This window comes from Zonotrichia leucophrys, chromosome 2 (assembly GCF_028769735.1).
Source record: "Zonotrichia leucophrys gambelii isolate GWCS_2022_RI chromosome 2, RI_Zleu_2.0, whole genome shotgun sequence".
Lineage (NCBI taxonomy): Eukaryota > Metazoa > Chordata > Aves > Passeriformes > Passerellidae > Zonotrichia > Zonotrichia leucophrys.
In genome coordinates, this window is record NC_088171.1 from 58224053 (window position 1) to 58356321 (window position 132269).

At 39.0% G+C, this 132269-nt stretch overlaps 1 protein-coding gene and 1 long non-coding RNA gene across 4 annotated transcripts; both read left to right on the forward strand.

Annotated features, from left to right (window-relative positions):
• Positions 1–28992: 28992 nt before the first annotated feature.
• SLC12A7 (solute carrier family 12 member 7) lies at positions 28993–112024 on the forward strand. Of its 3 annotated transcripts, none has more exons than XM_064705093.1 (24): positions 28993–29162; positions 47369–47463; positions 49554–49676; positions 52151–52297; positions 53027–53081; positions 55006–55136; positions 57231–57472; positions 59705–59916; positions 64038–64205; positions 65581–65679; positions 66343–66400; positions 79294–79468; positions 81276–81394; positions 82092–82190; positions 84074–84193; positions 85845–85949; positions 88030–88198; positions 90783–90978; positions 95877–96046; positions 96194–96325; positions 98533–98640; positions 106952–107133; positions 110476–110609; positions 111066–112024. In XM_064705093.1, the coding sequence occupies exons 1-24, from the start codon at positions 29051–29053 to the stop codon at positions 111155–111157; spliced, it is 3243 nt and encodes a 1080-aa protein (XP_064561163.1). In that variant the 5' UTR covers positions 28993–29050; the 3' UTR covers positions 111158–112024. The 3 variants fall into 3 exon arrangements, with proteins under 3 accessions (XP_064561163.1, XP_064561164.1, XP_064561165.1); XM_064705094.1 differs by having other exon boundaries at positions 55042–55136; XM_064705095.1 differs by lacking the exons at positions 110476–110609; positions 111066–112024 and adding an exon at positions 108469–110468.
• Positions 112025–124242: 12218 nt separating this feature from the next.
• On the forward strand, positions 124243–127341 carry LOC135444027 (uncharacterized). Its single transcript, XR_010439152.1, has 2 exons — positions 124243–124371; positions 124961–127341. It is a non-coding gene; the product is annotated as an uncharacterized LOC135444027 (long non-coding RNA).
• Positions 127342–132269: the final 4928 nt, after the last annotated feature.

Below are 132269 nucleotides of genomic sequence, written 5' to 3' on the forward strand. Positions count from 1 at the left end.
TTGAAGTAGGCAATGATTAGACAGGTATTGGGTTGAAATATCAAATTATTAATTTTTATGTAAGTTGTATTTTTGTTCATTTTATTAGGCATTTAAGGAGTGTATGACTTGGCTGTCAGCTGATATCCGTTACTTACTAAGTGAGTAATGTACTTACTAAGAACTGATAAAGCCCCATATATAGTTAATATTTAGTTCGTGGTTTTCCTGCTTCTTCCAGCCCTGGCTATGAGAAATTATCTTAATCTTCAGCCTAAATGTGTACAAAGCCATGGACCTAAAATAGAATAACCTAATGCAATTGTACAGGCTGGAGCTCATAGTCTTGATAACAGCTTTATGTAAAAAGAACTGGATGCCTGGGCATCCTGGTGGACATCAAGTTAACTGTGAGTTAGCAGTGCATCCTTGTGGCAAAATCAGTCATGCACTCTGCTCTGGATTGTAAGCACAAACACAGCAGGTCAAAGGAAGTCATTACTCTTCTCTATTCAGCACTTGTGAGATGATTTGTGTAATACTGGGTCCAGCTGCAGGCTCCACAGTACAAGAAAGACCTTGACTGAAACAACTCAAGCAGAACACCACCGAGTTGGTCAGGAGGCAGGAGTACATGACGTGACATAATGGAGAAGTCGAAGGCACTGGATTTGTTCAGCCTCAGAAAGGAGAATACTGAAATCCTTACTTCTGTCCACAAATACCTAACAAAATGTGTAGAAAAGACAGAGCCAGAGTGTACTGTAAAAGGATGATGGGAAATAAAAGTTGAAACATGAGACATTACTATTTGATACACATTTTCCCGAGGAAGGTGGTAAAATACAATATGAGTTTAGTCAGATATGTTACAGAATTGTCTTCTGTGAAGACATTAAGAACTCAACTGTATGAGATCCTGAATAGCTTTCTTTAACTGGACATGCTTGGAGCAAGAAATTGGGCTACATCACCTCCCTAAGGTCTCTTCCAACCAATACGATCCAACAATTCATGGCCAACCTAAAGAAGCTATGCTTTTGACTCAGTTTTGTCCCTGAGCTATATTTTGTCTTTTTCAAAAAGATTATGATTGGTTAATTGATAGAAGAGGTAATTGTGCAATCACATTGAAGTGTTCAATGCTCATAGCTTGTTGATGGTTGTTTTGTGCCAAATTTGATATCTCCTTTTGCAGTTGTTTATTCTGATACAGCCTTTGTACTCTTCTAATGTTTCCCATTCAGGGCTTTTTACACATTTATGGGTAAAATATCTTCTTGTAGAACAGGAATGAAGGGAAATCAAATTTTCATGTTTTCCTATGACCTATAAGCTGTGTATGCAATGTTGTAACTCAGTTATGATAAGGCTGTAATTTTTCAGTTGCTACAGTGTTTGCAGATTTTCACTGTTATAGTTAAATTTGAATATTAATTTTGGGGATAACAATAAGAGCAGCAAATGTTAATATTTATTCATCCTAAGTGAATGAAAAATTATTTTAATGCTTCATAACATTTCTTTGGATCAAAGAATGTATAAAATTGAAATCATTTAGAAACATATTGGCTTGAAGAGAGAGCTCTTAATATTCTGAGATTAATGAGGCATTCTTTAAGTGTTAGCTGATATTTGATTCCTTAATAAGGACATACTTTTAATGGCCAGACAGTTTCTGTCATCAAAAGCAAGCTGAAGCAAAGTCAGTTTATTCTGTGAAATTGACATCTTACCATCTATATCAAGAAGTTAGAAAAAGGGCTTGTTTTCAGAAGCAAAATGATGTGTAATTATTGTAGTGATAGATGTTTTCCTCTTCACATGAATGTAAACTAAAAACTGCTACCCTGTAAAATATTTTTCAAAACATTATCCAGGTCTATAAATTAAAAATATATATATGTGAAAGAAATGACTGTCAATAAAAACTAATTTAAAACTATGCACATTTAGAGGTAAGACTTTCCCTTTTTTCTACTAATATCACAGCTGAAGAGTGCAGTTTTGGAATTACTCCAAAGCACAGTGGCTGTAATCAGGTACTGGTTTCTCTTTGGATGTTCAGTTCAAATTCAGTCCACCAGTAATGTCAGTAATATTCTTTACCTGCTCTAGATATTAAGACTCTCTGATTGTTACTGTGTGGGAAGTCTGGCCATTGCAGGTGCAGACTGGGAGTATAGACCTGTATGAATCTGTGACAGGAGTAGTTTTAGGAAAACAGATTGGGCAAGAGAGAGAAAAAGACATGGACTCAGAACATAACTGGTGGTTTTAATTTCAGAGTTCCTGGAAGATCTTATTATACCTAGCAGTCTTTTTGTCATACAGATTTCCAGAAATATGGAGAACACTGGAAGAGTGTGGATATGATTGATTTCTTGATGCTTGATGATAAGAAGATAGTAAGAAAGGCAGCATACATCTCTACCTCTATAGATGAAGGTGAAAAATGTGTATTTTATGATTGATTTTTCACTAATATTAAAATGAATATTATATGTGTTATGTTAAAAAGTTATACTGTATTAATCCTTTTCAGTAGTCTATTAAATATAGTTTTAGGCTATAACATAATATTAAAATAAAAGCTTTGTGATGTAAGATACTTTTTTTAACTAGCTCAAGAAATTCTTCACATGGAGATAACAGCAACAAGACACCTAAATGTCCAAGAGAAGAATTATTGCCCCTTTATCGGAAAAGACAAGCTTTCTTCCACCTCCTTCTTGTCTTTAAGGCACCAGCAGTATTAAGGAGGAGAAGTTGACAATAACCCGAGAAAACCCTTTGTTTGAAAAGAATTTTTGAATCATGTATGAGATATATGAATATGCAACAGGCTATTGCTTTTAAGAGTTAATCCTTTGTTAGCAAGCCATGCTTCAAAGAGGAAGGCATCCAAACATACATAATTCTTTGCTTTTATTGTCCTTTATTGTCCTAACTCTGATTGTCCAAGTTCTTATTGCTCCAATTTGTATTACTATCATTATAACCATTTTATTACTATTAAACTTCTAAAATTTTAAAAGAAGTAATTGGTGTTTTTCACATGAATGACATGAAACTGGTCTGGAGTCATATGCATGGTATTGTTCAGCTTGGCTCTATAATTTAGACCCAGAAAAGAGTCTAAATTATAAGATGGCCGGGAGAAAAGCAGTTTGGGCTGATATAAGTGAGTAAGAAAGCAGGAGGGGTAGCATATGTTCTCACGAACAAAGGTATTGTGATTCCAGCAGCCCAGGAGTTCATGAAGTATTCAGAGAAGGTAGTGACATGGAATGCAGAAAATGTTGCTCTGGCAATTTCTGCTAAAAGGACAGAAAATCAGGCTTTGCTCTGTTCCTGGGAGGATATTGTCTCATAGTGATGAGAAAAGAGCAGGACAAAATGAGGAAAGGGATGCATAGTCAGTAGTATTCCTGAGCATATTGCAGGCAGGACAGCAACCAACAATATATTTCAAAAACAAATAAGCTGGCCCAGGCATTTGGGAAGTATGGGCAGACATTCTGGTGGCACACTGAGGAACAAAATAGCTTGAAATAAGAATGGGAGATTAGGCAAGCATTAGCTAATGACTGAAGACTTTGATAAATGGAGAAATATAGGTGAGTTATGCTTGAAGTTATGCTTGAAGGTGAGTTATGCTTGAAGCATGCTTACGAAGTTCATGATTGCACCAAAGATGAAGAGGTTTTGCATGGTAGACATGGAAGAGGGGAGAGATTGGGATGATATATTTCTCCAGACTCTTTACGTGATGTTTGTTACACTTCGATGAGATACCATTGGTGAAACCTCCCTCCCTTGCCAAATGTGAGGTGGACACTCAACCAGAGTCTGGCCTGCTTTGAGGTGTAAGCTAAATCACAGAGGTGTGGATGGGAATATGCTACACTAACAATTTTGGGGATTTTTAGAAGTTCATTTCACAGTGGACTCTGTGTTCTGACAGATTAGCCCAGAAGAATGCACAAAGAGGTTCTTGGGTCAAGTACCAGAAGACTTCCTGGTTTTAAGGTGGACAGTGTGTTAGCTAACAGCATGGAGTTACAACCTATCAAGAAACAGATAAATCATTTAGAGGAAAAATTTTGTTTATTCTTAAGACCAATGAGTGACAGGGGACCAGTGAATTCTGTTTGATTATCACTTGTCCTCTCACTGTAGATATAAATTCCATGCTATTCTTGGAGAGCAGCCAGAGATGACAGAATGGATCCTCTGTTATCTCTGTGAGATACTGTTCCTTTCACTAAACATTCATATGTTCCTGTGGTTATAGAATATTGCTTACAAAAGATAGTAACTTAATATTTTCACTACTATTGATAAACCCCATATTGATAAACCCCATGTGATTTTAATCTACTGAGATTTCAGTTCTAAGGCCAGACACAGTGGTTACTCAACAGCTTGTTCAGTTTTCAATGCAAATGACTCCAATGCTAGAATTAACAAATTCAAAAGACTGCTCATGTTTTGGATTGTCCTAATGGCTTTCTATTTGCTGTGCAGCACAGTAGAATTGTGCCTGGACTTCTGGCTATCATTACTATAAAGGAAGTTGAAAGTATAGGACACAGGACTGTTGTTCATCTGCCGCTTTAACCACAGACAAAAAGAGATACTTTTTAATTGAGCTAAATATTGGTAACAATAACCTTTGTTTTGCTGAGAGTCTCACAGGACTTAGAGAAGTGATGGATCTGATGTATATATGTAAATTTGTGCAAAAGAACTGCCTCACAAATTGGGGTGATCTGTGCATAGGAAGGTGATATTGATTGATATCTGCTTGCCCGAAGAGCCACTGCATGTTAAATCATAGTGTGGGAAAGTGCTGGGGTATTTTTAAGCCAAACAATCACCATGAATCTCCCAAGACCTCCTTCCTCCTTTCTCATGATGAAAATTATCACAGGGTTAGGGATGTCAGAAAGTTACTTAGGGCAGGAAATTTTTGTGCTGTACTTGTATTACAGGTGATAACTGTCTATAAAGACATATTGCCAGCTGTGCGTATCACATGAACCTGCAGCTAATGTAAATGTGAAAGTAATTTGCCCAAGCTGCAGACTGATGTCTGGGAATGTTTGCAGAAGCACAAGGCCCTGGCTGGCTGTTAAAAAGCAAACTTAATTTGCTATGATTTTTTCATGAGAAATGAAAAGTTTGCAAGGAAAACATCAGATATAAAAATGCTAAAAAAGTTAAACATATTATGGATTGATTTGTAACCTAAACAAAAGCCATGCTTCATTCCCCTGTCAAAATAGACAGAGAAATGCTATGTTTTTAATTACATAAAGTGTATGCAGAAAACTGAGACTTCCAACTCTTACTTAGTACCATTTAGATCATACTCAAGTCCCACACTATTCCATACAGCCTTATTAACCACTTTCCCCTTCCATTCTTTGATATAATACAGAGAGATTATTCCCTTAGTCTATAGACCCCCCCTGCAAAATGTCTATAAAATATGTTTAAAATGTCTGTTGAATTCATTTAGTCCGTTACTTTGGGCTCTATTTCTTGCTTCTTGTTACAGGGCATCAAAGCTAACTCAGGTCAAGTCACCGCTTCCTGTAAGGCTTCTCCTCCATTGCCTCAGGTGGTTTCTGCTGTACTAATTCCTGTACCACACAATTCAAATCATAGTTTACAACAATTTAAAGGTATATCCCTTACAATCTCCATCCCTAGTCCTTTTGGGCCAGTGTTTTTAACTTTGCCATGAACTCCTCTCCTTGTCCCCAGCCTGGCTAACAACAAAGGGTTCCCTCTAGAGTCTGCTGTTAGTGTAGTCCACCTCACAGTCCTGCTTGCACTGCAGGAGATAACTGCTTCACCATAGTCTTCATTGTAGGCTGTGAGGGAATCTCTGCCGCCCCTGCTCCAGTGTGGGACCACACCCATGGGAGACAGTCCTTAAAATTCTCCAGTGTGGGGGCCTTTGCACAGGTTCCAGTTCTTTGCTAACTGCTCCAGCAGGGCCCCCCATGAGGTCACAAGGCCTTGTCAGCAAACCTGCTCCAATCACAGCATCTCATGGGGTACTGCCTTCAGGCATTCACCTATGGAGGCATAGGGTCCTCCATGGGCTGCAGGTGGGTCTCTGCTCCATCTAGACTGATTCATGTCATAGTCTATTCAGCTGAAGTTCACACTGGAATTCCACCTGTCCAGTACAGCAACACAGAAACAGCAGTAACACCCTGGCCATCTGCCAGCCCAGGTATATCACTAAGACTGTTACCAAAATGTTTCCAGGTACAATACAGGGAGATGATAAGCAGTACAGCAATATAGGAAGCAGCAAAAGCAAAGAACATCCACTAATGAGCACTAGACTAATATACAGTCATGGAAGGGAGCCCCATGGCAAGAACAGGACCCTGCTGATTACCAGCTAAACAGTACTAATAGCTATAAATTCAATTTAGCACATTCCAGTCAAATCTATCTTTATCTTAAACACTTTGTGCCTCACATTGGGAGCCAAAAAGCTCTGTTGTGGCTTAACCCCAGCCAGCAACCAAGCCCCCCGCAACTACTCACTCACTCCCCTACCAGTGGGATCAGGGAGAGAAATGTACAGGTAAAAGCTAGAAAACTCATGGGTTGACATAAAGACATTTTAATATGGAAAGCAAAAGCCATGTATACAAACAAAACTTTGGAAACTGAGAGCACTGGGAATATTTCTCTCTCTGCTCTAGGATGTCCTGACCCCCAGGGGAGCAATGACTTTGACCCTCATTCGTGGAGAAAGTTTCCTTGACTTCAAGATAGACTAGAATCCACAAAAGTGTGAAATAGATTATAGAGAGTAGTGTAGGTGTATCACTTGGTGAGAAATTTAGGTTTTAGGATTTTTAGTATGTTGGGGATGGAAGCAAGATGGAGGGCACAGGGTGTCGTCCTGGGTTTCTTTTCATGCTTCTTCTTCCTTCTTCTCCATGGGTTTGGTGGGCATTTTGTAATTGGGCAGAAAAGTCCGCATTGCAGGCTCTTTGGGATCAGTTATTAGATTAAAAGGGAAAATAATCTAGGTGTCAGTTCTTAATTGGATAGTTTAGTCTTAAAAGAGCTTGTAATAAGAGACTGTTAGCCATGTTGTGCCTTCTGATGAAAAGCTGCCGAACTCATGGTTGTGAGACTGTTTTGCTGATAAGAAGTAATAAACACCTGAGTCCGAACATGATCTACCGTCTCAAGTGCCTTCAATCCAGACCCCGAGAAACTGATACAAAACAAAACACGTAATTAATTCACTGCTTCCCAAGGGCAAGCAGGTGTTCAGCCATCTCCATTAAGCAGGGTGCCATCATGAATAACAGTTACTTGGGAATACAAACGTCATCACTCTAAACATCCCACTCTCCTCCTTCTTCCCCTACTTTATATAATAAGCATTATGTCATATGGTCTGGAATCCCTTTGATCTGATTGGGTCACATGTTCTGGCTATGTCTCCTCCCAATTTCCCATGCACTTCCAACTTCCTTGTCACCATGTCAGTACAAAAAGCCTTGGCTCTGAAAAGGCCTTGGTTCTGTGTAAGCACTGCTAAGCAATAACAAAAACATCTCTATTATGATCACTGTATTCAGCATCAATCTAAAATATAGTCCTATACCAGACACTGTGAAAAAAGTTAAGTCTGTCCCAGCCAAAGCAGCACATAAGGCATGTGCTTTCATACTCATGTTAAAAGAAACTAGAGACAGGAAAGTGCTATATTTGTAATGATATAAAGTGTACACAGAGAAGTGGGATATATGTTCCAAATTATACTCTTTCAATGGAGTTAGCAACAGGACCACAGCAGGATGTTGTCCGCCCTGCCTCTGCCTCTCTCTACCCCAGCTTTGAATCTGCTAAGAAACTTACAAACTTCTTAGCCAGCACCAAAATGCCCATGATCACCATCTATACATTCTCCCAAAGTAGGCATTTGTCTTCTGTTTTTCCATTGTATTATGCAATGTGGCCTGTATCTTGCTGCCCCAAGAACTGCCATGATCATTCTGGCATCTTGGGTCAGGGTACACAGGGTCTTTAGATCAGACTCAGAGGATTAGCCTGTTTGCATGGGGAAGATCTTGCTTGGGGATTTCTTGGTGGCCTTCTAAGACTGGGGCACAGTCCTCTTGCATGTTCTAACTTGCTACTATACCTGTATGTTTTTAAGGTTAGGGGAAGTACCTCCTAGATTTCTATTATTACTGCTAATATTGCATTAATTTAACAGTGTAAAATCTGTAGACAGTGGTCTTGCAATAGTGTCACAAAAAAAAAGAAAAAAAAGGTGGAATCTACACATTTCAGGAATACCAGAGGAAAGGTGACTCTACTCCCTTTCTTCCCTCCCCTTGCTTGGATCAATGCTGCATCCATTCCCTAGCATTTCCAGGTTTTCCAGGTTTTGCAGTCTCTCAGCTAGAGAGAAAGTAACTCATTTCTGTCCATTCAAGCCCAAAGTCTAAATCTGTGTAATCTTTCTTGTGAACACTTTATTACACCTATGCTCTTTTATCCCATTATGAGGCTATGTCTTCTTCAAAACATTTGTGTTTAAAGGGGGATCTTGCAGTGGTTTCCGAGCTAATTGTGCAGTTTCTGACTCCTTTCTCTGATATGACTTGCCTGTTTCCCTGGGTTTGACAAGATGAACAATCAACTCTGACTAGAGAGGTATTTCAGTCTCCTTATTCAAATCCTACAGGAATTATAACTAGCTTAATTTTTCAGGTTGTGTGTATACACACTTATCACACTTCATACCTTATAAATTATATACATATATGTCAGGTGATGAAGTCTACAGTAATTTTATATATTTAAGCCCTTAATATTTAAAGGAAAAATGTATTTTTACAGGCAACAAAATGTCTAGGGTGGGAGTGACTTAAGACATTTTTTTCTCTCCAGATATATGTTTTTTTATGTAGTGGAGTGATGAGCTGAAAGTTAGCACATCCTAGTTCAAAATGATGCATAATTTCCATGACAGGGGCCATTTTCTTGGCTCTAAACCAGACCATATTTCATTAAGAGTTACAAGGCTTTTCTCAGCCCACAGACTTTTCATACAGTTTTCCAAATTTCCATTTAGAAGACAGCTCAAAGTGAAAGTGTAATGCTTTAAAGGATGCTACAAGCCAAATTAGGACTTTCGTTTGCATTACAGCATAAGCTTTATTTCTATAAGGCAAAACTGGATGATGTTGAGAGCGTATCTCTAAAGAAAAGCTGAGAGAAATGTAGACAGTTTTGAGAAGTTGTGGAGATGTAGACAGTTTTTCTAAAATCAATCAGCATTTCTTAGTCAGCTTGCAGCATACAGTCTCCAGGTAAGTGTGATCAAAGTCCATATAGCAGGCACAACCTAACTTGTTTTCCTGGGACCACAGTAGTGTGTGTCATTGACTGACAGTTAAATTAAAAAAAAAATCTTCTAAAGCCTGGCATTTGTTCCTGTGTTCTGTGGTTACCAAAAGATGCCATTTCCCCACCAGCTGCTTCTCTGCTTCAAACCTGGATGAAAAGTTTCCCTTGGTTCTTAGTTAGAAAGGTGCTATTTTATGTGTACTTTACTTCCCCAGGCCATTCTAAGAGATACTGTCGAACTATATTGCACTGGGTGACAGTGCATACAACAGTATGAAGACACTGAGGCATGATTTAAAAATATCCACAGAGATTACGTATTCCCAAATGTTGTGAAAAATGTGATTTTTATTAAGCAGTATATCTAATACAAGTTTTTTTTATTATTTAGTTGAAGAAAATTCTACAAAGAGAATAAAGTTATGCTGGTTAGTATTTCAGCATGACAAGGTGTATCATAATTTTAGTCAATATTCAAATTTGAAGCTGTAACTGCAGCTATTATAGTTGGCAGAAAGATTAGCAGCTTTCTATTGATTTGCAAGATCATTGTGTTGCCTGGCTTCCCTGATACATAAATGATATTTGCTCTCTTTATTGAGAAATGATTGGTCAGAATCAGCTTGTTTGTGTAGACTCACTTCACTTCAGACAAAGCAAAGAAGGTTCTAGTTTTGCCTGTGTCCTCTGAGGGTCCTCATTCACCAGACATATTAAAGAATATGTGATTTAACAGTCAAAAGACAGTTAATTAAAAAGAGAATGTGAAGCACCTAGTTTTAGCATAATAACATGCTATTTGGAGTACTCCAGGAAGATTCCAAGTATTTATTGCCTAAAGGGATTCAACTATACTATTTGCCATGTCCCAAAATAACATCCTTCATGAGTATGCCAGAAACTACTCCCCACCCTTTCTACTGAAAATGTAATACTCAGTGAGAGAACTCACTCTTCCAAGGAGTGCATATCAGTGTTACTGCTCAGTGATGAGGGCTCTCACTGGGCAGAGGGACTCCTAGCATTGAGTTGAGCATAATTTCCCTTTGGACAAAAAGCAATGTAATTGGATTATGCAGGGGTTTTTCTGCCAAGTACTCTATGTCAGCAGAATAATAAAACAAAGTTAAAGCAAAGTAATATTAAAGCAAAAATAATATTAACTTCTACTGTGTCATCTTAGTGTTTTTACCTGCTACTCATATGAAAAAGTATTGTTCTTTAGGCAACTCTTTAATTTTTTTTATTATGATTCTATATTCTCCTTACTTATTTGGGATTATGAAACTAGTTTCACAATTCATTTAAATCTTGGCAATGTTGCAATTCATTTAAATCTTGGCTTATGTTGCAAATCAGCTCAATTGTGTATGCTAGCAGATACCACTGGGAGAATGGAGAGGGCATTCATTTTGTCAGGAACAACTTCAAGAGATACAAGTGTTTTAAATATTTTAATTATGTTTTCCCTCCCTCAGTTTTCCCTCCCTCAGAGTAGTGGTTCAGCAACGATGACAAGGAACAGGTGTATGTGAAAGTCATGTTGGTGTAAGCAAATTATTTTTTCTACTTCAGAGAGGTTTGCATGGCAGCCTTTTTTAGTCAGTCACTTCTTTAACTAATAAAATTTGCTCCAGCTGGCACAGACTCTGCAAGTCAGAAAAATTCACTATGCATATTCTAAGGATACATTTCCACAGTTTTGGCATCTTCTCCGCACAACCTCTCAGCTCAAGAAGTAAGTGAAATGGTATGTCAAGTGGACAGAGAGGGAAAGGATAGAAAAGTTAATTCTGCAAGTGAAGTTGAACAATACAACAAGAATGAACAGAAATTAGAGCTCAAAGACAGCAGGGCTGTTATAGGCACCATAACACAGGCTTAGCATTTTTCACAGTGCGAGATGACTTTCATTCTGTTTTATCTCCAGGAAAGATAGAACCTGTTTTTATTAATATTCTAGGAGTGTTTCCTATATTGCATGGCAAACTACAGGAGCTAGGTTTCATGACGTGCCCATACCACACAATATTGACACAGTGAGGCAAAAGCAGAAAAGAGAGAATGGAACAGAGGCAACAGATATTTTACCAAGCTTTCTAGTTTCCTTCTATTTTTCTTCTTTGTTAAAAAGCAAATTCTGTTGCACCTAGTCGATGTGGGCTAGTGGTTGCATTTTTACAAAATCAGAAAAAAGTAGTGTCTGAAGAACTTTTGGAGGTCATTTAGTGCAGTCTCTTACACTCAGGGCGAACTTCAAGGGTAGAGCAAGTTATTCAGGGCCTCATTCAGAAGAACATCAAGGGACACTCAGGCCTGCCTGCTCCGTTTGGGAGAGGAGTCAAACCACAGTAACAAATGCTAGTACAGTAGGAGATTCTCCAGCCACTGGTTCCGCAGTGCCCAAGTGAGACAAGCCGGCCAGCCTCTGGATAACAAAGCTCATGATGAAGCAGAGCTGTAATGGAACTTAAGGCAAGTACATCCGTACTATAAATCATACAGAGACAGAAGACCCAAGCCTGAATTTAAAGAGAGTTCCTAGATCCAGGGACAGAGAATGTGAAGGCAGAAGTGTATCAGGTGAGGCTGGTCAGCACAACTTTGACCAATTAGTACATTTAGTGTCTTTGAGAACAAAGCACTAAGACAGAGAAGGATACAAACAATACCTTTCTTTGCTAGTTTCCTTCTTAAATGAGGATACTCAATCACATAAGATTGCTCTCCAAAATAAAGAAAATTCAGCTCTGCTGCACAGAACAAATCAATCTGAAGTCGCAAAAGAAATTTGCCTACTGTGGCCCTTTCAATGATCCTGCTGGACAATTAAGCAATATCATAGGGCCTTCCTGGAGTTAAAATACATAGTGTGATTTCTTTGCATCTATTTTTTCTGTAACTCCTAGTCATTGACTGTTGGTACTGGTCTGTTGCCTTCTGATACAAGGCAAAGGCGACCTGGTTTCAAGGGACAGCACGGCGACCCACTCTTCAGGGTCACTCGGGCCTAAGAAACACGCAGACACCAATGTGGTGGATGGTCAAAGGCCTTTATTTCTCTTCTCATGGGGTTTTATAATCTAAGGTTTCTCTACGTCATAGGGGGTCTGTCTTTTACCATCTATGGTTAGTAAGGGGTGGAAATTTACTGGGTAGGAATGGAAAATTACTGGCATCTGGTTTAGGGGGCTGCATTCCTATGTTAATTTTCTTATCTAAGGGAACAGGGGCCCTGTCTTCCCGTAACATCGCGAGATCTTCCGAACGCCTGACCCAATCTACCACATCTCCCCCCCCTTTTTCACAAATGAATGAGGTAGTCATATACATAGGTACTAAAATGAGGTATAAGGTTGTAGTTTGATAAGGGAAAGGGGTTTGGTAAACCTGAGTAAGTTTTTGCCAGTCAAGTTTAGGACTTGTGGCTGGCAGTGTTCCCTGGTTGAATTCATAGCAATTGTCGCCGGCCGATGAACAGGATGTTGGCCCGTTCCAGGCGGGTCTGAATGAATGAGACCAGCTTGTTCAGCAGGCAAGGTCTGAAGGTAACCGCTAGAAGCAGCAATGCCAATGGACCTATTAGGGTAGAAATCAGAGTGGTTAGCCATGGTGATTGATTGAACCAGGACTCAAACCAGCCCTGTGGGGCTTCCCTGTCCTTCTGCCTCTGAGCCAGTCTGTTTCGGAGTTCCGCCATGGAGTGTCTTATGACTCCTGTGTGGTCTGCATAGAAGCAGCACTCCTCTCTCAAGGCGGCACACAGGCCTCCTTGCTGCATGAACAGGAGATCCAGACCTCGCCTGTTCTGCAAGACCACTTCCGAGAGAGAGGAGACTGACTTCTCTAGAAAGGAGATGGATTTCTCAATCCTTTGCAGGTCCTCGTCGATAGTCATTTGCAGCTGGGACAGTCCTTGGTGCTGTGTCGCTAGGGCTGAGACACCCGTTGCCGTTCCTGCTGCTCCTAAACCGAGCAACATCGCGATAGTTACACCTGTTATTATTTCTCTTTTGTGGAGCTGGCTGGGTTCCTCAAAAAGGTGGCACACTTCTTTGTCTGAGTGGTACAGGACCCTAGGGACAATCAGAACTTGGACACAAAAGTCGTTAGAGTTATCAAATTTGGCAAGGAACACACAGGAACTCACTCCAGATCGCTGGCAAACCCACATCCCAGGTGCGGATGGGACTACCCACTTATTGTTTTTCCTGTTGGGCTTGACAACTTTGGTGCAGACGTTGCCTCTCCGCCTAGCTAGGGTTGCATTGCCAAAGCACCTGCCCTGGCCTGTGACTTGACTCAGCGTGATTCCTTTCCGAGGGGTTTCCCATCTGCACCGGTGAGGGGCATCGGCTGTGGAGTAACTGAAGGGAGTGTTTAAAGCGACTCCTTCGTAAAAGGGGGGTTTAACATCGTAACAAAGCCAGCAGGATTCTGTTAGGTTAGGGTTGGATTCGTTCAGGGATACAAAGGTAGCTTCTAACATACGAAGGATTGGGTCTGAGTCGGACCCGGCTGAGCAGTCTATCTGAAAGGCTTCCGCGTGGCCAGTTAGGACTTTGCTGACCCCTGTGGGTTTTAGGTTTTAGGGTAGGTTGCGTTTCTCCCTTTCGGCACGCTTTTAATCACTTTGTTGGGTCCGACCGCTCGGGGCGCCGATGGTTGGAGCCTGATAATTCGCACATTCACTCTTTCTTTTGACCCTTGAAGGACTACTGTCCATGTTCTGCCTATGGCCCAACTGGGGTGATGTGGCTGCAAGACCGTCATGTTATAGCTAGTGCATTTCCAAATTTTTGGGATTTTATGGTGACTGCGATAAAAGCTTCCCTGGAGGAAGACGGGTGTTTTGCAGCCGCTGGGTGCCCAGGTGAACTGTAAGAATTTGTCAGGCTCTTGTGGATCCCACCCAGACCCCGATGGCCTGGCATCTGTAACTATGGTTCCGCAGCCCCAGTGCCCACAATATCCCCACCCTGGGTGATTGCAGTAGCTTTTACCTGGGTTTGAGGCTGGGCACCAGTAGGATAGATACATGTGTGTGGCATGTGGGGAATTGGGGTCTACCTTTGGTTGTCCTGGAAACAGGTCGGTAATGCGGAGCACGAAGGATGGGGTGTTCAGTGTGGTGATTTCCCTGAGCACCTTGTCACTACTAAGGTGTCGCATGACCCACCTGAATGGCCAATGGGGGTAGTGGTCTGGGCTAGCTTGTCCTCTGGCGACAAGCCCCAACAGCAAAATCACACAGAAGCACCGTTGATGCTTGGATCTCACTCGTTCAGGTCTCTCGGGCGCTGTCTGGTGACTTGTTGGTCTGTCACTTTCCTCTGGAATGGGCGTGTAGGCGTCACGAGGACGTCCTATGAGCATGTCCTGTAAACAGAAACTCGCAATTCTCGTCAGTCTCCTGCTCGTTATGAAGCTCGGGCTTAATTGGCTTGCCGGTGGTGCTGTGACTAGGGTGTGGGGAAAAATCCTGCAGTCTGGTCCCGTGTCCGCCCAAAACTGAAACCCTATGGCATGTGGATCCTGACTGCCATAAAGGCGGCATGTCCCCCACACCATCAGGGGTTCCTTCCCTATTCTCATGGCCAAGGCCACCCAGGGATCCCGCTCTGGGGCGTCTCCTGCTGGTCTTGTGGCAACAGCGCGACTTGTGGCAGTGGGGGGTGTGAGGGTGTTACTGGCCATGCTGCCCCGCTCTGCCATTGCACCGCAGGTGGGGATGCAAAATTGACTGCTCCCTGTGAGGGCATAGGGTATGAGGGTTCCCTGCCCCACTGGGGGTTGCTGTAGCTGGGCCGCTGCATCGAGGTGTCTTCCCACAGCTCCTACAGATCCCTCTCGTGCTCGGATTGGGGGTGCTCCCAGGGAAAGCTGTGCCGGCTGGGGACAGCTCGCTGACTTGCTGCCCTTCCCCAGAAGCCCGGGCTAATGCGGTCGTCCTGCCACTCCTGCTTAAATACAATCCGCCCCGCCCCATCAAAAAGCATGTGGCTTATTTGCATAATATCAAAAGTGAGCAGATCGTTATTGCTAGAAAGGTCGTCCACAAGAGTGGGTACTACAGCTGAATTGACCCCTTTTTCTGAAATAGTTTTGGCTTCTTTTGGGTTAACTGGGGTATATGCCCTTTGTTGGTTCCCCCACGCTCCAGCAACCTTCACTGGGAAAGCGTGCATGGAGGCTGCCAGTGCCTGGTCCCCACAAGCTGCTTTTAGTTTTCCCCAATCGGTGAGTTTGTGTTGCGATTGCTTCCCGTTGTTGTTGAAAGCTTTATTCGGTTTCGCTCTAAACCGTATTAATTCTGCTCTCTCGGTTTCCGAGTCCCGGCTGGGCTCACTCGGGTCTTCCGAGCTGTCTGAGCAGCTGTTACTTGACTCTGAGGTGGAAGCTGAATGACGGTGCATTTCTGGCGCTCCGTGCCGTTTTGTGCGGCTTCGACCCCGCTCCTCCCTTCGGGGGTGGTGCCATTCCCTCCCCCTGGGCTCCCCCCGCCTTCTGCTGGGGGAGGTCCTTGCCCTATAGAGACCTAATTTGAATAGAGTGCTCTGATTGGTCCCATGCTGCGCCGCGGGGGCTGCCCCCTCTCCCTGCTCGCCCGCGCACGCGCTATCAAACAGGCTGACTGCATTTCCGCCCCCCGACTCCTGCCTTCTGCCCTTGCCATGCGGTTGGGCGCCATTTTCAAATGCATATGGTGGGGGCGAGTCTCCACTGATCCCAGCAGGGTCCGATAAATCGGCCGCATTCCGCGCCTCCTCCGCGAGCCCCTGCCTAAAGGACCGCGCGCACCGCTTTGCCTCCCGCGCCGGACTGGCGACCGGCAAGGAAGGGACGGATAGAGAAACCGTGCATTTTTTGGAAGGTTCCGCAGGGGGGCCAGGACCCAGCGGGTTCCGCGGGAGGGTTGGGGGGGTCCCCTGGGTGTTCCGGGGGGTCTCCTGGGGGCTCCGGGAGGTCTGGGCTCGGGCTCGGGAAGGGGTGGAACGCACCCGGCCCCCGCATATTCCCGCATTCAATCCGATCGCTCTCAGAGGCGGTCTGCGTCGCGGCCCCCACCCCCCGCTTTGGTGCAACTAATAAACGTATATGCGCGGCTTTCCACGTCTCCTGTTCTTCCAACATCTTGCGTAGGGCCTCTTCTACTTTCCCCCATGCTTTGAGGCTTTTACCACTGCCTGAGGACTTAGTATCCTCTGCTAGGGCGGCAGTGCACTTCTCTCACACTTCTGAATAAAATATATTTACCGGACGTTCGATCATCCCCAGCTCTAGGAGCCTTGCAATAGCAAGATTAGAATTCCTGAGCTCACATTTAATTCCCCATTGCTCATGAGCCTGACTTATGACCCTCGCTGTGGATCCCATGGTCCACGCTGGTCCGGAGGCGTCCCTCCCGCTGCAGACAGTCCCGCCGCTACAGCCGCCTTCCCCTGTCCAGGCGAATCCCCGTTCCCCGGGCGCTGATCGGCTCCCGAGGTTTCAGCATCAGAATGTTGCCTTCTGATACAAGTCAAAGGCGACCTGGTTTCAAGGGACAGCACGGCGACCCACTCTTCAGGGTCACTCGGGCCTAAGAAACACGCAGACACCAATGTGGTGGACGGTCAAAGGCCTTTATTATCTCTTCTCGTGGGGTTTTATAATCTAGGGTTTCTCTACGTCATAGGGGGTCTGTCTTTTACCATCTATGGTTAGTAAGGGGTGGAAATTTACTGGGTAGGAATGGAAAATTACTGGCATCTGGTTTAGGGGGCTGCATTCCTATGTTAATTTTCTTATCTAAGGGAACAGGGGCCCTGTCTTCCCGTAACATCGCGAGATCTTCTGAACGCCTGACCCTATCTACCACACTGGTCCTTGAGACAATCTTTATCCCTTACTTTTTGGAGAGTTTTTCAGCTTGTCTGCCAGCTATCTTGCACTTGGAAACTTCTGTTGACCACTGTAAGTTACTGTCTAGAAAGGCAGAGTGCCTATTCCAGGTGCCGGTGTCAGAGAGGCCCATGTACACACCTTTTTGCTTTGTTGTTTATCCATCTCATCTTTACAACAAAATAGACAATATGCAGGTTTTCATAAAGTAAACAGAAGCCACAAATTTAACAAATGCAGCTATCTGTCGCAACACCTTAATAGTCTACCCAACCTCATGGACCACAAGCACCACAAACTATCACCATGTAAACTTATTACAGGCCTAACTCAGTCTGAGGATTTCTACAAAGTTCAGCCATGAGTTTTTCCCTTTAGCAAACGAATACAACTCTTGAGTTTCACTCTTTACAGAAGCCACAGGAGTTTACTGAAAGAGGAAATTGTCATGCAAAGGCTGCCCATGAGCCAACAGCATTACTCAGCTAGCAACTCAAGTACAACCAAGTATGTGTATTTAATGAAAAGTGGCTCATTAAGGGATTACAAAGCAAATCTCAATCTCGTTAGAAACCTGTGTGGTGATATCAGCACATGCTCTGCCATATCATTCCTCAGTAAACATGTTATATTGTAAATATATCTGCCACTCTCCTAGTTTCCTCAGCCTTTGGTTAGCAAAGATTTATATATGTGCTGAATGGAGGAATAGTTGTTGAATCCAGGTGTGTTCCCAGCCTTTTATAAGTAAAAAATACTTGTCACTAATTTTGCAAATATTGTTCAATAACTATACATACACAGGTTTTGATTTTTGTGATGGTATCATAACATGCTTCATATTGTAGTGGATACAACATCCTAAATAACCCATCAAAGGATCCTCCAGTGTTCTCTTGTCAATGTATTTATTATTTATCAAGAAGTCAACCATGTTGCTTGATGTTATTATTTCAGTACCATTCCACCTTGATACCAGTTTGTCCTTGCTCTAATCCTGGAAGACTGAAGCAATTTCTTTAATAATGGAGCAGTTATACCATGTTTCTGGAGCTGCTGCTGGGTATTCCATATTCACAAAGCAGTGTGAATATACCACTATGCTCTTGTTCAACCTGCCTAAAAAGTAACAGTTCACTACTTGAATTGACTGGGTTGGCGATGACTAATTTCATCAGGTTTTCATAGAATTCTATTTCCATGTGCTCTGAATGCAAGACAAGACATGCAATCTGATACTTTGCTTCAGGTGTGTCTCAATCACCATAGATATGAAAAGGCACTGCAGCATCTCTGCATGCCCTAGGCATGAACACTTGGGCAATTGACACTCTCTAGCTTTCACAAAGTTAGTCCATTGCAATTAAGATGAACTGTGTTCTAGAAGACAGAAAAAACAGACTGTAAGGAATCCAGTAATGGGAAGTTATGATGCTCCTCTTTTTTCATTGAGGAAGTACAAGTAGGTAACAAACTAAGTCTTAAAACAGTATCACTTGGCAAGGTGCATGGGACTCTGAAAAACACTTGCTAGACAGGAAATAAAAAGCACAATGCAGCTGGCTTGCATTTTCATCATAGTAAAAAACAATTCCTGAAGAGTCAGGAAGATCTGGCAAAGGTCTAAATGAAAAGGTGTCAGACTCAATTTGGGTTACACTGTATCCTTTTTGGAGTTACTGCTTCCCCAAATGAATTTTCACCTCTTGTAGTCCTGAACCTCAGATGTATTTATGACTGCATTATAAAGCCTTTATCTCTTCAATTCATATTACAAACATTTTCTGACATTACTTACTGCAATCATTTGTGAACTACAGGCTTTACTACAAAATCTAAATGGCTGATGAAAAATGGGTCTGAGGAAATCCTAATCATAACCTGCCTTGCTCCCTGTCTTTTATGTTTTTTTTCTGCTTCTGCTAACAGCTTGAGATCTTTCAGAAACCAGTTTTGAAATACAGAGGAAGTCTATGCAGTTAATTCCATAGAAATTTCCAACCATTTTTCCATTGGTACCAAATCAAATGCCTTGACTTTCTTATGCGGACTGTAACACTTTAACTGTTCAGACACATTATCTTGTCCCCAAAATATACAGATCATGATCATCTTTCCTCAAAACAAAATGATCATTAAGCGAGTTAGCTCAACTTTCCTCAGCCACTCTTTTCTTCTTTTTAAGTATTGATGACTCAATATTGACAAGGCCAGTCAATATTCCTCTCTTGGAATTTTCCCTATTTCCCAAGATTTCTAAAGAGTCTGAGGTTTCTAAAAATCCAACATTCCCAAGTCCAAGAAGTCAATGGCTAGTTTATTTTCAGTTTCACATGCCTAAACTGCATTAGTCCCGACGATGTGAAAATTTGTAATATTAGTAATTTTTTTCACTCATATAGACTGTTAAGCATTCTTCTTTCCTGCTTTGCTATTTCTGACTTTACGTTTATCTGTAACAATAAATATATATTTTTCTTTCTAGTGATTTCTAGTGATTTACTTCTAATATCTTGATAACCTCAAAGACAGTACAGGTTTTTAAGGTATTGGTGTCTTTGTGACATCAGTAACTTCCTTAGACAGATGTCTTATTTTAAATCACAACTTTATTGTTAGCATTAATTTTATCCCTTTACTATTCTTGGTATATAAACTAGTTTCCTATACAGATCTTCATGTCCTCCAGTTTTTAGTTTCTTTTCGGGGCATATTGTAGAATGTTCACCAAAATCCATTTTTGTTAACAAGAGGAATGACTTTTAAAGGTCCATCTGGATATTTCTGTTTGAATTGGTGCTGTCCTGTTGCATTCCTATCTTTCCAAACAGGAAGATGGTAATGGTGCAGAGCTCTGTGTTTTCAGTTAAAATTAACTTTAACATTAAAAGTGCCCCAAAACATCCTTACCTCTGCAGATAACATTAATATTGGAGATCTGCTGTCCTTAGCAATGAAACTATTCTAGTTGCTTTTTTAAGCTTGGAAAAAGGCTGAGGGAGGATGAAGAAACTCTTTTGTTCATGCAGACTCTATTCTTGTTGCTGTAGTGGCACCATGATTTGAATGGAAAGCCCATTACCACATATCAAAATGTTACAATGCATCTCTGTGCCCTTTTCTTGCTGCTAACTGTGAAAAATTACCAGATAATATTGGCTTTGGCATTTATGTATTAGCTTATGCATGTTCTTAGCGATTATAAGTATTTAGAAATACTATTAATTCTAACTCTTTTTAACTGCTTGTTAATATAATCTATCAATTAATATAATCTATCAGCTTACAGAAATAGTTGCTCATAGAAATAGTAGTGTAACAAATATAATATCTATGTATCACTTATGGAAATAATAGTGTGGTGAATATATTATGTTATGGACCTTAGTAAAACATAAGATGTAAAAAAAAAGGCTTTTGTGTAACTAAAAACAGTGTAAGGCTATCCACTGACCAACGTGTATAAGTGATAACCGTGACACAAACCAGAGCACCAGAGGACAATTAGTGAACACCATGTTAAATTTAAGGATGACATACTAAATCCCTATCAGAGGATGTGAAACAGCAGGATGGAGACAAAAGAAGAAATATAATACATTGACCTGACACACAGGACGTCATGCAGATAGGCTGGAGTGTGAAGAAGTCAAACAAAGGAGTTCCCAACACACCAGAAAATTCACAAGAATATTTGAATAACGCAGGAAATACATGAATATACATGTATCTCAGCAATGTAACAGTATAAAGACAACATTGTCTGTAGACACTGATGTGTTCTTTGGCTGTTGGCTAGGAGCATCCCAGTGCTGAAAATACTGTCCTTTTTTATCCTATTATTAAACTTTTAAAAATTCTAAGCAGTGAATTCTGGTTTTCACAACTTGGAGGTTTCACCAAGATATGCCTCAAGTCTCTGTGGCTCCAGGGGTCCCGAGCAGGAGGCACCCTGCTTAAAATTACAGCAGCCCACCTGGGCTTTTCCTGCTGCTATGAGAGACTGCAGGTTAACCCTCAATTGGTAGGATAAAAAAGACAGAAAGAGAAAGCGGAGTAAAACTCTCTAAGATATTGCATCAATTCCTAAACCGGTGCATGAAGAACCTACGTGGTGAGAATATCACGAAAAGGGGATCGTGAAAAATCTGAGAGTCTGGGTGCGTGTGCATGAGGCACAGACAGGGCAGTCCCCGATCTGCCACGTGAGAGCAAGATCTTTTTAACTGCTTTTCTGTCCCCCCATGAGGGGCCCGGCCTGTAACAAGACAATGCGAATGTTGGAGGCTGAGTGAGAATCTGGAGTCAGGGAAACTTTAGCCACTTAGCGGCTAAAACAGGGATTAAGGGATTGAAGAGGAGAGGGATTGCCTGGAATTTCAACTGCAGAAATCCTAATTCCGAGGTAGTGCTGCACTTGACCCATGTCTGACAGTCTATAGGAATCTAGGTTATAATGGGTGTTAGGATAGTTAAAAGGTTAACATAGAACCTTCAAAGGCAAGGGGCAGGGCCCAGGCCCCAATATATCCTTGAGACATGACTAATTTGGCTGATCTGGAGTGTTAAGCTGCTAAATAGAGAAACACTGCCTGAGAAACTGAGAAATTGATTAGGTCTGGTTGACAACAAGGCTTTTGAGAACCTTGTAGCAGGACCTTTGAAGTTTTTTTTATGTGTTGGGGTTTTTATAAAAAGTTTTTAAGTTGGGGGAATCTTAGAAGGGTTGAAGATGATTTTTAAGAAAAGGGCATTGTGTAACTAATAAGCATTGGTACAGGAATATCAGAACCTAACTCAACAAGAAGAATACTTTATTATGGTGTAAATGTGTGTGAGATGTATGTGTATGTTCCTCATTTTGTGTGACTTGCTGCAGAAAGGCAGAGCGCTCATTGTATTGTTTTATAATAAAATTTTTGTGTTGTTTGTATAAGTGCAATTTTGTGTTTGAGTTGTGGATCTGGGTGTGAGCCTTGGGTCTTGTGTTAGTGTAAAACTTGTCATAAGAGGTGGTATTGTACTGGCTCTCGCAGGAGTGCCTGCTGTCAGGAGTGCCGTAGGGCCAAATTGAGAACCAGATCTCAGGCAATAAATGACATAATTTCTGTAGGACATGAAGAAGTGGGTAGCCCAAGGATAAGAGAAGCCTGGAGTGAAGCAGAAGCTGAGTCACAACAGGCAGAGATCATCAAAGTAGTGTGTGGAAGACAGTATTTATTTCCCAGGATTTGGACTAAATCCAAGGAGAATTGGGAAAAAAAAACTGTAAAGAGTGTGTAGTTAGATTCACTTGGAAGCTAAGAAAGAAGATAGGCCACCAGGGTGGTGTAGGAGGTGCTGGGACAAATGAAAAAGAATGGAACACAAAGCAAGCAAAAAGAAAGCACCCATGGATATACTTCCCCATAGTCCCCTTGGTATAAAGTTGGCACAGTGGGAGCAGAACCCTGACACAAAGAATAACAATAAGATCAAAATGATACATTATTGTATGATTTAGTGAACTAAAGAAGAGATAAGATCAGACCATTTACTCTGGCCCCTACATGGGTCTTTTGAAAGGGAAATATGCCAAGCCTTAAATACTTATGTAAATGACAAGAAATGTGTCAGGCAAGGAGAAAAGGATTATGCCGCTTGCTCAGGGAAGGTAAACTCTCTTGGAGAAGTGAAGGTGTTTAAATTAGAAGAAGACAAATAGAGGGGCCCCTTAGACTGTCTTCCCCCCCCATATCTGCCAGCACCTAATGAACCCCCTCAGCCCCCTGACAGGCCTAGTCAGAATACCTTGGGAAGAGCTGCTCAGCAGGAGGAATTAAAAAGGGAAGACCAAGCAGCATCACTATACCCCCTCTGGGAAGTTCCACTGGGAGGGGCACAAGGGGGGATTGGGTTTGTCACAGTCCCACTCAATTCCTCCAAAGTAAGAGCATTCAAAAAGGAATTGAGAGGTCTATTTGAAGACCCTATTGGATTACCAGAATAAGTAGACCAGTTTTTAAGGCCTAATATTTATACTTGGGAAGAAATGCAATCTATACTAAACCTTTTGTTTACATTTGAAAAAAGACAGATGATTTGAGCTGCTGGTATGTGAATATGGGAGAGGGAACATGTCAACAGACCCCCTGGGGAGGATAAAATGCAACTACAGTCTACAGCGCAGGATGTGGGACCATAATGACCCCAGGGGAAGGCAAAACATGGAAGAATACAGAACATTGATTATCAGGGGAATTAGGGAAACAGCTCCCCGTAATCAGAACGCACACACAGCGTTTGCAGAGCAACAAAAAAAAGATGAAACCCCAACTGAATGGCTGGAGAGGTTTAAAAGGAATATGAAGCAGTACTCAAGAACGGATACTGATAGGGAGGTGGGACAAACACTGCTAAAAGTGACCTTTGACACATATGCCTGGCCAGATAAAAGAAAGAAGCTAGAAGGATTAGAGGATTGGCAAGACAGAGGGTTGAATGACCTGCTAAAGGAAGGCCAAAAGGTATATGTACGAAGAGATGAAGAAAAAGAAAAGGCAAAGGCTAAGATAATGGCAGGTGCTATTGCTGAAGGAAACCACTGGGTAAAGACTCACTCCTAAGGGGAGGTGAGGCCCCAGTCAGGCCACAGCAAGGGGGGCTGGGAGGAAATTAAGGGGCATAGAGCTCCCTTGGAGAGAGGCCCCACAAGGGAAGAAGGGGAATTTAATAATCAGGGCCCAGTCTGCCATTTTTGCAAGAAAATTGGACGCTAAGGATGAAACTGCCCACAGAGAGAAAAGGATCTGAAAGTTTTCAAGGAGGTTCAAGAAACAGACATATAGGGGAGTCAAGGGCTCTATCTCCTGGGAGCAGAATACCAACAGGAGCCCTTGATAACTTTTAAAGTAGGCCCCCAGGAGGAGGAATTCGAGTTTTTAGCGGATACAGGGGCAGAGAGGACATGTGTGTGTAAAACCCTAACAAAGAGAAAAGCCAAGATACAATTCAAGTAGCAGGGGCAAAAGGGGAAGGATTTAGAGTGCCAGTCATAAAACATGATATTTGAAGGAACCAACAAGATAGGAATGGGGGATGTTTTATTTGTACCAGGGCCAGGATGTAATCTGCTGGAAAGGGAGTTGCAACTACAGTTAGGCATAGGAGTCCTTCCAGAGGGGGATAAAATAGTAGTTAAATTCCTCAGGTTAAAAGAAGATGAAAAGCAAATTGAAGTAGTTTGGGCCAAACCTGGAAAGAAGGGTAAGTTAAACATAACTCCTATCTATAGTAGTATAACTGCAACTAAGGATACAGCAATATCCACTCTCTCTCAAAGCAAGAAAATGGTTGAAAACTGTAAACCATTAATTAATCAAAGATGAAACTTTGGAGCCGTGCATGTCTCCCCACAATACCCCCATATTATTAGTAAAAAAATCAAATGGAACAGAAGCTCATCCAAGACCTGAGACAAGTAAACAAAAGAACTATAGAATGATATGCAATAGTACCAAATCCCTATACACTGTTAAGTAGAATTCCTTCATCACACCAGTGCTTCAGTGTGATAGATCTCAAAGATGCCTTTTGGGCCTGTCCCCTTGCAGAGGAAAGCAGAGATATATTTGCTTTCAAATGGGAAGATCCTGATACAGGGAGAGAGCAAAAATTCACATGGACTAAATTGCCCCAAGGCTTTACTGAATCCCCTAATTTATTTGGACAAGCCCTAGAAGAGGTACTGCAATGTTTCCCCATGAGCTTTATTGATTCTTTTGTATCCCCAAAGGTCAGAAGCCTTCCAAAATCTGGGGTGGTGGTTTGCTACCTCCCCAATCGGGGGTATCAGGTATATGCAAACTAACAAACACCAGGTCCATAGATGAGCCTAGAGTTTTTGCTTTTGCCTGTGATGTGAGAAAGAACAACCATTAGCCTTTTGTCACAGGGCTTGCAGGGTTGCAGGGTGAGAGAGGGACAAGAATGCTGACCTCATCTTCAGAAGGCTTGATTTATTATTTTATGATATATATATATTACATTATGACTATACTAAAAAGAATAGAGAGAAATGTTCTCAGAAAGCTAAGAATAGAAAAGGAATTAATAACAAAGGTCTGTGTCTCAGCAGAGAGTGAGACCCAGCTCTGCTGTGAGTGGTCAGTAAATCCAAACATCCACCCGAGACCAATCACGGATCCACCTGTTGCATTCCACAGCAGCAGATAATCATTGTTTACATTTTGTTGCTGAGGCCACAGCTTCTGAGAAAGCGGAAAAATCCTAAAGAAAGGATTTTTATGAAAAGATGTCTGTGACAGCCTTTTCTGCTGAGACACCTCCCAGATTTATTCTTGATCACATACCTGGCTTAAAGCATCCTGGAATGAGACACTCAAGTTGGGTACAATGTCAATGTGAAAACTGTGGCCAGCTCTGGCACTGTAGCTCAGCAAGCATGTAACAAAATTTGTCGAGATAAAGGGAAAGCATGCTTGCTCAGGCAGCAAGCATGTAACAAAATTTGTCAAGATAAAGGGAAAAGTCCCAACACTAATCTAGGGCAGGTACCAATTCTAACACTTTGTTGTGGAGTTGAGTGGATGATCCCTGATATTCACAAGCTATTAGAAGTTGAGTGGGAGGTACTAAATCAAAAACAGAGACCATATTTTGAATGCAGGCAACTACTCTATATGACGGGGAGATAATAAGACCCTATTCTGAGAGGGAACTTAATAAGGGCTGACTATGTAAGGAACTATAGAGAATCACAAAATGAGAAAAGCAGGTTACATAGGTAATTTTGGGATAAGGAGACCAGAAGGCAAGACCAAATTAACCACTATACTTGCCACCACTCATGTCCACATGCTGTGGGCAGCAACATCACCAGGCATGGCAGGTGGGGGTACACATTATACTGGGCTTCTGTTACTTCTTATTAATCATGTCACCTTTGGGAATCCAGATGATCCCTGCCACAAATGCTATAGACCACCATACTATGGGAAAACCCAAGGTTCTTACTTTAGCTTTCATACCTTCATTAGCCACCACTGCTGTAACTCCTCTCAGGTAGACACCTGCATACAAAATGACTGAATGTATAAAGTTACCAAAACTGTAGGGTCAAAACAGAGGTGCCCACGAGGAGATAAATGGGTTTGTTTCCCCACGAGTCAAACCCGAGAATAGAAAAAGGAACAAGATTTGATACAAGACTTAATATGGGAACAAATAAGGATAAACAAAACAAAGAAAACAGACACAGCAACCCGCCACTCTGAAGCCAACTCCACGTGGAGGTTTATATGCAAAATTCAGAGAACAACTGGAAAATGAAATAGAAATACCAAAGTTAGGGGAAAATTTCTTTTTACGTCTCGGAGAAAGGATCAACAGGGAGCTAAATGTTACCAGCTGCTGGGGTTGTGGAGGAGCTTTAATATCAGAAGAATGGCCATGGAAGGGTAGTAGCCTAGGCCCATTGAACTTCTCAAATGGAACAGATCCAAAATAAAAGGAGAAAATCAGACAGAGGGGTGGATATTAAGTTCAGACATAATTGGAGAGGAGTGCCTCTTGCCTATGGGAAGAGAATTTTCAGACAAGGACAGACCTCTTATAAAAGTGTTAAAGGATATAATGGAACTTTCACATGGTGGATCCCTGGACCAATATCCCAATATTGCACCCAGGAAAGGAAAAAGAATTGTAAATATGAAAAAGAAATTAAACTTTTCCGGTGCAATGACTCTGGGAAAAATCCCTATTATGGGACTCCTGAAATATCTGAATTTTGGGAAAATATTAATTACCAAGGAGCAAATAAAGGAAAGCACCAGATGGCTTATTTTGGATATGTGGAAAAAGGGTTTATTCAGAACTTCCTCTCCTATGGAAAGGAAGTTGCACTCTGGGAATTATACAACCAGGATTTTTCCTGTTGCCAAGCCAAGATGGAGATGATCTGGGAATACTGATACCCTAAAAAGAAAGAAGAGAGAACTAACTGGAGAAATTGGGGGATACCAAAAGTGGGGTGATGAAGAGTGGCCACCTGAATGGATAATACAGATATATGGTCCAGCTGTCTGGGCACAAGATGGGAGTTGGAGATAATGAACCCCAATTTATATGTTGAATTGCATCATAAGTCTACAAGCAGTTGTAGAAATCATACCTAATGAAACAGCAGGGGGTCGTGGAATGAATAACCAAACAGCAAAAGCAAACCAGAGATGCAGTGCATCAAAATTGGTTAGCACTAGACTATTTGTTAGCAGAAGAGGGAGGGGTTAACACATCTGATTGCTGTCTACAAATTGATGATATTGGGGATGCAGCTGGATATAGTCAGAAACATCTGGAAAATAGCCCATGTGCCAGTACAAATATGGGAATCTATAATGAATACGGGATGGTTGGAAGATTTTTTTTGGAATATCCTGGTGGAAGAGGGCCGGATTTGTATTGCTATGCGGAATAACAGGCCTAATCTTTTTCCATGTTTGATCTAATGCTTTATTCAATTAATCACTTATGTAGTCCAAAACATGCATATAATGACAGTATCCACCAATCCAAAGTCGAGAACCACAGGACGAAAGCAGAAAATTATGGTATTGAGAAAAGAAAAAGATGATGAAAACAAGGCATTTAAGACCTATGAAAAGTATCAGTATGCCAAAAGTGTAGAAGTACAAAAGTTGTAACTCAAGCCAAATACAGTAAGAAAAACAAAGAGGAGGGATTGTGAATTCTGTTTTTCAGGGAATTCTGTTTTTTACTGAAATCTGGTTCAGTAAATGCTGTTTTTCAAACCAATCATCTCCACATCTGCCAGCTCACTGCCACTTTTGATGGCCAGAATAATTTGCCTACTCCCTTCTCTGAAGGCCTTTATGCTGTGGGACAGACTGTAGTGTTACATATACATCTTCCATTCCAGTGACGTATAGGAGCCACAAAACTACCAGTCCTCTTCCAAAAGACACAGATACAGACTGAATGAATAGACTTTCTGGCTTATTCTAGCACTTTGCTAGAAGAACAAGAAACAAGAAAAATGTCCCTTGCTTTTAAATCTGTTTTCTCTACTTTTGGAGTGGAGATGCTACGACCTCCTTTGAGATGGAAGTTGTAGGTAACCAAGAGCTATATCTCATCACTAGTACCATTAATATTTAATTTGACACACTGCTCATCCACTGACTCTTTGAATCTGCATCACTGCTGGTCAGAGTTTAAATACTGACTCTAGCCTGAATCCCAGGACCTTCACCTGTCTACTGTAAAGCATGGCTGCTGTGTAGGAAAGCAGATTTCTGGGAGCTGTCTTTATGTCCTGGTAGTCCAAAGGCACACAGTGAATTTTCTCCACTTGTCCAAAAGGTGATCATAAATCCCCTGCTTAGGCCTTTTGGATACTGTCATCCCTTCAGTGATCTGGAGGATTAAGGCCCTACAGCCTGGCTCTGGTTTCGAGTGGAAAGCAGTTTCTGTCTGGTGAGATCAGAGGAGCAGTAGCCTGGTGGTCTTAGCGCTGCAAGGATAACTGTAAGCCAAGGTTTGAGGAAGAGGGGATGTCCCAGGGCCCGTGCCTCTCCCTTCGGAGTTACGGCCGCAGCGGCATCAAGCAAGCGGTGAGGGGGAAGTGGCGCGGTGCCGGCCACCGCCCCCCCGCTGCGTGAGGAAATGGCTCTCACGTGAGGGAGGCGGCAGCGCCCGACTCACCCTGCCCGCTGCCCTGGGAGGAGGCGCCAGCGGGTCTGGGGCCGTCTGCAGCATGCCGACGAGCTTCACGGTGGTACCGGTGGAGGCGCAGGGCGAGGAGCGGCAGCGGGATGGGCAGCAGCGAGAGGAGGAAGATGAAGGCGACGAGAGAGACCGGGGCACTGGTGAGAGAGTGGTGAAGCGCCGGTGGTCAACGCCTAAAGAGAGCGTCGGCTCTTTGCGTGCGGAGGAGTGGGTTTGCGGCGGGCCTGCGGGCCGACAGAGTCCCCGAATACTGTGGAGGGGCCGCATCGACTCTCTGCAGGGAGTGATGCCGGGGCTACCTGTCCAGGTATAGAAGTGCGGTTCAGGAAAGGGCGAAAGTCTGGAGCCTGAGGTGGCTGAGAGCCTGTTTCTCTTTGTTTCCATTAGTCAGCGCCGCTGGCCGAAAGGAGGAAGTACTTATGGGCGGCTCCAGCCGGGGGAGAGGAGCAGCCCGCGGTCGGGCGCGCCGCCTGCCCGGGGCGGTGTGGGGCGGTCAGTCCGCCTCCCGTCTGCGACGGGAAGCGGGCGGAAGCAGCATCGCCCACGGCGGTCTAACGAACGGGGAAAATACGTAGAATCAATCGTTTCGGTTGGAAGAAATCTTGAAGATTAGATCATCAAATCCAACCATTAGGCTGTCTTAAAGGCTAACTGCTGTTGGAGCACACCAGAGAGAGGGCTAAGAGGCAAGATTCAGACTGTGGAGAAGAGCACAATTTTACCTGCGTTGCTCCAGGTGTTTGTCCAGCCATGTGCTTTTGCATCAGATATAGCGTCTAGGGTTAAGTAGGTGTTTGCTACGAGATGCCGTCGCGTTCGGAGCCTTGCTTCTTGCTAGGCCTCGTTCCTGAAGTCTTTTGGGGAAGTAGAATCAAACCGGAGGTGGAGCTCGGGCATCGTGAGTGAGGGTCTGCTCAGGACAGCCCCTAATGCAGGGGCAGTAGTATTTCTTTGCCAGCGTTGCTGGGGAAATGAGTGCTTCTTCACTTGCATGACAAGGCACTGCTGGGAAAGCAGTAATTTTTGTGGCGCTTAACACTGCCTTTTTCCGAAGCGTGTTGCAGCAGCAATACCAAGTATGGTGTGTGAATCACTGCTAGCAACTTCGAGAGCTAGTTCACATGTTGCACTTTATTCTGGATGCTTTGTTACAATCGATACTTCTGTAAAGGTTTATGGGGGGATTAACTTTGTTACATGACAACAGGTGAATAAATGGCGGTTTGTAAAAGGCATCTTATTTTTGTGGTATAGGTGACAGATAAATAAGGCTAATTCCGTGTTATGTGGGATATGAATGTAAAGAGATAAAAACAGATATTTGACAAATTTAATATATTTACATTATTTTAGGAAGCTAATATAGTAAAACGCCAAGCTGACACAGTTGGGTTATTTTCTTCCAAAGCTTTCTACTCTAAAATCCTACTTACCTATTAAAGATATATAATACATATAGGTGCCTTTCCCTTAGTATATTCAAACAATCTCTAGGTGTCCTAATAACTGCCTCTTCTTTTCCGAACTAAATGCAATAGAAAAACCAAAGCAATATAAGCTGTGACAGTTTAACAATTTGTTTCTGACAACAAACAACAACAACAACAGTTTGTTTCTGTGACATCTCTTTGTACTAGATGGATGACTAGCAGTACAGCATTAATCTGGGCAAATTTTGTTTTGGTAGAAGAGCTAGTCAGAAAGGCATGGTGTATGATGTTTACACAGGTGGCATTTTAAAATACTGACTATACATACAGGCAAAGTTAGACAGGATTTGTTAGACTGCATGTATATATGAAGTATCTGAAAGGCTTGGAACATTTTTAAATCCTGGGAAGGTGAGACGAAGAGAGGAACTGCTACTTTCACAGTGGTTTATCACAACCCTAAAGACCAGAGATAAATAAAAAAAAAAAATTATGTGATTAGGTAGTGTTTTGGGGACTAGTAGTTACAATTGTAAGATATATTTACTGTTATGGATCTGTATCAGTCAAGGGGATGAATTTATGTATGACTCTTCTTGTGTGTTTGTAAAATTGGAAGTAGAGAGGAAAACACTGAAAAGGGAAGGCATTGATTTGTATATAAATTATAGGCGAAGAGTTCTGATCTCATGGAGAGATTAAATGCTACCCTCTGACAGACAGTTTTGGGAAGTGAAAGATGTGCTATTTAGTGTTGCTTTGGGTATTGTATGGCATTGTTAAGTTAATGCTGTATAATAAAATAATTGTTCTTGAGTTATTCTTCTGAAAACTAAAGAATTCTGAAATGTTTGTACTTCTGATAGCTGCTGTAGTTAAGCCCATCTAAAAGCCTGCTGCTCAGAGAAGGATTCCTTGCCCTTCTCACTGCTCCAGCCTTGAGAAAAAGGCTAAGAAGTAAATTATTTCTTTCCTTGTCCTCCTCTGTGTCTGGGTTTGCTTCCATTTTCCTGCGCTTGACCATCAGACGCAGGAAAAAGGAAGCAAACCACTGGTCTGGTACAGTGTGCTAAACTGTGAGTAAAGTAAACTGCTGGAGAGGTAAAAATCATTTTGGGTTGAGGTGAGTACTGCAAAAAGTGAGAATGGCTAGGGCTGTGTCAAGGTGAGAGGTGGGTAAAGCTGAGAGCAAGAGATGAACATAAAAAAGATGAGAATGGGAACTTCCCATTTGATTTAGCCTACATAGCTCAGCATGCTGTTTTGTTCCAGTTGTTTAGAAATCTAGCATGTTATCAGTTTTGATTGAATTGTGTCTTAAAAACCAAGTAGGTTTTCCTTGACTGCACTAGTACCTTTTTAAAAAAAAAACAAACCAACCTACCAAATACATGAAAACCTGGCAAACCTGTCCCATCAAACTCTGCTAATTTTTTTGAGGGAATCAGTTGTATGGTGTCTAGTCATTAGATCAACAGTAGTTTTGATTTTTATTAGCAAGGCACTTACCAATTAGTGCACAGTTTTGTGCATTTATCCCCTTTCACACATTCTTACCTGATAATCATCTGTGTGATAAAGGAGTAACCTGGGATGTTCTTGTTCTATGATCTGCACTCCTTCTTAATAATATGAAATTCCATAGCTTCATATTTTCTGACTATATGATACTTTGATGTATGTGAAAGGAGGAGAAGACATTTGTGACTCCCTATGGGGCTGGGCTGTAGCACTAGTCACAGTAGTACTTCAGAAAAGGCAGAATACTTCAAGTTAACATGGTTTAGGGTGCAGCCTGCTAACTCAAATATTCACAAAGTAGCAGAAAGAAGACATGCCTGTTTTCTGTGTCTTTCAATGTGGTTATAATAGACTACAAAGAAAGGGTAGTCAGGAGATAGTAAATGGTTGAAGAGGAGAAGGAAATATGAGTCTATAGACAGTAAGGGATGAAGTTTTATAAGAAATTCTGGGCTTGATTTGTTTTGGGTGTTTTGTTTGTTTTTTTCACACGTAGTTTTAGTGACTGTCTAGATAGACCTGTAAAAATTTTGTAAAGTTGATCAGCTTTTCGTTCCCTAGCAGCTCTGTGTATCAGGTGCTTCAAGACATCGCTAGTATTTTTAGCATCCCATAGTATTATTTACCTTGCCATAGCAGTTTCTTATTTAGAAACTAATGTGAGAACTAACTCCTGCAAATTCTTTTAAAATTGAAGACCCTCAAATACAAGGAATAGCAATAACAAACCCGATCATCTACGAAGAAGCCATCATATAACTAATGAAGCATGGATGCCGTGAATTTCTGTAAAATGTTACTTATTGGAAAACCAGGGAATAGTCGACACGTGTGTGTGTGTGTGTGTCTGTGTGTGTATATGTGCAATGGAGGAAGATAATTAATCTCACGGAGTAGTCTAGTGTATTTTCAGTCAACCCTTCTACCTTAACTGCCATAATTGACCATGCTTGCAGCATAGATGTTATGATCAGAGAAAAGTAGATTTTAGATGTTATTCAAAGATTTGATCCCAGGAACTAGTCTGTTCCTGTCACTGGCATCCATTTAACAGAATTGAAACACTTTTTATGAGTTTAAGGCTGATTTAAAATGTGTAATACATTAATCCATAAACTAGAAAACAGTGACATATTTAATTTGAAAGAGAATTAATAAATTATGCTGCCAGTCTAAAAAGAAACCTTTATAAATTAAAAATATTTGTTTTTAAAAAGAGCTTACAAAATTACTAGAACTATATTTTAAAGTGTTTATCTGCTACATCTTAAGTAGAACAAATGCCAAGTATTTCTACATAAAATCAATGTTTAAAAACTAACTGACTTGCTTAAGGTCTGCTAATACGTACAGATATCTTTTGGTGTGTAAAAGAAGGTTTTTTAATAGTAGATAGGTCTTTGGAATAGGTTAATACTACTTGTTGCTAATCTCTACTGATCTGTTTAGTGGATATATTTTAAAATGAATTTATTTGATAGAAATAAAACTTTTAAAGTACTTATTAGATGGACACATGGGATGTTTCAGTGACTTGATCCTTCTCATATCACTAAGCAGGGTCTTAATTGCTGACAAAAATCCTTCAGCTTAATTCTCTTCAGTGAGTTCTGTGACTCTCATGCAGTTCATGTCATGTGCACTCATGCAGCCTGAAGTCTTAATGACTTGTTTCAGGATTAATCCAATGCTAGTAAGAAACAGGATCTGAGGTCTTACACTAAGCTGGGAGGAAGGAACTGTCAGTTTCCTCTTTCAATTCTCTCGAATCATCAGAGGAGACCGACTTAATTTTCCTTAATCATGAGTGAGCAAGATTTTGAAGAAAACGGGCCAAATCCAAGTGAGTCTCTTTACAAGAAAATACTGTGGTTTTCTAATATCTTTCTTACTGAAATAGGAGGTTCTTTTACTTCCAGCCATATTTTAAAGAATTTATAAAGAGCTTTTGCAGTTTTCATTAGAAGTAAGTTGTGCTTGATGATAATAGCAGCCTAAGTAAAGAAAAATCTAAGATTTAGCAATGTTGATAACATAGATGATGGATGTAATATTAGAATCATCCATTATGTAAAGAGGTTTATTTACAAGGGGTTTAAATACACTTTGTTGTGCATATCAGTATAACATATAAATTATGCTAATCATTAATAAAAATACTGGAAGAAATTTGTGATGTAGTAAATATATTTAGACATTAAATTACTAAAAAGAACCCAATAACACAAACCTTTTGAGTTGGGTTGCACTGAATTCTTAAACCAATGTGGCACAAGAATTGAGGCAAAGTGTGTTCAAACAAGTTTATGAATGCCTTTTTCATAATTTGCATTATAGGAAGACAGTGGCTTTTAAAAATTTGACTGTATTGTAGAACTCCAAGGTGGCTTTTAAAAACATGACTATGTTTTAGAGCTCTAAGGAGTGCTCCAGTATGTGGATTTAGATTAGAAGTGTTAGGACATTTAATTTATAAGATTCTATGACTTCCCTTTTGTTGCCTGCCAATCAAAAACTTGAACATACAGGAAGGAAATATGCATGATAGAGAAGATAGAATTACAGATTTTGCCACAGGTAGCTTTCTTGGATGCGATGGTCATATACATCAGTTTTATTGACTTTTAAACTTTATGTATTTTTACCTTAAAAAGTTTTGTTACAGTAACATTAAATGTTTGCTGTCTCTTGTGCAAACAGGATCCCATTTTCATATTCTCAGTTTGCAGTGGCTTGTTCTTAATATGACCAAATACTATCTGAATGAAAATGTTACCTTTTTTTATTTAAAACTGTTACATTTCACCTGTATATGGCTAACCAGAACCTACCTCAAGGTACATGGACTATGATTAAGAGTTGCCCTTTGCAAACTGTGAAGAGTTAGGACTTTTTTGTTAAGAGTTGTTCCCTAACTGCAGCTCTGCTTTAGATAACAACATATAAAATTAGCAATTTCTAGTGGGAATCAAAGCTTTTCTAGTTTAACACATGTACTTGTTTGGAGAACAGTTATACATTATCATAGCTGATCTACTGTATTTGAGGGTATGATGTTCAAAAGTTTATGTAATTCTCACTCCTTTGAACAACACTTGTATTCTTTTGCCATATGAAAGCTATCTACTTTTATTTTTCAGATAGATGTTAAACTCTTACAGCATGTCAGGAGAAAAAGGTGCTTGCTTTTTTGGACAAAACATGTTTGAATACAAGGTAAACAGGAGCATTAGGAGCATTACTTGGATATGAATCATGATGGCAGATGTAGTGTGGGACAGTTAGGAAGCAGTGAATCTGGAAAGGATTTAGGGGTCAGACTGGAATAGAATATCATGAGCTTGGTTTAATGCTATGGTAAAGAGGGCTAGCCTGATCCTTGGAGTAGAGGTGACAATTATACTTCTGTAAATAGCATTGACTGAGGCTGGTGTTAGAACGCTGTATTTGATTATCAGAGTTTGATTTTTTTTTTTTGATGTTGTGTAACTTAAAACTTGTACAGAATGTTTCCACAAAAAAAAATTAAAAGTTAGAAAAATGTTTTAGGAACTTTTTTGATTTTTCAAGAGATAGGTTGAGATGATTTAAATAAGTATAGTTACCTTCACTGAGAGAAAATACTGTAAGTGGTTAAATTTAGAAGCAGTTACTAGGATGTTGTACCTGGAAGTTTGAAAGAACCAAATTTAAGTAGAAATATGGAACAATTTGAGATTTTTTCAATATTAAAACCCTTAAGCTTTACATGAACTAATAGGTTTTTTTCTTATTTCAGTTCTGAAAACATCAAGAGATGCACTGCTTAAATTTCAATATGATTTTTTTAAAGTTATAGAGCTTAGTGATCAAATCAAATTCCTAAGCCTGCAAAAAGATGGGAAATTAGATTAAATAGTCAAATATTTTTATTCTAATCTCCTGATCAGGCATTACAGTGCAAATTTAGGATTTCTTAAATGGTAGTTTCCTATCCTCTATCCTTTCTCTGCCACTTTCTCTATAACAAGAAATATAACAGCTATAACATACATTTTTCATACTCTGCTACTTGTGATTCAGGAGTGGGGAAGGAAGCAGAGGTAGAATTGTTATGAATGCTAAGAAAGTTGTTTCTGTTTGAGTAATTGCTCATTACTACACTGATTGTCTCTCGTGACAGCATATGGATTTATGTGAGTAGCAGTATGATATGGGGATGCAGAGTGGTGAGTATTAAGTGTGAAAGGGGAATTGCAAAATTGTTACAGTTTGAAGGGACTTCTGGAGATTATGTTAGTCCAACCCCTGAATAAGAGGGCTACCTTATTGACGAAGTTGACATCTCCATGTTTAAGCTCTACTGTTGGATTCTAGTTTACACTGTATAAAATGGGCCAGTTTGGATCAGCTTAGAAATTTTTACCTGTTAACATACTTCAAAAGTAATCTACTTTTTGGTGTTTCTGAGGATTGCTACTCTGAAACTTCTGAAGAAGATAAATTTGCATACCATGCTGCCTTTTGTGTCTGTGACCAGCACTGAATTGTGATGTGCAAAAATTGTTACCTTGTTTGGTGTGTGGAAATGTTAATAAAAAGTCATCTGATGACAATGCCAGAAAATTTAAGGCCAGAACAGCTCTGGTATAGTTTATAATAATTTGTGTGGGTTACACTGCATTGGCATTTGGGGGACTAGTGTGTATGCATGTGCACATTGTAATGATGTGCATCAACACACTAAATATTATCTTCAGATATATCTCCTACCTTCTCTTCTTGTAGCTGTATGTCTTGTTTACAAAAAAAATGTCATTGCAGCTTATTTCCATTCAGACATAATCACTCATCACAGTGCTTGAGTATATGCAGAAATCAAGAGTAGGGTTTTTTGCATGTCCCATCCACACAGCAAGTACCACATAGGCTTTTAGGAAAGGTACATTAAAGTGAGAGACAACTGCTCACTTTAAAAATTTTAAAAGGTTTATTAAGCCTTAACAAAAATATAACAAAAGGACTAAATAAGGAAAAAGTTGCAGCGCTGGGAGCTGTCTTCATGGCTGCCTACCATGTGGCTGGTTCATCTGCAAGATGGATACTCCGTCTTTTATACCCCTGGGGGTTGCATCAGCCAACACTGGCCCCTTCCAAAGTCTATCAGTCAGCTCTTCTTTGCCATTCATTGGTGGAGACTGCTTTCTTGTAACTTTATTGGAGGCTCAGGTGTTGTCATGCTGTGCCCCCTTAGCAACAAGCTTTTCTGTTCTCAACTGCCCCAGGTAAGGGGCAGATGTGCACGCCTTCTCTTTTACCTGTCCTAGACACCCCATGCTGTCTGATGGCAACAATACAGAGTGGGAGGAAAATGGAACTATGGGGAGAACAGAAGACATCTAAACTAAAATAACATAACAATACATTAATAAAGCTCCCTTATTTTCACACCATATTCATCTTGTAAGAGCCAATCATCTCATTATCTATCTATAACAAACCTTCCTTTTCTATTTTATAAGTTATTTGATTTGAGTAATTAACTCATTTTTAATAGCATCTGTTGATCTGGGTGAGGACAGTGGAAAAGAATTTTAAGCAAAATGATTGGTGGAGTTTGTGAACAGAGGTCCAGTATGGCTTTTACCCCCACCTTCCATGTCTACTGGCTTGCTGCCTGCAGCAGGGTTATTATCATCTTCTCGTGTGGTAAGTACAGTGGCCAACCTGGTCTTGCCTTCTGGTTCTCTCTATACTTCAGTTTTAAGCAAATTATTTTAATATTTTCTACTGTTCCTCCCTTTAACAGATACTTGTAATTTTTATAGGACAGTTATACTAATGAATAACACAATCCAAATTCTTTGTTCAAAATGTTACTTTAATGGTTATATAAAGCACCTAGAGTAGTCATGAGACTTTCACTTGTCTTTCATAAAGTACAATAACAGAGGAGTAGTGTTTCTTAGTATATCAATATATGAGAATGAGTTCACACATTTATAAGTTCTAACAAGTTTACAGCAAAATTAAGGCACGAGGTAAGAACATAAATAATAGCAGTTTGAATGGGTTGGTTTCTATTTTTGTTATAAAATAAGTTGATCTCTACTAGAGTGTACAGAGGGGATTAGGAGCTACTCTGGTCAGCAGAGCTCAGTAGTGATACATACACATTGACACACACAAATGCACGTCTTTTTTCAGGTGAGACAACAGCAGGACGCACGGAGTTGTGCATCCAGAGCCGTGTTTATTGGCATGTTCCGCCCATGTCTGCCCATAAGGGTATATGCTGAACTAGTACACACACATAGGTACTTGTTTATTGGTCTCGAACCTTGGAGTACAGAGGTACCTGTTAGCAGCACACACTTGCATACTCTCATGGAGCTGTGCACACTTTACTTCACACGCTAGCACACGTGTGCTACAGAGACACTTATGTACAGTTTCTACCAATGCACACGTGCTCACAAACATGAGACTTGTTTGTATTTAGAACTTGTGTACATTAACACAAGTGTTTAAATCTGCACACTAATATGTGTAATGTTATTAACACACATATCTTAGACAGGGCTATGCTCACACTTGTAGAGCCTGTGTACACTCACAAACAAAGGGCTGTACACTAACTTAGACATACCTGAGATGGGGTAATTTAACACATATTTATATAATAATGCATGCAACATGCACACCCATACATACACACTGGTAGATACGTGTAAAGCACTCTTTAGAGTTCTTCTGGAAAGAGAGCAGTAGGAGATTTGTACTGCTTGTTACTACCTTGCCACTTCTAGGTAGTATTTTACTCTCTGTGACTTTGGGGTGGGATACAAACTAGAACTAGAGAGAAATTTACTGAAAAGAGAGAGAACAAGGCATACACTGGCTGTCACCTGTTCTCAGAATGATGAAAATACTGGGGCACTTTCCAGTAGATTAGACTGAAGGCTCTGAAATGAAGCGGTGCCAAATTTTCAAATTCTCTTAGTGTTTCTATGATATACATTAATATGTCTTATCCTGTACCTCTCTTCCTTCAAGGCTAAGTATAGATTTATTGCATCTTCTCTGAAGAGGGCAATATTAAAACTGAACCGAAGTCCCTTTCTCCCAGCTGCTTAAATAAGAAGTTGTCTTTCTTCTCTTGTTAGGCAAAATTCAAGAGGATTTCTGATATAATGAACAGCATTTAGAAATACAATATAAAAATTCATACTAAACTAGTTTTGAATTGCCCACATTTTTCAGTACAATCAGGTAGTGTATTAAACCCCTTACACAGAAAGAACAGCTCAGCTCTTTCTGATATCTTTAAGATGTCACGTATAAATAAAATCTAAAATTGCTACCAGCATTTCTGTGCGAATTTTTGACAAGGTATTTGGAAACTGCTTTCTCTGGAAGGCTTGGCAGGTTTGCAAATGAAGTAATTTTAAATGCACTAATGAAAGCAGAATATTAGTAGAGGTTTCTTAACTTATAACTTTAGTTATAATTGGATCTGTATACAAAACTTACCAGTAATGTACAACATCTAAATATATGACAGTGATGAAGTAATCTTTACAAGTGTACTGTACAAAGAGTAAAAAAGTAGGTTATGGTATTCTTCACTCTTTACACAGCTACACTATTGTGTTTTGTTAAGGGATACTTCTTACCTTTTAACTAAAAGGGAGGTACTTGTGGTCCCTATAATTGTGGAGGTTTGTTCACAGTTCATTCTAATTACAGGCTCTCTGGATAGAGCCTGCCTCTCTGATATACTGCAGGCTTTCTTGACAGAGCCCATCTCCTTGAATAGTAGGAAGGAAGGAAGGAAGGAAGGGAGGGAGGGAGGGAGGAAAAGAAGAGAAAGAAGTAAGAAGAAGCTTTGCCTTCTTATTGGAAAATAAATTATTCGTTTATATTCTCAGAACACCAGTGGAAGCAGCTGCTAAGCCACTCACATGGTGTTCTTGTGTTCATGCAGCTCTATGCTGATGTATATCACAGGGAAATCTCTGCAGCTTGGTGCCCTGGCCAGCCCTGCCAGGCGCAGCTGCCCCGCCAGCACTCCCAAGTCCCTGTGGGCTGTAGCCTCGATCACAAGGACTTGGGTCCCCCGAGAGTGCTGCCAGGGAGGGGGGATCTCTGTACATCACATGTCCTACCTCTCCCTCAGCCCCAGCATTCGGTGAGACCTGCTGCCCAGGGGCTGTAACACCTGCTGCTGCTTGCACAGTGCTGGGCCATTTGCCGCTGGAGGCCTTCCCAGCCAACCCGGAGCTGGTCGTGGCACACTGCCTCTGAGGAAATGTGCCTGGCTAGGGCCAGCTGCCCGCCAGGCAGCAATCTCTGCACTGGCCTACCCTCCCCCAGCCCACCCCTGCACAACCAGAAGTTTTTGACTCTCAGTGGTTTCTATGCAGAACACATCTCACAGCACTGCCGCCAGGCTGGTGACTGCTGTGGTCTGCATGGTCACACAACTGAGCCTGCCCCCTATCCTGGTGGCACCGCACCTCTGAACCTCTTGGTCTGTGAAAGTGTGGCTCCTATCAGCAGCAGCTCACACCAACGGACCAGCAGCTCCGGGCTCCAATACCCTCAGCCCTGGCAGCGCCGAGCCCAAAGGCACTCTGCGCCAGTAGTCCGGTGCCTCTAAAGTCCCCCGGTCCACGAGTGCAGCCTTCGCCAGTGGCAGCCCCGGGTTCCAGTGCATCTGATGGCCGCAGTCACCTTCAGTTGGGTCGGAACCTCTGAAAGCCACTGCGCTGGACACTCCTGGCCCTCTACTACCCGTGAGGTTCCCAGCCTGGAAACCTCATGCATTTGGCAAAAGTCATTGCTGTCAGCCCTCCTGCTGCCCACAGCCCTCTGTTGCCTCTGGGTGCCATCACCCACGTGGCATCTTGATCCCATGGCTCCACAGGGGAGCCAGGGCAGACCCCGTGCCCCAGCCTGGGAACATTTGCACCTTGACCAGTCTCTGACTGCTGACAGCACCGCATGGAATCTTGGCACCATGTCTCCGCCGGTCTTCCTCCATCATCACTGGGTTGGTGCATATTGGAAACCCGCCGTGCTCTGCATGGCTGCTAAGACCGGTCTATGCAGACTTGCCCCCTGGCCTTCTCCATGCCCATGGGTCGCAAGAACTACCGTGGAGACCCTGTGAAATTCCGCTTCCCCTCTCCCACCGCCCCTGCCCAGGGAACCTCGTGCACTTGGCTTGTCCTAAGCAGCAGCTGCGCAGGCCACCACTAAGTCACTTTGCGCAGGCGTGCGCCTTGGCTGATAAGCTTTAGATGTTGTTGTGCTGCCAGAGCACCAGGAGCTTACTGCACTCAGTGCACCGCTGCTCCACATGGAGCAGCCACATGGTCCTCCCTGCTACTGCCCGCGGGCTAGGAAAGTTACCTCAGCTACCTGTCCCGATACGAGCATCATTTCTGCTGAATGGTGACTTTTGCTATCACTTTAACATCATGGCTCTTAACTTGGTGACCTCTAAGTGCTCTGGAGCTCTTATTAATCTTTTAATCTCACGTGTCCCGCCAGCCCGGGAGTTCCTGCTTTTGTCTTGTATGAATCTTGCCTGCCATATTTCTGTCCTTCTTCTACACATGTCCTGCCAGCTACAGGGCCCGCCCCTTCTTCTCTTATGTGTCCCGCTCAGTTTTGAATTGTCTATTATCCTGAATCTTCAACAGACCAGGATGGATCTGTATATTACTAATGTGAAGCTCACGTTCATATACTGGAATTATGGAACTATATTCTAGTGAAAATAATTATAAGGATCTTTAAGCATACTCCTAGAACTACTCCACTCACATTTCGGGATTAACATACTCACAATCTTCTAGATCCTTCTCTTTCTTCTTTTTTGTTATATAGTCCTCCATAGTCTCCAGGTTTATCTGCAATCACTGATGGTCCTAAGAGAAGTTGTTCAATCGGTTAAAATCAGCAGGGGCACCATTCGTCTGAAATCTCCTGAGCCACGGGAGAAGAGGCTTTGTATCCCGGACAAGCTCCCATTGTTATGTGTGAGAGACAACTGCTCACTTTAAAAATTTTAAAAGGTTTATTAAGCCTTAACAAAAATATAGCAAAAGGACTAAATAAGGAAAAAGTTGCAGCACTGAGAGCTGCCTTCATGGCTGCCTACCATGTGGCTGGTTCATCTGCAAGATGGATGCTCCATCTTTTATACCCCTGGGGGTTGCATCAGCCAACACTGGCCCCTTCCAAAGTCTATCAGTCAGCTCTTCTTTGCCATTCATTGGTGGAGACTGCTTTCTTGTAACTTTATTGGAGGCTCAGGTGTTGTCATGCTGTGCCCCCTTAGCAACAAGCTTTTCTGTTCTCAACTGCCCCAGGTAAGGGGCAGATGTGCACGCCTTCTCTTTTACCTGTCCTAGACACCCCATGCTGTCTGATGGCAACAATACAGAGTGGGAGGAAAATGGAACTATGGGGAGAACAGAGGACATCTAAACTACATTAACATAATTATACATTAATAAAGCTTCTCTTAATTTTCACAAAATGTTCATCTTTTAATTGCAAGAGCCAATCATCTCATTATCTATCTATAGCAATTAGTCATGGCTTTAGGTTGTCTACTGCTCCAGCAGTAAGCACAGAATTGTGTTAGTTTATAAGAACATTCCATATCGGATTAAAAATTGTAATAATAATTTTTAAAGAAGGTACGAGGATAGAAACATAATTTTTATAACTTAGGCTGTGATGACTTAGTTGAGTGACATGGAGTATGATATCAACAGGCAAATTTTTTCTGTGCCAGAAGACACATGAAACATACCATAAACAAACCCAAAGGGCTTTTTTTGGTTATTCTGTTTTGCCTTTTTTGTGGTCCAAAATGAAATGCTAGTCTAGATTTAAGATTTTTGCCTGTAAACCCTCATAAACTGAGTTACTTTCAGAAATCAAGCAACAGAAAGTATAGATTTTTTGAATGCTTCGGTTGCAGAAACTGGATTTCAGAAGAAATGCAGCTTAATGATATGTCTGAAACTACATTGGAAGTTCTATTTTTTATTTTATGTTTCACTCAGCTCACACTTGAGAAGTGTTTAAACAGACGCAATTTCAAAGAGACCTAATGAAAAGGTGATTTGCTTGTCAAGCATTGGAATGGGCTGCCCAAGGAAGTGGCTGAGCTACCATCCCTCCTGGTATTTTAAATATGTGTAGGTGTGGTGCTTAGGGATATTTTTTTAGTGATGAATTTGGCAGTGTTAAGTGTGTGGTTGGTGTCAAGGTGCTTTTCCAACCTACATGATTCTGTGATTTGACTATCTTAAAGCTTCCTCTCAGAGTTCAGGAGGATAGGGCTGAGATAAACAGAGATGGCTAGACTTACTAGTGAAATGAAGTTTTTATTCCTTTCATGTTCCATGTAACCTCAGTAGAAGTAACTGAAATAGCTTTTTCTATTGTCCACTTGATGCATGAGGGGCAAGATTTACTGGATTTGTGAAAAGTGTTAATCCTGTCTTAATTTAAATCTGGTTTTCTAATGAATTATTTCTTTGCTATTTGTCCTGGTTTAGGGCAAATTTGTTAAAGAATCTGCAAAGGAGGGCCCCTCCAGAAAGCAAAACCCACACGGCCCCTCCCCCCAACCGGTTCAGGAAAAAATTCCTTAGAGAGAGGTGGAAAGAACCTGTTTATTTGACTGGCCCAGCACCCCCCAGCACACAAAATGCGCAATACCCGATGACACCACTTTGAGAAAGATGACAAAATCAGAAAGTCTCTTTCGGGGGTGGTTGCTCTGTTCTCAGTCCCTCTGGCGCTGGGGCAGCTGCTGCAGCTGAACCTTCGGTGTTCCCGGGTCCCAGTCCGGAGCAGGTTCGAGATGGTCACAGAAACAAGAGAGGAGAAACTGTCCAGGAAGGAATGTGGACTGTTTAGCTAAACTAGCTAATAAGCAGAGGCGAAAGCAGAGCAGAAGCAAGAGCAGGAAAAGGGAGCAAGCAAAAGCAGCAAGCTGAAGCCAGAAGTGAAAAAACAGCCCTATGTACCGCTCGTCTCTGTGTTCCTGATAAGAGAAACCCAAACAAAACTTCCACTCTTCAGAGCCGGTCTTAAAGGCACAGAACAGATGAATGGGGATACAAGCATCATAATGTCACCCCAGGACACTATTGAATCTTCTTTTGAAGAAAGAATAAGCTAAAGATTGAGATAGTTTGTTTGGTTAATTTCACCACAGATGATGTCTGTGCATTGAGATTCTGAAACTAGTTCTTTCTGCTGAATGGTTTAATACATGTCAGTTTGACTTACATGTTAATAAGATTCACTGTATATCTAGACATATTAAATGAGGATACTTCAAAAGGTGGTGGTTTTTAATTTGAAATAAAGCTGATTTTGTTGACAGCAGTGATTAAAACTCAAAGGTGTTCATAGGTGTTTTTATGAATATATTAACAAAAAGAAGATAAGGAAAATCTATAATTTCATACCCTTGGATATGAAGGGTAACATTGTAACAAAGGATGAGGCAATCTGAGGTGCCTTTTTTGCCTCAGTCTTCAACAGAAAGACCAGTTATCCTCATGGTGACCAGCCCTTGGAGCTGGTAGAGATAGATGGGGAGCAGAACTGACCCCCTATAATCTGGAAAAAGTAGTCAGTGATCCATTGAGCCACTTAGACACTCAGAAGTGTATGGGGCTGGGTGGAACCCACTAGAGTGTACTTGGGGACCTGACAGAAGAGATTGCCAAGCCACTCTCTATCATTATTGGTAGTCCTGATAAACTGGGGAGGTTCCGGACAACTGGAGGTTAGCCACTGTGGTACATGTATGAGGTTCAGTAAGGCAAAGTGCCAGGTCATGCACAACAGCCCCATGCAATTTTGAAGTCTGGGAGAAGAGTGGCTTGAAAGTGGCTCATCAAAATAGGACCGCAGAGTGCAGGTCAACAGCTGATTGAATATGAGCCAGTGGTGTGCCCAAGTGGACAAGAAGGCCAATGGCATCCTGGCCTCTATTGAAAATACCATGGCCCGCAGGACTAGAGAAGTGATTGTTGCCCTGTACTTGGCACTGTTAAGGCCACACATTGAGTTTTGTGTCCAATTTTGGGCCTCTTTCTTCAAGAAAGATATTGAATTGCCAAGTGTGTCCAGAGAAGGGCAATGAAAAGGTCTGGAACACAAGTCTGATAACAAGTGGCTGAGGAAGCTGGGGTCATTCAGCCTGAAGAAAAGGAAGCTCTGGAGGCACCTTATCACTCTCTCTAACTACCTGGAAGGACTTGTAGTATAGGGGTTGGCCTCTTCTCCTAGGCAACTGGCAATATGGCTAGAGGAAATGGATTCAGACTGCACCAGGGTAGGCTCAGGTTGGACATGACGAAGCATTTTTTTACTGAAAAGGTGCTTAAACATTGGAATGGACTGCCCAGGGAGGTGGTAGAGCCACCATTCTTGGGGGTGTTCAAGAAATGACTGCATGTTGCACTTAGTACTGTATTAAGATGACATGGTAGTGTTCAAAGTTTGGACCTTATCTTAGGGCTCTTTTCCAATCTTAATGCTTTTATGATTCTATGGTCCTAATGATTTTATAATTGTAGAAGTAGTCAACAAACTGCAGATGACAGTACATGTCAGTTTGCTTTTTTGGTCACTTTTTCAGTGTTGATTCTCTTTCAAGTGAAGCTAAAATAATATTTGACATTATATGATTTGACATAGCATTGCCTATCAAATTGCTGTGCCAAACGTACACAAATACAAAAAGAAAACTGTATTAGAGAAACAGGAGTTTATTGCAGTCTGTCACTACCAGACTATTTTGAAGACTATCATCAGAAAATGGCTTATAAAAACTTCAGCAGAAATAATGGGGTTATTTCAGGAATGGAGCTAAAAGAAAACCATTGCAAAAATCTTGGAAAGAAAATGCAATGTCTTAAGCAAGAAATCCGAGCGCTCATATGCTTTAGCAAAATGGTAAGAGAAATCAGAATGTATTTGTTTCAGGGCAGAGTTGCTCTTTTGTTGTCTGTGAAAAAGCTAATTGAATCTTTCTCTTAAGTACAGTGGAGCCCATTAAAGTGGAACCCATAAATGCCAATTTCTCAGATAATTTTGTGTGAAACCAGCATGTTCCATATACTGTGAAACATCTCAAGGTGTTAGTTCATGAGGGAGATTCTTTTGTGTTGACAGTGTTCCTTCTGCTGACCTTGCATTAACCTTGGTTGGTAGAGGGGTGCCTAACCAGGCTGTAGGACCTGAAGTAGTAGGAGACCAAATATATAATGTAGAGAAACAGAAAAATGAAAGTTGGAGGATGTGGATAGAAGGAAATATATTGGATGTGTGAATTCATTGCCATTTCTTCTCTGGACTGAGGAACTAATTTTAAAGCCCTAATTTTTAGGACAGTTGTTATATTCTGTGTCTCTTATGATAGTATATGGTTTCTATGTCAGGATACCAATAACTATAGTGATACTGTGGAGAGTGGTAGGAAATTAGTGGTGGGAAATCCACAGTCCCTCTTATGTTTGAGGGACTGAGATATATTTCTGTCTGGTTTACAACCAAGATAATATGTTGTGCTAAGACTAGTGTACACATTTGCCAGAGCTTTCTTCTGGGATTTCATGTAGGGAGCAGAGGGAGAAGACAGGGGAAAAGAGTACAGCTTGTTCTCTAACTGTTCCTTAATTCTGTAGTGGAGAGACTGTAGGTGCTATTGCTGTCATCTGTGCATATAAGAGCAAAAGGGCACACAGGCAAAGTGATGCAGGCAAGGACTTGAGATTATTTGGAAATGCCAGGGTTGTGACAGTATCAGCATGTCATAGTTTTTGTAGTTTGTCGGCTGAAAGGCAGTGAAAGTAATGCTGTATTTTTTGAGAGGTGTGCCAGAACAGGTCAGTAGAGCTACAGGTTAATGCAATTTCTATTTCAATAAGGAATAGATTAAGTGTAACATGTCATGGAAGGTTCCACACAACCTTTACAAAGTAATTCCTTTTGCATTTCATAAATTCCTATCTCAACTACTGGAGATTTTTTGAGGGAGTCAGTAAAGTAATAAAAAGGTTATTTTATTCTATATTCAAAACCTTTATATGTAGTGCAATTATCAAGTGTTTTTAGGGAAACTAGAAAGGGTAGGGGAGAAATCATTATGTGTGTTAAAGAGTAATAATGATGAAACACTATACCAAGATTCGACAGTTAAACTAAATCTCCTTAAATGTTAAACATCCACATGTCTGAGATGAAAACTAGGTTTGCAGCAACCTATGGTCTTATTTAGAACCAGCTCTTACCAGAGTCTTCTGACTATTCCTTTTAAAGTATCTTTTTTTTTCCGTCTTGTTTTAATTGTGTTACTTTTCCACTAGGAGATGGGATTGCCAGGGAAAGTAGTCCATTTATTAACTGTGCAGAATTGGGCAGAAGAAGCATGTATGAAGGAAAGAATATGGCTCTCTTTGAGGTAAGTTAAATACTCCAAAAACATATTTTACCTTTAATGGAGATAAGCAATCACCTGTTTACTTTCTGTCTTAAAATTTAGTGGCAGGGAAAATGAATTCTAATAACTTTTTCATAGTTTGGTTCCTGCTAACATTCCATTTCAGTGTATTTGAATGTTATATAGGCAAGAACAGTAAATATTGGTGTGCATTAATGTGAAGATATGAAATAAGTCTTCGTGCATTTAAATTTTTGGTCTAGGATCTTGACATTGTTAGACAAAGCTACTGGAAGTCAAATGTATTTTTTTTAACGAAAGCAGTATTCAGTTTTAAGAGGATTAGCAAAATAATTTGTTCAACGGGGGAAATTTTGTTAGACAGCAACGCTAAAAAACAAGTTTGCAAGCCATGACTTAGTTGTATTATCCAACTGCAATGTAGAGCACACCATAGCAATTTCTAATGTAAATATCTACTTTATTAATGGACATTTCATACCTTTTTAAACAACTGAATTATTACAATCAAATTACTGAAAAAAGCATATTAATTGAGTACTTTTAAGGACCACTTTTGCAATTAAGTAGTATTTCTAGTAAAAACCTTAGTTGCTGCGCTCTAGCAGCATCAACTAGTCTTGCTCTGATGCTTGCTGTTAACAAAAACAAGGTGCTTCCAACAGTGTTTAGCCACCTTACTGTTGCATTCTTCTCAATTTTTTCTTGTTGTTCTCTTACATTTTTCTCTTCTTCCTTTCAAATATCTTTGTACAGAGGACATGGTTTTTCGTCTCACCTGTGCACGACCCAAATAATGTATATTTACTATTTTTCACTGTTCTAGAGAAAATTTTGCTAAGGATCAAACTAATGTTGATCATTAATTGTCTTTTTGTCATGTATGCAATATCTTAGTATTTTTTGACAGGAATGATGGTATTAAAGTTCTGTCATTGAATTTTTCTCCTTCAAGCTCTATTCCATAAAGCCATTTCCAAAACTTTATGTGGTTCAAATTAGTTGCTGTATTCGTCAGTGATGATAATTTGGCCACAGCTGCTTTTTGTCCCGAATCTGTTATTTTGAAACATGGCTCACATTAAATAAACTGATATAAAACCATTATTTTTACGTATCTCAAGTTATAGATATTGCTGTTAACAGTATCGCGTTGAAACCCTTCTAGTGACTGCATCACTGCTGGTGTTGTGGTGAAATTTTTTGCTACTATGTATGTTTCAAAGTTTCCTATAATCTTGTTTTTCTTGTGTTTTCAGATGTGAGAGTTGTATAAACTGTTAAAAAGAAGTTTGACTATTATGACCATTATCATTACCTAATCTCCCATACTTTACTTCTTGTCTGTGTTTGTCACCCTGTTCTCTTGTCTTCTTTCCAGTGTTCAAGATTTTGTATTTAATTGAATTCTCCTGGATCCATTTTTCTTGGAATTCTAATGTTGTGTATTCTTCTGGATTGTATGACATGTTTTAGCATGCTTTTGTTTTGTAGCAGTAAAGAAAGATGGGCTGACTTCTGTGTCAGGTGCTGTTACATATGTGCAAGTATATGTAATAGATGTGTAGGTATTTTCAACAAGTTAACACTTTGGAAGTAGTATGCCTGGTGTAATAACATATGTAAGCCTGCAGCACTAGACTTCAGAGAGGTACTTAAGTAGTTTAGTACTTGAAAAATCATTTGAAGTCACTTTCTAAACACAAGCAAGGTGCTGGAAAAACTCATGTGCTGGAAAAACTCAAATGACCCAACTTTACCAGTACAATACACTAAAGACTGTACTGTGATGAAAATAGATTTTTAAAATTACAGTGGAATTTCTCTAGATTTTCCTTATATTCGAGCTGCATATTGTAAGGTAGCGTAAAAATATTAAAGAAATGGTGCAACATAGCCATGTAGAGTTAAACTTCTAGAAATAATAGAGCCTTCTTGTTGGTTGCAAGCTGACTGGTATTCTGTCATGCTAATTTTTTTATTTGGCTGAATCAGGGCTGACCTGTTGAGTATGTTTGAAGCAGTATCTAAAACGATGACTTAAAAAGAAAATTTATTTAATAAATGCAGTTTTCTTCAAAACCCAACAGGAAGAAATGGATAGTAACCCCATGGTGTCATCTCTTCTGAATAAACTAGCAAACTACACTAATCTGACTCAAGGAGTGGTGGAACATGAAGCAGATGAAGACAGCAAACGAAAGGAAGTGAAGGTATTTAGATTTCTAATAATTTATCGAGATAAAGCTAGCTATAAGAGGTGTATTTTTCAACCGGAAAAGAGAATATGTGGGCACCTAAAAATGGGAGTGAGGTTTGTAATACCATGTTTAGAACGGAAGCATTTTTGTAGGACTTGTGTTAATTTGATGTTCTTGTTAGCATGTTTTAGCAAAACTGTGCTGTAAAACCCGTAGGTAAAACATGTGCAAAGCTGGGATCTGAAACATGGAGTATACTCAGTTTTTTCTTCCTTTCTTTTCTTCTTCCTTGTGAACTTGTGCAAGCATCAGTACCTGTTACCTACCTCTAATGAGCATACAGTAGGACTTTTTGCAGGTTTATTAATATATTTTAACTGCCTAGGTTTTTAGGTAGTTATATTAAGGTAAATTTGAGATGAAACAGGTCAGTCTTTTAATTCTACAAGCATATTTGCACCTCTTAACATGGTAGTAGTTTTTCTGAGTAGCTGTCTTAGTTTTGTGTGTTGGAGTAAGTATTTTTAAAACTTCATGGATGTATTCCAAGAAAACACTTTGTCGCAAACATCAAAAATATTGTACTTGGGGGAGGGGAAATCATATGCTCTGTGTGACACATTGCTAAACACACTTGCTAGAAGTGAGCTGAATCCATCAAGGCTTGTCTGTCTGCTGGATACCCAAAATGTGTATCTGTGTCTGTAGAAGTGGAATGTATGCAATAGTTGGAGTCTGCAGTGGCATGTTGGATTGATCCCTCTGTTAGCAGAGGCTGATTTTGAAGGAGAAAGCTTGGAATAAAGCATGTGACCTGACAGAGAATAAGAACGTATGGGTAAGGGAAGAATGATGAGCTGCATGGTGAACATGGTGACTGAAACTAAGAAAATAAAGGTGGATGCTGGGAAGAGACAGTGCTGGTAGTCACCTGTCTTTGCGTAGGAGAAGGGGTCCTGCTACTGAATTTATATGCTGAGCTATGAAGAGAAGTACATGAGAATGAGAAAAAGGAAAATGAGCAGAAAAGACAGAGATAAAAATACATTTGAAAATAAGCTTAGAACAGCAGCTCATTTGATTGGAATAGAGCTTTGAGTGGAAGTTGGTACCAGGACAGTGGGCAAGGGTCAGAGATAAAGTCCAGCTGTTTGTTTAACTTTTTCCTTATCCTGCATTTGTTCATGGGTGTGCTTTCTTTCTGTTTGTATAGTTGTGCTTGATCTATATTTGTTTCATCTCATTTGAAGATAAACTTCAGATGTGAGAAAAGTAACACTGATCATCTCACACTTTCTTTACTGTGAACCCCTTTGTCTCTTCAGCTGCTGTGTAGAGGTTTTTGTCAATGCAGCACCATATTACTCCCTCTGGAACTGACTATGAACAAATGAACATCATGTCTTTGCTTGCACTTGGTCTTGTTTGTGCTCCATGTGGTGTCCTGATAACACAATTTTTATGTATGTGTCTTAATTTCATTTCTGAAATTGTGATAGTTAAGTAGTAGCCTGTCAGAGTAGCATTTTAATGGTGTGATTGAGACAGTGGAGCTGATGCTGCACATGGATATCGCCCAAGATGCTAAAAATAAAAAATGCAGTCTAAATGGCATTCTATGGAATTTAGTGGAATTCCATAGAATGGAATTGGAAATTTATTGTTTCCATTGGAAACATGGAAACAATGTTGGAAATTTAGTGTTTTCTTAATAATTTTGATAACTTAAATCAATTGCCATTTTTCACAGCCCAAGTTGTGATTTAAGACTATCTTGTGTAACTGGAAAGCTACTGTGTATAACTGTTGATTTTAACTAGATTATTTCAAAGCCTGTTTTCTCTTCATAAGTGTAGACGACTGAAACTTTAGCGATGAAACCTGAATGCTTTTGTGTATGTCTTGACCTATGATGATCACTAGCAAATAAAAAGTACACATATACTATGTTGTGACAGGTTTTGCAGTTTTTGAAAAAAAGAAATTGTAGTCAGCTCTGCATTACTTCACGCTCTGTCTTAATACTTTGTCTTTTTTTAAAATTAAAATTACTATTGAATATAATATTTTGTGCCAGCTTTGTGGCAATTTGTGATCAACTTTTTGCAGAATATAAATAATATTTTGATTATGGCAGTAATTTATGTTTAACCTGTAACTTTATCCTGTAAGTGGTATTTCAGAAAAAGTTTGTAAAGTGTTATGATCAACAGATAAAGGGCCATCCTGTCCCTATCAAGGTGTCGTCCTAATTGCTGTGGAACATGAGAGTTTGTTATCACAAATAGTTTTCTCTTTTTTCAGGAATTTTTCTTTATTAGTAGCACATGAATATTTGCAAAGCTGGACACTCTGAAGCTACCATTCATTTTCACTTGGCATTTGTTCATGGACCATTTGTGATAAGTGTTTGTGGAATAAAGTGTTTATATATTTAAATTTTGTAGTGCAAAGGAATTGAATTGATGTTCTCTCTTTGTTTCCAGGGTCCACAAATGGGCACCTTTATTGGCGTATATCTTCCCTGTTTGCAAAACATCTTGGGAGTTATCCTTTTTCTGCGTTTAACATGGATTGTAGGAACAGCTGGAGTTCTTGAGTCTTTCATCATTGTGTTCATGTGTTGTGCTTGTGTAAGTTAACCTTATTTTATTTCTTTTTTAAACTCCTGTCTAAATCCTCTGTTGAAAGAGTACTGACACCTTCTAATGTATGAGTATCAGGGAAAAAATAACCATATTTAATCATACTGGTAAAATTGTACTGGTATTTAACCAGTGTGGTTCAATTGAGAGAAATGGGTTGTATATATAAGCAGTGGGTGTCCCGTGTCAGTCTAACCCGTACGGACATTCTTTTGAGTTGATCAAAGTAAGCTTTTTTTAAAGTTTTATATGAGTTTTATTAAATCAGCCTTTAGCAAATATTTCATTATTAACTTAGAGATCTGAAGTGTTCTGCTTTTTTCAACTTCAGAACAAACTGAATAATAAACTACAGATCAAACTCCACAGCATTGAATCTATAAAGTAATTTTTTAGAATATGAGATCTTTACTAGATGTTGTCATAATAATGTTACAATTAGTTTTCACTACTTTTTACATTGAAATAATGAACACACTATTTTAAGTATATGCAATAGCCTATATTCTTGCAGTTCTTTAAAGACTATGTCAAGTGTAAGTTAACTAAATCTTCTGCCTGAAAACTTGAGTACTTGAGTTGCATGAATATCTCAAATTAAACATCTTGGGGTGAAAAAAAATCTAGTTACATTTGATTACTGTTTTGCCCAATCTTTAAAAAAAAACCCTCCAAAAGTCTGGTATTTTAAATTTTCTCTATTTCATCTTTCCACAGACTATGCTAACTGCAATTTCAATGAGTGCTATAGCAACAAATGGCGTAGTTCCAGGTAATGAAGAATTTTATCTTACATGGCAAATTCTTAAATAATGGAAGTTTAAATCTGGGATAAGAAATTCTTATCATTCTCAAATATCAGAAGTAATGCTTTTGTATCAAATGCATTTTTTCTTTCAATTGATTTTATAAATAACTTTTTAATGTGAGATGCAGTCTTTAAGACTGGGTCTTCTGGGAATTACAATCTGCAGCACATCTTTGTCATCAGTCATTTGATCCTATTTTAATCAAAGATAAGATGTTATAAATTGAATTAATGGAGACTGGTCTTCACACAAAGCAAATTTCTTTACAAATAAGGGTACTACTTTTCTCTCTCCTGAATTTTCCTACATTCCAGCTAAACCCTGGAGTTAGTTGTCTTGTTTTCTGCAAGAATAGTAACTGGTCTCATGGCAAAAATATTTTTCTGCATAAACACTCTAGGTTCTGCCCATCTCAAATTTTCAGGATAGATTGATAAATTGATTCGGCTTCATAAAGTAAAAGATTGTTTTTTTAGTTGCAAAATCAATTAGCTCTTGAAGCTCTTACCCTTTTTAGTTTCTCTGCACAATAATTGATAGAACTCAGATATGGTATGAACTCTGAACTTAAAATGAAGTTGTTGGGCTATAATAATAGTAAAAGCTATAATTTGTGAAGGATGTCGAGTAATTGTATTATAATTGTATTTCATGGATTCAGTACCCTATATGAAATAAAAAATCAATAGACAATTTTGTTTAAAATACTCATGTTTTATAATAAAACTGAGTTATTCAAATCAGTGCGCAGATAACTAAAATGTTCTGCTCTATTCTCATATTTTTAAAGTTCATTTTAATGGTTTTGTTTAACATTTCTCACAGACTTTGAAGCCTGCAGTTCTTACATAAGACAGGTCTTAATTTTCATTTTTTTTGTTGTTGGTGCCAGTTTCTTAGTCCTGAATATATGGAGAAGGCAGGAAGCACAGATAAGAACCCAGAACTGAAGGAGACCTGAGCAGCGGAGTCCTTTATTTTGCTTTTATATGCAAGAGCATTCATTATATTTAGTAAAAGGATTGGTGATGCATCATAATACCTTTCTTTGTTCCTCATTCATTCAGATTGAAAACACTGAAGTCTGTGGAACAGACTGCCCAGGTGAATGGTGGAATCACCATCTTTGGAAGTGTTCACAAAACAAGGAGGTGTGGTGCTTAGGGACAGCGTGTAGTGGTGGACTCAGTAGTGTTGGATCAATGATAGGAATTAATGATCTTGGAAGTCTTTTCCAAATTTAGTGATTCTATGAAAAACAGCTTTAGACTCATCACATTGATATATGTTATTTAAAATTGCACACATCTTTCCTCTGTCTCTTTCTTCCCACAAGCAGGACAAAAATCATTAATTTAAGAGTAGATGGAGAGGGAACCAGAGAGAAGAGTTTGCCTTGAGGTAGTTGGTTGACATTCCAAAAGAAAGAGATGAGCTTGAAATTTAGAGCCTTATTAAAAGGCAAATAGTGCAATGGAAATAGGATGGTGGTGGTGTAGTTTATGACTTAAAGAAAGATGATGCATACATATAGGAAGTAAGAGTGAGAAGAATTGAAGAACTCAGGCTAAAAGTGAATTTTTTATATGTGGACTCTTCTTTCTTTGGTCTTCGCTTTCTATTCTACAGACAATGCATATGGGGATATTAATCTTCAAATGTGCATTCTAACTATCTAGATGGTATAGACATTGGTTACAGTCTTGTCATGAGTATGTCAGTGGAGGAACATGCAGTGGTTATCTTGATTATGTTGACTGAATGATTCAAATTTCTGCTCTCTACTGCCATCCCTTATCTGAAGTACTGGAAGTGTTTTGTTTGATTTCTTTGGGTTTTTTTTTTGTTTGCTTTTTTTGGGTTTGTTTTGTTTTGTTAAATTCACAGCTGGAGGCTCTTACTACATGATTTCAAGATCTTTAGGGCCAGAGTTTGGTGGAGCAGTGGGACTTTGTTTCTACTTGGGTACAACTTTTGCAGGAGCAATGTACATTCTTGGTACCATTGAAATTTTATTGGTAAGTACTAGTCTTTATTAAGACTAAATGTATTTGGGCTGTTTCAGGATATTGCTGATGAATTTTCTTAATGGTCTAAAATGCATTCTAGTTTGGTGATCATTAATGTCTTGATACTACATTTTAGGGTGTTGATATTTATTCTTACTTATGATTATTTGAGGAAGTTAAATTCTTATCAGTAATACAAAAATTAATTAAATGCTATTTGATGTATGTTTATTTTATATAATTTGTGAACCAAGCAGAAATATTCTCTTTCCAAATAATAGGTGGAAAGCATTAGCGGGGTTCTCACTGCTGCTTAATGAAAAGTTGTGGAAATCATGAAGGGCATATCTGTGATGAGGCAATAATAATCTATCACACTTCCTCATTTCCGAACTACTGGCTTTGAATTTTCATCTATTTGCAAAGATGCTGTGGAATTCTGCCTGTGTGGCAGTGGCCTGGCTACTATGTCTTTGTTCATTCAGGAGGTGCCAATAATTGGTCATCAAATCAGAAACTAAATATATGCACAGAAGATACTTAAAAATTCTTTCTTGTTACTTACTATGATCCATGTAATCAAATCCAGGGGTTTTTTTATATTAAAATTAGAGATAGTAGTCACAAATGCTTGCTTGTGTGATCTGATCTGGCTTGTCTGATCTATAGCAGTAACACAAGCACATGTTCTATTGTGAATTGAATTTGGTGCACTGTTCTCCCTATTAGAGGGTCATGCTGGGTTTGTGTTGCTAATAAAAATGTACAGGATCTAGCTACAGAATTTGAAGTAAAATGCTGTCCAGGGTATCTGTCAAAGACCTCAGAATAGACCCCTGACATAGCCACAAGGCGTGAGTATTGCTTTTTCTTTCATTGGGGCATGGATTATTTGGAGAAACAGAAATCAGTCATCTGCCTATGGTTTTCCCTGGCAAGACTTTGAACAGCAGGGCAACAAAATCCACAAGAAAATCTTCTGGAGTACCTCCATAGAGAGCCTGAAACTTCTGCAATGTCACAGTGTAGGGTTTTTTAACAATATATACTTTATCTGTAATAATTTTTTTTTAGTTTGCTTCCTTTTTCTTCCATGATGATGTGACAATTTTCATATCTTCTAGCATTCTAGTAAATAGTAATTTACTAAACTTAAATTTAATTTAAGAAAATTCTGGTAAATGATTGTCTATGTCTATTTTTGGATTTTGCTTATGAATGCATCATGTCAGTCTCCTTTTCAAAGTTTCTTCCTGCCTTTAGAAATTATATTATTGAAAAATAGTCATTTGAGCAGTTTTTTTGAAGGACGGGAGTTGCCTCAAGCCCTAATATTCAAGCCCTGGTAGCTGAACAGAGAGGGGTGTTTTTAGGGGTGCTAGAAGAAGGCATATAGATATTGTTGTGTAGTGTAGTACGTGAATGTCTTAGAACTAGATCAGTTTGTCTTCTCACACACATTTGTCAGTATAAATGCTATTAACAGTTTTCAACTTCTTTTCAGGTAAAGCACACCAAAATTTAAGAAAGAGAGATCTGTGAGAGAATCTTGTTTGAAATTGTAGTAGTTGGAAATGTCTGTCTGGTTTAGCACATGACTAAACGTCTTCACAATAATTGTAAATTGTGCTCTTGCAACTTTAGATTAAAATTTTATGAAGTATTATATAGGGTCTATAATACTGAAAAAAAATTTAGTTTATTATACTTTTGTTTGTTTCTTCATATTTTGTTTCAATCAATGGAAGTCCTGTTTATGGTGTGGGTTTTTTCTTTTATTTTTTTCGTGGTCTACTTCCTTCCACCACCAAATTCCTTAGCTGTTTTCCCCATTTGGCAGACACATGAATTAGAGGAGTGGAAGATCTTTAACAGGAGATAAGAAGCTGGAGCAAAAGTTGTATCCTATTCTTAATCCTTGTTTTTCTTTACCCTCACCCTTTTCCTTCCTTCATCTCTAGAGTTTCTCGATGCCCAAATTATATGGCTAAACTCATTTGTGAAAGCAAAACTGGTATAGAAGGTTAGATTTTATAGTTCAAGTAAATGATTTAATAAAATGTTCATTATTACATGTATGATAGTTCACCATATCTCTTGCAGACCTATATTTCTCCAAGTGCTGCTATATTTAAAGTGGCAGATGCTGGTGAAGAAACAGAGGCTATGCTGAACAACATGAGAGTCTATGGAACGTGTATTGTCATTCTGATGGCCATAGTAGTTTTTGTGGGAGTAAAGTATGTCAACAAGCTTGCACTGGTCTTCCTTGCATGTGTGATTCTTTCCATCATTGCCATATATGCTGGAGTTATTAAGACTGCTTTTGATCCACCTGACTTTCCGTAAGTGCAATATTGACTTGTGTGGGTTATTTAAAAGAAAAAAAGTGTGTGGAGGGAATAGCTACTGTAATCATTTCATGTTTTAAGCTAAATTTCAAAATACAAACAAATTGCTTTCAGTGGTAGCTTTCTGTAGTTTAAATACCAATGTGGTCATTTGATATTCTGAGAAATATTCACATATCTGAATATTTCTCTCATTTTTCATAAGATATGGTAACTCTAGAAAATGTTCTTTGGTGCTTAAAATTTGGCTGTTATTTCATCCATACCCAAGGAGCAAGAAGGTGTGTTTTGCTGATGGTAAATGTACTGCTTTATCTAAAGATTTTAACTAAAAACCTGTAGGATAAAGTAAAAAGGTCAAGAAACCATTGTCGCTATTAAGCATTGTTATAAAAAACCCATAAATTTAAACTTTCTGTGTTATGAAGAAATTTTAGAAACTTCCATTTCTCCCTACTTAAAAATGACACATTGAAGTGTTTAAATTCACTTGTGTTTGTGAAGGCAGTCCCATTAATAAAATAAAATGTTATTGTTATACATGACACATTGCTTTTCAAGGTCCTTGATGTGCTTAATTCTTAGCTCAATAGGAGTTACTTCTTCACTCCAGTTATTAGCTGCAATTTACTTTACCCAGTTATATGAGTTGCATTTTTATGCATATTTTTCTGTTGAAAGATGAAACAAAGTTAAATTGCTTAAGACATGATCAGAATAGGCTGATACCTTCAGTCTTGTGTGGCACTTCATAGTAAGAGTTATCTTTTGCTGTATGATTGTTACAAATTCAATATTACTTTGAAGTGTTGGTAATTACTGCTCTAATTGACCATTAGAGCAGTACTTGTGGATTGTTCTGTAGCATTGTTTTCCGTGTAATATGTAAAACTTTGACCTATATCTGAATAAAACTTATGTTTCTTACACTAACTTCCAGCGGGGCAATAGTAATATCTTTTTGTGACCTGTATAAGTAAAAGAGAGTTTATGTGGATATGTAGCATAGGTGAGACTCATTACCAAGTTCCTGGAGGCTTTATATGTGGCCGCTACTGTAATATTATTGTATTGGGGGAAAATATAAAGAGTTTATTTTCCACTAAATATAATGGTTTACATTTAGAGTCTGCCTCAAAATGAGAAACTTAAGTAGGGTCTTGTGTAATGGTAAGACTGATCTGATGATGGTCGTTAAAAAACCCAAACAAAACAACTTCCACTTAGCTGGTTAGTTAGGTTGATATCACTAATTTCCATTAAGTTTGTCCATTGTGTAGGTGGTAAAATAGTTTACCTCAAGATTTCCCAGTTGAATCAAACTGAAAGAAGTTTCCATTGCTTGTATTATTTGACCCTGCTGCTATTGAGTCATCAAATCAGTAGCAATTAAAAAGAAAACTTAGCAAGGCAAGTGACAAGATGATCTCTTTAAGCAACAGTTTTCTGTTAAATCTGCTCAAATTTTGTGAGATGCAATACCTTGAAGCTGTGCTGGTGTATCTGCCTAACCCTCATTTTATATTTGATGCTCCTTCTTTTGTCTTCAAAGATCTATATAATTCAATTTTTAAGCAAGCCTGGAATCTTAAACATCTTTTGTATAGTTTAACAAAGAAATATACCTAGATCCTTAATGTACTCTGCTGATAGGAATTTCCTTCTGACAGCTGTTCAGACTTTTCTCTTTCATTCCTGAAAAAAAAATTCCTTCCCAATACATGATTCTTTAATTTGTACTCCCATCACTGTTGTCATATTTGGCTGTTTAATCTTCCTAGCTTATTTCCTACTTTTTGGATTGTAATTGTTTTTGAGGATCATCTAAACTTTTCAGTTGCTTGAAAAGGAAGAGAATGGTTTACTTGTTTAAACACACTTTTATATTTTCTTCATCAGACTCATCTTTTAATTAAGTTTATAAAGTATTTCTTAATTTTACTTCTTTCTTGTAGGGCTGAATGCATCATAATTGCTGTTATGTAGTAGTCAAGCTGCTTAAATTGATTATGCTTTACCATAAAGAAGAAATATTTGATCCATATTTTAAAGACTATTGATGATAGTTTTAGATGTAGAAACTATATACTGTTTTAGTAGATGTAGTATAGGCCTTAAGGTAGATAGTGTAAATAACAGGTTTCTGAAGAAGTCTAATGGACAAAAAATGGCATCATTCACAGCCTTGTGTTGAAGGAACACTGACTTTATTTTTCTTTTTTATAGTATCTGTCTCCTTGGAAACCGTACATTGTCAAAACGCAGCTTTGATGTCTGTGCCAAGTTTACTGAAAGCAATAATGAAACAAAGACTACCCCTTTGTGGCTGCTGTTCTGTGATAGTTCTTTGCTTAATGCTACATGTGATGACTACTTTAGTCTCAATAATGTAACAGAAATTCAAGGAATTCCAGGAATAACGAGTGGAGTTCTAACTGGTAAGTTGGAAGGCACAGTGACTTAAAAGTTTTTAGACATTATTAATTTGGCCAATGGCTGGTCAGTAAGATAGCGGTCTAGTCTGTTACTGTTTCTTTACCCCTAGTCTGTGTGAAAGATTACTACCTTGAGCATGCTTCTTCCTATAAAAGAACCTGGTTTTAGAATCTTAGTATCAAGTGCTTTAATTTGGGGGTAATTGGAGTTTTATAGGTACTCTTTCAAAAGCCATTGCTCAATCAAAAAGGTGATAAAGTGCTCATCACAGCTTTTTTTTTAAATGTGTATGCCAAACACACATTTCAATAAGCCGTTCATTAATATATTTTCAAACTCTACTGAGAGGGAACTTGTTTCCACTTCACAGGTGGTGCAATGAGAGTGAAGTTCTGGATTGTCCAATGTGTAAAAGTTAGTGATTGAATTAGGGAAGAGCAGTCTACAATGTATAGATTTTATTCTCTTTACAGATCTGTATGGTTGTGGCAGCTTGGAATTCAGATTGCATCAAGTCATAGTATTCATCTTAAATGTGTAATAATTTGTATTGTACACACACAAATAATGTCTCTGGGAATTAAATGGATACTCTGATACCTCTGCTTTGCCTTTCCTTAAAATAAAGTTTGATTTATATAAATATGCTACATAGGCACATTAGACAGTCACTGCTACAACAGTACTCCAGTTGAAAATATCACATATAAAGTGTACAAATACATTAAAAGATACTTCTCTGAATCAAAATTTGTGGCTATTAAAAAATAATTTACTCAATAAAAAAATGAAATTATTTGCTTGTTGCAAGAAATGTAACTTAGAGTTTATTCTCTGAATTTTATGATTTATCATATGCACATCTACAATTTTTCATTAATAATTTTGTACTTCCTGCCTCAGCTCACAAGTTAGCTGTATGTCACAATTTTTTGCTACCCTGTAAGATTTAAATTGTTCTTTTGCTTTTTGGAGGTTTCCAGCTGAGTACTATTTTTTTCCTTTATTCCATTCACTGTTTAGTGTTTCATTCAACAAGCAATCCTGTATAAAAATATATTTTGCTAATTTATTCTCACATAATGTTAAGATCTCTAAAGACCAGGAGTCTGCTGAAAGCTCATTGTCAGCGACACGCTTTCCACTATTCACTGCTCTTTGCTTACCTGTAGTGGATTTCATCAATTCCATGATGTTTACTCATGGAATCTGATACATTTTTGTTTTGTTTTTTTCAAGTTCCTTGCAGCTGTTTTTCCTTCTACAACTTTGAATTAACTGAGAATTGCCAGCAGGCTCTCATCTTGGTACTAGCTCCTATTTTTGGGCTATTTGAGTGTACTGGATAGCACTGGTTACATCTGATGGTCATTTCTTATAGAAGTTTCCTGGTGGCTGTTCTTCTTTACAAAGCTGTACTTCCATTTTCTTTTACCTGTTGTTTTCTGTCTTTGAACTGTTTTTTTTTTAAATCCATATGAGGAGATTTCCTCTTATCCAATGTCTCGCGTAGATTCCTTGGGTGAGAAATATTTTAATAACATGGGCAATATAGACGGACTGATTCAAGTGGATTGCCTTCATTTATGTTTACCTCAAGGAATTTGAATACTTCTGACAATTTTCTTTTGCAAAAGCTGAGTTGAGGTTTCCCCAGTTTTTCAAAACTAAAGAAAACTGTGAATAACTATTAAGTTTTGTCAGAAACAAAAAATAACTTCCCTGTTTATTGCCTCTATCAACTGCTATTGTTGCTATTGACTGTTCCTGTAGATATGCCACTCATGAGTCCTTAGTTTCTGTGTCTCCCTGAAACACTTTTAAATTAAAGAAATGGCCTTCCATTTGTCCTTGGGTATCAATACTATTTCATGTCAACCTCAGGTATTTCAGTGTTCTTGGAGATTTCAGGCTGAGTACTGCTTTTCCTGCTTTTGAAAATATGTGCTCTGCTTCTGTTCACTGATTAACATTTCTCTGAACAAGAGCTATTCCATAACAATGCATTTCACTATCCTAGTTACACCTAATGCTAAAAGAAGGTGTCTTACTTGCTGAGTGTGAGCACACATTCTGATATCTAGCATAAGCTTGAGCTTTCGTGGCAGAGATTTCTCAAGGAGAATTTTCTTTCACTTGATGAATTTTCTGCCTTGTGTGACGACTTTGAAGCTGCAGGCTCTGGACATTAAAGTTTCTTGAGCTGTGACTGGGAATATTCAGATGCCATGATTGTCTCAGGAAGTGTGCTAAGTCCTCACACCATTTATTGGGCACTCATATAGAATAAGTATTCATCCCTTCTGTGAGTGTTGTCCTGACAATAATAAATCATTCTGAAAGTGGCTGACTAAATAGGCCTATAACACTAACAGAAATTATGCAGTTCGGCTACTAGCTTTATCAACATTGTTCTGATGGTGGTAGCATGTTGGTCTGATACACTGTACCTGTTCTTGTGTATGTACCCTAAATGTCAGCTGCTAGAGGAGCCTTAGCAATCAAGGAATGGTCCTAGAAGGACCAAATGTCTGGACTCTTCTGAAAAGTTATTCTTTTTTCTCACCCTAACTTTCAAGTCCACTTGGATTATCACGTTTGGGAAAATGAGCATAGGAAAGCTCTGTGTGACATCTTATGGAAAGGGAAAGTGATTTCTATTCAACAGAATATCTAAGCTGATTTTACCCATGTGCTGGCATGCACAGTTCCACAGTTTAGTTGTATGCATTGCAGTGCTCAGGTCATTGTCAGTCCTGTGTCATGCTGAATAAAGGACACAAACTGTTGAGTGCTTATTAAGAATTTAAGTGCTTTTGATTGGCAATTCAAACTGATGTTTTGATTTTCTTCTTATGTTTCACAGGGGGCAGATAGATGCCAATTTGGAGATCTAGTCTTATTTTACATCACTCATCTCTGCTAAAATTCCAGAAATTTAAAATTCTTTTGTTTCATTAACTTCTTACGGCTTCAGTCTGATCTCTAGATCAGTCTGTAACTCCTCTTCATTTGATTGTAGTAATACACATAGCATTCCTTAGCACATAATACTTATTTTTGATCTTTGCTCTGCTTTCTCTTCTGCTTCTCATGCATACTTCCATATATGGTTACTGATTGTAAGATTTTTTTTAATATGAGTATGAGTACCCTCTCTTTGGCCACTTGGTTCAAAGTCCATCTTCTATTGTGCTCAAGGTTACTTTTTGCTATTATAAAGGCTTAGAATACTGTACTGGAATTCCCTAGAGTTGTTCAGGATGTCTGAAAATTGGCTATTCGATCATCCTGGCAGTCCATGGGAATTATTTATTTCCTTGCTGCAAAATCCTTTGCCTTCTTGACAGGTCAGAAGAGTATCTACTTTGTTTTCTCACAAATAATAGGACAACTTGTCTCATTTTCAAATAAAAATCAGTGTGGTCTGTTCTCACAGTCTTATCAAAGTACACAACCAGTGTTTTCTGCAAATGTAAGCTCTCAAAATTTACTCTTTGACCTGTCACTCTTCAAACAAATGTGATTAGTTTGCTGGGGAATTTGAACCATATTCTGCTGGGGTTTCTTTGCTTACCAGTGATCTTCTAGAGTCTGGTTATGCTGCTTTTGTCACCATATGGAAATCTTTTGCCATTAACAGCTGAATCCTGAACTGTTATGCAGGATTCTTCTGTACAGGAGGTGTCAAAGAACTCAAATTACTGTTAAGTAGCATTTCTTTTTCATACTGCTCCTCAAAATACAAGAACAAGAAGGATTAGTATATACTAAGATTCCTTGAACCTGGAGATAAATTTCCTTATTTTTTCCCAATAGAACATCTGTGTGCCTGTGCAATGTAAGTGTACATTCTACAAATACATTAGAATTTAATTCTATAATTATATTTTGCTTTAGAGGAAGGGAAAATTTTGCAGTACACGTCTCACACTACACCATTTTTACTAGCATGGACTGGAGTTACATAATACCTGTTACAACTGGTATTAATCATAATGGGAAATGTTATGATTTTTGTGTAAGAAAAAGGCATCTGATTCCTAGGATTGTTGCATTCTCACTAATTGATATCCTGAAACAGAGAGGTGACACTGATTTTGTTTTTTCCCCCACCTTGTAGATAACCTCTGGAGTGCCTATTCAGAAAAAGGATCAATAGTTGAGAAAAAAGATCAGCCATCAATTGCTGGATCAGAAGAATCAAAAATGGGTGGACTTCCTTATGTTTTTACAGACATCATGACCTACTTCACAATGCTTGTAGGGATTTATTTCCCATCTGTGACAGGTAGACACAACTATTTTTCTTGCATGAGGATGTGTACTTGTATCTGGGGAAAAAAATTCATGTAAATTTTTTCATTTTCATCAATCTTATGGGTGACTCATGCTGTTGCAAGTTTCTGTGTCTGAGGTTATGTACCTTCTGATGCTAGGGAGACATTGGTCATGGCTAGTGACTTTTGGACTTTATAGGACTTAAACAAGAAATCTGTTTAAGGGCCATTTCTATAAAGAAAGCAAAACCCTCATGTGTTACTAAATGTTTATTCCAAGTAAGGTGCATTTATAACACTTTAATCTTCAAAGACTTGAGAGAACAGTTTAATATTAAAATGATTCTTCCAGTGTCCAAGCTGCCTGGATAACTGCCTGGGATTTGTTCACATGTCCAATATTTTGCCACATTACCTGTGTAGACTTTTTTTGTCAAGCCTAGCCTAGTTGTATTTCATTTTCCTCAGCTCATGCTTGAATGAAACAACAGACATGTTTTTCTTCAAAAGTCCCAACTGAAGTAATTGTAATGTCAAGTAACAGAATAGAACTCCAATAAGAAGTTGCAGCACTGTTTGGTAGTTTATTATGAAGTGGAATAATCTTTTTATTCACTGCTTGAACCCCACTGCTCCCATTTCTTTACTTCAGACTCTTACCAACATTTCATCATATCTGAACCCATGGTTACTGTTTTATTCCATGGAGTTTGACAATGTTTTTGCACTGGAACATCTTGATATTAGCTTCCATATTTTTGCTTCCAGTGGTCAGGTCAATTCTAGGAGAGATGGCAGAATTAGTTATTGTATAGGTTTCTTTCCCCCCGTCACTGTATGTGCTACAAAATAATTCCGTTCTCTTTTTAGATTTACAGGCATGCGTACATGTGATTTTTCTAACCATTCTTTTTCTTGCCTGCTCCTTTCTTTTTTGCTTCTAAGGTTTTATTTGTTAGTTTATTGATTTGCTTGTTTACATTTGCTCGTTATTATGATGGTCTGTTTAGTAGAAAGTTAGTGTGTTAGGTCATACTGGCTAAAATTGCCAAGTCCCTATGAATTTGTAACATCCATTCCAAGTAGCAAAATTTCTACTCCTTGTATTTCTTCACTTCAAGAATGATTCTGATGTAATACTTGAAAAATATTTTTTTAATCTGTCTTTTTACTGACCTTTGTAGGATTTGCTTACTCAAGTGGGTAATAACACAGATTTCTGAATAAAATGAAGTTATAAATTGAGGATTTGTGCAGGATTGTAATATGCTTCTGTAGCCTGCTCCATTGGTAATCTTCGAGTTAAATTTGGCTTAAAATTAGATGTTCTTATTTTATTAGTTATTATTAAGTGGTTTTATGACATAAATTTTGTCTTTTTTTAAGGTATTATGGCAGGTTCAAATAGATCTGGAGATCTAAAGGATGCTCAGAAATCTATTCCTACTGGAACAATTTTGGCTATTTCAACTACATCTTTTATTTGTATCCTTTATACTGTGACTTTTTTCTTAGTCTACATTCTGTAGATTCTGTAGGTATACCAGGTTTTTCACTGGAAAATCATTAGTTTCCTGAGTAGGAAATGAATGAAATCTAAACTGAAAAGAAATATTTTATATTTGTCTAAACTACCAGTATTATTTATAAATATTATGAAAATATGTCAAATTTTATGAACAAATATATATATTCTACTAGTGCTTCAAATTCCAATATGTAATTGATGGTTCTAGTCAAGTGATCTGACGGCTTTTAGCATTAGGCTTCTGTTGGCAGATTGCTGTCATACTCAGTATAACCAGATCTTAAACCAAAAACACCAGTAATAGTAGTTGTCGGTTCTTCAAAACCTACAGTACACAAGTCTTTGTTTATTTGTATGAAAAAATGCCTATTTTATTGCATGCTATATGAACTGGCTACTTCCACTACTTCACAAATCACTGTGACATACAGTTATAAACAACATAAACTAAAAGATCATGGCAGGGAAGAACTAAAAAAAAACAAATAAAAAAGCAACCAGCAAACACACACACAAGCTGCATTGTCATGGAGATTTTAATTTCATACCTTGATGAAAAAAGATGGGATTTCTTCTGTGTGATTTTTTAGAGAGTAATCTTCCTTCAGTCTCAGTAACAGATCTCTCCTGTATAGTGTTGTTTGGCGCCTGTATAGAAGGTGTAATATTAAGAGATAAGTAAGTAATATTCAGCTTCTAATATTACACAGAGTATATGTAATTATATGTTATATTAATAGGACTTATTAATAGGCTCTTGTGTGAAATATCTGTGTGGTATATATTTCTTTCACATAGTTTAAAACTGGAGGGAAAGTGTGTCTGTTAAACTGAGATGGCTGCAAAAACTGGTCAGGTTATTAGACTGAATGCCTTCAAGAAGCAGAAGCAGAATCTAAGATGAAGTTGAACCAGCCTAATGAAATGTTCTTGATAAAGAAAATCATAATTAGTATTTGCAGAGCTGATGGATGTGGATAAGGGGATATTACTTTGAGAGAAGTAATAGGTTTTTGAGGAACAAATTTTAAGATTTGACAGTTACATGACAAGGGGAGTTTGTAAGAAGACTGCAGTGCACCATCAGACCCATAATTTTCAATAGACTATTTTTTGTTTTAAAATTTGAGTAGTACATCAGGAGTCATATCTATTTTCAACCATGTAGTTGCCTGACAAATTTAAGGCATATTATGAAGGGAATAAATGTGATGGACACAAGTATGAAGAGAATCTCCATATTTTGATCAATTTCTCCATTAGGAGAAGTTGTTTCACAATTGTTTTCTTGCTGGTATCTGGTTCTCTTTCCTGCTGAGGCCCATGTTTGCTTATGATGATCGAACAGTGTCATTGGGGTATTGTTTAAAAGGTGGTGAAGCTGATGTTGAGACAACTTATTTCATAAGTCTAGAAGGATAACCATCAGTTAAAGCTGGATTCTAATCAAACTAATACAAGAAGCAGCAGGGAGTCCATGAAAGGCTTTTGACACTCTCTCACAGCATCCTCATAGGAAAAATCAAGAACTGTGGACAGTGAGGTGGATTGAGAAGTGTCTGACTGGCAAATCCCAGAGGGTCATGATCAGTGGCAGAGTCTAGTTGGACGCCTGTAACTAGTGGTGTCCCCTAGGGTGCTGTATTGGACCAGTGGTATGCCCTTGTGGTCTAGAAGACCAGTGTAATCCTACAGGAATAAATCATGCAGATTCCATTTTCTTCATGATGGAAAAGCCATTTCTTTATTCACGTAACTCCTTTTTATACAGTGTTACAGACCTCTTGTGTGACTCCAATTGGTTAGTAGTATTGCCAGCCAGGGATCTATGTACAAATCACAAACAGAACGGGACTGCTAAGGAACGCGTCTCAAGCTGTTGTATTTTCCAGCATCAGTCTCATTACACGGTTATGACAATGGGAAGATGCCAGCAGCTCACATCCCAGACAGCAGACAAAGAACTTAATGTTACAACTTACTTTAAAAGTATTTTAACCAATCACACAAAGCAAAAGCATACTGGCAGTAGTTCTATCCAGCCACTATAAGCACACGTACCTTTGGTTAAAACAATGCTTGCTTATTTCAAATACAGTATCTGCTTGAAAGCCTTAAAACACAATGCACAGAGCTCCATTACTAAGCTTAGAACTTCCTAATATCTTGCTAGATATACTTTTCTGCAGCTTAGAGACTTATTCTAGACAAGCACTAATAGACAGACCATTGTTCTATTTGTCCTTACTTTTCTACTTCTTATATAATTTTTCTGCTGACAAATCTTACAGCTACTGCTTAGCTTTAATTGTAGTTCTGCTGTCTCTGAGGCCTGTCTTTTGCAGCTTTCCCAAAACCCTCTGATTTGACGGATTCCCACAATTCGTCCTCTCGGTTCAACTAAAAAGAAACCTTCATAACCGTGTTGTTTATTAACTATTTTGTGTTTCGTGTCTTTACCATAATATATCTGCTTATTACTTACTTAAAGCTTTTTTTTTGCTCACATCAAGCATTGCTATATTACAACACAGCAATTTTAATGCTGTGAAAGTCTAGTCAGTTCAAAGGGCATAAGTCATGTGTGATAACAAGTCATTGTTCAAAAAAGTCTCTCCAGTTCCAAGGTCTTAATTTAAAACTTTCCTCCATGTCTGTACCTTCATCCACTATCTCTGTAAGATTTTGAGAACTCTCTGCAAATCCATTTCCTACCTCTTTCTCTTGTATTTTAAAAACTTCTTTGATAGTTTTGTCCATCATTTGTCACCCACACCAAAGTATGCAAGATATCACTACTAGTATCACCACTAAAACACCCAACACATATAGACCTATTTTACAAAGTTCCGTCAGCCAAGGTGCAAAGCTCCATTCTTTGTACAAATCATCTAACCATGACCCACCATCTTCTTTAATTTGAGCTGTTAAATCTATCAACTTTTTTATGCTTTTGTGGGTGGATTCAGAATGATCAGACAGGTTCATACAACACAATCCTTCAAATTCCTCCAACCATGTCCATGTACCAGTAAAAGAAAATCAATTGCTCCTCCGTTTTGAAGTGTAGCATGCCTAACACAGTTATCATCTGTCAGCATACCACTGATTGCAGTGGATGTGGCATTCATTTGTTTACTCAGCCAACATCCAACCCAATTTAATTGTTTCAATACCATTGCTGAAGCCAGTTGGGATAAAAACAAACCTGCTGAAACACTTTTTGCAGCATTCCAAGGCATGAAATCACTCTTACGATTCTCATCATAGTGATGAGTAGATCTTTTTCCCCTATGTTTCTTCTTAATGACTACTTTAGCAGTAGGTGCTATCACAGTGAGCATACCAATGCTACATGGGCCACCTTCAAGGCGTGATGGAATGCTCTGCCAAGCCCTATCTCCACAAATGAACCAATATCTTTTTGGTAATTGTCATGGATATTGGTCAGCCTTGAAAAGCACATCCCAACTGTTTGAATAATTACACCAAAAACTTGAATTTCTCTATGCAAAATAATGGGGAGTGACATTGTACTTTGGAGGATCACCTTCTCGCTGATCATTAGCTGTAAATGTAAGGCAGAAATCCATTGTTAAAGAACCAAGGATTTCTAATTCTTGAGGTTCAGATACTGTTTTGGGAAGTTCTTTGGTCCAAATGTTCCAATTCAATACAGGATTGCTCCCATTGTCAGTTTCGCTAGGCTTACTATTAAATTGCTTTTTGATCAAGGGCAAATCCTTTACTGGCACACTGACCAGACAGGTTGAGAAAGGCTTTTCTCGTTCTGAGTTAGGCAAACATATGGTATCTGAGTGTGCTGCCTTGGCTAAGGTCACCCAAACATTTGTTTGTGGTTGTTCTACAGGTAAATATGCACTACAAGAAACAATTAAAACCAACAAACACCAGCGTATCACTTGATTTCACTCTATCCTTTTTGTGAACTAATTTTTGACAAAAAATCCTTCCATACATATCAATTTTAAAACTTTGCTTTTGACCTTGAAATAAAATTTCACCTTTGAAAAGCCAAAAGAGGGAATCTACAACATAATAAAACAAAACCCACACTTTTGCCAAAAATTAGCTCTATGAAACCAACAATTGACACATTTATAAACAGCACAAAATCAGAGTTTGCAGGTTCCACCAATGTTCAGGGAACATCAGGCATGACCTGAAATGTCTCTGTTTGGCTCATGTCTGTGTACTTGCTTCTACGGTCTTGAACTCGTCAACACGTTCTGGGGTGCAGTACAGCTTGACGTTTTTCACTGGGACCCACTTAATTCCTGCACCTGTAGAGACAGAAGCATACCCTTTGCCTCAAGTAATTAATTGGAAAGGACCTTCAATTTGTCCTGTCTCAGGGTTTCTAATTAAAATGGGGGGATTTTCTTTCAGTTTCACCTGTGTGTTATTTGAAAAATGCCTAAAAATTGGTGGATTGGGTTCTGGAACAAAGCTGTTTAAAAAATTTAAAACATATAAAGTTTGTCCAACCTCATCTGTGGTGTGACCTCTACTGCCCCCTTCTCTTGATCAAGAATGCATTTTAATGTCTGTTGTGCCCTCTCAATAATTGCTTGACTTGTGGGAGAATGAGGAGTACCAAAGATTTGACAAACACCCCAATCCTTTAAAAACATGGCCTATTTTTGAGATATTTATGCAGTGCCGTTGTCGGTTTTTACTTCTTGGGTACACCCGATGAAGTAAAAGCTTGAAAAAAATGGTGACAGGTATTACCTGTTTCACCTGTGTGAAGAGAAGCAAAAACTGCACCAGGGAATGTGTCCACTGAAACATGAATAGTTTTAAATTTACCAAAGGAAGGGTATTTAGTGATATCCGTTTGCCATAACTGCAGGCTTTGCAAACTTTGTGGGTTGACCACTCCTATAGAAACAGAAGGCTGCTTAAACTGACAGTCAGGGCAAGTACTGATAATAGCTTTAGCTTGACTTTTGGAAATTTGAAACATTCCACAAGAGCATGTGCATTTTGGTGAAAAAAGGCATGACTGAGTTTTGCTTGGTCAAAAATGTTTGGCAAAATGTTTGAAATAACCACTGTCAGTTTGCCTGCTCTCGCATTTCCTTCCGCTAAAAATCAGGAAGTAAAGAATGAGCCCTGATGTGAGAAACAAAATATGGGTTAGTTCTATATTGCAGAGTTGTATAAAGACATGAAAGGCAATGATGTAAAGTGTCATTACTAATATCCTTTAAAACTGATCCTTCTATTCTTTTAACCACATTAGCAACATAAGCAGAATCTGTGATTCAATTAAACTGTTGTAGAAATAGCTGAAAAGCCCTAACCACAGTGACAAGTTCAAAAATCTGAGGAGATCTTTCTACTGTTTGAATATCTGATTCCCAAGTTTTATTTGTTTGGTTCAATCAAGTTACGACTGATTTGTGACTTTTGCCCAATCCATCAGTGAAGAAAGATTATTGCATTTAAAGGTTCTTCACTTAACATAGGTTTCTCTTTAAAACTCAATTTTACCTGCAATAATTTGTGCGCCAGGTAATGAACAGCACAAATACCTGGGAAGTTTAAAAATGCATACTGCAAATCATCAGAATTTTGCACTGCCCACTCAAGATAATATTTTTTCAGTGGTAAATAGATAGCTGCAAATTCTTGACCTGCTAGACTTAAAATCTTGTTCTCGTCTTAATTACAATTTGTGCTATCATCTCTAAAACTGTAAAAATAGTCTTTGGAAACCTATAGGGAAGAAAAACCCATTCTATTATCAACAAAGGATCTCTCAGTGAAGGGTCGCATTGAAAAATGAGACCAAAAAGTTGCATTTTTTTCTTTTAAAATTGAAAAAAAGAAAGGCTTTTGTGGAATACACCAATGAGGTTGTTGTCTTTGGAGAGCTTCCATGACCTTGTCAAGGGCTGCACGAACTTCAGGTGTTAGAGTTCTAGGAGAGTTGATGTTGCAGCTTCCTCTCAATAAATTAAAAATTGGACCCAGTTCATCATTGGTAATTCCCAAAACTGGCCTGACCCAATTGATTTGTCCTCAAAGCAGTTGTAAATATTGTAGGTTGGTGACATCAGAGCTGTATCTTCTGTGGTGTAATTGTTTTTTCAGTCATCTTCCATCCCAGATACTTCCAGAGTGGAACTTCTTGGATTTTGGTTATAGGAATTTCAAGTCCAGCATTTTGGATTTCAGCAACAACACTAGCACATGTTCGCTCCATCTCCATCTGTGTTGGAGCTGCGATGAGAAAATCATCCATGTAATGTAGAATCATGGATCTTGGATGCTTCTGTTGAACTGGAAGCAAAGCTTGTGCAACAAAATATTGGCAAATTATAGACGAATTCTTCATTCCTTGAGGCAATGATTTCCAGTGGTATCTCTGCATGGCTTCTCTTCAACTGATGACTGGAACTGAAAAGGCAGTCTTGGAACATCATCAAGATGAAGTGAGATGTGGAAAAAAAGTCCTTTAAATCAATGACAGTGAGAGGCCAGTGTTTTTGGATCACTGATAAAGAAGGAAGTCCAGGTTGAAGAGGTCTCATGTCTTCAGTCACTTCATTGATCTTCAGGTGATGAAGCAACCTCCAGGAGTCCGATGTCTTCTTGTGGATGATGAATACTGGTCAATTCCAGGGACTGGTCATGGGTGTGATGGGACCTTGCTGTAATTGTTCCTTTACCAATCTTTTAAGAATATTTAATTTTTTCTCTGTTAAAGGCCATTGATCAATCCATTTAGGATGATCAGTTTTCCAGTTCAGCTTTAAAGTGAGAGGTTGCGACAAGGTTTCCATCACAGGCCCACTTCCAGTTTTGCTCCCCGTTGGGACAGGACATCTATCCTCCAGACAGTGAGAGGCTTCTGAACAACAAAAGGACGTACTGTCACTGTAATTCCTTCAGAACCTGTAATGTTATCCATGGATGCACTTTGCAAACTCACAGTAGCACCTCCAATCCCTGTGAAGGAACCTGCAGGAGCTACCAAATCCCAATCACTGGGCCAAAACATGTGAGAAATTACAGTGGCATCTGCACTAGTATCTGGTGTGCCTGTAATATAAATTGTTTTGGTGAGTCAGGCTGCAAGTTAATTTTGGTTGGTTACGGTCTAAACATTGCACCCAAAAGACTTCAGGACCTGAGATATTCATTACAATTTACTGACACAACAGCTAGAAGGACTGAAAGTCCAAAAATTTTGTTGTTGGCTTTGCCAAGAATCAAAAATCTTATCTTTGTTGAAAAAAACCTGATAATTCCAGTAGAAATGCTTTCGTCACAAAAATTATTTAAAAGATGTATCAATTTTCAGGAGGCCAATTCAAACCTTGTACGTGAGGGTATTGGGCTGGGACCATTTGAGGAGTGGTTGACTGAGGGACCAATTATTGAGGTACCGATACCATTTGACTGGGTAATTGACTGTAAGGAGGTACCACTACTTGTGCCGAGGCGCGGTGGTAATCTGCGCTCTTTTGGGTTTAATGACAAAGGTTTGCCACCATTGTCAAATTGAGAGTGACAGTACTTAACAAGATGCTTCCCTTTCTGACATTGATGGTAAATAGAAAGTTGTTTAGGTTGGATTGTTTTTGTAGGACAATCCTTTTTCATGTGTCCTAGTTTGCCACAAGCAAAGCAACAAGCCTTTTTATCAGAGTCCAGCTGTACAGTACCAACAGATTTTTAAAAAATTTTTGTTTCTGCTTTTAAGGCCTTTTCAAACTTTTCCATTTGTTGTCCCAAATTTTCTCCCAAAGATTTTGCCAAACTATCTCCCAATGTTTTTCCAAACTTTTCTTGAACTTCGGCAATCTACTTTCCAAAATCATTAACTTGCACATTAGCAAGATGCTGTGCAGAGGTGAGCTTATTGCAAGCTGTTAGCATCTGTGTTACAGTTGGAGGCTGATCAGGTAAAGTTAAAATAATTTTTCTACATTCTTCACGAGCGTTGACAAAAGCAAGGTTTTCAATAATACAGGAATGAGCTTTTTCATCTGGACATTGTTTTTCGACAGGTTGGGTTAATCTATCTAGGAAAGAACCAAAGGATTCTAATTCACCTTGTCTGATAGTAGTTTAAGCATTTACATAGGTACCAGCTGGCTCAACTGAAAACAAAGCTTTTCAAGCAGCATCTTTAATATCTGTGAGTACAGGCTGAGGAAATTCCACCACCTGATTTTCTGGTCTATGGAAAGGTGGATCACCTGCCATTTAGGTAATATCTATATTCTCATAAGGCGAATTTTCTTATTTTTCAATCAATTTATTAAGAAGTCTTTTCCATTGTAATTCTCATAAAAGATATTGTGAATTGGTTAAGATCAGGGAAGCCACATTTCAACAATTAGCAGGGACTAAGTCATAAGATTTAAATATGCTTTTCAACACATTATTAAAATGAAGAGAAGAAAACCCACTTTCTTTCAAAGCTTGATGGAGTTCTTTTATATCATGAGAGTTTAATATTGTGGATTTACATCATTACGATCACATTTTACAGGTAAGGCAAGGAGTTGTTTATTTGAATCCAAATATTTTTCTAAATTTTGATTAATATTAGACCAATTAGGTAGTTGAAATGTAAGGTTTACCTCTGATTTAGACTGTATTTTGTTTTTCCCTCTCATCACTCCTGTGTCTGATACAAAAGAACAGGTAGTGTTGTCACAGCAATCAGCTGTCCCAGGAACCCTGCCAAGAAGCTCCAAGCTCTTGGCAGTATTGTTGCCACAGCAACAAGCTTTCCTGGGAGCCCTGCCAGGAAGAGTGGAGGACGAGAGGTCCACATTCCTAACAATGCCCCCCCTGCTGGAGGTAGCAGCTGAGGAATGTGTTGTATTGGTTACAGGAAGAAAGTCAGAGCCTACTAAATCACATCTCAATTCACTAAATTTGGTCTTTTTAGATTCACACAAATCGGGCTGCTCTCAAGCTGCAGATCCCAAATTTGTATTTGTGACACTTTCCAATGAACTGTTACAGGTTCCACACCATGCCCCTGACAACAAGGATGCAGCTGGAAAACTGTCCGCTCCCAGCTGATATCTCAGCATGCTTTTCCCCACCCCCAGCAGTGACTGAGACGGGCTTCAAGGCTTCTAAATGATCTGTGTCTCCACAGAAACTTTCCTGAGCTCTCATTCATCTTTCTGGCCAGAGCCATCCCAGCCCTGCTCAACCCCTGACTGCTGCCTGCCACCTCTGTCCTGCCCCCTGCCCACTCCTCTGCAGGCAGAGCCAAATACACCAGCTATAACCAGAGGCTAGGGTACTAAAAGCAGTGAAAACACTGGAAGAGGCTTGGGGGAGGAATTAATATGAAAAGAGCTCTTGGAACTGCAAAGCAATCTTCCCACCTGAGCCAAATCCGAGGGAGTGACTTCCTGGGAAGGGAAAACTGTGGCAGGGGTGTCCCGCACAGCCCCTCAACCTGGCAGAGTGGATCCAGAGCTCCCCTCAGCAGTCCCCGCCTGCACAAATTCAGAACAAGATCCATCCACAACTTGTTCAGAAGAGGAGCGGGGCACAGAAACAGCAGCCCCTGTTTTGCAAAGCTTCCCCAAACTCGTCTCCTGGATCTGTTCGACTCCCAACCTCCCCAGAGCATGACTGCCAACTCCCCAAATTCTTGGAACACAACAAAAATCCCAAATGCTTTCCCGGGAATTCCGGGGGTGGATGATTTCCCCGGGAATAAGAGGATGCCTGGTCACAGCATCAGTGATGCAGGAAATCCTGGAAGAAACAGAGGACACAAATGGAGCTGGAAGCTGATTTGATTCCCCCTTCCTGGGGATCAGGTTGCTGTCCACACTGCCTGAGGAAATCCTGTACACATCAGGAGAAGGGAAGGAACCCTGAACAAAATCTGAGATCCCCACAGAGGAGAATGAAGAGCCAGCACCACTTGGAATTAAAGTCTCAGAACCAAGTGTTCTGTTTTGGTGTTTGAGAAAGTTTCTATTACAATCATACTATTTACAGCTCTCCATTTAAATTCTGGAGACAGGCATTAGTTTGACCAAAGTCTCTTCCTTTTTGAAAGAGACTAGATTGTAAATATTCCAGTTTATCTGATCCCAGAAATCAAAGGTAAAAGCAGACTTCAAGTCTATATTTTAAATATTTGCTTTTACCCAGATTAATAAGTCTTTTAGTTTATGTTTTAAGATGTCTGAATATCCTTTATCCTGTAAAATTGTCTCAAGCTGGTAAAAGATATTCAATTCTGTTTTAGATAGATTGTTTCTCATCTCATTGCCCAGAAGCCCCTGAAGTTGCTATTTATTACTTACAAGGATATCAGCTAGAGATGACAAAGGGGATGATCCATTCCTTCTATTAACAGCCTGGGCCTCCAGCGACAGCACTGTCCACGGTCTTCTTTTTTATTCTTCTAATCTAACAATCCTCTTCACAAAAGAGCCATTTGTCACCATTTGTCGCCGGTCAGGGGTCTCTGTACACATCATGAACAGGATGGGACTGCTAAGAACGCGTCTCAAGCTGTTGTATTTTCCAGCATCAGTCTCATTACATGGTTATGACAATGGGAAGATGCCAGCAGCTCACATCCCAGACAGCAGACAAAGAACTTAATGTTACAACTTACTTTAAAAGTATTTTAACCAATCATACAAAGCAAAAGCATACTGGCAGTAGTTCTATCCAGCCACTATAAGCACACGTACCTTTGGTTAAAACAATGCTTGCTTATTTCAAATACAGTATCTGCTTGAAAGCCTTAAAACACAATGCACAGAGCTCCATTACTAAGCTTAGAACTTCCTAATATCTTGCTAGATATACTTTTCTGCAGCTTAGAGACTTATTCTAGACAAGCACTAATAGACAGACCATTGTTCTATTTGTCCTTACTTTTCTACTTCTTATATAATTTTTCTGCTGACAAATCTTACAGCTACTGCTTAGCTCTAATTGCAGTTCTGCTGTCTCTGAGGCCTGTCTTTTGCAGCTTTCCCAAAACCCTCTGATTTTACGGATTCCTACAAGTAGCTTTCGTACCAATTACTTTATTGGTTAATAACAAGTTGTTATCCTGTACTGATTGGTCACTGAAACCCCTGGTGTGTACGTGCAGGAAATGTTGCTTGTGAGAGATAGTTTTCATTTTTCTATCTAACGGTGTAAAAACAGTTTACACAGGTGCTAGTTGTTTTTCACCCAGGAATAGATTGTTATGTTAACAAACTGCTCACACCATAATGGCTTTCACATAGGAATTTGTAAAGTGCTACCTTGACAAGGCCAGCCACTGATTCCAGGAGACCAGGCCTGATCTTATGAGGCCTTTCTTTTATGATTTTTCTACGTTACTGCAACATAATCCTTGTTTGCATTAGGAGGAAGAGCGTTGCCAGTGGGTCAAGGGAGATCGTTTTTCCCCTCCACTCAGCCCTGGTGAGACTGCATTTGGACTGCTGTGTCCACTTCTGGGCTCCTCAGTACATGAGTGACATGGAGCCTCTGGAGGTCCAGTGGAGGGCTATGAAGATGTTAAAGGGATTGGAGCATCCCTCTTATGAGGAAAGGCTGAGGGAATTTGGCCTGTTCAGCCTAAAGAAGAGACAACTGAGAGGGGACCTCATCAATGTATTTAAGTAACTAAAGGAGGGGTGCTAAGAAGATGGACCTGGGCTCTTATCAGTGTTGCCAACTAACAGGAAAAAACAATGGGCAGAAACTGATGCACAGGAAGTTCCACATGAATATGAGGAGGAACGTCTTTACTGTGCAAGTGATTGTGCACTGGAACAGATTGCCCAGAGAGGTTTTGGAGTCTCTGCCACTGGAGATATTCAGGAAGTGTCTGGACACAATCCTGTGCATTGTACTCTGCTTGAGCAAGGAGGTTGGATTAGATGACCTACTGTGGTTCCTTCCAATATTACTTGTTCTGTGATTCTGTGACTTTTACTTTAAAATTTTTGATATTGCGGATCAGTGAAAACATCTGTTAGTTTTTTCTTCATCATAAATATAAAAGCCAAATCAAACTGCCTAGGAAATAGTAAATTAATTCTGAAATAAGAAATTAAAGCAGAGCTAAACTCATATTTTTGAAATTTACCAGGCAAGAGGGGGGTGTGGGAATTTTGTAAGCTCTTAGCTATCCTTAGAGCAGGTTGCATTGTAGCAAGAATCTTGAGTCCATGAGCTTTCATTTACATTGCTGCCAGTTCTCACTTGGCTGAAATTCAGCTGAAAGTGTGTGGATTTTCGGTCTGGTCTAAAAACTGGGTTCTGAGGCTTTTTTCATTATGATGGTCATATCTGCAATGAGAAAAAGTAGGTTGTACATTTTTTTCTGTTTTTTGCATCTCTTGAAGTTATTCCTATCCTGTGTTTAGTTGAAAAATAGGCATTAGAATTTGAACTAAGAAATATATACAGTTATAGAAATCTTATTATAGAAGTGCAATATGGGTTTTATCCTAAAATTTTGAGGAGTGTGATTTACCTTTTTTTTCTTCATCTGCTGAAAATAGTACATAGTCATGCATCCCAACTTGGGCATAAGCAAGAATTTAAACATCAGTGTATTATAGTCACTTCATTGCTGTGTCTCTTGACCCTATTTTTAAAAGCAGGTCTGAAAAGACAAAAAACATTTTATTTTCCTTAATTTTTCTCTTGTCTTATTTCTGTAGTCTTTTTCTTTTATTAAGAAAAAACGGAACACATTAGGAAAAAATAATGGTCGTATCACAGTAGAGATAGCCTTAAAATTAATTTTGGCTGCTTACTAACAATAGTAAGATGAGTAAGAAAATAGTAAGAAAAACCTTACTTGCTTTTAAAACAAAACTGCCAGTTCAAAGGAGGCGGTAGGGTGGAATAACTTTTTTGTAGTTTATTCAAGTAATGCCTAAATTAACATAAAGTTGGGTATCTAAAAAAAAAAGTGGAGGTAGTATTGGATGGGACACTCAGGACTGTAATGAAAGCACCTCTTCCTGACTTCTACCCATTTGTTTGCTCTAGTAAATTAAAAATTGCGTCAGGTTGCACAACAGCCAGAAGATGTTGAAAACTCAAAATGGTTGTGTCTGGTAATTTCTCTACTTATTGTATGTCAGTGTCACACTTTTAAAAGGAAAGGCTAATACTTTTTGTGAATCTCCTGCTTATGCCCCAGGGTATACTTGTAAATATAGTGGAACAGATTTCTGCAAACTAGTTCCTAGCTCTTGCAAGGATCTGTAAGATACAAATGTACATACTCTGCTATTGTTTTATTCAGAAATGATATCTGATAATTGCTGCATATCTGCTTAGAGGCAGCACTTAATGTGAAGTGATTGTAATGTCTTCTTTAAAACAGCACAATAAAGAGAGATTGCTTGGTTGGGAAATCCTATAGCGCATACTGTAACACAGTGTTTATTGTCAAAAAGTGCTGTTGTCCAGAAAGAATGAAATGTGGGTGTTGAAACTATAGCAAAAGTTGTTTTAATGCTTACTGATTCTTTTTTTGTTTTGTTTTAATTATTTTTGTTTCCCTTTTCTTTCCTAAGGTTTGGAGAAGCAGTTAATGGAAATCTGGTGGTTGGTACACTAGCCTGGCCTTCTCCATGGGTTATTGTGATTGGTTCATTCTTTTCAACATGTGGTGCTGGTCTCCAGAGTCTCACTGGTGCACCCCGGCTATTGCAGGCCATTGCAAGAGATGGCATTGTACCGTTTATTCAAGTGAGACTTTTTTATTCATGTTGTTACAGTATTTTGGAAAAAAAAAAAAATTTGACACGTTATTTCAGCTGTTCCTGTAGAGTATGAAGAAAAGATTTGGAGCTCAGTTCTATTTCTGTACAATAACTGATCAGACTATTGTAGGACAAATTTGAGCTTCATTTTTGTGCATTGCAATTTAATTATATTTGATTTTACACATAAAAGTTGTTGGTTCCAAACTGAGAATCTAGTATTCTATAAATGGAAATAAATTAATTAAGAAGCAATTCATAACTGAACTTCTAGACTCTAGGCTGTGTTTACTGCTTGTATTTGTCAACAGAGTTATTTAATCTCACTATGGAACTGCATAAAACTTCTCATATTACAGAGATGAAATTCTAATTTTTATTCATTTTTATAAGGTAAATTAAGTCAGTAAATAGAACAATAGAATTCTATCCCATTACTCCAAATATGAAGATTTGTTCCAAGTGCATGTTTTAAGAAGAAATAAATCAGATTTTTCTCAAATAAGGGAGCTGGCAAACAGAAGATGATAAGAGAATTCTTGCTGGGCTGCCTCTGCAAAACCTAAACTACACTTGAATTTAAAAAAAGTAAATAAAACTCCAAAAGATTATACTGTCTGGAGAGCAAAGCTGTGATCTGTATGGTGAAGTTTGGAGTTTGAAAGCTTACCTCAAGACTTGCAAGACTATCTGTAACAGGAAATAAATACACTAAGTATGCTAGGGTGGAGGGACTGAGTAGGGGTGGAGTTTGACTTGTCAATGGAAAGGGGCTGTAATGGAGTAAGTTGTAAGTTCTGGGTAGTGTAGAGAAAAAGAAACAAGAAAGATTTACTTTTGCCTGAAGCGAAAATTTGGTAGAGAGAAGGTGACATTATGATTCCACATCCTGAGAGTTAGACTTGAAAGGAATGGAGAATCAAAAGGAAAGATTTGTGGTTCGGGAAGTGAAAGAAGGAGAATTGAAGAGAAGCAGGCTATTTAGAGAAGAATTTGACACTTAAGGATGCACTTGTTGTTTTGGAGAGATATGGTTACTGCATGGATAATCAAGGAAACGCAAGGACATTATTATAGAAGCAAGACTGACATATTTAAGAAAAAACTCCAAAGACGTGAAACATGAGTAGAAAAGAAAAGGATTTTAATATAATAGTAGGAAAATATATGGAGGACAGGAAGCTAAAAGAAGAGGACAACATGGAGAATGAATGAGATCTTAATTTCTGTATTTGAATGGAGGAATATGGAGGAGAATAAATACCACTGGAATCTCAGGCATTTTGCCATCTGTCATCAGAATGGCTGTAGAGAATTCTCCACAAAGGAAATTACCACATGCAAAATGTTTTTTGGTAGGGCACTGTGCAGGATCGTAGTCTTGTCTAGTTTCTCTTTAAGGGTCAATATTATGTTGGTAAGTACTGAACTGACACCTAATTTCTATGTTAACAAAAAGTACTGCCTAAACTGTATTAGCTTTTTACTAGGTATAAATCTCTTATGCATATGACTTTTAATTTTCTCAAGAATATTTCAATGAGAGCTTTCATAGGACTTCAATATTATGTAGTCATTGCTTACTTTAGTAAGCATATTTCATATTGGATATGTGTGTTTCATGATTTTAATTTTGGCTTTTCACAGGATAGATTGAATCATTTTCCTTTGTAACTAATAACTACTTTTAGTTCAAGTTAGACTAAATAAGTTAGTTCATTATTTGAACCATAGTTTATTACTGTCTAATGAACAGCTTTCCCTAATCTTACTATGAACTTGAATTGCACTAGATATTTGGTCATGGAAAAGCAAATGGAGAACCAACTTGGGCTCTGCTTCTCACTGTTGGTATTTGTGAAATAGGAATTTTGATAGCCTCATTGGACAGTGTAGCACCGATTCTTTCAATGTAAGTACGAGTGTGATGTTTTATGTTCTTAAGTTAAATAATGTTTTCTTTTAAAATTAACTAGGTAATTATTTTTCTTTTTTAAAAAATACATGTTAGACTTTGTTTTCTATCAAATTATATTCCTATTTGATCCCGGAGATAATATGAAACAACAAACTGTTTTGACTGAACTAATTTCTAAGCACAAAGACGTTTTTCCATGACAGAGGTCTGGAATGATAATGTTCAACTCTCAAAAAACTTGGATTTTAAAATAATAATTACTGCTATTTTAGGTCAAGTGCATCTAACAGACAGACAAAATTCAGTGCTTTAGAATATGAATAGAATTTTTTTTATTGATTTTGTCCAGAACATGATACCATCTGAGCTAGTATAGAAAAAGAAAAAGTTAACTCTGTCCCAGCCAAAAATGATACACCATGATTGTCAATTAGTTGCGACGTCTGTCTCCAAAACACGTCTTTGAGGCTCTATATTATGATAATACGATATTTTGAGGCCTAATATTCTGTAAGCAATCTTAATGTGTGTCTTGTGTTCTCCTGGCCACTGTGAACATAGTATACAGAAAACTGTATACTAGTATATAGGACACTAGACACCTTCCTTCCCTTTTTTGGATTGTGTTTATATTTTAATGCACATCTGTCTAGTACATTTCTTATTAGAAAATGCTCTTCCTTTCTTACAGGTTTTTCCTTATGTGCTATATGTTTGTAAATCTGGCTTGTGCAGTTCAGACACTTTTGCGAACTCCCAACTGGAGACCTCGTTTCAAGTATTACCACTGGTAGGGAATATTTTTTCATTCAGAAGAGTTAAAACTAACTATACAGCCCTAAATTTTTAATTTTATTGCAATAATAAAGCAAAATCTCCTTTCTGACTTAAATGAGATGATTCATGCACTCAATAACAGCATAATTTGTTTTCATGTGTTTAGAATAGTGCCATAGTAATAACAGTGATCATGAAAATGTGTGGCTAATATAGATAGTTTGGAAAAGGGTTACAGGATGACATTTTATTCTGCTTAGAAGCCAAGACATCTTCTGTGGGAAAATGAGTATGAAAAACCATGAAATCTGCCTTGTATATACACTTAAGGAGAACTGGTAAAAATGTTCAGGAAGGTTAGGACGATTTTTATTTTGGTTATGCAAAAAATACACAAACCTAAACCTTCTACAGAAAAAGTCTCATTCAATATATATCAGTTGGTTCATTGATGATGTGATGACTGGTTTTAAAATATGCTTTGGACATTGCATTTGATAACTGAAGTAAACCCTTTTAAAAATGAGTAATAATACAGAAGATGAAAGTGTGGGTTTTTTTGGTTTAATCTTTTTTTAATGGGTTAAGAATTTAAACATCTCAAACTAAGATTGGGAAGATTCTTGATTTTTTTCTAACTGTATGTTAAAAGTACATAGCTTAATTAAAAAGAATTCTATTGAGAAATTTTACTGCTGAAATAACCTTAAATACTAGAGCATTTAGTAGATAAGCTGGCGTGATTCTAGGATGTAAGAGTTACTTATGGCTTTTCCTTTTAAAGAGTTGAGTGAAAACAAAATGTTGCAGTTTTAGCTTTGATAAAACTTGTTGAATCTGCTCTGTAGTTACATACTAGTTTGACACCTAACCCTCCAAATACATACATTTGGCAACAATTCATTTTTGTATTTCTCTCAGAGACATCAGTGAGGCAGCTGACTCACTGTGTGACTACCTCTAGCCAAAGCAGATGATGGAATGTTAGCAGGAATTGGGCTGGCATTTTCTTTTCTGATTGAAAGTAGAGTTTTAGATTAATTCAGGCATGAAAGAGCAGCTGTTGTTTTTTTATACAAACTACATGACTGACGTCCTCAGGACTTGTAGAAAGCATTCCCTTAGTTTAAATTTTAACTCAGTGCACTAAAGTACCAAACTAAAGGTACCAACCAAAGTTAACTATATCAACACACCTGTCAATATAGTCAAAGTTAGCTGTAATTTGGAAATTGGGTGAAAACTAATTTGGGAGGTTGTATATGACTAAAAATATACACAAAACTGTCAATTTTGAGATGATTTACATCTAAATTTGATAAATGTGGGCAAATCAGGCATATAGACTTAAGTTTGGAAATTATTTTGTAATTTTTTCAACTTACATTCATTCTTCTTCGTAACCTTTAGAAGATTGTTTTCTGTATTCTATTGACTTATGTTAATGGCCAAGAGACAGACCACAATGGAAGTGAAGAATAGAATTGATGAGTCAAATAGAATTTAAACTAATCAACTATTTTTGCTGGAAGTAACAAAGTTGTTTTTTACTGTTTGAATTTTTTAGCTTAAACTCAAATCAACAGTAGTATGTGATAATGTGTTTTGAAACTGAGTTTACTTGGAGGTACTAAAGTTTCAATACTGTGTATACTATAAATGTAGTAAATCTATTGTTATATCTAATTTAGATGCATTATTTATGTCACACAAAGGTTCTGAATGCAATTTTTTCATATAAGCTAAAATTGGGACAATGCATTTTTTATTTTATAATAGCTAAAAAATAGCCTTTGAAGGTGAAAGGCCTTTCTGGAAGTTACCTTAAATAAGAAATTAACTTTGTAGAACATTTGCATGCCTATTAAAAAAATGGAAAAAAATGGTTTCTTTTAGGACTCTTTCATTCGTGGGGATGAGTTTATGTCTTGCCTTGATGTTCATTTGCTCTTGGTACTATGCTTTGATTGCCATGCTAATCGCAGGATGTATATACAAATACATAGAATATAGAGGGTAAGACCATATATCTTATTTATTCTATATTTAATATCTTTACCATTCAGCAAAAAGCTCTTTTGTAAAAAACAGATACAACTGAAGTAATAAAGTTCAGAGTATTCTTTGAAACAAGGTAAGATACGATCTCTGTTAAGGGTTGTAAGTTTTCCAATTTGAATTTCTCTGGAAGATCTGTTACATACTTTTCATCAGCGAGAACTCACAGAATGAGAGCAAATAAGTCTGGGAAACTCTCGCTGGAGAAGAGATGATGGTGTAATTTTGGTACTTCAGGAATATTACCTTTCAATATCAAGAAGCTATTACAAGACTGTAGATTATTATTACCTTGTGCAGAAGCTCAAACTCACATTTTTGTGTGTGTGGACTTGATTACTTTCTAGAATTAATATTTAAATTGCAACATACTTTGCACTGTATGCATTTGTCAAGAGACAGTCATTCCTGTAGGACATGCTGAGCAACTATGAGTCTTAAAGGGCATGCTGTGTTCATAAAAATACCCAAAAAAACCAAACAGCAAAGACCCCAACTAAATAACATATAAACACTACAGGTAATTATGATCAGTAAAGGAGCATGCTGTCCCTTTCTAAGGATAGATACCCTATGCTGAAAGAAAATAGTAATATCTTGGAGCAGGAAATTGAAGCTAGGCCACTGATGGGTGATTAAGCACAGCTCTTAAATGGATCAGCTGGTATAAACGGTTCCACCCTGTGGATCCTCCATCTTCTAATATCTCCATTTCCAGATTAGATGCTTTCCTGGATTATAACACCTCTATTTACTGGTCTAATGATAAGGAAATTAATTTCCAGATTTTAGTGAGGAAGTCAGATCAGATGGTAACAGTTCCGCACATGTATGTATATATTTTATATATATATATGTTCATACATAAAATTATGCATAATTCCAAATTTATAAAAAATTTCTTCAAATGCTGGCACATGCCAGGACATTTACCTTGCTGAAGGAGATGCTTTACTAGAGGTAGCTTAGCTCAGAGAAAATTAATGAGTGAAAATCAGAGGGAGGGAGGGTGGGCAAGTGATAGGGACCCCTTGCCATTATAGAATCCATTGTCCTGACCAATTTCAATCATCAATACCTTATATTGGAATTAAAAGGACTGGAAAAGGTAGGGAGACTGAAAATGGTCAGGAGAATGGTTGGAGCTTTAGGCTTTCTGGGAGAGAAACTGGGAAGGAAAGAAAGTGGAGAAGACTATAGTGGTGGTGTTGAGGGCAAGATACGTTATACTAATCCATGTGAAGTCAAGTTTCACTTACTAATTTTGCTGCTTTAGACTAATTCCTTTTAGGTATCCTTCGCTTATTCATTCTAGTGCTAAAAAGCAACTTAAGTAGCTCTCACCATTACAAAAATGCTTCTGAAGTATAAAATAGACCATAGTAAATATTTATAAATACAGAAAAAATTACCTTGAAGGGGTCTGGAACTGCTTCCACCTTGGTTAGTCTTCAATCTTGATTTAAGTCTACAAGACAAGGTTTTTTCATGCATTCATGCAAAAAGAGAGTCATCATTTTTTACATCCATTATCCCCCACATGTAAAAAGTACTTGATCTGTATAAATAAATGGTACCCTGTTAATTGAATCACTTTTGTATCCTGAAGAGCGGAAAAAGAATGGGGCGATGGAATCCGAGGACTGTCTCTGAATGCAGCTCGCTATGCTTTGCTTCGTGTTGAAGATGGTCCTCCTCACACCAAGAACTGGAGGTAGAGTCCTATGTTTCTCAGAGTCACTTAATTCTTGAAATATGGAAATATATTGGAATACTGCTGGTGAAGCAGTGAAGTAAAGATAAAGTGAGATTCACCTTTAAAATTATGTTTTAACTTGGGCATGGCAATTATGTCATTGCAATACTACTATTTTACTGAAACTGAATGTGACTTGTGGTCATCAACTTTGTGGCAAACTAACTTGACTTAAATCCATATAGTGTTGACACGGTTTTCAAAAGTGCAGAAGAATTGTAATGTTTGATAAATTATAGATTTTTCAGTGTCAAAGAAACAGTTACCCTTGAATCTCACTGTGTCTACAGAAGAAACACTGCAATTCCATAAGCACTTTTTTGTGTGTGTATGTGTGTGTGTATCCTCTGAAATACATTGTACAAATCTACAGAGGACCCTTTTTTGTTTAAATTCTTTTTTGTGGTATTCTTTTTATATAGCTTCATTCAAAAGTAGCACTTTCTAAATTGCTTAGATGCCATTAAAACAAAATCTCACATTTTACTGTAATGGAGTTAGATGTCCTCTACTATTTTTGCAATGTATTTTTTTTTAATTTGATTTTTGTTAAATTTAATTTTCATCAAAGCCAACTTTAAAAGTTACTTAACATTTAAAAATAAAGGACGTTTGCACATTGTCACTTCTGATGAATGTAATGTGATACTTTAATTCTAGTCACTGCTCAGTGATATCATGAGGTGCGTGCACATGCAGTGTTTTGTTGTCCTTCAGTACAATGGCATTTCTTTACCATTTTTGCTGGGACTGATGAACTTGGCATCTCAGAAATACCAATGTAATGTAGCATTGACAATCCTGTTAAATATTTGACTACTTCAGTTCCAAATGAGCTTTCTGTTGGGTCAGTGTAATTGCTAGAACTGACTGATCTTGTTACATCTTAAACTGTGCTAATTTTAAGGTGGGAAGTATGATCCAACTTGTCATCAGTCTTTTGAATTTGTAGCAATACAGGAAAAGTATAAAATGTTGATTTGGGAAAAGTAAGTAGATTGAATATTGATTAAAGGAAACAGAGTGCATCCTCATCTAGTATGCAGATGAAACTGAACTTTGGGTACTCTTACTATGATTAAGGGGTTCACTGTCCTTTTGTAAGGACCTACACAGGTAGAGGGGTGGGTCATTTGAGAGCATCATAAAAATCCAGAATAGATAACTTGCAGTTATCTTTCTATCCTTACCTGAATATGCCTAGTACAGGCATATTCAGAGCAGTGATACAAGACTGGGAAGCTGCTTTCATAAAAAGGGCCTGTGGTTCCCAGGAGATAGTGATCCAGCAGTGTGTTTTGGCAATGGCATGCTGGACAGGAGGACAAATAGTACATTGAGAAGTAAATATATTGGGGGATATTTATTTTTGTTTAGTATTCATTAGAATACATTTAGACTATTTCTTCCATGTTTATGTACCATGATGTAGGAACTACAAACTTGAGTAGATACAACCGCAGATGATGGTTGGAGCACAGGAGCATCTCTCCTGTGGGGAGGGACTGACGGGCTATGCCTATTCAGCTTGGAGGAGACTGAAGAGGTTAAAGTTACAACTAACTTATTAAACATACAAAACCTAAAAGAAGGTTACTAAGAAGATGGATTTCTTACAGCAGATTAGGATTGGAGAATAACAGAACGTGATAAAATAATTAAGCACTGAAGAGGTGACCCAGAGGTTTGTTTCTAGATGTTTTCCAAATCTAACTGAATGAAGCAGGAAACAGTGTTCTGTGTTTAGTCATTTCAAGCAGCAGGTTGCACCAGATGACATTGGAAGAGTGATTTTATAATTTTCTAGGGGAAACTGGTCTTTAATGGAACTTTTCAAGATGACATTGTGATGATTTATGTATTCCGTATCTGAACTGTTGTTTGTAATTGCAAATTATGGCTTATCTACTTAGGAGTTGGCTGTTTTCCATTGAATTAAGCAATTAATCTGCATTTTATTAATTCTTCATTTTAATTTTCCAGTTCTTCCTAATGAATATGTGTGTGTGCACTAAACTTCTTTTCCCTTTTTTGGCAGACCGCAACTTTTGGTCTTGTTAAACTTGGATAATGAGCAGTTAGTCAAACACCCTAGATTGCTTTCTTTTACCTCTCAGTTGAAGGCTGGTAAAGGACTGACTATTGTGGGTTCTGTGCTTCAGGGAATCTACTTAGACAAATGTACAGAAACTCACAAAGCTGAAGAGGTATGTAAAAGAGAGCTTGTAATTTACATTAGTATTTAAATGTTGAATCTGGATAGCATATATATTTAATGAGAACAGACTGTTGTAAAATGTTGAATAAGACATCTAATTTTGCTTTCAGCACAATCAGTGATTATATAAAAAGAATGGATTGGTGTATGTAGCAAAATGTTTGATAAAATTTTCTAATAGGATGAGGCAACACTGATACTTCCTAGCTTTTTCTTTAATATTGAGAGTCCTGGGCTTACAATCAAATTACATTAACAAAAAAATTAACACCCCTCTCAAAAAAATAAACCCGAAAAACCAACCCCCCCCCCCCACAAAAACCCCCCAAAACAACAACAAAAAATCACCAAAACCCAGCAAGCTTTAACAAATTACTTTATAAAGAAAACAGCATTATATGTAACAAAATATTTAATGTTTAACTAATAAATGCAAATGTTTGGCATAATATCATCCTCATGATGTGATTTTCTACATCTTTCTAGAAATACATATGAGAATCAGGATTAGGAGTACTCTTTGCCAGAAAACTGTGAACAGGATCCTTCTTGGGATCCTTTATTTTATTTTTCTATTTATATCATATGTCCATAAAAAGTAGGCTAGGTAGGAAAAAATAGTAAGTTGTTATATAATTTAAAATTGTATCCAACTATACCTACAAACACAAGTAAATTTAGTTTCAATTCAATTTCTTTAATAATAATACTTGTGTTTACTTGCCTATGCAAACTCTCCTCCTCCTATCTTTATAGAGTGGGGAAACATTTGGAGAAACTATCATGTTTCCTGTACGTTTTTGAAATGTCCAAAAGTAGGTTTTGATTGCCATTATATCTTCCATATTGGTTAATTTCTGCAGTGTTGCTCAAAAGAGTACCAGTTGATATGCCTACTATTTTGATCCAAATAGCCTTCAAAGCTGCGTAAATGTGATTTTTCAAACCTCATCTCTTAAACAGATGAGCATTTAAAATCTTGTAATGGACTAGCTAACATAGCTAACTGCCCATTTCCTCACAGTTTTCCTTTTTCTTCCTCTTGCTATTCAGGCCTATCCACAGTGGTTTTTAAAATAAGAAAGTATAAAGATAGATTACCTATTTGATATCACATGAAAAGGTTCTAAGAGAACAATTAACTTGAAAACAAGTTGAAAAGTCCAACCATGCTGTATTGTGGAAGTAGTTGTTACTAAGCTTTTGCTATCAACATGTACGAGTAGAAAACAAGATGAAGAATACAAAATGAGGCCTATGAAATAAAACAGGAAAAAACCTTTAAACAGAAACTGTTTACCCACAAGAATTTGAAATGTTATTTGTAGACAGCCTAACTTAACTGTTTTTCTGAGAGATGGAAAATGAATGAGTTTAAGGGCGGCCTAATCCATGGATTTTCTGGAGAGTCAGACCTGATGTTAAGATTTAGGAAACTATTGCTTTTAAAATGGAAATGAAGATGAATTGTAAAAGTTTCAGCATCTGAAGGCCTCATTGGTTCTGGAGAAATTAAACTAGAAAGTGTTTCTAGGAGACCTGTAGAAAAGAGATTTTCTTCTGTCTGTCATTAAAAAAACCCCATCTATTTAAACTGATAAACCCTCACAGATATTATTTGTGCAGACATACTTGTTATCTTTGCTAGCAAATTCTCTGAAGACTTTTTTCTCTGTTACATAGAGTTTCTGATGTGAAGCTACACTGAGATAGTGCCTGGCACTCTGATTTAATCTGTTCCTGATGATTTTTGACAAATTTTGGTTTTTTGTAAAATACAAAATATTTATGTACTAGTTCTTCCATCTGAAACATGTTGATCTCCCCCACAAGTCACTGATGATGATGGGGGGTTTTAAAGTTATTTTATCAGAAAATAATAAATGCCAAAGCTCATGTTCCCTGGTCAAGCTTGATACCGGTTTGAATGCTTCTTTTAAACTACCTTGTTGAGTGTCTTTGTGTTTGTCAGTGTTTAAATGGAGGGGAGCTATTCTGAAATTAAAGGAGTGTGGGATATTTAATCTGGTCAGTTTATCTTATCATTATTTGGACAGTGCTTCCAATTTTCTCCTGCACATCTGTTTTTCCATGTTGGGAGCTGATAAATTATTAGCCTCTTAATGTCAAAGGTATTTAAGGAACTTTGGCAGCCTCATCTTTTTAAGTACTTGGCATCACACTTCCAAACTCTTCCAATTCCAAAAGAAATGACTGATCATTCTAACCATACACTGCTTTGTCAGTCACTGGTTTTGAATTCTCCTGAAGCAGTGTTACTTCATTTATCTTCATCTATGTGTTTTTTACTCATGTCTTGTTCATTCTTCTTTGGAAATAAAAGGCTGAATAATTAAAATAATGAAAAAACTGTGTGGTGTCTTTTGGAGTGGTAGCAATTTGGGCTCTAGATTTCATAGAATCATGTTCATTCTTTTGGAATTAGTGATATCTTCATGTTGGTTATACATTGTTGATATAGTTTTGCTATTATTTAATACTGTTACTCCTTCTGGTGTTAATTATCAGTGTTGATGGTTTGTATTTCCTTATGTGTAATTTTCCTATTGCAGAATGTTAAGGCCTTAATGGGTGTAGAAAAGACTAAAGGATTTTGCCAGATTGTGGTATCTCCTAACTTCAGAGATGGAATATCCTATTTGATTCAGTCAGCTGGTCTAGGAGGGATGAAGCACAACACGGTCCTGATGGCATGGCCACAGTCGTGGAAGAAGGCAGAAAATCGTTTCTCATGGAAAAATTTTGTTGGTATGTGTTTATTGACTTTCTCATTTGCATGTGTAATTCGACTGTATGACTAATGTATTTGCTGTGTGGAGGAAATGTGCTACTGAACATCTGGTGGACAATTGAATCTGTATCTGATTTAATCTGGAGTTGGTTTTCTCAGCCCTCTTCAACCACAGGTTTGCTTTTTCTTCTAAGCAGGTTGATCACTAAATTCAGTGTCATGGTTTAGGAATGCTGCTTGGCAATTTAGTGCTCCCATTGAGACTTTCCAAACCACACTGCTGCTTGCTGTCCCCCTTTGTTTTTCCCCATCCCACTTGGGCTGGGTTGGAGAGAAAAATTGGAGGCACAAAAGGTAAGGATCACAGATTAAAATAAGAACAATTTACTGGAAACAGCAATGAAATAAGAAAATTAGCAGTAAGAGCAAGAGTGTTATTAACAGAAAGTATACAAAAAAAAGTGATCCTCAGGCAAAAATGTCCACCATGCAGCTTGACCCAACCATAGCCATGCCACTCCAACCACTCCCTCTGGCTCAGAACTAGTGCCACTCAGCCATTCCTCCTTGGCTTTGAATCGGGCCCATGCTTATTCTACCAGAAGAAACCCCTTCTCCTTGGAAGAGACTGCCTTAGCCCTGCCCCTGGCAATGACCTGATGTGGTATAGAATAACCTCTGGGTCCTAGCCATGCCCCCTCCTGGCTGTTGCAAAAATTAACTGTGTCCTGGCCAGAAGCAAAACATTATCCACCCCATATTTTATACCATTTATATGGCATAAAATCGTGCCCAGATTCTAATCCTTCCAACTTCTACATTTATATATGTCATTGTACGTATATATGTATATGAATGTGTGTGTGCATATATATATATGTATATATATACAAACAAGTATAATTTCCACAGTCGATATCCATTCCTCCAAGATGTCTCTTGAGTCCATCTAGTCCATGACTGTAGGTTTTAAGTGTTTTCCAGAGCAGGAGGGCTGGTTGCAAGCTGCATCAGGAGCTCAAAACTGGTGCATCTGTCGTAGTCCATGCTTATTGTCCATGGTTAAGTCCACTTCTCCATCACAAGCCCATTGCTATGTTGCATCTCTTTTCCAGTGACCAAAGATATCATTGGCCCACTGAGCCAAAAATAATTCAGCCTATATTGCCACCTGAGAGACTTTATTCTTGGCTGCCCAATGCACCTGTCCATTGTTGCAATGTACTTCAGTAGCCTGACTTTTGGGTATGTGTGCATCTACATGATGCTTTTACAACCAACTTCTCTACCCAAGCAGCAATGTCTTGCCACAATTCAGCAGCCCAGGTGGCTTTACCTCTGTGCTGCCAATAGGTCTTTTTCAGTAGTTTTGTCCATCCCCACAGAGCATTTGCTACCATACGTGAGTCAGTTACAGCTAGAGCATTGGCCATTTATTTTGTTCAGTGATACTTAAAGCCAGCTGGATGCCATTCAGCTCCACAACCTGATTTGATCCACATTGTCCCTCAAAAGTTTCTGTGACTCACCACACAGGAGTCCATACAGCAGCCTTCCATTTTCCATGTATCCCTACAATATGAGAGGAATTGTCAGTAAAAACAGCATAACACTTTTCTTTTTCAGGTAGCTGATTATATGGTGGGGCCTCCTCAGCATGTATCACCTTTTCCTCCTCTGATTTTAGTACAAAATTTTTATTTTTGGTTTGGTTCGTCATGACTTCCAAGATGCCTGTGTAGTCAGGGTTTCCTGTTCAAGCTCACTGTGTGATCAGCATGACCCATTTACTCCACATAACAGTGGCATGATGTGTGGAAGAGATTTTTCCTTTGAACATTCATCCCAGCACTGGCAGTCGGAATGCCAGGAGGAGCTGTGCTTTGGTGCTAATCACTTCTGAAGATGCTTGAACCTCTTTATAATACACAGTTGTAATGCCAGTAGCCCTTTTTCAGTAGGGGTGTAACAGGCATCAGGTCCTTTGCATCTAGATTCCTGAACCCTAGGAATCATTGTTGAGTCTCCCCAGGTACTGGGGTTTTTTTGCCAGAAACTCCTGGAAGAAATACTCTTCCCAGCTGCAGCATAGAGCACATTTTTCACATCTTGTCCTGTCCCGACTTGCCAAGGGTTACTGCTCGAACAGTCTTTTGTTTAATTTGTTCGAAAGCCTTTTGTTGTTCAGGACTGCACTTAAAATCATTCTTCTTCCGAGTCATATAATAGAGAGAACTTTTGCTTTGACTGTGCTCTGGAATATGCATCTTCCAAAAACCCACACTGCCTAGGAAAGCCTGTGCTTCCTTCCTGTTGGTTGGTGAGAATGTAGCTGCTGTTTTGTTGACCATATCTATGGCAATCTGATGATGTCCATGTTGCCATTTTATTCCTAAAATCTGAGTTTCACGGGCAGGTCCCTTGACCTTACTTTGCTTTATGGCAAAACTGGCCTCCAAGATGATTTGGGTTATCTTCTCCCCTCTCTCAAAAATGTCTGCTGCGTTGCACCACAAGCTGATGTAATCAATGCATTCCAAGTGTTCTGTAGCTTCACCCTTTTCCAGTGCAACCTTGCTTTCTTATAGATGCTTTTCTATGCCATGCTCTGCCAGTATGCGACTGTTGCATACTGACAGAGCATGGGATAGCTCCTTTCTAACTTGCTTGAGCTTGATCTGTCTGCAGTCTTGGACAGCCAAGGCATAGGTCATTAGGGAGGGAAAAAGATGATCTTCATATTGTTGTAGTCAGATATATGTCTGAAGCATTGTTTGTTCTCCTTTCATTGACATCAGTCCCAATGAGTTGGCACACAATGATGGCACATGCTGTACAAATTTCTCCCATGCGGATTGTGTACAATGGACCTCATCTGGATCTACAGAGGACTGTTTGTTATTTGAATCCCTATAGATTACCTTCAGCATAGCTAATTCTCTCATGTACTGGATACCTTTCTCCATGGTGTTCCAACCTGCATGGGTGCAGTACTAGGTCATCCTTGAGAAAATACCTTTCCTTCATGCTTGGCTGGACTTGGCTCCAGAGGCTGAGAGTTTCTGTTTTCCTCCCAATCCCGTTGCTAATGCTGACATTCGAGGTCAGGGATCTCTTCACTACCATCTAGTTTCATATTACAGGCAGCAATATCCCAGCATCAGGGCAGCTAACTCAGTAGGGGCTCACCCGACTGGTGGCTGAAATTTTTTTTGCATATCTCACAGCTCACCTGGAGATAGGGATTGGGTGATTATCTCTGGCCCTGTCTGTTCCTTGTGTTGTGAGGTCTCTCCTTCCTTTTCATCCTTCACTAAGTGAACTAATTTTGTCTTTGATAGCAGGGGTGACTGCTACTGGCACAGGTTGTTCCTCTCGTCCAGCTGCAGTTTGAGTGGCCACAGTGCCTGTCAGTCTGCTTTTCTCCTCTTCCCCCTGAGACTGCTGTCTAGTATTGTGGAGTGTCCAATAAATAGCAGCCAAGGCCCAGCATGTTGCAAAACTTCACACCTCCCTGGAATTGCCACAGCATTTTTCTGTCAAGTACTCTGTTAATTTACCATGGTCCTGTAGTTGTTCAGGAGTGAAGTTCCAAACCACTGGAGCAGAATAATCCTTCAAAAGCTGGCCCATTTTCTCCCACTTGCCTTGTTACTCATGATTATACACCCTTCGGACAGATGTCTGAGCAAACTCCTAAGAAAACTCTGTCACTCTAAACACGGTGTAGACTGAGGAGACCTGGCAGACTTAGCACAAAGAATATGATTTCCTTAACATCCAAATGGAATTCAGAATTCTCTGAATATAACAGGCTGAAGGGGGTGTAAAAAGTCAGGAAAAGGGGATGAAAAGCTGGGGAAAATTATCCTTTCCCATTCCTGCCGCAGAGTATGTATGGTTAGTAAATATGCAAAGGTAGTGCCTGAGGTAAGAGTAGGAGAGCAACAGTCAATATATATCCCAAACGATCGTTGTTACCTTTGATGTTACCATGTCATAAACTGACATCCCTCAGTATATCAGCAAAGAAATCCTGATCCCTCTTCCTACTCTGAAAAATATCATGAGGAGCACATACAGGAATATATACAGGATTAGGTACCACTCCCACTGGAACAGATCAAGCAACATTATGACCAGTGGCTCCATACCTAAACCAAAAATGCCTAGATCAAATTTGTTTCTGACCTGCTCTGGGCAGTCTGTTGTTATCTCAACCCATTGTGCCTCACCTCAGACAGCAAATCAAGATTGTTGTGGTTTAGGAGTCATACTCCCTAATTTAGTGTTCTCAGTGACACACTCCAAATCATGCTGCTGCTCACTCACTTGTCCTCTGAGCCTGGTTTGAGAGGAGAATTGGACGCGCAAAACGTAAATAAAGATCACAGGTTGAGAACCATTTACTGGAAACAGCAACAATGTTAATAGCAAAAAGTGTACAAAAGAGACAATGATGCATATGCAAAAATGCTCACCATGAAGCTCCATCTGATCGCAGCTCAACCTCTCCCTCTGGTCTTAGAGGTTGCGTCACCTCAACCTCTCCCTCTGTCTTAGAACTGGTGCCACCCAACCACTCCCTCCAGCTCAGAATCAGCAACATGCTTATTGGACCAGAAGGAACCCCTTCTCTTTGGAAGAGACTCCCTCCACTTTCAGCAATGGCATTAAGTAGTGTAGAGTAACCTCTGGGTCCTAGCCACACCCCTCTTTGCTATTGAAACAATTAGCCTTGTCCCAGCTGCAACCAAGACACTCAGGATATTCCCCTTTTGCCAAGACACCTGGAATATTCCTCTTTTGCATCAGCAGAATCTGGAAGGGTTTAATCTTTTGAATTTAAAACAAAAGTAAAATTTGTGTATGAAAGCTAGGAGTCCTTGATGAAATGTCTTGTTTTCCCTTACAGATACTGTACGAGAAACAACTTCAGCTCAACAAGCACTTTTGGTAGCTAAAAACATTGACTTATTTCCAACAAATCAAGAACGTTTTACTGAAGGAAATATAGATGTGTGGTGGATTGTTCATGATGGTGGTATGCTGATGTTGCTGCCTTTCCTCCTTCGGCAGCACAAGGCAAGGGCAACAGAAAATGGCTGGGATTTCATTTTCTAGGACTAAATGGTTCTAAGCATGTCTAATTAAATACTCCTTCACCTTGTTCAAATTATGCATGCTAATAGCAATCACAGTGTTACAAACTGTTATGTATCTTTTTGGTAGGTTTGGAGAAAATGTAAAATGCGTATCTTCACCGTTGCTCAAATGGATGATAATAGCATTCAAATGAAGAAGGATCTTCAGATGTTCTTATACCACCTTAGACTAAATGCTCAAGTGGAAGTTGTTGAAATGGTTTGTTATATTATATAAAATATTAAATATATAAAAATATTATATATTTTTAAGGTGCAACTGGGACTAAACTTGGGAAAACAGGTTTAGCTTTTTTCAAATAAAGAGCTATTAGCACAAATATAGAAATTAAAAAATTGTAGTCTCATGAAATACAAGAAGTTAAGCATCATTATCTTACCATGTTACAATACTGCTGTATGTGGTGGTGAGTTTAATGGGTTTGTCAAGTAGAGTTTGAGATGTTTTATGTGTTAATTCTTACTTTATTTATGACTACTAGTCCATATAGCTGGTTCATTTGGAAGGAAAAGCTTGAATTTGTAGCAAGCAGTGAAATGGAAGGCTAAATGTGCTTAATCTAATAAGCTAATACATATGGTATGAGACAGGATGGACTTGTCTATGTCTCCAACTGCTGTAAGAATACCTCTCTGGAATAAGGAATCCCTAGGCTCAAATGAGAGTTGCTCTTGGCATCTCCAGCCTCAGCCAGTACTGAAAGCAGGACCTACAGTTTCACAAGTCAAGGTAGTGACAAATTAATTTGGTAACTTTTTTCCTTTTTAAATTATGGGTCATAAACTGTTTAGGAGAAAGGACAAAAACTATTTCTGTCTTGGCCCACTTTTTTTGGAAGCTAAGGATGTAATTTCCAGCACTAAAAGGTGACTAGCATAATGTTCAAAGTAAGATTCATGGGAAAAAAAAAAAACCAACCAAAACCTTTACTCATTCTGAAGTGAGATGAAAATGAGTAAACTGGTTGAAAATGTCTATTTCCACTCATTTATAGAATCACCAGAACTTATTAAAAGGTTTATCATGCTAATTAATCAGAAAACAATTTTAAGAATTGTTTTAATTACTTAGGAAAAAAACTGCTTGTGAAAAAATTTAGTGTTCTTTGCTTAGAGTACTAAATATGAAAGTCTCAAATGCTGTGGCATGTACAGTTGAAAGAACATGGAATGCCATGAAATGGCTTGGCCTTGGTTAAATTTTGAACAGAAGGCAATATAGAAAGTTGTGCTTGTTTAAGCTGGGATAGAATTAATTTTCTTCATGGCGGCTGGTATGGGGCTGTGTTCTGGGTATATGCTGAGTACAGGATTGATAATATTAGGATGTTGTTGTAATTGTGAAGCAGAGCTTGCGCAGAGCCAAGATCTCTTCTGGTTTTTATACTGCCACATCAGCAAGGAAGTTGGGGAAGTTTGGGAGGAGACACAGCTAGGACAGGTCCCAAACTGACCAAAGGGCTATTCCAGACCATATGACATCATGCTCAGTATATAAGTTGGGGAGAAGAGGGAAGAAGGGGGGTATGTTGGGAGTGATGCTGTTTGTCTTCTCAAGTAACTATTATGCATGATGGGGACCTGCCCATGTGAAGCAGTGAATTAATTCCTTGTTTTTCTTGCTTGAATGCACAATTTTTGCTTTTCCTAATTAACAGTCTTCATCTCAGCCCATGAGTTCTCTAGCTTTTATCCTTCTGATTCTCTCCCAAATCCACTTGTGGGGGAGTTAGAGTCTGCATGGGCCTTGGTTGCTGGCTGGGATTAAACCACTACAGAAATACAATTTATTCTTTTCTTCTGTGGGTAATATTTAATTCTGAGAATCTTCCAGAGGATAAGAGAAATGTTACAAATCAGTGACAATACAGGTGACTGGTATAGATTTTTATGTTGTATTTTAGTTTTCAGCCAATATGAGAATGTATGCCAGAATTTCTTGCTATGACAAGAAATGTCTTTGTTTTTGAACATTTCTCACTGATCAAAGCATAATGTGTTATTTGTGCCTAACAGTTACAGTTACAGTTTTTAAAGAAACAAGCGTCCACACATGCTCAGGTGGCAGCAATGCATACCCAGTTTTACTTACTTAAAGAGCTTTCAGCTCTCACTTCTGCAGCCTAGTTGGAACAGAACAGTTAGTGGAAAGTCTGTTCCAAGTACATAAAATTTAGATAAAATCACAATAATATTGTTACAGTAGGATAGTTCACTGTATGAAATTGCTGTTTGAATAATAAGTTTTAAGAATGAGGACAGAAGTGATTGATCAATTATATGCTTAGGATTACTCTAATGAATACATCCACCAAATGAATACAGGTATGAGAGGTACACTATCTAATGTTGTCCTTGTAAGTAGTACTTTTCTTCTGGTGTTACTAATTCAAATTTCTTTTGCAGTTTGAAAATGATATTTCTGCGTTCACATATGAGAAGACACTTATGATGGAACAGCGATCTCAGATGCTAAAACAGATGCAGCTATCAAAGAATGAAAGAGAAAGGGAGGTACGATCTTCAACTTGACAGGATGTTCTGTGGAAAATCTCAAAGTACAATCTAATGGCTGTAGCTTCTTATCAGTTTCTAGCTAGTCAAAAACTTTCATAACTGCATTGTGTTTCTCTACAACCAGTTTTACTTGCAAGGTTAAAGTTATGTGGGGGAAAGAAAAAATTATTTAAACAGATTTTAAGAGTTTTCCTGTTTTTGTTGAGTGCAAGTGTTGATTAGCAAAACATTTGAACATCAGTGTGGAATACATTAAAAGCCTTTCCAAACGTGGCATCAGTAGCTAAGATTCATGATTATGCAACTGGGTTGATTATCTTTGATTGTGATTTGGTCTTAGGATCATAGAATCATTTACATTGAAAAAGACCTTTACGTCAAGTCTGACCACTAACCTAACGCTGCCAAATCCACCACTAAACCATGTCCCTGTTGTTTAAATACCTCCAGGGACTCAACTTCAGCCGCCTCCCTGGACAGCCCATTCAAATGTTTGATAATCTTATCCATGGAGAAATTTTCCCTAATGTCCAGTCTAAACATCCTCTGGTACTACTTAAGGCTATTTCCTCTTGTCACTTGTTACTGGGGAAAAGAGACCAATCCCCACCTCACTACAACTGTCTTCCATGTAGTTGAAGAGAGTGAGAAAGTCCTTCCTGAGCCTCCTTTTCTCCATTCTAGAGAACACTACGTCCTTCAGCCACTCATCATATGACTTACAAATACACCATATTACACAATATAATAGACATTTGTTCAAATCACACTATGTTCTGGTTTCTGCATTATTTTGCATGTTTTATGAATCAACTCCCTTTTTTTTTAGAACCAAAGTTAGCCCAACAAACTATAATCATCTAATATGAAGATGGAAATGCTGGGTTTCCTGCTCCCCTATCCTTACTATTTTGCATATTGTAGCAACAAGCTTCATTCAGCTGTAATTTTATGAATATTTGTAACTTACAAGTCATTTCCTTTTGGTTTGTGCTTCTACCCCCTCATCTATTCTGCTAACTCTTCAGTATTATCAAGACTTTTGAGTGATGTAGAAGATAGTGAATGCTCTGGCTTTGCCATCACATAAATAATTTCCATCCCATGGCAAACAAGAGAACTCTACTGTCTTTAATTGCTCAATTGTATAACAGGTGGATTTTTTTTCTTATGGCTTGTCTTTTGTGGTGTTAACCATGCAAGTCTGAGCAGTTTGGGGTTTTTATGATTTCTTCCTTTTATTTGTCCTCTTCTCTCTATTATTTTTTCCATCTCACATGATTTTTTAAAGGTTCCTAAAGATGCCTGCTATTGTTACAGTTTATTGCTGTAAAACGTCTTTCTTATCCATGTCATTTTCTTTCAATTTGAGCCTGCCTAACATCCTTCTAGTAAAAACCCCAAACTTTTCTGTACAACTTATTCAGCCTTATTGTTTCTTTTTTGAATAGTAGTATTTTTCCAGTGGAGTTTGAGTAGTTTATGTGTTGTAGATTTTGAAGGATTTAACTTCCACATGATTAGTGGAAGCTATTGCTCTGTATTCTATAGCACATAAATTGCAGAGAGATAAAAGAATTTCTTCTCAGCTCTGAGCTGGTGGGAATCTGGACTATACTTCAGAATATTGTTTGTTTGAAAGTTTTTATTTCTTTCTATTCCCTCCATATAATTTTCTTGCTTTATTACTCACTTTTATCTGAACTTTACCATCACCATTATAGCATCAGTTTCTTCCTTCTTATCAGGCGAGGTGAAATCTGAATATTCAAAACACCATTGAATTTATTTCAGGGTCTGAAGTAAAACCCTTGACCCTTGGTAATTCCAGGAACCTGTAGTACTTACTGCCTTGTCCAAAAATAAAAAAGTCATATCCATTGATTGTTTTTGATTAGAATATCTAAATCTACCTTGTTCTTTTGTATTCTCATAAGAAAATGTGATATATTGAAGTGACCACCAGAACCCAGACTAACTCTTAGAACTCCAGTGCAACGCCAGGAGTGGGGAACTGCCTCGGTATGGGGATTTACCAGGGGCAGAATCTTTAGAGCCACTTGCTCTAAGATGCCAGACAGAAGCCACGACAGGGACCAGGCAGAGGAGAAAGGAAAAGTATTTGCATCTTGAGGTTCCACAAGGAACAGTTTATTCCAGATGAAAAGAGCAGGACAAAAAGCCTCTACCTCTGTTGTGCCAGGGGTTTTTTTTGGATGCAAGTCAGGAGGTGGATACAAACAGCTAACCAATAGGGAATCCTCAGGGGTGGAATGAGGGAATTATATCAAGTGTCTGGGGCCAATTGGGGTAGGAGGAGGGAGAGGATGGGTCACATGGGCCAATGGGGCTTCGGGTAGTAGGGGAATTCCAAGGGGGTGTTGCAGACAGGGATTGGCCCAAGGTTTAAGTGGCAGAGAAGGTTTGGGAATCAAGGGCTGGGATGCCTTGACAGGCAGCTGGAACAAGGGGTGGGGAATGGCATGAAGGACAGCTTTGAGGAAGGGTAAAACCGGGGGTAAACCACCTTGGGGAGACCATGGGGGTACAACAGAATGAACCACTTAACAAGGAATCAATAAAATAACATTGAACCACAATAGTTTATTTATGTCTTCACTTCTTCTGGAGCTACAAGATTAGTGTATGCGCTCAGAGTGCCTGGCCCATTCTTACTCTGATCATTTTTTTTTTTAACTAGCTGAGCCATTCTTTTAAATTTTTTGCTGACGTCCGAAACATTTCTTTTATTAGTATCACTAGTTCAAATTAGCATTGCTTTTCATTTTAATATCTGTCTCCAGGCCTTCAAATATAAGCTGGTATTCCAGTTTTGAATAGTGAGTGTAGTTTGGTTTCCTGTTACCACCAAGATTAGTACTTTAACCTCACTTTTGTGCATGTATGCCTTCAAATGAGGCTCAGACCTTCTCAAAGTGGAGACTTTGGTTTAGTACAGTGTTTATTTGCTGTTTTAGTCATAAGCGTGCTTTTACCCCTGAGCAATCATCCTCATCCTCCCTTCTCCTGTCAACTTTTAAAAACAGAATTGATCTTGCCTCTGGGTTTTCTTGTAGAACTGGGGATCAAGCACTCATCATATTTTTGTTCACTTTTTTTGAAAACTTGGTCAATTTTTTTATATTTGGGTATAAATATAATAAGTACCTGCAAAGCATAACATAGGCAACTTAGGTATGACTGGTAAATATCTATTTATTTGACTTAATAGTGCTACAAAGGGGAAGGAAAATGTAGAGCCTCATTCCCTTTTTTGCTTCTATTTTTGGTGGTTGTTGGCTTCTTTCTCTGGTTAATTCTCATTAAGGACTCTTGGGCAAAGCAGTGTTAATTGGACCTGTGAGAAGGTAATAATACTTTGTACTAACAAATTGTCTTGGGTTGTGCTGTTAAGTAAGATTGGCAGAAATTTGAGTGCATGCAGGTGAGTGATGCACGGACAGATGACTCTTCAACTAATTAAAGTTGAAAAGAAGGGTATTTATTGCAGCATGCTGGACACATGTGGAATCATTTCCAAATACATGTGCAAGGAGTTGCAGATTCCTACTCTCTGTTTTGATCTGCTGGTGATGGTCCAAGCCTCTCCCAACTATTTGATTATTCTTAAGGCAAGGTATTTCTGTGGTCTCTGCTTCTTCACAAATGCTACATCTATCCCTCTTACTACTAGCTTCTTTTTCCTAATGTATTTGTTACTTTTTAACTAAGGTTACTTAGTTAAGGTACTTGTTTCTTGCCACCTATATTACTAACTTAGCTTCTTAACTAATTTTAAAATCTTAACTAACATATGCAATCTTCTACTATGCCAGATATATTCCCAGGTCACCCCTCAACTCATCTACAGTGTTCAATTATCCTAAATACATTTCCAGCAGACCCCTTGACTGATTACTGTTTCACTGTTTGTGAATGATTAGATTTTTAGGTTTTTAGGTTTTTACAGTTGAAAAGTAGCTTTCTCATATGCTTTTAGTTTTTTCATGCTTTTGATTGTAATTGAGTGAAAAATTTCACCTGAATATATACATATATGAAAGGATGTGGTCCTCAAAAACAAGTGAATATTTGAGCTTCCCATAGAGATGGAAGGACTAAATTGGGTTCCTGTTTTCACAAATGTCTGTAAAGGGACTTCATAACTAACCACTAAAGATTTAAAAATGTTATCCAGGAGGAGGCTATCAGAGAACTGCTGAGCCACTTGGATATTCATAAATCCATTCATAAATCCATTCATAAATCCTCAAAAACAAGTGAATATTTGAGCTTCCCATAGAGATGGAAGGACTAAATTGGGTTCCTGTTTTCACAAATGTCTGTAAAGGGACTTCATAACTAACCACTAAAGATTTAAAAATGTTATCCAGGAGGAGGCTATCAGAGAACTGCTGAGCCACTTGGATATTCATAAATCCATGGGACCAGATGGGATCCATCCCAGGGTGATGAGGGAGCTGGTAGATGAGCTTGCAAAGCCGCTCCATCATTTACCAGCAGTCCTGGCTCACTGGCAAGGTTCCAGATTACTGGAAGCTGGCCAATGTGACGCCCATTCATTAAAAGGGTGGGAAGGAGGAGTCTGCTAATTATAGGCTGGTTAGCCTGACCTCAGTACCCGGTAAGGTTATAGAACAGTTTATACTGAGTCTCATCACACTCAACTTACAGCATAGCCAGGGTATCAGACCCAGCCAGCATGGGTTTAGGAGGGGTAGGTCATGTTTGACCAATCTGATCTCCAAGTGACCTGCCTGGTGGATGCAGGAAAGGCGGTTGATGTTGTGTAGCTGGATTTCAGCAAGGCCTTTGACACTGTCTCCACAGCACACTCCTGGAAAAGCTGGCAGCCCACAGCTTGGACAGGAGCACTCTTCTGGGTTACGCACTGACTGGATGGCTGGGCCCAGAGGGGTGGTGAATGGTGCTGCATCCAACTGGTGGCTAGTTACTAGTGGTGCCCCTCAAGGGTCTGTGCTGGGACCAGTTCTATTCAATATCTTTATTGATTACACGGATGAGGGTATTGAGTCTTCCACTGGTAAATTTGCAGACGACACTAAGCTGGGATCATACGTTGGTCTGTTGGAAGGTAGGAGGACTCTGCAGAGAGACTTGGAATGATTGAATGGATGGGCAAAGTCCAATAGAATGAAGTTTATTAAATCCAAGTGCTGAGTCCTGCATTTTGGCCCCTGTAAATAACTCCCTGCCTCCTTGTAAGCTGGGGATGATGTGGCTGGACAATGCCCAGGTGGAAAGGGACTTAGGGGTACTGGTCAACAGCCAGCTGAACATGAGCCAGCAGTGTGCCCTGGTGGCCAAGAAGGCCAGTGGCATCCTGGCCTGTATAGTGTGGCCAGCAGGACCAGGGAGGTCAGTTTTCCCCTGTACTTGGCACTAGTGAAGCCACATCTTGAGTACTATGTCCAGTCCTGGGCCCTCAGTTAGGGAAGGACATTGAGATGTTTGAGCGCATCCAGAAGAAGGCAATGAGGCTGGTGAGGGGCTTGGAACATGGGCTCTATGAGGAACAACTGAGGGAGCTGGAGTTGTTTAGCCTGAAGAAAAGGAGACTCAGAGATGACCTTATCACTCTCAATTTCCTGAAACGTGGTTGTAGTCAGGTGGGAGTTGGTAACTTTCACCAGGCAGCAACTGACAGAAGAAGAGGACACAGTCTCAAGCTGAATCAAGGGAAATTGAGATTGGATATTAGGAAAAAGTTTTTCATGGAAAGAGTGATAAAGTTCTGGAATGGTCTGCCTGGAGACGTGGTGGAGTCACCATCCCTGGATGTGTTTAAAAAAAGGCTGGATATGGCACTTGATGCCACAGTTTAGTTGGGGTGTTAGGGCGTGGTCAATTGATCCTGAAGTTCTCTTCCAACCTAGTCATTCTGTGAATTCTGTGAAAAAGAGCCTTTTGAGCTGATACCACATTTCATCTATTAAAATGAAGAATAATATGATATCTGCTTTTTTCTGTAGACTTTTTTTTGTCATTAGTAACCTTTTTGTCCCAGATTCAGAGCATCACAGATGAGTCTCAAGGCTCAATTAGAAGAAATAGCTACTCCAGTCCATTGCCCATTGTCCAGGATGCTCAGGCACTGCGGACTAATGATTATCAACATTAGGAAGAGGTAGCTCGACATAGTGCTGGCTATGACTAGACGTATTTTCCATTGCAACATTTTGAGTACCCCTATTGCAAACTGAACAACATATTAACTACAATTTTTTCTAAATTGATTATGTTTACCTTATATTTCTTGTCTTTAGATGATGCTTCTGTGACATGAACTATATTCTCTTTCTCACATTTATTTTCCATAAAAGAAACTCATTTCTGAGACTGCCTGTTTTCTTAAGAGCCAGAAGCAGGGTGTTACATTAATAAACCTATTTCATGCTTTCATTGACTTCCTTTATAGTTCCTCTATTGAAGTACTGAAGATTCTCGGGGACTGTATTGATATACTAGATCTTTTAAGGAGTGCAAGCCATTTTTATTTGCGAGCTATTATTAACCCATATATGTCATTACTGTATTCTGTGGGGTGACATTGAAAGGAAATGGACTGATGTAATGAATTAGTTTAGTGTGCACTTAAAGTGTTGCTCATATGTAAAATGTGTAGCCTAGTTTGTAGAAGTGCTGTATATCTTTGTATTTCCCTTTCGTCATGGAGTGAGAGAACAAGCTGTTTGGTTTCATTAATTGAATTTAGTATCAAAATAGCACTAACAAGAATGTGCTTTTGTTGTGTTTGCATTTTTATAAACATGTATTATAGGTCCAGAATTTCTCTTGGTCTCACGGTCTTTCTAAAAATGGCAAATTTTCTTCCATTGAAGCATAGTTGTACTGAACTCATCTTACAGTTCTTCCTTTGAAATTTTAGTACATTGGATACTGCTGCATGGTATTTATGATATTGGCATGTATTTGTTAGCTTTTTTGATTCTCATGATAGAACTGTATTCAGAGTAACTTCTGATTTGTGGTCTTGACTCATCATTTAATCATCTGTGACTGTAGGAAGATCATCATACTAAGAGATATTTATGTGAACCTCACAACTGAACTCCAGAATTTGGGAATCCTGAAGGATAGGGACTAGGAAGTAATTTAGGGAATATACGGAAACTCAAAGGCATTTAAAACCACCTGCAATTACAGTTTGTGAACCACTAGAGGAATTGCTTTTCTGAGAATGAAAGTACAATTCTCATCTGCTTGGATTTTATTCATGGTTTTTATTGACCTGCATGAAATTCTTAATTACCAGGTATGTGGAGGGACCATGACTATGTCTAGCATGTGAATAATTGAGATTCCCAAATGGAACAGGAGCTTCAACTAATGATTTAAGTCTCTGAATAGCTTTCAGAACTGTTAAATATCTTAAACAAAAAGCAAACAAGCAAACAATCACAGGATAAAATAAATACCACCTCCAAAACAGAAAATTTCAAAGCACAAAAAGAATCCTGTCCCCAATTACCAATTCACTTATAATTTTTAGAGTCTAAGGTACTGTATTTGTGTTGTATTTGATGGAAACAGAGAAGCCTATGGACAAAGTATTATGAGGGAAAGTAAGTAAATAATGTGTTAGATATTTAATCTTCTTTTCCTCCAAATAAGCAAGGAGAATGGAAAATAGAAAACATAATATTCTTCCCACATGCATATGCGCTTTTTTGTTCTTGAAATTGATTAGAGTTTCTGCTGTTAAAAGGGAAGAGAAGACCCCTTCATGGCTAGATTTGTTATGTAAAATGCTCTTGTAGGCATAAATCATCTAAATCTATAACTAGACTTCAAATCAGACAGTCCCATACTGGCATCAGAGATTCATAGTTGTAGTTCAGCTAAAGGCATGTGAAATGGACAGTGTTTACAACAGTATCTGAGAAAATAATGTAACTTGATACAATGATAATACTGGCTTTAAAGTTTTTCATTGGCAAAACACCCTGATGTTAATAAAGTACTCTCTGGTGGAATTCAACCTCACTTTAGTTCATTACAAAAGTAACATTCCACATAAGATATAGTCTTGCAAATATAAACAAAATATGAACTTTTTTACAAGCAATTTTATTTCATGCTGAAGTTACAGTAGTCTCATATTTGTTCACAAAGTAAAGGTGCATTTTTCTTCAGCTTCTTTGGTTCTACGGCTGTGAAACTCCTTTTCAAAACTGTAATAACATGTAATTTACAAATGTTGATTTTGGCTGAATTGTGGGGTAATTATTTGTTTTGTGGCCAGGCTCAGCTGATCCATGATAAAAACACTGCCTCACGCTCTGCTCCAGCAGTTGAAGCAAGTGTGGCTGCTGCTGTACCAGAGAAAGTGCAAATGACCTGGACTAAAGAAAAGTTTGTAGCGGAAAAGCATAAAAACAAGGATTCCAATGTGTCTGGCTTTAAAGATATTTTCAACATGAAGCCGTAAGTATGCATATGGTATTTGGAGCTTTTTATTTCACTGTGTGTATTTTATTGGGGGAGGGGGCATTCTAGTTTGTTGTTTTATCTGGGTTTTGGTTTTTAAGAGATTCTGTTTTATTTAAAATTTCATGAACTTAAATGGCAGCCTTATAAAAATAACATAGACTTGGGTGGAATGACTGTAAAGAGTCATTCACAAGAATGTTGTGAGTGAAGTTTAAATATGACAGACTTTAAGCTGTTAACTCAACTTCTGGATTGTACCAGAAAGCATATGTGTTAAAAAGCTTATTATAATTATAACTTTTTATTTCTTCATGTGGGTGAAAAATTAGTGTATATGTCCCTGTATTTTATTGTGTTTGGTATTAGAGGGAGTTCCAAAGAAGCAGGTAGACTTTCAAGACATTTAGCTTATGTTTTTGATTTTAGGTGCATGACTTTGGGTATGGGGGGGAGTTTTCTTGGGAAGAGATGGGAGTGGGATGTTTTTGGTTTTTTGTTTGTTTGAATGGACATTCAACCCTCATCCTGTAAATTAAAGAAATAGAAAACTTGTGTAAATACAAATGTATTGCTATATTAAGTATTTGCTATTTAAATATTCCTTTATGTCTTTCTCTTAAATAGATAAGAGCTACTCCCTGTGTCAAACCAACGTAGTATACACAAAAACAATGACAGAGGGAAACCAGATTGTTTGTTTCCTCATGTTGTGATTTTAAGCATGCACATGCATCTTTTCTTAGCTCTGCAAGGAAGCTGCACTTAGAAACATAGCTTAAATTATTTTCTACACATGACCAAACCAAAACTGTGGATGTCAAGGGAAATCTTAATATCTAAATGAAACACATCTTAAATCTAGGACTTGTAGGCAATGCAGTTAGACAGCATATTTAAAGTTAGTACCTTAAAGTCCTGAGTCTTGGATTTGCTTTGAGCTCTTTAGAAATAGCTTGCCTTCTGCACATTCCAAAAATTATTGTGCTCATGATCTAAAGCATTGTCCTAGGCAGCATTATACTCTAATTATTAGGGGCTTTTAAAATTCATATCTTTGAAACATTTCCTATTACTACTTTAGAATTGTGCAAAACACTGATTTCAGATATTATTATTTTAAGACTACTGTATATAATTGGGTAGAAATTACAGTTCAAACTTGGTGTGCCTGTACAGTATATTAATATTGTTGACTTTAAAATGGCATAATAATAATAATAATAATAATAATAATAATAATAATAATAGTAATGATGATGATGATGATGATGTTGACTTCACCTGATGGCATAATTTTTTTTTCTATGCATTTGCTTCCCTTTCACATAGAGAATGGGAAAATCTGTAAGTCTAAATTTCACTTCACCTAAACAACATAGGCTGGGTTCTCTGGTTATTGTCATCTTGTACATTGTGTGCATGCTTCTAAATTGTAATTTGCAATGCATGTATTTTTTTGTTTTTTGTTTAATACACTCTGATTTAGCACATCACTGAAAAAATATCATTGTGACTTTTTAATATTCTCTTAAATATGATCAACTTTCTATTCAAGGTAAGTCACAAAACCTGTGTTATAGTTTCTGTAAGATTATAAAGCTTGACAGTACTTCTCTGCACCAGCATAATATTTAGTGTTTTAATTAACTACATTAAAAATGAATTCTTTTTTCTGGAAAAATAGGCTCTCATTGTTCTATAAGTACTTGGACAGTAGGGAATATTTGTTCACAAAGGGAACTTTCATGTTTCATCAAAAGTCAGTTCTTGCCTGCGTTCTACCAACCCATGCATGTGTAGAAATAACATAAGTTTAGACATACTTTGGGTATGACAGCATACAAAAATGGAATACTACATCTCTTGAGTGGAACTCACTTGACTGCTCTGCTTTTTTTAAGAGTTAAGCATTTTCTTAATTTTATCTGCTTAACAAATTGAGCTTCTTATAAAGATTTTGGAAGTGTATTTTGTCTACTGTGTATGATTTCAGTTCTACCCGTGCTTGAAGGATAAGTGATGTTAGCCTCAGTTCACATTTTACACATCATGAGCCTTTATTTCAATGCTGAATTTTTGCCCACTCTGTCACAAAGTTACACTCTGCATTTTACTTTTGGTTTAACAATGTTTCAGTTTCAATATTTATGCTTCTCAGTTAGACAATCTTGCCTCTCTTCATAGTTCTTTTTAGTCTTCTCAAAATGTAATTCTGCTCCAAAAATTGGAACTTCAAGCTTTCCTTTGTTCCATATATAGTTTTTGTACACTTGGTTCTTAGGATAGCTGGCCACCATGATAGAAAATCTTCCAGCAGGGACAGATAAACTCAGTTTTAGAAATATCAGTCTCTTATAGCGGGGAAGATGGGAGGTAGCAGAGCATGAAGAATCATTGATAGGGCTGGTTTCCACTGGCCACTAAATTTCAGGCCAAATTACTTTTAACTATTTATTTGGGGGAAAAAACCAAACATACAAGCCCTACTTTTAGGCAGCAGATTTTGTAGATAAATGGACTAAGGTAGAGTTTGAATATTTTTGTCACACTGTAGCATATGACTTATTTCCAACCCTGGTTAACTCTACACACAGTTCCTGTTTCTCAGGAACTGTAAGGAAACTGTTCTTTTGTTCTGAAAAACCACTGAACCATAAAAAGAGATACTAAAATAAGGACATTTAAAAAACCCTAGCACTTTTTAATTCTTGTGCACAGATCTACAACAATTGTATTTGTAGGTGAAACAAGGAAAATATTAGGTAATGTTGATAGTGTAAAGGGATAAGCTCAATTTCATTTCACTGCTTACTGCCATACGGTTACAACATAAGTTAGCATTTTTTTCAAAATTCTATGGTGTTTCTGAATTTTCTTCACCAACTGGTAGAATTTAGTAATGGTTCCAAAGGAGCATGAGTAAAATCTTTTACTGTACAACATAAATATTTTGATCTTTCCATTGCAGTCCTGTAATTTCATTGTTTGGAAATTCTTGTATAAATCCAGTTACTTTTTATGTAAGTCAATAAACAAGATTCTTAGTGGTTCTTGTCTGACCTGTAACATCTATTGAAACCATTTTTAATTCATCTTGGTAGAAGATAATGGACAACTGGAAGATTTGTGCATTTTGGCAATTTACTTGGAACTGCTTGAATTTCAGAGTTAAACGTTCTTGCCAAAAGTATTACATTTAATTTATTTTGAATATGTACATTTACTAGTATCCATGAAAATACCTTGCTTTACATACTTATAATTTCAAATAAATATTGTATGATTCAATTACGTACGTGTTATAACAATACTTAAAAATGTTTCTTTGCATGCTAGGAATCAGTCAAATGTGAGAAGAATGCACACTGCTGTGAAGCTTAATGGAGTAGTGCTTAATAAATCACAGCATGCTCAGCTGGTCCTCCTGAATATGCCTGGACCTCCTAAAAACAGAAAAGGGGATGAAAACTGTATCCTCTACTGTATTGATTCCATATTTCTTGAAATTGAGAATTACATTTTTTGTGATTCTGCCATTACCTGTTGGGATAATCATTACTAAGTAGGGTAAGCATAAGTCTGCCTATAAGAAAATGACATAAAGAGAGTTAAAAAGTAAAAGATAAAAAAATCTTGATTGGGGGGGTGGTTTATTGATATAAAGGATTTCCTTAACTTTGAAGTAATTTAAAAATTTCCTATTCTTATCTTTTTTTGTAGATGAGTAGGGCAAAACTAGGAATGTCCCCCAACTTAGGCTTAACTTCCACTTTAATAACCAGATAACAGGACAGTAAAGGGGGACACAGAAATACTCTGATGAAATTGTTGAACTTTATTTTTTCATTATATGTCAGACTTTTTGAGAAGTTACTAGATATTTTATTTTTCTTCTGAGTAAATTCCTTGACCAAATGATATTTCAGACATGGAATTTCTGGAAGTTCTGACAGAAGGTCTAGATAGAGTTCTCCTAGTCCGAGGCAGTGGACGTGAAGTGATCACCATTTATTCTTAATCTGTTTGCATGTGTTTTTCAAACACAACAGACCCCCCATCATAAGAAAACAAAGTTTTTTGCCATAATTTGAGCAGCTTCGTTGTCTTCTAGTGCATTGAAAATTAGCTTCAAGCTGAATCTTCTGATGATGAGGTTTTTTTCCCCTAGGAAGATGTTCTATTTAAATAACATTTTAAGCAGGTTTATGTAGAAGATTAATAAATGGTGAATTAATAAATGGTGAATGGCTTAGGATATTTATATGTAGCATGTTCTGACACTTCTTATGCTGTGGTAAAACGAAAAAAATTGGTAATGCAATCGTGTTTTTAAAGATATAGAAATGTCAGCGACTTCTGATTATTTTAATCTTTGCTCTGCATCTAAATAAAAGGGAAGGGTTTTAGAAAAGGTTGTCTTTTTTTCTTACCAAAATGCTGCTATGTTGCTTCTTTTGGAATTAGTTGTGGTTCAGGAACCTTCCTTCAGAGATGTATACAGCCAGTCAAATTTGTTTATGAAGGGCATTAATGTTTCCCAGAAGTTTGTTATTTGCCATACATGTTAAAAATAACATTTCTGTATTTAAAATACTTAGATAGCTGAAACCTCCAGATGATAAACAGATAAGCTGTGTGAGTTCTTTTCTATGAGGTACTGGCAGTTACCATTATTTTGCATGATTATAGCAATAATGAAACATGAGAGCATCCAACTTGCAGGAAGGCGATTGTTCACAAACTCCACCTGGTTCCAAATATAATTCAACAGCTGATAAACCACAACAAGATGGTTAATAAAATGCAGTCTCTTGTTTTCAAATATTTATATTTTGAAAATGTTGTATGTATGTGCTGCTGTTTGAAATAAAATCTGCTTTTCTGAACTGAATGAACTCCTAAATGTTTTTCATTTGAAATTGTTGAGTAGTTCAGTTTAGATGCTCAATAGAAACCTTTTGCTTCTGTTCCAATTCTGTTCCTTTTTAGGCAGTCTTTAGTTTTGTAAATGTTGTTTAAGACCTAAAGTGTATCAGAAGATTCTGCTCTAAAAAGAATAGGTCTGTTTAAACATATAAGCCACTATTTTATCTATTTTATTTTTTATTTTTTTAAATTCCTTTATAATAAAATCAAGATGTCTGTTGCTCAGACTAGAACAAGAGTGATGCAGTGCCCAAGTCCCTGGCTGGGCTCAAGGCCAGTGTTTTTATCATAACACTCAGGTCATGTAAGACAAAGCCTGTCCCTGTAGTTTGATGCACAGGAACAGAGGGAATAAAAAGGTAATCAGGCAGCCCAGTGAACACCTGATGAGTCAAAAGCACTTCTGGGATACTTCAAAAGGCAATTGGAAAGGCATGCTGCACACCAGAATGTCCCTGTATACCACTTGGTGTGACTGTAGCTCTATGTCTTTGGTTAGGAATAGGTTTATGCATAGGCACTCAGAGGTACCTTGGGGGCACACCAAAAACACTCCTTGGTTTCTTAGGTACAATGAAAGGCACATGGAGGTCCTGTGGACAGATCAGGAGGCATGTGAAGGTTCTAGATTTGCACAGTATATCAGTTGAATTAAAAAACATTCTCAGGCCAGTGAGGAGAAGAAAAACAGCAGCAGATGCCCCTACTGCACTCCAGATGGCTCTAAGCTTTTCATGGGACATATTAAAAGGCACTCCTTGGGCTGTGGTGCAGGGCCATCAGCAGGCATTTATAGAACTGATATGTGGGGTTGGGGGTCAGAGACAGAAACATGACACAACATCAGTGGTCATCAGCAAACAGCAATGGGTTTAATGTGTCTGCCCCTTTTATAGGGACTTTGGATTTCCCAGGCTCAGATAGTTGATTGGATGACCTCTCTCTGCCCAGTGGTGCATCAGCATCTAAGCTAGAATAGGGTTGGCTGAGATCTTTGCTTGGGTTTGAATCCAACCTATCTGTGCCTTATCCAGGGACTTGTTTTCTTCTAGGTTGGTTGAGTTTAGGGGGCAGCTTCATATCAGCTGCAATGAGACAACAGATGACTGCAGATAGCTTGTAGTAAAATGAATTATAAAAATTTAGTTTAAAGAAAGGCTTTCAGAGGCGTCTGGAACCTACCAAAAGCTCTGTGAGTTCCCTTAGATGCAAGGCAAGACTGACAGAGGGCATACCAGAAGGCATTTGAGAAACTTGTGGAAGTGGTCAAGAACAAACCTTCAAGCTGGAAAGTACAAAACATTAACTTAGACAGGAAGTTTTTGAAGATTGAACTTCAGAAGAAGATAGGCTTCTGAGACTCTTATATGGGCTTGTGTGTTACAGGGAGCATCTGTGCTGTGATGGAGGAGGACATGCAAACACTTACATGCTGGTTTCATTTTTTTGAGATTTGCTTGTAAGTTCACAGTATTAAGAATTACAGGCTATGAGTTATCAAACACTATGATTTAAAGTGGTGGATATGTGGGATAGTCACATGCAAGACTAGTCAGGGCAAAATGCCATTGAGGCCTTTTTTCTGGTGATAGTTTGTTATATTTCCTAATGGTCTCATTAGACAGAGCTACAGGACGATTTTGCCCCTATTCTCACCTGCAAATCTGTCAATCGGTTCTGGACTTGTCAACACGTTCTGGGGTGCGATATGGTTTGACGTTTTTGGCAGGGACCCACTTAATTCCAGCACTTGTAGAGACAGAAGCCTACCCTTTGTCCCAGGTTATTAATCGAAAAGGACCTTCAATTTGTCTAGATTCAGACAATTTCTAATTAAGACAGGAGGATTTTCTTTCAGTTTTGCCTGTGTGTTATTTGAAAAGTGCCTAAAGATTGGTGGATCAGGTTCTGCACCTGAACTGTTTAGAAAATTAAAAACATACAAAGCCTTGTTCAGCCTCATCTGTGGTGTGACCTCAACTCTTTAAATATGTCAAGAAGTGAGGTAAGAATCCATTAACTTATGGCAGTAAACATATATCATGGATACTATCGGCAATGATGAGAGAGACGGGGAGACTGTGAGATGGTCAAAAGAATCCAAATTTATTGTGGACTACACTGCTTATATAACTATTTTAGGAAGACTAATAATGTTTTAGTACAATGCTTGGGTTAATCATCACATAAACAAACATACATTTTACAACATCTCTTGCTTGCAGAAGTCTTGATGTCATTTTCCAATAAGTGAGTCTGATTTAATCTTACTGCAATCTTCAAAGCTGTTTGTTCTTGCCAAGGCATCTTGATTTTCAAATCTCTTATGCTAACCAAGTCCAAAGTCCATCATTTTTCTTATGTGTCCCAATATCTCCCTCTTCTCTTTTCAACCAAAACCACTCCTTTAATGGCCTTATTAATAAATCTCTGCATACATTGAAACAAGCAAGGTATCATGATTAATACAATTATTATCAAAAATCATCATATACCCATCTTAAAAAGAAGCTTTCAGCTAAAAACCTTAGCTACTAAAGGCTCAGGCTTGATCTTTAAAAACATTTCTGAAGACAGCTGCAGGGGGAGCATTACTGGATTTAGAAAGTCTGCCAGAAGTATAATTGCACTGAAAGTTTTGATTCTTATACCCAAGGTGATAAGGAGAAACATGCCAAGCTTTAGAATTTTTTCTTCCTGTGTATTTAAAATTAACACAAAAATCCAATTTCACAGAACCCAGGGGCTCTAATTCTTGGGGTTCTGAGGGTATTTCAGGAGGGTAAGGGGTCAATTTTAATTTGATTTGATTTCAAAATTTTTAGTGTAAATATTAGTGTACAGTTCTGGAGGAGCTATATTCCACCCTATTTTTTTTTTAATAATGTGTGTTTCTCATTATGAACATAAAGGCAACATAAAAGCAAAACAATAAAAAATAGTAAACTTGTACTAAGTAAAAATAAATTAGATAATATATACAATTAGTAGTACATGAAAAATAGAATGGTGATTTAAAACAATGCATTATCAATTTCTTAAATATTCTACTGTTACTTAGAGTTTGTAGTAATTGGCAAACTTCCTTTTAAAGTGAGAGCTTGGAAAACCATTAGTGGGTAAGATTTCCAAGTTCATTTCAAAAGGAGGTTTAGCTATTATAGGTCTAAATTTGGCAAGTCAAAATTACTTGCGTATAGTTTTGGGTTTATTGGTATATTTCCCTACAATTAAGGCCAGGACTTGGCCAGGGTCCAGGGTTTAACTGGAAGAGTCTTTTTAATATCTTTTAAAAACCTCTAAGTAATAGTAGTTAGAAAATTTCTTTAAAATAATACATGTCTTATAAATAGCTATATAACAGTATGTGGAAGTTTGTAAATCAGCTGCCTTTGTCATTTATCTTTAGCTAAATAGTAGTAAAAAAAGGCATTAAACAGCTTACATCTGATAACAGTCATAATATGAAATTGTTACTCATTCTTTAGTACTACTTATAAATAAAAAAAAAGAAAAAAATTTTCTTATTTCTATAACGAAATAGCTGTATCTCGCCATTTAAATGAGCAAATTCTGACAAAATTACTTTAGGCTTTACGGCATTCACTTGTATAGCAAGCAGACAAACCTGTGAGTGGTGCAAACAGTGTAGAAACTTGGAGGGAGGTTCCTTGCCTGGCCCCTGCTGTAGGGCAGGGGCAGTGGACAGGAAGATGGCTCTGGCCATCTGGTACTTGGCCAGGTGATCATTAGCCACAAACTGGTGACGGTAACTGCTTTCTGAAGTGTATGTTCTCCTTTCAGATTGGTGAAGTCATGTTCACATTATTGCCCGAGAAATTTGTCTATGTACTAGCAGCAGTAGTGTGCAAAGAAACTTCCTTAATATTTATCTTTTTGTGTCTATTTATTATTTTTTTTACCAGTGACTGTGGCAGTTACTTTTTGCCATCAGTGTTAAGGGGTTTGTTCTAGAAACATGTACACTCTATAAAAAGTCTCTTGGTTTTTTTTACAGAGCTTGTGAACAAATGCATTTGTAATGAAGAATGATTAAAATATTGTTGGAACATTTCTCAGATTTGATGACTTTGTCAGTATCCTTTAATGGAAGCAGTTAAGGTCATCCACTTTATGCTTTCGCTCAAGCCGTTAACTGCCTTTGAGATATTTGAGTTCATTAGCTAGAACCATTTTCTGTGGTTTAGTTGTAAGAGGAATGAGGGATTTGTCTTTACAAACAAGCTGTGGGTCTGCTGGTAGATAAAACTAGTGCTGAGAGATAAAAGAAACATTGGGAGGGATTCCACTGATTGATGAATGGAAGAAGATATTTGCTTTTACAAATTAACTTTAGGCTTGCTGATAAATGAAATTCGACATTGAAAGATGAAAGAAACAATGGAGGAAAACCCTACATCCCATAAGAATTAAAAATTAAAAATAAAAAGGGAGGATTACACATGAAGCGATAAATAAACTCCACAACCAGATATAGTTATGGGTATGTATGTCAGTGCCCACCACAAGCAAGATAGCTCTGATGAAAACTTGTGCCCCAAGCTTTAGTCTGACGCACATCTTTATTCACAAAGGTATTCCATATGCAATACATTGCACAACTTTGCCATGCATATTCATGTTCTTGCCTCGCATGGTAATCAGATCCACGCCCTTCCGGGCATGCGTTGTTTGCTGTGGTGGTTGCACAGGGGTCTCTGGTGGTCTCTGAGGCTGAAGATTGTGGTTTTCCTCATGACCAAACTTTTGAACTTTTCTCCTTTGCGCATGCGCTTTTGGTCCCTTGGTGCTTATCTGAGTACGTCTGTTGGCCTTGATTAGCTTGGAGGCAGAGGAGTCCCTTTATCTGGGCTCTTTTGCATCTCTTGGTCTTCTCTGGTCTTGTTCTTTATGCAAGAAAGAACAAGAAATTTGTATTTTCCTATGCCCTTTGTACCATGGCAGAGGTTTCTTAAGTAAAAAGGTTAAAATTCAACTCATGGTTCTACAGGCTAAACTTTAAATGCTTAATTCATATTGCTAATTCAAGTGAACTCCAAAAATCTCTCTTTCATACATTAGAAGGAAATCTTTGGTATTAGGCATTTTGGGAAGTCTGTACCTCTCGAATATGTCAGCCAATGGGGAAAGAGAGAAGGGAAATGTGGCCGGGAAATTAGGATAAAAAGGAGGCTGCATCCTCCAAAAATTGGAGACAGCCCAGGGGAATGCCCCATGGCCTCTCCCTTTATTCGAATAAAGTAAAAGGACTCCTCTGTCTCCTTTTTGGACATAAACCTCTGATGTTTGTGGATTAATTTTTCTGAAAATTGGGGGCTCATCCTGGGATCTTTCCACTCTCTGGGCGGTGGGCAGTGAGCGGAGCTGAAGGCGTGCCTCACCCAGTTTGAGTGATCAGCTCCTCTTGGTGCTGGCCGGCACTGTGTGATTGATTGGGTTCCTGAGACTGTCCAGAAGACAGACAAATGGTGTACCAGGGGGATCTGTGAAGAGTCCACAGGGAAGGACCACTGAAAATCCCACTGGTGAGTAAAATGGGATCTTTGGGGAGCAAACCTGGGAGGGCACCCATGGAGGGTTGCAAGGAGGGTTGCAAGGGTAAAGCTGGGAAGGGGCCCCAGCAAAAGGATGACGATCGCACATAATACCCCCAGAGAGTCCCTCGGGGGGAATGCTGAGGTCTTGGAACAGATTATACATTCACCCAGAAGTAACTACGGAGATCATGGTAAAATATTGTTATTTTGTGTGGCCAGAGTATAAGTTGCCAGAGGGGCTTATATGGCCACCTTATGGAACAGATAGAATTTGTTTGTGTCAAATTTGTGGAGGTATTTGGAGGAGAATTGGAAAGGATGGATTGAAAGGGAATGTGGATTGATGTGGACTAGACAAGAAACAGGAGAAATCTATGTGTTAAGAAAAAAGGGGAGGAAGAGGAAAACTGTGAGGATTGGAATGCAGGTCCCCTGTGTCTTCACCTCTCGGAGCAAGGGGATCAGAGAAATGCTGTTCCTATGGCCCCACCTGAGAATAACAATGATGTGGGGGGAGAGGAGCAGCATATTGTGTCCCTCCCTAGGACTAGAAGAGGACCTCAATTTAGGACAAGAGAATCCCCCTGGACCCAAGAGACAGAGGTAAACCAGTAGTGCCACTCCACCAAGTTCCTTTGAGGGTCAAGGGGGAGGGTTTGGGTTTGTAATTGTACCACTTACTACCCAGGGTGAGGGTTGAAAAAAGGAATTACCCCCATATTTGGATGATCCCTTCAGGGTGGGGGAAAAGAGAGAGGAATATTTGGGAAATGCAGATTATACATGGAAGAACTGGGATTTTCTTTTGGGGATTTTATTTGGCCAAGCATTGCAGAAAATATTAAGAGAATTTACTCCACCCAAGGAATTAGGTTGTTACAGTATGCAGATGATTTGCTTTCATCAGGGGAACGGGAAAAGGTGGTTGAGGAGGCTACTGTAAAACTGCTTTATTTTCTTGCCAAAAAGAAAAAAAAAAAAAAAAAAAAGGAAAGATTTACAGTGTCTAAAAAGAGGTCCAGTTGGTAGGAAAAAAAAATTCTAATACCTGGGATATCTGGGACACATTCTGACTGGGGGATTACAGTGTATTTATCCAGAAAGAATACAAGGGATTTTACAAGTACCATTATCCCAGGCAAGGAAAGGAGTTAAAGGAATTTTTGCAGTTGGTGGTGTACTGCAGTGTTGGGATTTATAAAATTAGAGGGTTTTGAGAAAGTGGTTAAAAAGGCCGGCCTCAGACATCAGACTTGTGAACATTGCTAATACAGCAAAAATTTTTCTAAGCAGTAGAGCAGACGTGAGAAATAGAACAATAAGCTCCTGTGGTCTGTCTATATAGGTTGCAACAAGGTTATTTAATGTATGTCTTTAGAAGGTTAGTATGAATGAGTCTCTGTGCTTTGTCTCTCATAAACGAGCCATTGTGTTAGAAAATAAGTCCCTATTGTGTTAACTACCATTAAGTGTGTTTCATATGATTGGATAGAATTATTGTCAATATGTTTTGCTGTATGTGTGATTGGCTGAAACTTAGGCTGAGATGGCTTTATGCTACCCTGTAACGTGACGTTTCCTTGGAATTCCATTTGAATCAGTGAGCTGTAAACATATTCTGTCTCCATTGTCCTAACAATGTACTGAGACTGATGTTTGAAATAAACAGCTCACAACACCGATTCAGAGCGTCCCGTTCCATTCACATCTGTATATAGCTTGCCGACGGCAAAATGGTGCCTATCCTCTGTGAGGATGATATTTAGACTAGGATGAAAAAGAAAATTGTGGAAAAACCTGGGCGTCGGAGACCCAGTGTTAATCAGGAGGACTATAGCATCCCCTTTGTCGTCTGCAGCTGATGTGTTTGTAAGTAATCTTTTTCTAGGGGGTGCCTGGGTGATGAAAATGGGAAATCATTTATCTAAAACAGAATGGGACTTTTTTACTGGAAAAAGGACATTCAGATATCTCAAAAACTGAGCTTAAAAATTTACTCATCTGGGTGAAAGCAAATACTCAAAATATAAATTTAGTCTGCTTTTACCTTTGATTTTTGGGATCAGATAAACTGGAAAATCCATAATTTATTCTCTCTCAAAAAAGATGAGAGTCTAAGTATACTTATCCCTGCCGCCAGGGCTTTGCTGGAGTGTTTTAAAAAAACTGACACTAACCAGGACAGTTCTGACTCACAAAACAAAATATCTTGCTCAGACTCTTTAAATCCAAGTAAAATTGAGCCTGCGTCCCTCTCGGGGAATTTATCAGGTTTTGGTTGGTGTAATTCCCTTTCCTCGGGTGAATCCAGTGTATCTCTAGACTCCGCGGACAGTGTTGCATCCTCTGTTTCTTCTGGGCTTTCCAGCATCTCTGCAGTCGAAAACAGTCTTCCGTCCCTTCCTCTGGGAAAAAATGAACTCTTGCAGTATTGGGAAAACTGTGCGGACTTTTCGTTACATTCCAGGAACGTGAAATTTCTGAAATTTGTTCGGGGGAGGGTGTAAACTGCACGGATAGGGGAGATGATTTGCAGAGGTTTTGTGATAAAGAAACTGTGTGTTCTAAAATTGTACAAGCAAGGACAATGAAAACTGATTTAGAGCCTACTTTCCCTGGTCGGGGGGCCATGGAGGTTGCTCCTACCACTGCTGTCCCTTTTCGGGAAAGTACCACTCCAGATTCAGTTCAAGCATGTCGGGTGCTTTGTGATTTGGGAAGCTCTTTTTTGGTAAATTGTTCAAATAAGTCACTGCCTGGGTTTTCTGTGGTTCGTCAGACTTTTGATACAGAGGATGAAATAGCTGGAGCTGCAGCTTTGCTTCCAGAGAGCAGGGCAGTGGGGAGGTCAAATGTAATGGTTAGCAGCCAGGAATTGAGTCTAGCTAGGGGGGCTCTGCCCAGGCAGAGGTTTGAGGAAAGAGCAGAACCTTTTTGAAAGATCTCTGGGAAAAAACAAGCTGAAGTTTTAAAAAACTCAAAATCTATTTCTTTTGCTGTTGAGAGAAAGGATAGGGTGTTAAATTCTCAGTCTGACGTTGGCTGTTCTCCAGCTGAATCTTCACAGGCAAAGGGACTTTGTGAAACATGCCATTGTTCTTTAGTAGAAATTATCAGAGATAAAAATTCAAGGTAATGTTTCCTGCAAGAGGCAAAATTTGGCTTTGTTCCTTGATCCGGGGAACACACCTCCTTCCCGACCCCTCTGGGCAGGGCTTCGAAGGGGGCATGTTGTTTGATTGAGCCATCCTCTGTCCCTCATGGCAGGGCTCCAAGGGGGGCGTGTTGTTTGGATGTCTTTGCCAAGAATTCAGGGGCATGTTCTTCTGCCCATTTTGGCAGAGTTCCTGGGAAACTTTGTTGCTACAGCAACATCCCTGCCAAGAATTCGGACATTGGCAGACTTCCCAGGACAGCTACTGTCAGTGAAATTGTCTGTTCCTCTGAATCAGAAAAAGTATTGATGAAAGATAGAAATAAAATGCAAACTACAATTAAACAAGGTGAAACAGAATCCTATGGTTCTTTTTTGGATAGATTAACTCAAGTAGTTGAAAGGCAATGTCCAGATGAATAAGCCCGTTCCTATATTGTTCAAAACCTTGCTTTTGTAAATGCTAATGATGAATGTAGAAAAATTATTTTAACTTTGCCTGATCAGCCTCCAACCATTACCCAGATGCTAACAGCTTGCAGCAGACTTATGGGTTCACAAAATCTTGCAAATTTACAGGTCAATGCTTTGGGAAAAACATTGGAAGACAATTTGACACAACAAATGGATAAAATTGAAAAGCTTTTAGAAAAACAAGAAGAACATTGGGAAAATTCTGTTAGCACTGTACAGTTGGACCCCGATAAAAGGCTTCATTGCTTTGCTTGTGGTAAACGAGGTCACCTTAAAAAGGATTGTCGTGGGACAGCATTTCCATCAAATCAATTTTCCATCTGCCGTTGATGCCGAAAAGGGAGGCATCTTGCTAAACACTGTCACTCTCAATTTGACATCCATGGCAAGCCTCTGTCGTTAAACTTCAAAAACAGCGTGTTGAACCGCGCTCAGACACAAGTAGTGGTACCCCCTGTCAATCAGGTTCCCGATCAAATGATGTTGGTACGTCAGCCATTTGTCCCTCAATCAACCAACCCTCAAATGGTTCCAGCTCAATACTCTCAATTACAAGGTTTGAATTGGCCTCCACAAAACTAATTCTTCTTTTAAATAATTTATGCTGGGTGAATATTCCTACTGGGGTTGTCAACCCTTGTCAACAGGAACAAGATTTTTTAATTCTAGGCAAAGCAAACAACAAATTTCTCAGACTCTCAATTCTTCCTGTTGTTGTTTCAGTAAACTCTAATGAAGAGTTGATTTTAGCTCTTGCATTTTATGTTCCTATGGTAATTCCACCAAAAACACCTATTGCTATTGCATTTCTGTCACCTAGGAATGTGCCTTCTAGTACCTCAGGTCCAGAGGTCTTTTGGCTACAATGTTTGGACCATGACCAACGGCAACTGACTTGTAGCTTGACTCACTGTGGTAAAACAATTTATGTTACAGGTATGCCTGATACTGGCACAGATGTTTCTATAATTTCTCACATGTTCTGGCCCAATGACTGGTAGCTCCTTCAGGTTCTCTTTCCGGGATTGGAGGTGCTACTGCGTGTTTGCAAAGTGCATCCATGATTAACATTACAGGTCCTGAGGGAAAGACTGCAACGGTGTGTCCTTTTGTTGTTCAGAAGCCTCTCACCGTCTGGGGGAGAGACGTCCTGTCCCAATGGGGAGCAAAACTGGAAGTGGGCCTGTAATGAAAGCCACATCAAAACCTGCAACTTTGAAGCTCACCAGGAAAACTGATCATTCTGTATGGATCGATCAATGGCCTTTGACAGAGAAAAAATTAAATATTCTTAATTAATTGGTAAAGGGACAATTTACAGCAAGGTCACATCGCTCCCACAAACAGTCCCTGGAATTCTCCAGTCTTCATCATCCACAAGAAGACATCGGACTCCTGGAGGTTGCTGCACAACCTGAGGAGGATTAATGAAGTGGTTGAAGACATGGGACCCCTTCAACCTGGACTTCCCTCTTTATCCATGATCCCAAAGCATTGGCCTCTTGTCGTAATTGATTTAAAGGACTGTTTTTTCCATATTCCACTTCATCCCAATGATGCCCCAAGATTTGCCTTTTCAGTTCCCGTCATAAATCGTAGAGAACCCGTCCAAAGATACCACTGGAAAACTTTACCACAAGGGATGAAAAATTCGCCTATAATTTGTCAATATTTCATCGCCCAAGCTTTGTCTCCTGCTCGCCAGAAGTTTCCAAGATCCATGATTTTACACTGCATGGATGATTTGCTTATCACAGCTTCTACGCAGGAAGAGATGGAAGAAACCCATGCCTGTGTTGTTGCAGAAATCCAAACAGCTGGACTTGAAATCTCTGCAACAAAAATTCAAGAAGTTCCACCTTGGAAGTACCTGGGATGGAAGATGACTGAGACGACAATAACACCACAAAAGATACAGATCTGGACCAGTGTCAACAACCTGCAAGAATTACAACAACTTTTGGGACAAATCAATTGGGTTAGACCGATGTTGGGAATTGCCAATGATGAACTGGGTCCTCTCTTTGATTTGCTGAGAGGAAGCTGCAACATCCCTTCACCAAGAACGTTAAAGCTCGTGCAGCCCTCGACAAGATCACAGAAGCTCTCCAAAGAAGATAAGCTCATCACTGTGTTCCAGAAAGCCCTTTCTTTTTTGCAGTTTTAGGAGAGATGATGCAACTTTGTGGTCTCATTTTTCAGTGGGACCCTTCAAAGCCAGATCCTTTGTTGATAATAGAGTGGATTTTACCTCCCTACAGGTTCCCAAAGACGATTTTCACAGTTTCAGGAATGATTGCACACATTGTAATTAAGGCCAAGACCAGATTGTTAACTTTAGCAGGCCAATAATCTTCAGTTATTTATTTACCATTGAAAAAAGATTACCTCAATTGGGCAATGCAAAATTCTGATGATTTACAATATGCATTCTTGGGTTTCCCAGGTGTTTGTTCTGTTCACTACCCAGCTCACAAACTACTGCAGGCAAAACTGAGTTTCAGAGAAAAACCTAAATTAAGTGAAGAACCTTTAAATGCAGTGACTCTCTTCACTGATGGCTCTGGCAAAAGTCACAAATCAGTCGAAACTTGGTTGAATCAAAAAACTAATGCATGGGAGTCTGATATTCAAACAGTAGAAGGATCTCCTCAAATTGTTGAGCTTGCTGCTGTGGTTTGGGCTTTTCAGCTTTTCCCTCAACCTTTTAATTTAATCACAGATTCTGCCTTTCTTGCTAATGTGGTTAAGAGATTAGATGGGTCAATTTTAAAGGATGTTAGCAATGAAACCCTATATCGTTGGCTTTCATGTCTTTTTACAACTTCTCAATATAGAACTAATCCATACTTTGTTTCTCACATCAGGGCTCATTCTTCACTTCCTGGATTTTTAGTGGAAGGAAACGCGAAAGCAGACAAACTGACAATGGTTATTTCAAACACTTTGCCAAACATTTTTGAGCAAGCAAAATTGAGTCATGCTTTTTTCCACCAAAATGCAAAAGCACTTGTGCGGATGTTTCAAATCTCTAAAAGTCAAGCTAAAGCTATCATCAGTACTTGCCCTGACTGTCAGCATGTGCAGCCTCTGTTTCTACAGGAGCAGTCAACCCCCGAGGTTTGCAAAGCCTGCCGTTGTGGCAAACAGACATCACTAAATACCCTTCCTTTGGTAAATTCAAAAATATTCATGTTTCAGTGGACATGTTCTCTGGTGCAATTTTTGCTTCCCTTCACACAGGTGAAACAGGCAATCATGCCTGTCATCATTTTCTGCAAGCTTTTGCTTCATTGGGTGTACCCCAAGAAGTAAAAACTGACAATGGTCCCTCATACATATCTCAAAAATTGGTCATGTTTCTAAACGAATGGGGTGTTCAGCACATCATTGGTATTCCTCACTCTCCCACAAGCCAAGCAATTATTGAAGGGGCACATCAAACATTAAAACGCATTTTAGATCAACAGAGAGGGGGACCGTGAGATCACACCACAGATGAGGCTGAACAAGGCTCTGTATGTTTTTAATTTTCTAAACAGTTCGAATACAGAACCTGATCCACCAATCTTTAGGCACTTTTCAAATAACACAGAGGCAAAACTGAAAGAAAATCCTCCTGTTCTAATTAGAAACCCTGAATCTGGACAGATTGAAGGTCCTTTTCCATTAATAACGTGGGGCAAAGGGTGTGCTTCTATTTCTACAGGTGCTGGAATTAAGTGGGTCCCTGCCAAAAACATCAAACCATATCACACCTCAGAACCTGTTGATGAGCCCAGAACCGAGGAAGCAAGTATGCAGACGTGAGCCGAACAGAGGGATCCCGGGTCACGCCTGACGTTCCTTGTGCCTGACATTCTTTGTGCATCAGTGGAACCTGCAAACTCTAATTTTGTGTTAATGTTATTTATGAGTGTGTCAATTGTATGTTGAATGTTTGTTTAACAGAGCTGATTTTTGGCAAATATTTAGGTTATTGTTTTTGTGGAGAACAAAATTTTAAAATTGATATATCTGTAAAGATTCTGCCAAAACTTAGCTCATGAAAAAGATGGAGCAAATGCAAGTTGTATGTTCGTATTGGTGGATTTTAATTGTTTTTTGTCATGCAGATTTGCCTGTGGAACAAACAAAAACAAATGTTTGGGTGACCTTAGCCAAGGCAGCCGGCTCAGATACTATATGTTTGTCTAACTCAGAACCAGAAAAACCTTTTTCAACCTGTCTGGTTCATGTGCCAGTAAAAGAATTGCTTTTGGTCAAAAATCAATCCCATGGTAAGCCAGGTGGAATTGACAATGGAAACAATCCCTCATTGAATTGGAATGTCTGGTCCAAAAAACTTCCCAAGGCAGCATCTGAACCTCAAGAATTAGAAATGCTTGGCTCTTTAACCATGGATTTTTGCTTTACTTTCACAGCTAGTGCCTGGTGAAAAGGTGATCCCCCAAAGTACAATGTTACTCCTCATTATTTTGCATATAGAAATTTGAGTTGTTGGTGTAAGTTTTCAAACAGTTGAGATGTGCTTTCTGAGGCTGATCAATATCCACGGCAATTGGTTCATTTGTGGAGACAGACCTTGGAAAGGCATTCCAGCGCACCTTGAATGTGGCCCTTGTAACATTGGGATGCTCACTATAATTGCACCCACTGCCAAAGCAGTGATGAAAAAGAAACAAAGGAGAACGAGAGCTATTCCTCATTATGAGGAGAACTGTCAGAGTGATTTTATGCCTTGGAAAGCTGCCAGAAGGATTTCAGCAGGGTTGTTTTTACCCCAATTGGCTTCAGCAATGGCATTGAAATAATTAGATCGAGTTGGATGCTGGCTGAGCAAACAAGCTAATGTCACATCCTCTGCAATTAGTGATATGTTAACAGATGTTGATAGTGTTAGACATGCTACTATTCAAAATAGACCAGCAATTGATTTTCTTTTAGTTGCACAAGGGCATGGTTGTGAGAAATTTGAAGGATTGTGTTGTATGAATTTGTCCGATCATTCTGAATCCATTCACAGAAGCATACAAAAACTGAAAGATTTGACAGCTCAAATTAAAGAAGACGGTGGTTCCTGGCTAGATGATTTGTTTCAAGAATGGAGCTTTGCACCTTGGCTAAGACAATTTTGCAAGATAGGTCTTTATGTATTCAGTATTCTGATATTGATATTGATAGTAATACCCTGCATACTTCAGTGTGTGCGGCGAATGATGAACAAAACGGTCCGAGAAGTTTTTGTCATATAAGAGAGAGAATTAGGAAGTAGAAGCACAGAGAGTGTTCGAAATCTCACAGAAATAGTGGAAAAAGGTGTAGGAATGGAGGAAGGTTTTGAATTAAGACCCTGGAATCGACAAGAGTTTTTTGAACAATGACTTGTAACTATTGTCAGACGTGATTCATATCTCTTTCAAGGACTGGGCCTTCACAGCATTAAGTTGCTGTGCTGTAACATAGCAATGCTTAGGATCAGCGTGAATAGGCCTCCAGCAGATAGGAAGCAGAAATTTTACAGTAGAGCTATGAAACGCAAGTAGTAAATGACAAGAAAATGAAGGTTTCTTTTTGAGTCAACAGAGAGGGGGGATTGTTGGGATTTATAAAATTAGAGGGTTTTGAGAAAGTGGTTAAAAAGGCCGGCCTCAGACACCAGACCTGTGAACATTGCTAATACAGCGAAAATTTTTCTAAGCAGTAGAGCAGACGTAAGAAATAGAACAATAAGCTCCTGTGGTCTGTCTATATAGGTTGCAACAAGGTTATTTAATGTATGTCTTTAGAAGGTTAGTATGAATGAGTCTCTGTGCTTTGTCTCTCATAAACGAGCCATTGTGTTAGAAAATAAGTCCCTATTGTGTTAACTACCATTACGTGTGTTTCATATGATTGGATAGAATTATTGTCAATATGTTTTGCTGTATGTGTGATTGGCTGAAACCTAGGCTGAGATGGCTTGTGCTACCCTGTAACGTGACGTTTCCTTGGCATTCCAGTTGAATCAGAGAGCTGTGAACATACTGTCTCCATTGTCCTAACAATGTACTGAGACTGATGTGTGAAATAAACAGCTCACGACACAGATTCTGATTGTCCGTCTCCGTTTGTGTTTGTAAATAGTCTGCCACGGCGAACCAAAGCATGGATTCAGGACTCTTCTGTTGTGGCAAGACCTTTGTGCGACTTCTTAACCCAGGGTAGTCCTGATGTTGTGGTCTGGACACCAGAAGAAGAACAAAGCTTTGGAGAAATGGAGGATGGGTTGGTTGGTGTCCCAGTCTTGGCTCTTCTGGACTCAGAGGGGAAATTTGAACTATATGATGTTAAACAGGATCATGCTAAAGGAATTTTGGTGCAAGAGCATGGGGGAACATGGCGGCCTGTGGCTTAATTTCTAAGCTGTTAGACCTGGTGGCCGGAGGCTGGCCCCATTGTCTGCAGAACTGTGCTGCCACAGCTCTGATGGTGGCTAAGGCTGGAGGGCTGACAAGGAGAGGGTATCTGACTGGTAAAGTTTCACATCAGATTAAAACTTTGTTGGCTGAAAGAGCCTCTGAGTGGATGACCAGCGCTCAGTTGTTGCAGTGTGAATCTTATTTGATGGAACAGGAAGATTTAGAATTTGGAAATGTAGAGGGGTTTAACCCAGCCTCCTGTTCAGACAGCCCTGGGGAGGGGGGCCAAGAGGAGACCCATGGCTGTGTTTGGGTGGTTGGCCTCCAGACCCAGTCTGAGGAGGATTTGAGGGATGCTCCCTAGCCTGAGGGAGAAAGTGTTGGTTGATGGATCTTCAGGGGTGATAGAGAGGAGAGATTTGCAGGACACGCTATCGTGAATGTAAAGCAATTAAAGGAAGGGAGGAGGTTACCACCCACCTAGTCAACGTAGACAGCAGAGCTGTGTGCACTTGTGAAAGCCTGTGAATTATACTGGGACGATACAGTGAATGTTTTTACTGATTCTAAATATGCACATGGGTGATACATGCATTTGGGAGGCCATGGGAAGAAGGAGTTTTATTGGCCTGCAGGGGAAGTATGTTAGCTCATGAGAGTTTGATCTCTCACCTGTTAGAAGGAGTGAACTTGCCAAAAAGGGTGGCAGCAGTACACATTGCGTGGGAAGCGGGGGGTGGGGGGGGTGGGGGTGGCACCAGACAGTGCTTGGAAGAGGCAATGGAAGACCGACTGGCTGATGGAGAAGCTTGGAAAGCTGCATTGTTACCAGGGATCTCTGAGATCATCTCCTTGCTCCCAGTGATTACCCTGCTGCCAGAGAATTTTTTCCATCAGAAGAACTTACCTATAAGGAGTAGAGCAGAGCAAAAAGGGGATAACTGGTTTACAAGGGATGGTAAGCAGTGTGACGTGGTTTGAGAGGAAGTAGGTTTTCTGGGATGTGCTGTGGTCACACCAATGGGGTTCAGATTTGAATATTGGCACCTGGTGTGGCCACTGGGGACATTGGGTACGCCTCTGAGAACACAGGGGTTAAAAAGCAGAGCACTCCCCTGGGAAGTTCTCTTGGGCTTCCGGCGGGAAGGATTTCGGATCTCTCCCCCATCCCAGCTGCTGCCAGCTGGGCGGGGGAGGGGGGAAGCCATGAGGCCGTGAGGTAGGCCAGGCCTTGGACAGAGATGGGAGGTAAGTCTGGCCCAAGGGCGGAAGAGTGGAAGAGCACAGAGAGGTAGCCCCCCCCCCCCCCACCGCGAGACAGAGAGAGAGAGATACACGGTGCCTGGGACTGTTACCTTGAAATTTGATACCTGTGGAGAAGTGGGGAGGTTTGCAGTGAAAAGTTGTCCAGCCGCTTGTGGGAGACTTTGGGCAGAGCCCGAGTTTTAACCCCTTTTTTGGACAATGAAAACTTTACAGAACATTAATCTTTCCTAGAAGAGAGACAGAGTGGAAGATGAAGAAGGAAATGGGCAAGTGTGATGAAGGTCTGGGCAAGTGAGAGATGTTGGAAGAATAGAGAAGAATCTTAGGTGGGAAGAGATGATGGAGTGGCTTGCTGGACTCTTCTTCTATAGCCATGGACAGAATCATGTTCCTTGTGACACAGAGACTGCATCCAGGGGGAGGCAATGCCTCAGAAGCAAGAGGGTTCAGTGTTGGTACCCCTTGGCCCCAGGGGGTGAAATTTGGGGGGGGACAGGTGTCCCAAAGTTGAGACTGCGCTCTTTTTGGAACAAGACAAAGCATCCTTAAAAGACAATCTTAGAAGCAGCTCTGGTCCATGTTCAGTGGTGAGAGCACTGGACATGAAAGGAAGAGGTCATGATGGCACAAGAAGGACTCCTCTTGATGAACTGAGAACTGATTGTCTGAAGGGTGAGGCTGGACCGAGAGTTGGTGATTTGGAGGATAGATGTATTGGAAATTTGGTGGGGGGAGGAGGAAATGTATTTGTAAGGTTTTTATTTTCCCTGTGTATGTTTCTTTTTACTTGTAGTGTAGTTAATAAAGTTTTCTTTTCTTTATTTCTAAGTGGAGGCCTGCTTTGCTTATTCCTGGTCACATCTCACAGATGCAGAAACCAGGGAGAAGGTATTTTCATGGGGGCACTGACATTACGCCAGCGTCAAACCATGACACAGTGGATGCCAAAAGTTCTGGCCTTATTGTTGTAAAACAACTTCATGAAGGGAGTGACTGGGGCTCCCGAGAACTGGCAGAAGCCTTCCTCAAAACATATGCCGCTGAGGGTCCTTTTGGCAAAGCAGGCTTTGGTTGCTTGATTTGTACTAAAACCAATAACAGAGTTACAAAGAAACTTGCCGGGGTGGGGGGGGGGGAGGGGTTGGGAGGCCTTGGGTTATACATCCCTTCCAGAGATGCCAGGTGGATTTTACTGAAATGCCCAGAATGGTAAGATTTGAATAGCATGTCAGTTAACAAGGTGTCCAGAAGCATTTCAGCCATTTCAGCAACTACAGGATCTGTTATTAAGGTATTTTTGGAACAAATAATTCCAAGATATAGGATTGTGGAAGCAATAAACTCTGATAGAGAATCTCAATTTACAGGAAAAATTCTTCAAGGATTTATGACTGCTTTAGGGATACAATGGAACCTCCATACCCCTGGCACCCCCAGATTTTGGGCCAGGTTGAAAGGGTGAATGCAACAATAAAGAAACACCGCCTGAAGCTGGTGATAGAAACTAATGCCATGAGTACTGCTCTTGCTACTGGCTTTGGAAAGAATAAGGGCCAGGGGAGATATTCAATTATCTTCCTTTGAATTGATGTTTGGCATTTCTTATCCTTGTAATTCTCAACTGTGATAAATGAATATGATTTGTGTTAACAATTGTAACCATATTGATATTTTAGAAAATGTTTGTTAAAAAGTAATAGAGGAAAAGCATATATAATTAGTATCACAAACCAGATGTTTTCAGATGTTCATGAGAAAATAGGATGCAACATGTAGTTTGAGATAAGTTGCATCCCAAAATGGAATAGGCCTCAGGATAATTAGAGAATTGGCCTTGAAATGGACAAAATTGAAATTATTCCAGATATTTATGATAAGGTTTATTTTTGGAATGGGGCATATGTGCAACCTGTGTGGTTGTTCAAAGGACAGTGTCGATGAGGAGAAGCCTTCGTCAGATGCAATCACCAAAGAGCCAGAAGCTCCCTTAGAAATAAGCGGAGCATGCGCTATGTAGTACAATGACGTTGATTTCAAGAATCAAAAATAGGAGGAGATTTAACATTCGAATAGAAGGAGTTTTGGACAACTTTCTTTTGCTTCTTGCTAAACACTCTGCAGACCTCCCTGCCTCTTCTAGAAAAAGATCGGGGATGTTTTCTGTACTGGCACAGTTTCTCCTTGCCAGGCATAGTGGAAAAGCTTTTTGCTAAGATGTAGGTGACATGAGACACTAAAAACAAAGCTACGGAGCTCTCTGAAGCTTAGCGCCGGTCCTGGGCGTCTTTCGGCAGAAGCCGTGCTCCGGAGCACACCGCAACCGGCACAATGCTCTTCACGCGAAGAAGCCACTTCTTCGCCTCCAGGAGACGGAGAGAACGGCAGCTTCCGAAAGGCGAAGAACGAAGACGCACAACATTCTGAATGTTATCTTTTATTGTGTACTTTTATCTACTGCTCTGCTTATATCTACTAGAACCAATTTCATGTTGAAAGAACGTATTGTCACGATCCGCTCATAAAAACAATGGCTCCTGATGGTTCATTAACTGATCTCGGAGTGCAAAACACAACACGGAATGGGGATTGCAGTATCCATCCAAACAAATGCACCTTTATAGAATGACCATGGCAAATGCCTTAAAGGAATTAGTGACAGGAAAAAAATATAAAAGAGAGGGAGAAAGAGAGAGGGAGTATAGCTACCAAACTTAGAAGGACAGAGTCCTGGTAGTCCAGCCAATGGAGTTTGCCTAGTTACATCGGGAAGATCTCCAATCCTGGTTGACTCAAGGTTCTATTATCGTCCGTTGTTGAGGGGGAAACGGAACAGATACAATCAAAAGAAGTCTATTGAAATGGCTGAGAGTGAACAGATACAATCAAGAAGAAGTCTTTTGAAATGGGTGAGGGGAGAAAAGGTATTGAAGACAGGTACATACAGTCCATGTTCTCAGCAGGATAAGTCAATATCAGCAGTGAGTGGGACCCACTGTTTCAGGACTGCTTTCTATGGGAAACCAGTCTAGGTCCAGTGAACACATCTGCAGGCAACACTTAGCAGGCATCCTGCTTCAGTCAGACCAACACCCCTGGATCAGAATTACGGGCATCTTTGTCTCAGTCCTTGGCAGGAGGGCTTCAATCTCCATCCCTCAGGGTGGTAGTGAAGCAGATTGTCGATTTTCGGCTGTTTGGATGGCCTGGAAAGGCCCGGGGTGGCCTTGGGGCAGCCCGCGTTTCAAAGGACAAGAAGAGGCTTCAGATCTTTTCTCGGTGTTTATTAATTGTTTATCTAAAAGATTTTCTCTCGGCCCAACAGAGGTCTGCTCAGCAGCCAGCCATGAGCAC

Coding starts and splice junctions, on each gene's coding strand:
- SLC12A7 (XM_064705093.1), top strand. CDS start 29,051: ATGCCGACGAGCTTCACGGTGGTACCGGTGGAGGCGCAGGGCGAGGAG. Junction 52,298..53,026: donor TGTTCATGTGTTGTGCTTGT/GTAAGTTAACCT, acceptor ATCTTTCCACAG/ACTATGCTAACTGCAATTTC. Junction 55,137..57,230: donor GTACCATTGAAATTTTATTG/GTAAGTACTAGT, acceptor TATCTCTTGCAG/ACCTATATTTCTCCAAGTGC.